At 41.8% G+C, this 144,179-nt stretch overlaps 3 protein-coding genes across 5 annotated transcripts; 2 read left to right on the top strand and 1 right to left on the bottom strand.

The window, feature by feature from the left end:
- Positions 1 to 22,751: 22,751 nt before the first annotated feature.
- Positions 22,752 to 29,800, bottom strand: lig4 (ligase IV, DNA, ATP-dependent). The gene is made up of 2 exons (XM_063053738.1): positions 29,528 to 29,800; positions 22,752 to 27,319 (listed from the first exon to the last, which is right to left on the bottom strand). Exon 2 carries the CDS (start codon positions 27,277 to 27,279, stop codon positions 24,541 to 24,543), a length of 2,739 nt encoding a protein of 912 aa, XP_062909808.1. The 5' UTR covers positions 27,280 to 27,319; positions 29,528 to 29,800; the 3' UTR covers positions 22,752 to 24,540.
- A 4-nt stretch (positions 29,801 to 29,804) lies between these two features.
- abhd13 (abhydrolase domain containing 13) lies at positions 29,805 to 46,589 on the top strand. Of its 3 annotated transcripts, XR_010018669.1 has the most exons (3): positions 29,805 to 29,909; positions 43,713 to 46,004; positions 46,330 to 46,589. XR_010018669.1 is itself a non-coding variant. In XM_063053739.1 (2 exons), exon 2 carries the CDS (start codon positions 43,753 to 43,755, stop codon positions 44,764 to 44,766), a length of 1,014 nt encoding a protein of 337 aa, XP_062909809.1. In that variant the 5' UTR covers positions 29,805 to 29,909; positions 43,713 to 43,752; the 3' UTR covers positions 44,767 to 46,589. The 3 variants fall into 3 exon arrangements, 2 of the variants coding, with proteins under 2 accessions (XP_062909809.1, XP_062909810.1); XM_063053739.1 differs by having other exon boundaries at positions 43,713 to 46,589; XM_063053740.1 differs by having other exon boundaries at positions 29,808 to 29,909; positions 43,718 to 46,589.
- Positions 46,590 to 52,528: 5,939 nt separating this feature from the next.
- On the top strand, positions 52,529 to 140,829 carry LOC134349930 (tumor necrosis factor ligand superfamily member 13B-like). The gene is made up of 8 exons (XM_063054887.1): positions 52,529 to 52,547; positions 56,436 to 56,746; positions 56,851 to 56,944; positions 136,586 to 136,642; positions 136,726 to 136,812; positions 140,055 to 140,164; positions 140,280 to 140,430; positions 140,519 to 140,829. The coding sequence occupies exons 1-8, from the start codon at positions 52,529 to 52,531 to the stop codon at positions 140,629 to 140,631; spliced, it is 942 nt and encodes a 313-aa protein (XP_062910957.1). The 3' UTR covers positions 140,632 to 140,829.
- The last annotated feature ends 3,350 nt before the right edge of the window (positions 140,830 to 144,179 follow it).

The following is a 144,179-nucleotide window of genomic DNA, read 5'->3' as shown; positions in this document are numbered from 1 at the left end:
AGTAGTCTCTTAAACTTCACTAGTCTATCTGCCTCCACCACTGACTCAGGCAGTGCATTCCACGCACCAACCACTCTCTGAGTAAAAAACCTTCCTCTAATATCCCCCTTGAACTTCTCACCCCTTACCTTAAGGCCATGTCCTCTTGTATTGAGCAGTGGCACCCTGGGGAAGAGGTGCTGGATATCCACTCTATCTATTCCTCTTATTATCTTGTACACCTCTATCATGTCTCCTCTCATCCTCCTTCTCTCCAACGAGTAAAGCCCTAGCTCCCTTAATCTCTGATCATAATGCATACTCTCTAAACCAGGCAGCATCCTGGTAAATCTCCTCTGTACCTTTTCCAATGCTTCCACATCCTTCCTATAGTGAGGTGACCAGAACTGGACACAGTAGTCCAAGTGCGGCCTAACCAGAGTTTTACAGAGCTGCATCATTACATCGCAACTCTTAAACTCGATCCCTCGACTTATGAAAGCTAACAACCCATAAGCTTTCTTAACTACCCTGTCCACCTGTGAGGCAACTTTCAGGGATCTGTGGACATGTACCCGGAGATCCCTCTGCTCCTCCACACTACCAAGTATCCTGCCATTTACTTTGTACACTGCCTTGGAGTTTGTCCTTCCAAAGTGTACCACCTCACACTTCTCCGGGTTGAACTCCATCTGCCACTTCTCAGCCCACTCCTGCACCCTATCAATGTCTCTCTGCAATCTTTGACAGTCCTTTACACTATCTACAACACCACCAACCTTTGTGTCGTCTGCAAACTTGCCAGCCCACCCTTCTACCCCCACATCCAGGTCGTTAATAAAAATCACGAAAAGTAGAGGTCCCAGAACAGATCCTTGTGGGACACCACTAGTCACAATCCTCCAAACTGAATGTACTCCCTCCACCATCACCCTCTGCCTTCTGCAGGCAAGCCAATTCTGAATCCACCTGGCCAAACTTCCCTGGATCCCATGCCTTCTAACCTTCTGAATAAGCCTACCATGTGGAACCTTGTCAAATGCCTTACTAAAATCCATATAGATCACATCCACTGCACTACCCTCATCTATATGCCTGGTCACCTCCTCAAAGAACTCTATCAGGCTTGTTAGACACGATCTGCCCTTCACAAAGCCATGCTGACTGTCCCTGATCAGACCATGATTCTCTAAATGCCCAGAGATCCTATCTCTAAGAATCTTTTCCATCAGCTTTCCCACCACAGATGTAAGGCTCACTGGTCTATAATTACCCGGATTATCCCTACTACCTGTTTTGAACAAGGGGACAACATTCACCTCCCTCCAATCCTCCAGTACCATTCCCGCGGACAACAAGGACATAAAGATCCTAGCCAGAGGCTCTGCAATCTCTTCTCTCGCCTCGTGGAGCAGCCTGGGGAATATTCCGTCAGGCCCTGGGGACTTATCTGTCCGAATGTATTTTAACAACTCCAACACCTCCTCTCCCTTAATATCAACATGCTCCAGAACAACAACCTCACTCATATTGTCCTCACCATCTTCAAGTTCCCTCTTTACCCTACTCACCAAGGCCTTCTCATGCCCCCTTCTTGCTCTTCTCAGCCCCTTCTTAAGCTTCTTTCTTGCTTCCCTATATTCCTCAATAGACCCATCTGATCCTTGCTTCCTAATCCTCATGTATGCTGCCTTCTTCCACCTGACTACATTTTCCACCTCACTTGTCACCCATGGTTCCTTCAGCCTAACATTCTTTATCTTCCTCACCAGGACAAATTTATCCCTAACATCCCACAAGAGATCTCTAAACATCGACCACATGTCCATAGTACATTTCCCTGCAAAAACATCATCCCAATCCACACCAGCAAGTTCTAGCCTTATAGCCTCATAGTCTGCCTTTCCCCAATTAAAAATGTTCCTGTGCTCTCTGATTCTATCCTTTTCCATGATAATGCTAAAGGCCAGGGAGCGGTGGTCATCGTCCCCCAGATGCTCACCCACTGAGAGATCTGTGACCTGACCCAGTTCATTACCTCGTACTCGATCTAGTATGGCATTCCCCCTTGTCGGCCTGTCCACATACTGTGACAGGAATCCATCCTGGACACACTTAACAAACTCTGCCCCATCTAAACCCTTGGAACTAATCATGTGCCAATCAATATTAGGGAAGTTAAAATCACCCATGATAACAACCCTGTTATTTTTGCACCTTTCCAAAATCTGCCTCCCAATCTGCTCCACTGTATCTCTGCTGCTACTAGGGGGCCTATGGAATACCCCCAACAGAGTAACTGCTCCCTTCCTGTTCCTAACTTCCACCCTTACCCACCCTTTCTGTAGCTGTAATAGTATCCCTGACCAGTAATGCCACCCTTCCTCCCCTTTTTCCGCCCTCTCTATCCCTTTTAAAGCATTGAAATCAAGGAATTTTGAGAATCCATTCCTGCCCTGGTGCCAGCCAAGTCTCTGTAATGGCCACTACATCATAATTCCATGTATGTATCCAAGCTCTCAGTTCATCACCTTTGTTCCTGATGCTTCTTGCATTGAGGTACACACAGTTCAGCCCTTCTACCTTACTGTCTTTACACCGTTTATTCTGCTTCTTTTTCCTCAAAGCCTCTCTGTATGTTAGATCTGGCTTTACTACATGCACTTCTTTCACTGCTCTATCGCTCTGGGTCCCATCCCCCTCGCAAATTAGTTTAAAGCCTCCCGAACCATGCTAGCAAACCTACCTGCAAAGATATTGCTCCCCCTTGAGTTCAGGTGCAACCCATCCAATCTCTACAGGTCCCACCTTCCCCAGAAGAGATCCCAATGATCTAAAAATCTAAAATCCTGCTCCCTGCACCAACTTCTCAGCCACACATTCAACTGCCATCTCCTCCAGTTCTTACCATCACTGTCACGTAGCGCTGGCAGCAATCCTGAGAACGCCACCCTTGAGGTCCTGTTCTTCAGCCCTCTGCCTAGTTCCCGAAACTCACACTTCAGGACCTCATCCCTCTTCCTGCCTATGTCATTGGTCCCAACATGTATCACGAGTTCTGGTTGCTTTCCTTCTCGTACCAGGATGTCGTGCACTCAGTCAGAGACGTCCCGGATCCTGGCACCCAGGAGGCAACAAACCATGCTGGTGTCCTTCTCACATCCACAAAATCTCCTGTCTGCTCCCCTGATTATAGAGTCTCCAATGATGACAGCTCTCCTCTTCTCCGTCCCACCCTTCTGCACCACAGGGTCAGACTCAGTGCCAGAGGCCCTGTCACAGTGGCTCACACCTGGTTGGTCGTCCCCGCCAACAGTATCCGGGACGGTAAACTTATTATTCCAGGGAATGGCTACAGGTGTGCTCTGCACTACCTGTCTGCTCACCTTCGCTTTCCCCTCTCTGACTGTCACCCAACGACCTGCTTCCGGCAGCCTAGGTGTGACTACCTCCCTGTAGCTCTCATCTATGACTGCCGCATTCTCCCTTATGAGTCGAAGGTCATCCAGGGGCCGCTCCAGATTCCTTACATGGTCTTCCAGATCGCCCAGCTGTATGTACTTCTGGCAGATGTGACTCTGCGGGAGAAGGGAGTTCCCCCAAGACTGCCACATCTCACATGAGAGGCACATCACCGTCTCAGGAGACATTGTAAAAACTAACTGCAAGCTAGCTTGTCCTCCGTCTCTTCGAGTCAAAGCCTCAAAGCTCCTCTCTTTCAGTGGCCCTCTCACTCACTGGCCACTTTCCACAGGCTGCTTCCCTTGAGCTATCCCTCTATTTATCTGTTTGAGCTTTTCAAAATGTTTGGTCACTTGACCTCGACTGCCCAATCAGCTGCTTTCTGCTGAGTCTGATCTATTCAAATCTTGATTGACTTGATTGCACAGACCAACTGCCAAAACTGCCAGAATCTCTCGAGTCAAAGCCTCAAAGCTCCACTCTTTCACTGGCCCACTCATGCACTGGCCGCTTTCCACTGTGAATGACAGTTCCACTGTGAATACAGTCACAGTACTGTACAGTAGAGTACAGAATACAGTCACAGTACAGCACAGTTCAGAACAGAGTCACAGTATAGCACAGTACAGAATAGAGACACAGTTCAGAACAGAGTAGTGTCACAGTACAGTATAGTACAGAATAGTGACACAGCACAGTAAAGTACAGAATTGAGTCACAGTATATCACAGCAGAGAATAGTCACAGTACAGTGCAGCATAGTGCAGAATAGACTCACAGTACAGCACAGTACAGAATACAGTCACAGTTCAGCCTACTACAGAATAGAGCCACAGTACAGTACAGAACAGCATAGAGTCACAGAACAGTAAAAGACAGAACAGAGTCACAGTACAGCACAGAGCAGTAAGAATAGAATCACAGTACAGCATAGCAAGGACAGAATAGAAGCACAGTACAGTACAGAATAGAGTCACAGTGTAGTGCAGTCCAGTTCAGAATAGAGCCACAGTACTGTACAGCACAGTACAAAATAGAGTCACATTGCAGCACAGTACAGTACAGAATAGAGTCACAGTACAGCACAGCAGAGAATAAAGTCACAGCACAGTACAGAACAGTGCAGAATTGAGAGAGAGTAGAGTACAGTACAGCACAGAATAGAGTCACAGTACAATACAGCATAGAATAGAACAGAGGCACATTACAGCACAGCACAGGACACAGTAGAGTCACAGTAGAGCACAGCACAGTAGAGTATAGAGTCACAGTGCAGTACAGTACAGCATAGAGTCACAGCACAGTTATGTACAGAACAGAGTCACAGTACAGCACAGCAGAGAATAGAGTCATTTTACAGTACAGCACAGTACAGAATTGAGTCACAGTACAACGCATCACTACACAGAAGAGTCACAGTACAGCACAGCACAGTACAGAATAGTGTTACAGTACAGCATTGCAAGGATAGAATACAGTTACTGTACACTACAGTACACAATAGAGTCACAGTACTTAATCGAGTCTGTCACGTACCCTGTGACAAGAATAAAGAACCAAGCAGAAATAGAAAACACTTTGGAGTCCAGTATTGCTATTAACTAATAATTTCTATTAGTAACTACGCAATACAGTAATATAAATGTAGATAAATCAAACAGGTTAGCAATGTTTATATATATAAGTAAGTACAAATGTGTATATCGGTAAGTGTGGAAATATATGTGTGGAAAACCAACCTTCTTTAAGTCTAGGGGTAAAAAGATACAGTCTTACGATGATGAGTAAAGTTCAATTCAGTTCAGTTCGTGGTATTGAGTTGAGTAGTGATGGAGAGAGAGAGAGAAAGGGAGAGATTTGAGTCTTCAGGTGAGCTGACACCGTCGATCTTCTCGTTGTCCTTTGAAATCCTGTATAAGTCACTGACTGTGACTTTAATAAAGGGGACCGGTTTTCTGTGGTGGAGCTATCCCCCAAGCGAGGGTGGACACATGGACAACTCCCCACAAGTCAACCCCTTTCCTCTTTTCACTGCAAGAGCAACTGATCGATCCGCCTGATCGATCCTCCAAAACCCACTTTTACTGCGGGCACAACAATGCTCATTCAGTGTCCAAAACATGTGTCTGAGGTCTATCATCTGACCTCCTATTTTATCTTTCGTGCTGAGCATCAACTGTCATTCAAATAGCTCCTCCTTCCTCTCTCTCTCTAAGAAAATCACAAGTAGGCAAACAGTCCTTGAGAAGTATCAACACGCTGCTGAAAATCATAACATAGAGTATCCATCAAATAACGCCCTTGGTCACCATAGCAACTTACGAGCTGCTCGGTGCTGTCTCCAACTCAGCAGAAATCTAAAAGTTACTTCCAGTGCCTTAAAGTGACAGTCCAACAGATAGTCTTCATCTCTCTCTCTTTCAAAACAAGATATCAATGTTACATAACTCTCTCTCTCTCTCTCTCTCTCTCTTCAAAAGCACAGGTTATATGGGTAAACAAGCACAGTTGATAGGGGTAATTCAGGATCCCGTCACAAGTCACAGTGCTCTACAGTACAGTACAGAATGCAGTCACAGTACAGTAGAGCACAGAATAGATTCATAGTACTGAACAACACAGTACAGAATAGAGTCACAATACAGTATAGTATAGTACAGAATAGATTCACAGTTCAGCACAGTAGGGAATAGAGTCACAGTACAGCACAGCAGAGAGTTGAGTCATATTACAGAACAGCACAGTGCAGAATGGACTCACAGTACAGCACCATTCAGTACAGAATAGAGTTGCAGTACAGTACAGTACAGAATAGTGACACAGCACTGTAAAGTACAGCATTGAGTCACAGTACAACATAGCAGAGAACAGAGTCACAGTACAGTGCAGAATGGAGTCACAGTGCAACACAGCACAAAATAGAGTCATCGTACAGTACCACACAGTACGGAGTATTGTCACAGTACACTACAGCACAGTACAGAATAGAGTCACAGTGCAGCACAGCACAGAATAGAGTCACAGTAAAGAACAGTACAGAATAGAGTCACAGTTCAGCACAGCACAGCACAGTACAGGATAGAGTCACAGTACAGTACAGTACAGAATAGAGTGAGTGTGGGCACGTGGCCAAGTGGTTAAGGCATTGGACTAGCGACCTGAAGGTCGTGAGTTCGAGCCCTAGCCGAGCAAGGCAATTAATCACACATTGCTCTGCAACGATACTGGTGCCAAGCTGTATGGGTCTTAATGCCCTTCCCTTGGACAACATTGGTTTCATGGAGAGGGGAGACTTGCAGCCTGGTCAACTGCTGGTCTTCCATACAACTTTGCCCAGGCCTGCTTCCTGGAGAGTGAAGACTTTTCAGGCGCAGATCCATGACAGTAAATCACAGTGCAGAATAGTCACAATACAGCACAGCACAGCACAGTACAGAACAGAGTCACAGTATAGTACAGTACAGTAAAGAAGAGAGTAACAGTACTGTACAGTACTGATTAGAGTCACAGTACAGTACGGCATAGAGTCACAGCACAGCACAGCAGACAAGAGTCACAGTACAGCACAGTGTAGTATAGAATAGAGTCACAGTGCAGCTCAGTTCAGTACAGAAGAGAGTCACAGTTCCACACAGTCCAGGATAGAGTCACAGTACTGTACAGTACAGCATAGTATCACAGCACTATAAAGTACAGAATTAAGTCACAGTACAGCACAGCAGAGAATAGAGTCATATTACAGCACAGCATAGTGCAGAATAGGGTTAAAGTGCAGCATAGCTAGGACAGATTAGTCACTGTATACTACAGTACAGAATATAGTCACAGTACAGCACAGAATAGAGACACAGTACACTACAGTACAGAATAGAGTCACAGTACAGCACAGAATAGAGACACAGTACACTACAGTACAGAATAGAGTCACAGTACAGCACAGCACAGTGCAGAATAGAGTCACAGTACAGTGGAGCAGAGAACAGAATAGTTTCCCAGTATGGGACAGTACAGAATAGAGTCACAGCACAGTAAAATACAGAACAGATTCACCGTACTGAACAGCACAGTACAGAATAGAGTCACAGTGCAGCACAGTACAGAATAGAGTAACAGTACAGTACAGAATAGAGTAACGGTACAGTATAGTACAGAATAGATTCATAGTTCAGCACAGTAGAGAATAGAGTCACAGTACAGCACAGCAGAGAGTTGAGTCATATTACAGAACAGCACAGTGCAGAATAGAGTCACAGTACAGTTACTGAATTTACTGAGGAGGGTGGAACACTACTGAGAGGCCAACTAGACAGTTGCATGCCACATACAAGCCTGTCCCTTAAGCATCAGAAAGTCCATCTCTAAAGTAACAGTACTGGGAAAGTTTGCACATTTCTGCAATGTATTCAGAAATGCTTTCATCCTTTGACTGGTTCCTTTTGTAAAATCTAAATCTCTCAGCTATTACCAGCAGTTTTGGGCTCAAGTGATTTTGTAAAATTGTAACGATTTCATCAAACGTCTTCCTTGCTGGTTTTTCAAGGGTTATTAAGTTGCATAAGAGACTATGTCCTTCCACCCACAAAGCTAAGAAGCATAGGCCTTTCTTTTGCTCAACTACAACATTTGCCTTACAATACAGTTCAACCCTCTCGCTACACAATTCCCAGCCTTCATTAGTGCTATTAAATTCATCAACTTTCCCATCTGAAGCCATCGCCGTGTTATTTTCATTTTAAATTTGCTAGTTCTATCTTTCACTGTGTACTATATAGTGTAATCATGCATCCCTTTGTTAGAGTTCGTGACAGCTTTCTCTATACTGCTTAACTCTTTCATCTCAGTGCTTCATCCATAACTATCGTTGCAGTTGGTGATATTCTCTGATATTCAGGTTCATACTCACTGCCAATTTGTTGTGTTTGTGCACAACTACATAATAATTAAATCAAATCACATACTTGGGAAGTGGCTTTAACTTGTGTATTCACATTGCAGTGAGGGAGAGAGAGAACAATCAGCATGCATAGCCAATAGATCAATATGCATGTGCACAAGCATAGACAACAGTCCATCCATAGTGCTAAGGGGAGTCATTGCTCTAAAAGTAATGGATCCATACATTACACTTACTGTTAAGACATCCATTATCCAGTTGCAGAGGGAGGAGCTGAGACCTAGCAAAGACAGCTTCCCCACCAGTTTCTGGGTATGATGGTGTTGAATGGTGAACTGAAATCCGTAAATAGCAGTCTGGCATATGAAACCACATTTTCCAGGTGGGACAGGACAGAGTGGAGGGCAGAGACAACTACATTATTAGTGGATCAACCTAAGTGAAAAGTGAACTGGAATGGGTCCAATGTAACTGAGAGAAAGGCTTTAATGTGCTCCATGACCAGCTGCTCAAAGCATTTCATAATAGTTGATGTTATTGCCACTGGAGATAGTCATTTAGGCAGGTTACTGTCACCTTCTTTTGCACTGGAATGATGGTTGCTTCCTTGAAAACAGAGGGGACAATGGACCGTTCCAGAGAGATGTTGAATATATCCGTCAGCACCTCCGTCAGCTGGGTTCCACAGTCTTTCAGAACCCATCCTGGTAGATTATCAGGCCCCGCAGCTTTGCATAGGTTGACTCTGGCCAGGGTCTTCCTCACCTCAGCTTCAGCTAAACAGATTATCTGCTCCCCTGGGTGGAGCGGTACGTTTCCTCACCAGGACTTTGTTCTGCGCATCAAAACTGAAGTAGAAGACATTCGGACTCTCAGGGTGTGAAGCATCAGGTCACTGATACACAGGGTAGACTTAGAAACCATAGAAAAACTACAGCACAGAAACAGGCCTTTTGGCCCTTCTTGGCTGTGCCGAACCATTTTCTGTCTAGCCCCACTGACCTGCACACGGATCATATCCCTCCATACACCTCCCATCCATGTATCTGTCCAATTTATTCTTAAATGTTAAAAAAGAACCCAAATTTACCACCTCGTCTGGCAGCTCATTCCATACTCCCACCACTCTCTGTGTGAAGAAGCCCCACTTAATGTTCCCTTTAAACTTTTCCCCCCTCACCCTTACCCCATGTCCTCTGGTTTTCTTCTCCCCTTGCCTCAGTGGAAAAAACCTGCTTGCATTCACCCTATCCACACCCATCATAATCTTATATACCTCCATCAAATCTCCCCTCATTCTTCTACGCTCCAGGGTAGGGGTCGCCAACCCATCGATCGCGATCGACCAGTCGATCTTTGAGACTTTCCCAGTAGATCCCGAAGAAAAATCAAAAATAAATACACAAATACTGTTGTAATGTGAGCATTATAAAAGTAAGTAGTACTAATTAGGATAATGGTAAAATAGCAATATTTTCGCTAAAAAGCTGTTTGTAAAGAGAGATTGTTTCTGGGTGGCGGGGTTTTAGTTCCGTTCTTTCTGCCCAGTGCACATGTGCGTAGTTCCCCCACCATGCACCGCGTTTTCAACGTAGCCTGTGCTGCATCAAAGTGACCAATCAGACTCGATAAGAGTACAGACTGTCACGAACATCAATATACGGCAGTGTCCCCAACCTCTGGGCCGCGAAGCATGCAGGGGTGCAGTGGTAGGCGGGATGCACACAGCACATCTTTAAGAAAAAAAGCCGAAATAAGCAAGCTAATTAATTAAGAGCCGTCCAGCACATGAGTGTGGGCCCAGATCAGAGGCGACGCAATCGGCAATCGCTGGTTATATCCTGATAGCACGGCGGAGGCTCCACGAAAGAAGGCGAAAACATACAAATTCCATCCAGAATGGGAAGAGGAATTTCTGTTTATTTTGGTGAAAGACAAGTGTGTATGTATGTTGTGCCACCAAACACAAACACTGACTAAAAGAGGGAATCTGGCGCGGCACAACACCAACCACCAGGAATTTAAAGACACCTACCCCCCAAAGAGTGCAATTCATGCCTGGAAAGTTGAGCTGAAATCGGGGTTGAAGGCCCAGCAATCGTTTTCCACAAAACATGCTGCTCAAAATAAGGCTGCTATTGAAGCATCATTTCGTGTAAGTCACCTTTTGGCTAAACACAAGAAGCCTTTTACAGATGGCGATTTATTCAAGGAAGCAATGGTCATTACTGCAGAGACTGTTTTTAATGACTTTTGTTACGTACCCCGTAACTGGGTTGCCAAACCAGCAGAAATGGATCACTCAGTTGGAGTCTGGAGTACTAGAACTAAGAAAGTTTTATTAAAGAAACAAGCAACACAGTAATCGAAAGGATAATAAATGCAACAGTTCAGTGATGATAAACACACATGTGCACAGAATTAAGATAACAGCATCAATCAAGCTCTATCGTTGTCTAGGGGTAAATGACCAATTTCAAAATGACTCAAAGTTCAGTCCAGTTAGTAGTTCGCAGTAATCGTTGCCATGGCGATGGACAACGTGGGGGAAGAGAGAGATAGAATAGGAACAACTGATCATTCAGAACACTGCTTCACTCACAGACCAGCGAGATGGCTCACAGACCAGCGAGATGGCTCACAAACAGCTTTTGGGCGGGTCCTTGGTGATGTCACCTGAGGTCACCGACTGTGACCCCTCCTCCAGATGCGGTCGATCCTCTGCAGTGAACCCGGCACCCAGGCAAGGGCGGACACACACCGGGTTCCCGCTGATCGTACCTTTCCACCCTTGTCGTTGTCTGGTACTTCTCACCCACTCGTGAGAGGCGCACCGCTTCCAGGGTCTCGTTACCTCGGGTGGCGTGTGTGTCCCTGTCTTAGCGAACCTGTCCCTTTTTATCCCCCTGCTGGGGTATCGCCTGTCCATCACTTCAAACAGTTCAGGGTTCAAAGGGGGGAGCCGCTCCAGACAGCTCTCTCTCCCACATCCCTTCATTACACATCTCCAGACGCTGCTCCATTGTTCCTTATCTCTCCTTCCCCTGAGGGAAGGTGGCAGACCAACTGCTGATGCCACTGATGCTAGCCCAGGCCAGCAAACATCTTAATTTTATGTGTATTCTCGTAACACTTTAAAAACAAAAACAGCATCACAACCGCAGAACATAACATACTGCTTGGCCCAGCAACAGTGACAAGGCGGGTAGAGTCACCATCAGAGGACGTGAATATTTTCAACTACAGTTTGACGAATCCCTGGATGTAATGCAAACAGCTCAGCTTGTATTTGTCAGAATGGCTTTCCAGGATTTTACAGTAAAGGAGGACTTCCTCATTCTTATGCACTTAAAGGAAAGAACCAGAGGTGAGGATATTTACATTGAGTTTAAAAAAAATGTCCATGAAGATGACATCCCCATTCATAAACTGGTGGCAATTACAACTGATGGGGCCGAGCAATGCGCTTTGTGCGTGTTGGTTTTATACCACTGAAAGTCAGTGCCTACTTCGGGTCAACTTATCTATGTGAAATTGCATTTTCACAGATGAAAATTATTATATCTAAGTACAGGAGCTGACTTACTGACTGACACCTCGCTAGGCTTGCCAACCTTCTCACTCCCAAATAAGGGACAAAAGTAGCAATCAAATCCCGGGACATTTGTGTTTACCCCGAGAAAGACTACCATGACCATGAAGCCTTGCGTGGGCACCTGTGTGCGCATGCAAGTACGTGCCGTTTTTTTTACCCCACGAATCGGTTTTCGCTTAATCTTCATTATTTCTACTTCATACAGGCTGTGTATTTATCATATTATTCCTGCTTTTACTATATGTTAGTGTTATTTTAGGTTTTATGTGTTATTTGGTATGATTTGGTAGGTTTTTTTTGGGTCTGGGAACGCTCAAAATTTTTTTCCATATAAATTAATGGTAATTGCTTCTTCGGCATAAAGCATTTCAGCACAGAAGGTTTCATAGGAACGCTCTACCTTAGGGGAGGTATACGGGAGAGTTGGCAACCCTACACCTCACAGACTGTCTCAGCCTGGCTGTCTGCAGTTATGAGCCAAATTTCAGGGAACTATCAGAAAGTATTCAGCCCCAGTCATCACACTGAGTGCAACAGTCAATTTTTATTCATTTATTTTTCGTGTTGAAATAAAATTAAATAATGAAACTTAGAATTAAAGGTGTGAAGTATTGTAATATTCTTAAAGAAAGACAGCTATGGCCTGTTTGATATGCTGGTTACAGTGTTTTCTTGTTTGAATTAATTTGAAAGTTTGACAAAAGTATTTTGTGTAATTCAAATACAATTCGCCCAAATAAAAGGCCTCACATTGGAAGTACAATCTGACCTGTTTTTTCTCTAAACGATTTAGTAGGTAGATCTTGCCTTTCACTGAAGTCGAGGTAGGGGATCTTGGGCTTAAAAAGGTTGGGGACCATTAGTTTAGGTGCTGTGCATGAGCAGTTGGTCGTACACAGGAGGCAGCCACTCGCCTTCTGCACCTGCCAGCTCCATCCTCCCAAATGGAAGTGCAGCATGTTTGACCGTGAGCTTCTTGATCTCTATTTGGCTTTCCGCCATTTTTGTTTTCTTCTAGAGCGTTGCTATTTTACAGTATTCATTGATCACAGACCCCTTGTGCATGCGATGGCCAAAATATCAGTCCTTTGGTCTACATGGCAGCAGCACCACCTGGCCTAAGTATCAAAATTCACAACATATCAAAGGGAAAAATCATGCCGAGGGCAAATGCCCTTCACAGCCAGCCATTGAGGCCATACACATAGGCGGTGACTATGCTGGCATGACAGCTACCAAGTTGTTGACCTAGAGTTTCAGGCTTACTGAACAGCAGTTACGGGCCTGCAACTGGCTACAATGAAGTTTGGAGAAGCTGGGGTTTCTCTCCTGTGCAATGACTCAGCAGGTCACTCTCACCCCATTGAGCCCACAAACCAGAGATGGACTGTTTTGGACTCTATACGTAGCCTCACAGAAACTGGTCACTCTAAAGTTTGTGTGGCAGGGCCTTCAAAGGGACGTGCGTTATTGGACTGTAGCCTGTGTGGAGTGACTTCAGGCAAAAATTATTTGTCATATTCAGGCCCTTTGGCACCTCTTGAGGTCTCTGAGCGATGGTTCGACCATGTCAATATGGACCTTGTTTGTCCTTTCCTCCCTCCCATAGTTTCCTGCACCTCCTTACCATGGTGAACTGCACCACCAGGTGGCCAGATATTATTCCCCCTTGCATCGATGATGGCCGCAGATGTGGCTCAGATATTCATCAGCACCTGGGTTACTCAATTTGGCACTCCATCTGATATTTCCTCTGACCACAGTCCCCAATGATGCTCCAGAGACTTGGCGTTGGGCTGCATCACACCATGTTGTGTCACCAGTAGTCCAACAGCTTATGTGAGCAGTTTCACCATTCCTTAAAGGCTGCCCTGATTTCAAACAAAGACCAGCAGTTATATGTGGCTGAGTTGGAACACAAACAGTCATTACGAGTGCCAGGTGATTTCATTCCTGATGTCACAGCCGCCTGATCAGCATCTCAATAGTGTACCAGCCTCCTCAGCAAATTCAATTCCTTTTCACCTATTCCTACCTCCCATTATGTCATACAGCACTCTTGTGTTCCTGTTGACCTACATTCCAATTTGCTGGTTTTCATCCACCACGTTGCACACCAACATCCCTTAAGGCCCCCTTACAATGGCCCATTCCGCATTTAACAGAGAGAAAAGACAAGAGTGGTAAACCTGACCGTATTTTGATAGATCGCCTTGATCTGGTCCACCGAGATTCGGGGGATTCCCTGGTGAAACGATGTGAGTGTGAGTGTATCTACGCACCTCTGGATGGGCCAGAGTCACTTGCTGTTCCTCCACCCATGGAACTTAGGACCGGCTCATCTGAGCTCCAGATAACCGGCTCACAATGCCGGTTTTAGTGAATTCGGGCGGGGGAGGGGGGGAGGTCTGCGTAGTATAATGCGTTTGGTGGAAATGTACATCACTCACAACCACCGACATTGAGTTGGTGTTTCACCGTATGGGGCTGGTCTGATGTGATGATATAATCACATTTAAGGTTTTTAGTGTGCTTTGTGTTGGTTTTCAATAGATCAGTTGCTACTGCTTTCCTGAAAGATAAAACGTCTCCACCATTATATATGTGAAAATATGCAGTATTGTACATAGCCCGCAGAGTGTGGTCGTGGTTCACTGACCCCATCTTGCTCAGTTCCAAGCAAGAGAAATGACTTTATCTCTTATCATAATCTATTTCAATTTATTTATTCATTTATTTAGAGATGCAACATAGAATAGGCCCTTTGAGCCGCACCACACAACAGCCCACCTAACTGTGGGACAGCTAACAATGACGAATTAACCTGCTGACCGATAGATCCTTGGACTGTGGGAGCAAACTGGGATGGCCAGAAAACCCACGTACACACTGGGAGCAATGTAGAAACTTGCTTACAGAAGAATTGAACTCTGATCTCTGATGCCTATAACTGTACTGTTCTGTACTACCATGGCACCGTAATCACATAGATGAGTGCAAAAATGCACATTTGCTGATGATTCAAAACTAGATGAGAATGAAAACAATGAAAAGGGCTATGAATAGATCAACAAGTAGGAAAGATTTCAGGCCCAGTCCTGAGGAAGGGTCTCTGTCCAAAATGTCAACTATTCATTTCCCACCTGACCTGCTGACTTCATCTATCATTTGTGTCACAAAATTTGTGCCCTGGTAGCGTAGTGGTTAGCGCGACACTTTTGCAGCTCAAAGATCAGTTCAATCCTGGTGTCTTCTGTCTGTCTTCCCCGTGGAATGCATGTTCTTTCCCCTAGGGTGCCCTAGTTTCTTCCAACAACCTGAAGACATTCTTCTTGACTTCAGCACAGCATTCGATACTGTGGATCATGCCATTTTAATAGACCATCTCCAGTACAGGATTGGTGTTGATGGCACTGCGTTGAACTGGTTTACATCCTACCTCAAAAATAGAAGCTTCACCGTCAACATAAGCAAATTTTCCTCTTCACCAGCTAGCTTTTCCTCCAGGGTCCCACAAGGTTCTATCCTAGGTCCATTCTTTTCTCTATATGCATGCTTCCCCTCGGCCAAATCATTCAAAAATACATTTCCTTCCATTGTTATGCTGATGACACACAGCTTTATCTCCCCTTGAGACCAAATGACCAGTCAAATCTAGTCAGCCTCATGAACTGCCTTGAGGACATAAAGTGTTGGATGGCACAAAATTTCCTACAGCTGAATGAAGGCAAGTCTGAAGTTGTCCTATTTGGTCCCCTCCCGACTCCAACAAAGTGATTACCAACAGTCTTGGTAACCTGTCCACCCTTGTCAAAAACCTTGGTGTGATATTTGATTTCGCCTTTATGTTTGACAAGCAAGTTAATGCAGTAGTAAAAGCCAGTTTTTTCCAGCCTCGTACTATTGCCAAAATCAAGTCATTTCTCTCTTTCAAAGATCTCGAGAAAGTCATCCACACCCTTATATCCTCCCGCTTGGACTACTCCAACTCCCTGTATACTGGGATTAGTCAGTCGTCCCTGTCCCATCTGCAACTGGTCCAGAACACCGCAGCCAGGCTCCTGACAGGTGCCCGGAAGAGGGACCATATTACTCCTACCCTGGCCTCTCTCCACTGGCTACCAGTACAGTTTAGAATTGATTTTAAGATTCTCCTGTTTGCTTTTAAAGCCGTAAATGGGCTGGACCCCTCCTATATCACAGACCTTCTAACCCCTTATTCTACTTCCAGGTCCCTCAGGTCGGCTCACTTGGGGCTCCTCGTTATCCCGTGATCTAAATTTAAGTTCAGGGGTGACCGTGCCTTTGCTGTTGTAGCCCCTAGACTGTGGAACAGCATTCCCCTTCCTATTAGATCTGCCCCCTCCATTGACTCTTTTAAGGCCAGGTTCAAAACTTACCTTTATTCACTGGTGTTTGAATCTTCCTGATATGGCTGATGGCTTCTGCTTAGGCTCATGTGTTGTTTATTTTGTGCCTATAAGCCTTGTTGTTTATATCTGTGCTTCTTGTATTTGCGATCTTAGCTACCTGTTTTGGATTGTACAGCATTTTGGTCAACATGGGTTGTTTTTAAATGTTCTTTATAAATAAATTTGACTTGACTTGACTTGGGAGGGTTAATTGGTCATTGTAAATTGTCCCATGATTGGGTTAGGGTTAAATTGGGGTTGTTGGACAGTGTGGTTCGAAGGGCTAGAAGGGCCAATTTCACACAGTATCTCTAAGTAAATAAATAAATTGAATTTTGTGTAAGAAAATATGAGGTTATGCAACTTGGTAGAAAGTATAAAAGTAATTATTCTTAAATAGTGAGTGCAGTGCATATAAGTGTAAGTGTACCTTTAAGCTCAAGCATACTCTGCTGCTTGTATGACTTCTGATATCTCATGACTGTTGCTCTGCTGTTCTTATCACTGTTTCTAAACAGAACATGGATTGGCAATGATTTTGATACTTGAAGGAGTAGGACAGTGGCACAATGTAAAGAAAATAGATGAGGGGATTCTCAGTGATGATGACAGCCAGTGCATGTGATGGATACATTGGTGAGTTTAAGAGATGCTCACTACTCTTGAGTAGCTTGTGGCTACCCTGACTGGTCCTTCATCAAGACAGCAACAAAACTAGCAGGGCGATCAGCCCAACAAACAAACAGAGGTAAGGAGCAAAGCAGATGGAAAAACATAGTCATCCCATATGTAACTGGAGTTTCAGAGTAACTGAGAAGGATTTTCATCAAACACCAAATCTCTGTGTTTTTCAGACCTACAAACACATACAGGCAGAAACTCCGTCCTGACGAAGGGTCTCGGCCTGAAACGTCGACTGCACCTCTTCCTATAGATGCTGCTTGGCCTGCTGCGTTCACCAGCAACTTTGATATATGTTGCTTGAATTTCCAGCATCTGCAGAATTCCTGTTGTCAGGCGGAAACTTGCCCAGCGCAAAGAATCCTACACCCAAGGAAACAGAGCAATATGCTACCAAATGCAATGAGAACAGCTCAGATCTGTATATTAGCGATACAAAACAAACATTTCACATACGGATGGCCCAACATAGGAGGGCTAACTCCTCAGATCAAGACATGGCTGTATATCTATACCTAAAAGACAAGGGACACTCCTTTGATAGTAACAATGCACACATTTAGGACAGGTGGTTTGAAAGAGGGGTTAAAGAAGCTATCTTTGTCAAATTGGAGACCTCGTCCCTGAATAGAGGTGGTGGGGTACGACATCACCAATCAGCTACCTACAATGCAGTCCTAACGTCTCTATCCCAGTGCCTCCACAACAGTTCACACCTCCATTCATGCAGAAATAAGACTAATGACCTTCTCATTACCTCTACAACTCTTAACAACCCTCATGTGATTGCTATACCTTTAAACAACTCCAGAGTTAGTAAACTGGAAAATTACTCACCATGGATCAGAACTGAAGAAGCCACTCGGATGATGGTGAAAAGTCTTCTAACAACACAGCAAGTTTAGTTGCCTTGATTTACTACTGCTTGATAAACTTCCCTTGTCAGCCACAGTTGCCTACCCCTGCCATTTGAGAACAACTTCTGTGGGACATATCTATCCTGCGCCTTGTGAATTATCCCCAGAAACTTCAGCCACCTCTGCTCTGCCATCATCCCTGCCAGTATCCTCCTCCAATCCACCTGGGTAAGCTCCTCTCTCATGCCTCTGTAATTCCACTGCAATACTGATCCATGATACTTATGCTTCTTCCTCTCAAATTGTAGTATGAATTCAATCATATTCTGATCACTACCTCCTAAGGGTTCCTTTACATTAAGCTCTCTAATAAGATCTGGGTTATTACACATGACCCAATCGAAGATAGCCTTTCCCCAAGTAGGCTGAAGCACAAGCTGCTCTAAAAAGCTATCTCATAGGCATTCAACAAATTCCCTCTCTTGCAATCCACCGCCAACCTGATTTTCCCAATCCCCTTGCATTTTGGAGTCCCCCATAGCAACTGTGACGTTACCCTTCTTACATGCCTTCTCTAAGTCCCTTTGCAATCTCAGCCCCACATTCTAGCTACTATTTGAAGGCCTATCTATGATTCCCATAATGTTTTTTTTAACCTTGTGGTTTCCTAACTCCACCCACAAAGATTCAACATTCCCTGAGCCTAAGTCACTTCTTTCTAAAGATGTAACTCCAACTCTTACCAACAGAGCCACACCACTGTTTGTGCCTTCCTGTCTGTCCTTTTGATACAAAGTATATCCTTTGATGTTTAGCTCCCAACTATGGCCTTCTTTCAGCCATGACTCAGTGATGACCACAACATCATACCAACCGATCTCTAATTGTGCCATGAGTTCGTCCACCTTATTCCAAATGCTACACACATTTAAATACAACACAACACCTTCGGTCGTGCATTCTTTGCCCTTTTGAATTTTGCCTCGATGGTACAATTTAAATCATTGCTCTGTCTGCATTTGCACCCAATTGTCCTTCCGTACATTCATGTTACACCCATCATCTACTTCTAAACCTGCTGGCTTATCCTCAGCTCTATCATACTGGCTCCCATCCCCCTGCCATATTAGTTTAAACCACTCTCAACAGCTCTAGTAAACCTGCCTGCAAGAATTTTGGTCCCCCTCGGATTCAGATGCAGCCCATCCCTTCTCTACAGGTCCCACCTGCCACAGAAGTCCCAATTATCCAGAAATCTGAATCCCTGCCCCCTGCTCCAATTCATCAGCCACACTGTTATCTGCCACCTCATTCTATTCCTATCCTTACTGTTGCTTGGCACAGGCAGCAATGCCAAGATTACTATCCTTGAGGTCCTGCTTCTCAGCTTCCTAACTCCCTGTACTCTGGTTTCAGGGTCTCCTCTCTTTTTCTACTTATGTAATTGATACTAATATGTACCATGGCGTCTAGCTGCTCACCCTCCCTTTTCAGGATATTATGGACATGTTTGGAAACATCGCAGATCCTGGCATCTGGGTGGCAAACTACCATCTGTGTTTCTTTTTTGCATCCACAGAATTGCCTATCTGTCCCCTTAAAGGGTATTCAGGGATTGATTAGTCGGTGGAATTCAGGTGAAACTAACGATATCCTGGATTTACTATCTGACAGAACATCCAAATAGAGAGAGCATTTAGAAATGTGAAGCAATTTCACTTTGGATATGATCCTGATGTGTAAGTAGGGAACAAATGCATAAAAGTAGTAATGAACTCTTCACTGCTGTGTCAACTTGACTCCATGTCTAGAGTACTGGCAACAGTACAAGTCTGTCAATATTGAAAGAGAAGTTTTTGTGCCATCTCCTGTTCCTACATCTTATGATCTTATTACAAGCCATTTCAGTGGAAACCAGTAGGTCATTTCCTACCAAGGGTATGAAGGCTGCAAGTCTCCTACTTGTTTTCATTTTTTGTATTTCCTCATGAGGAGGAAATCCATGCAATCACAGAGAGACACAGCAGAGCAAGGGAACACAATCAAACCCAGATCACTGGATCTGTGGGACTGCTGTACCAGCACTTCTTTGTGGCATGGGAACCAGCTGTTCATCCAATCTCCAGACAAAGTTCCTGGATGATTGCAGGGATTATATTCTGCTGCTGCTGGCCAACCAATCACTTCTCAGTTCTTTCTCGTGAAGTTTATAGGCCCATTAAACTCTTCCTGTCTGTGTCAAAATAACTAGTTTTGATTTAAACATGCAATTGCAGAAGGAAAGAATTCATGTAATGAATGTCAGAGCAGACTCGGAACACCCATTCCAGATGTTTCATTGTCACAGAGCTGGGCATGCTCATAGAAACATCGAGGGACAGAGGGCAGAAATGGACCCTTTTGGCCTTCCTCATCTATGTTGACCATAATGTCTACCTACACCTATCCCAAATGCCCATGTTAGGCCCTACCTCTGTGTTCTTCCGGTCCATAGGCAATCGATGACATAAAAGGAAGCCATGCAGTCTATAGCATCCATGCTTGTTGAAAATTTGCTTTAGAGACTCTGCTGTGAAGAGAGATGAGAGTGATTGTCCCTCTGAAGAGGATAGCCAGAATTAAGTGAAGACCACAAAACTGAGGGTACCTGAGTGCTGGATGGGAAAGTGACAAAATACAACGTCAACTGCAATTTGTAAGAATGAGAGGAAACATATAAAATCCCCAGGGATCTTGACAGGTTGAATACAGACAGGAAAAAATCCCCATATTGTATAGGGTAATATTTCCCTGAAGCCTCTATTCGCCTCACATGCAAAGGACTATGAATATAAAAGAGTCCGGCTGGGGTACCTCACACATGGTGCACAACTGATAATGAAATGATCCATTCCACCACTTCCTTCCCACAGGGTAGGTGCTATGGGATGTATATTAAAGGCTGTGGTGTTACATGAGCAGGTAGTTCTAAGTATGCCCATCAATAATGATGTGTTGTTCTGTCATTGGTCAGTCTAGTTGTTTGAAATGCCTCAAGCACGTCTGGCTGAGATAAAACAAAACATTGGGCACAAACGTAGCACAATCCCTCTGAGTTAGGGAGGAATGAAATGCCAGTTTCAATGTGTCAGTTTGTCTATCAGTACAGTGAGGTGATCCAGACACCACTCATACTTCAGAGAGTATTTGCCCAATCAAGAGAACCGTATGTCTGGTGGGTTTGGGAACACTCTAGCCAAGAGACACAGGCAGACCAGGCTGAGGAGAGTGTAGCTCCAACTAACCTGTAACAGAAACCAAAGTTCTCCATCTACCATACTTGGCACCCAGGCTATGTTCCTGTAAGAGTGCAAAGAGAATGGGTACTAAAATAGATCATTAAAGACAGCCATGCAGTGCTGGAATCCCAGCCTTTGTACTGCTGTACATTGCTGTGCTAGGCAACAAGGCTGAATCTAACAACGGGTCAGTCCATAGCCACTGTGTTGTGCAGGTCACGGGAAGCCATGTAGCTGACATACTCAGACATTAGTGACTGATGACACTGCCAGCAACTGCGTCAGCTGTTCACACACTTGCTGTGTTTTGAGTCAAGACCCTTTGGCGAGACTGGATTAAAAAAGATGAGGAGTAGATTTAAAAGCTGGGGGAGGGGAGAAAGAAACACAAGGTGATGGGTGAAACCGGGAGGGGAAGAATGAAGTAAAGAGCTGGGAGGTTGATTGGTGAAAGAGATACAGGGCTGGAGAAGGGAGAGTCTGATAGGAATGGACAGAAGGCCATGGAAGAAAGAATAGGGGGAGTGGACAGTACAGAAGGTTAAGGTTATAGCAAGATACTGATGAAATTGGAAATTGCGCAATGGAATTCAGCACAAACAAATATGTATTGTAAGTATTTTGGAAAGCTAAACCAGCTCAGAGCATACACAGTGAATGGCAGGCCCCAGGGAATATTATTGCATAGAAAGACAAGAACATAGTTCCCTGAAAAAGTTAAGATACTGAAAGCAGGCATATAGCATGCCTTCCTTTATTAGCCAAGGAATTCAGCACAATGTCATGTTAGTTGTACAATATTTCAGTCAGGCCATTCTGAGAATACTGTGTGCAATTCTGATCCCCACACTACTGGAATGATATGAAAAGCTAGGGAGGGTGAAGAAAAGATTTACAAGGATGTTGTCTGGTTTAGAAGACTTGAGTTGAAAGGAAAGTCAGCATCTAACAAATCTGATCGAGTTTTTTGATGACAAAGGAGCTTGATGAGGGTAAGACAGTAGATGTTAGCTACATGGACTTTAGTAAGGCATTGATAATGTCCCTCATGGTAAGGTCATTCAGAAGGTAAAGATGAATGGGATTAAGGATCAATTGCAAGTTTGGATTCAGAAGACAGGGAGAAGAGTTGGAAGGCTGTTATTCTCACTGGAAGTCTGTGACCAGTGGTGCTCCACTAGGATTGATAATGGGACACCTGTTGTGTGATATATGTCAATCACATGGATGAAAATGCAGTTGAGTGGATGAGACCAAGACTGGAGGAGTTCTGGACTGTGTAAAGAATACGGTAGGATCCAGATCAGTTACAGACATGGCTAGAGTAGTGGAAGATGGGGTTTAATCTTGCCAAGTGTGTCGTATTGCACGTAGGGAGGTCAAATGGAAGTGGGAAGTATTTAGTTAAAGGTAGACCCTAAATAGCATTTTAGCACAGAACGATGTTTGTGTTCAAGTCCCCAGTTGACTGAAAGTGGCTATGAAAGGATTAGGTGGTAAAGAATGCATATCGCATGCTAGCGTTGAAAATAAGAGTAAGGAAATCGTGCTGCAGATACAATATACAAAACTTTAATCAGACTACACTTAAAAAATAGCTTTATTTGTCACATGCACATCCCATCATACAGCAAATTGTGTTGTTTGTGCCCAAGACCAACACAGTTGGAGGACGTGCTTGAACACTCGGAGTACTACATGCAGGAAGGATGTAGGGGCTGTGGAGAAGGTGCAGGTCACCAGTATTAGAAGGTAAACGCTATAAGGAAAGATTAGACAAACTTAGGCTGTTCTCCCTAGCACATTCGAGGCTAAGGTGAGACCTGATACAGGTTTTTAAGATTATAAGCATGGATTGGGTAGAGTAGGAATTGTTTCCACATGGTAATATCAAACACCGAAGTTTGTGTTTTAAGCTGGGGGGGGGGGAGGGGCAAGTTTAAAAAAATGGAGATTGGTATGAACCTGAAATGGGTTTCTGAGGTTCTAGTGAAATCAGAGAATCTTGTGGAGTTTAAGAGGCTTTTGATTAAAAACATGAATATTAAGGGAATAGAGGGATGTAGATGATTTAATATAACGTGGCATCAAAATAAGCACAATATAGTGGACAGAATAACCTGTCCAGGGCACTACTATTCTATGTTCTGTCTGTATCCCATGGTTGGAATGTCTAAAACAGAGGGCATAGAATTAAGATGAGAGGGGGTAAGTTTTAAGGCAACCCGAGGGCCAAATTTTTCAAAGGTGGTTTCTGCAATTAGTTGCCACAGTAGGTAGCAATGATGAGGTATCTGAGCAGGTAATTGGCTGAGGGATAAACAGAAGATGAGATTTGCCTGTTACATGGTAGATAATCTGATCCATGTTTCCTTTGGCCCAGTCCAGCATCCTGTTGGACATCGATTGTTTCAGAAAATGTTGAATCAAAACAGCACATTAGGAATAACTGTTGCTATTTCACTACTTGCATTACACTTAGATAATAAAAGCTAACATATTTGTGAATTTCCTTTCATGATTCTACACTAAAATGACTTCAACTAGAATGGAGTGTTTTATGTAAAGTTACACTATCTCCTCCAGTTTCTTACTATCCACTTTCTTTTGGAATTATATTCAAACCTACGATCTTAATACCTTACAACCTTTGCTTGGTTTATTTACCTTAAGTCTTGATAACATTTGTTTGTTACTTTTTGTCTACAATGTTGTTGATTTGCTTGGTTCATCATCAGCTTGGGATGTTATTATCAGTGTAAAATAACTTCTCAGTTAATTAAATATCAATTCCAATACCAAGGACAGTCATATTTTAGATGTTGACAATAATCCTCATTAAAGGTGTCTACATGGTAAAAAAGTACATACTTCCTTTTACAGCAGTCAAACTAAACAACAGGCTCATACACCAACAGCTTAACAGCCGGCATGTTAAGGTTTAAAAAATGTTGCATTACCTGTTCTCTAAGAGAACATCGCACGTACAACAAAAACACTCTTTGCTATTGCACTCCCAAGTTGATCTTCCTTGTGGCTAAGATTTATAATGCTTTAGTTTAAAAATAGAAAATTTAAAGAGTTGGTTTTAATTAAACACATTAAGATGAAACAACCAGCATACCAGTTGTTTAATTGCATAGTATCATATCGTGGTGTGCATTATAGTTTTATTTCTTCAGAAAAACCTCAGTTTTGTAAATAAGGACTGTTAGTAATCTTTACCTGGAATTAAAGACAACGAGCTAGGAGCAAAATATTCATTTATATAACAGATTCAGACACTATTTTGCAGTTGGTGAACGTAATGACTGCACAGCTCTACATTGCCCTCTAAGAATTGCCTGTTCTTACTCATTTTTCAATGATTTTTAGCTATGTTCTAAAGTAAGTAAACTTTTTCATCTTGCATACACCCAGCTTTCAGTGAATCAGATACCCATGATTCCATCACAATTTTGAATTTCCTTTCAAATGTTCTCCTGAGCAATTTCAGTTCTGAGAGACGTTGTTTATCAATACCAATAATGACATGGGAGATACCTTCATGCAGTCTCGTGACACACTTCGCGCCATGAAAACGCAGCTCCAAGACCCTCAGATCTAAGCTTGTGTTGCGTATCCATGTACTGGAGTCACCAATTCTGCTGTAGAAGTCAATATAAATTATGCAGCCTCTGAACATACTTAGAGGTGATTTGTCCCAGAAGTACTGATGCTCCAGGTCAGCAATAGATGAGAAGGGCAATTCCTTTACTGGTTTATTCATTCTTTTGAAAACTTCTTGCAGCTGGGTTTTATCAACATCAGCATAATAGCTGTCACCGTAGCTATCATATTCTTGAGCAAAATGTTCTTCTGTTGAAGGTGACATATGAATCATAAACTGAGGTTGCCAGGGTAGAAAGTGTTTCTTTTTCAAACAATCAACCAACCAGTCAGCTTTCACAATATCATGCTCATTAGCAGTGACTAGGTTTTTGACACGGATATTGACAGTGCCCACAATGACGCAGTAAGTATCAGGTCCAGGATTCTGTACAACTAATCCTCCACATTCAGCTATTCCCTTTTCCAGATCAGCTTTAGGATAATGGTCAAGACCATTTAAGACACAAAATTCAACATTTTCAAAAATATTAGAAACTTTGCTGATATTGGATAGATCTTGGGCCTTAAACTGTTCTGCGATACCAATCAATTTTTTGACTTTTGTCAAAACTTTACGCTTCTTCTTCTCTGGCTCATCATCATTTAGGTCTACATGTTTGGATGCAAGTTTCCCTGATGCTTTTTTGTGCAGTTGACTCAGATCATGCAAGGTCAGGCACTCATACCAGTGTTTATCATCTCTGATCTTCTCAATTCGTGGAAAACGCAACGTACAACCTGTTTTATACGCATCACTGTTTACAATTTCAGCTGCCTTAATTTGCAGAATGACCGAATTGCAGGGCTCGATATAGACCTCTGGTTTTTCAGTACCACACAGGATATTTGCAGGAGGATCTTTTTTCTGGTAAGGTTTCCAGTGATTAGCTAATTTCAGCCCCAGGTCGTACAGTTCTTTCATTGTGTATCCAGAGCCTACACGGCAAACTGAGTGAAAGACTGATGGCTTCTCACCAGCTGAAGGATCTTCTGCAACAGCACACAGAAAATGAGACACCATTCCACCCCGATGACCTTTACCAAAGTAACCTCCAACAATCAAGATGTCAAGCTCATCCATCAATCCATCAACATATTCTGGTTTAATTTTCAACCAGCCTTCACCACGTTTATCTGGTTTATAAACAGATAAAGGATCCTTTATCATGATTCCTTCTTCCCGTTTATCTATGGCATCATTCAAGGCATCAGCAACATCTTTTTTTGTTTTTATTTCTGTTTTTTCCACAACCTGAAAATGACCTGGCACTGATGTGAAGATAGTCTGAAGGATTTCATGTCTTTTCCTGAGAGTTTCATTTGCCATTTTCTGATTATTTACCATTAGCACATCAAATACACAGAAACAAGTTTGTAATTCTGAATCCTCCACCATTCTTTTGATATCAAATTTGTTTCCTTTCTGCATAAAGGTTTTGGTAACTGGGTTGTAGGCCATCATTTCTCCATCAAGGATGCAATTTTGCACTGTGCTCTTGAAGGTATTGTGAATAAATGGTGTGAGAGATCCTTGTAATGGTGAAGCACCAAACTGTTGGCTGTAATCATAGCTATTACGTGAAAAATATTTGTAAATATCTCCATCTTTGTGAAGCTGCATACGCTCCCCATCTAATTTAGTTTCTAGGTAAAAACTCTGATTGTGCATTAACTTTTCAATGTTTTTCATATTAGCAACACCAGCAAGCATTGGCTTAAAAGCAGAAAACAACATGATGGAGACATCACTGAGGGATACACTGGGATCATGGAGCTGTCTGCAAACTTTTTCCAAATCTGTTGTCACGCTATAAAGCTCTGCAGCATCTGGATGGAATAACTGAAGTATAGTTTGTTGACTGATGCCTAACTTCATGTCTTTCAGGATCATACGAATAAGCCACTTTTGTTCCAATGCAGAACTCTGACAGATTAAATGCAACAGGCTCTTTTTGACTAAATCTTTCCTCTTGACAGCATTATTAAGTGCAATGGAGTCCAGATGTTCATTTACCCCACAAATAGTCAACGAGCCTTTATTTGGACACCTCTGTTTCAGAACAAAATATGCAATCACAGCAAAATCACCTGCCTCTCCATATGAGGTTGTTGGAGCTCGATAATTCAAGAGTTTCAGAGCATCTTTTCCCTCTTTTGGCAAACCAAGAACTTCAATGTAAAGTTTTGCGAGCATTGTTTCTTTAATGCCATATGCCATCCTCTCCCTCTCAAGTTGAGGAAGTATCAGGCGGAGTGCTGGGTAGAAAGAATCAGTGGTGTCTAAATCATTCTTATGAAGAGCATTATGAAATTTTCTCCATGAATCCAGGAAGTCTTTGAAATACCTGTTTTTTTCCGGTCTGGATTTAGTTTTCTGTATGTTTTCCAAAGTTGAACAGAGGTCACTGAAGGGAACTTCAGAAGCCACAGTTTTTACTGGTGAACTGTGCGACACAGATGCTGCAGACATGATCAATTTGGACAAAATACTGCACTCGAAGATGTGTAATCTGAAAGTTCAAAACGTACTGGTTGATAATCATTTCACTTTTAAGACAAAGTGAAAAAGCACAGAAAAATCTGATTTAACACTCTGGTTTTAAATTCATTTATATTCGGTTTCCTGCTGTCATGGGCTCCCCATCTGAACATCATAAATTCATGACCCAGAGAACAAATGCTGGGAAAATACCCATGAGTTACATTGCAGATACATCTTTTTACCACTAGATGTGGTTTCCCAATCTATCAATGGCATAAACAAAGACTTCAGCAAAACTTTATACCGGTTTTCTATAAATAATGTGACTGGTAAAATAATCAATCTGATGTCATGCATGACATTTGGACATGCAGACAATGATGCTGGGTTATCAGTACCACGAGCTTTTCCTGCTTCCAGTCCTGATGGAATAGCTGCACAGATTGCACCTTCCAGTATTTCTGACGTTTCTTTCAGATGGTACAATTTAGAATATCCTCCCTCCTCCATACTTCTTTTTCCCCTTAATCACCTTTCAAGAGGGAAGAAGAAAGCTTCCAAGTATATAGATACATGAGAGAGGGCTGGACAGGGGCCCATAGATGATGAGTGGAACTATCTTGGGACGGGGTGGGGGTGGGGGAGGTGTTTAATGATGGACAGATTGCACCATGGGGGACATGAGGAGAGAGGAAAAGTGACCAAGGATAGAAAAAATCCAGGTTGATGAGTGTGTATGAGTGAGGAGTGAGTGTGAAAGAGTGACAGTGACAGAACATGAGGTGCAAATTACCTTAAATTAAATATATTTATATGTGCATACCATACAGCTGTAGTGGAAGGTGTTCTTCCAACTTTCCTATCACCTTTCCATAGCAATTGAGAAGACCAAGGTCAGAGAGGTCAGAGGGAGTGGAGAATTGAAATGACATGCAACCAGTAGCTCGGAGACAACATTTGCCTTGTCTATGCTTGGTTTCACCAATGTGGAGGAGGCCACATTGGGAGCAGCGAATGCAGTAAACTAGATTGGAAGAGGTGCGTGTTAATCTTTGCCTCATTTGGAAGGGCGATGTGGTGGAACCGAGGGACAGGTAGGTGTTCACTTTTAAAGGTGAAGAGGGAAAGTGCCTGAGGATGGGCTGGGCTGGGCTGAATTGGAGAAGCAATGAGTGAACTCAAGAGCCACAGGGGGAGAGTCCTTCTCAGCAAGTGGGTTGAGGGTAAGATGAGAGTGGCAGCAATATTGCCATAAGTAATGAAGAATTTTGCTTGTTGGATGTACTGACTAGTGGAGTGAAAAGGAATTCTTTCACTCGTCTGAACGGTGGAGGGTTAGGAAAGAGGACAGGATAGAGAGGATGGTCTAGTACGAAGGATTGTTCCATGCAGGAACTGTCATAAGGTGATTTCTGGACCACAGAAAATGGTGAAGGACAAAATGAATATACTTGAGGGTTCAGGACACAAAAGGCCTCAGGAAAGAGCAGGAATATAGTATTGGGATAGTGCAGGGGTTCCTAACCTGTATTATGCCAATGAGCTTTACCATTAACGGAGGGGTCAATGGACCCCAGACTGGGAACCTTTAGGATCGACAATCAGGCATGATTGTTTAATTCTGTCAACTCAGAGGCTAAAGTGTCTTCAGGTAGAAAATTGGTTATTGATTATTGATTTGGTTGTGCTACACTACACATCTTGAAAGAAATAAAAGCAAATATTAATTACTGACAAGATTTAAAAGATGCTCTTTATACAGTACTACTTATATATATCTTATGCATAAGTACTACTGAATGAAGAACACACATTTTAAACAAAGATCTCAAAACAATTTCACGCAACACCCAATATTACTGCATGCTATTGTCACTAACCAGTACATTGAATACATATGGCGAGAACAAATGGGTGTTTTGACGTTGAGTACCAGCGTAATGAACTAATGGAATTCTGCTGAGGTAAAATGGTTTAAAAGAATCTTTGAGTGTTTGTACATGTTTTAAAAATTTATTCAGTTACGAGATGTGGGCGTCGCCAGCTAAGCTAGCTTTTATTGCCCACGCTTAGTTGTACTTGAGAAGGGGTGATGAGCTGACTTCTTGAACCGCGGCAGTCCCTGAGGTGTAGATACACCCACAGAGCTGTTAGGGAGGAAATTCCATGATTTTGACCCAGCGACAATAAAGGAACGGCGAGACAATACGCTGAATGGATTTTGTACCAGACTTACCTAAAAAAGCTGCCCACCAAAAAATAGTTAATGTATGTTCCCTTCAAGTGTTAGCAATCTAACAGTGATTTCGTCTCGAAGTCCAATCTTCAAAACCGTAGTCAAGACGGTACAGCAGATTTTTTTCAAAAAAAAGGACTCTCATACTGCAAGCGGGAAGCAAAGAGCAGGCAAGTAGTTCAAACGTTTTACGAAAAGCAAAGTAAGGATTGGGAAGCATAGAACTCGACCTGACAGGAGCAGGAAGTACGAATCGGAGATCAGGCTGGTCTCGCTCTGACTTCCGTGAACGTCGCGTTGCATTGTGGAAGACCGGATGCTGTGGCAGAGACGTTGGTGTTGTCACGTCCGGTATTTTATTTCGCCCACAAAGATGGAGACGGTGAGTGTTTGAGGCCTCTGGGCACTGACGTCTGTTGGTCGCTTTGTGTGTGAGGACAACCTACATGTTGGCGATTTACTGCTGCTTCTTCCCCCCTCCCCCTTCATCCAGGGGGCCCGGGACTGCGGCAGGATGAGGTTGGAGACGGCCGAGGCCGTGCGGTCGGTACGGCTCCTCTCCGCTTCGCTTCCTACCGCGGTCGCAGACGTTCAGGTCCCCGGTAGGAAATAGGTATCTGCGGATGCTTGTACAAACGTTTGTATGTGCCCATTATAAACGCTTCCATGCGTTTTAAAATAAAGGGAAAAGGCTGCAAAATTGTGGATGGTTGTGTTAGATTTTAGATTTAAGGCTGCATATTTACTATCTTTTGCTGTGATTGAAAAATGGCATGTTCTGTGAAGTTATTTGTCAGATTTTAGTATTTAATATAAACTATTTAAGAAGATACCTATCTGACAACAGTTGTGAGGTAAGAGTGTAAATAAGTAGACTACTTTGTCTGGTAAATCAGAGTTTGGAGTTAAAAATAACAGTTGAAAGAACTCAGTATGTTAAGCAGCATTTGTGGAAAGGAAAATTCGATGTCTATAGTGAAATCCTGCATAAGGGCTGCGAGTACAGAGTGGAGTTAAATGGTGTGAAGAGGTAAAGTAGGTACTGGCAGGCGTTAGGTGAGCTGGGGAGGACGGGTAAATGGTGAGGGACAGCTGCTGGTGGGTGACAGATAGTGACAAAAGAAGAGAAGGGGTAAAATGGTCAGATGGAGTTGGGTGGGGAATCAGAAATGCAGCACAGAGGCAGGTTAAAAGGTGATAAGTTTGGAATACTGGGCTGATGGAACAAGTTGTGAGAGAGGATATGTGACTCAGCATTCGTGTGTGAGTAATAGGCAGATGGTAGGAAGGAGAGCCTGTGTGCATCATGAGAGAGAATGGAATATAAGGGGTGTGAGCTACCTGAGACTGCAAATTCAATGTTTATACCATTTGGCTGTTATTCTGGTTTCTGTCTGGCCTCACCTTACAGTGGAGAATGCTGAGCTCAGGCGGGTTGGTGTGGAGTTGCAATGGCATGAGCCAGGAGGTCAGCATGGGCAATGAGAACAGAGTAATGGTGTAACCCATTCACTTACTCCACAATGGTCTCCCTCATATTCTGAATAAATAAATGAATGTGGCCTCTTCTCTATACAGAGCACTGAATGCAGTAGGTGAGGTTGGGTGAGGTGCATTTAAACCTTTGCCTGACCTAGAAGGGCGTTTTAGGTCTCTGGGTAGTTTGGGGTATTGTTTATAAAGACAGGAAATCAATTTGTCTTCTCATTGAGTCTTGTATATTCTTCAAGATCTAAGATGCCGATTGTGCGATAATTATGCTATAAAAACAAATCCAAGTTTGTTTGTAGTGGTAATTGTACAACGTTACAATAAAATGAATAGTTATACGCGATGAAAATGAAACTACTGAATGTACAGGAAACCTTAAGCAAAAAAAAATCAAAAATACTGGAATCACTTAAATGATCTTTAATATGTAAAAAGATAAACAAGGTTAACACCCTGTTTTGAAGGCCCTTCAACAGAACAGTTCCAGTTAGTTGCCTTTCATCGCACAATCTGACTTGCTTATTGATACAAGCAGGATAGGACAAGAGAAACCTTGTCCAATCCAACCTTCATCAGCGTGTCTGAATTTAAATCTGATCACTTGTTTTCTCACTTTACCAGTTCAGTTCCTTTCCACTGATACTAATTAATGTGCTGACTGTCTCCAATGCATTTCATGCTTAAAAACGAATAAGTTCAAGAAATGAGTTACAAGGATCCTGTGGGAGGCACGTGCAGAAATCCTCAGTGACAGGTGAGGTACCAGAGGTTTGGAATAGCAAATGTTGTTCCACTGTTTAAGAAAGGCTGTAAACATAAACCAGGAAACTATAGTCTGCTGTGGCTGCCATCAACGGAAAGGTTATTGGAAGGTATTCTAAGAGACCAGGTATGAGTATTGGGACAGAGAGGGACTGAGTAGAAATAGGCGGCATGGCTTTGTGTGTGGTAGGTTGTGTCCAACCAATCTTAGAGTTTTTTGAGGAAATTACCAGGAAAGTTGATGAAGGCAAGGCAGTGGATAGTGTTGACCTGAACTTCAGCACGGCACTTAACAAGGTCCCACAAGCGAGTTTGGTCAAGAAGGCTCAGTTGCTCAGCATTCAAGATGAGGAAGTAGATTGGAAAAGACATTGGCTTTGTGGGAGAACATGGTAGCAGATGGTTGCCTCTCTGACTGGAGGCCTGTGATTAGTAGAGTGCTGCGGGGGTCAGTCCTGGGTCCGTTGTTATTTATCATCCAGATCATTGATATAGATGACAATGTGGATCAGCAAATTTGCAGATTACACCAAAATTGGGGATGCAGTGGACAGCGAGGAAGACAATCAGAGTTTGCAACGGAATCTGGACCAGCCTAAAAAATGACAGATGGAATTTAATGCAGACAAGTGTGACACGTTGCACTTTGAGAGGAGCAACCAAGCTAGATCTTGTGCAGTGAACGGTAGGGCACTGAGTGGGGTAGAACAAAAGGATCTGGGAGTAGGTGTCCATAACTCATTGGAAGTAGTGTCATGGGTAAGACCATAAGACATAGGAGCAGAATTAGGCTATTCAGCTCGTAAAGTCTGCTCCGCCATCCCTTCATGGCTGATCCCAGATCCCTCTTAACCCCATCACAACTGCCTTTTTGCCACATCCTTTGATGTCCTGACCAATCAACTTCCGCCTTAAATATACCCGCAGACTTGGCCTCCAACAGAGTCTGTGACAGAGCGTTCCACAGATTCACTACTCTCTGGCTACAAAAATTCCTTCTTACCTCTGTCTAAAAGGTCACCCCTCAATTTTGAGGCTGTGCCTTCTAGTTCTGGGTACCCCGACAAGAGGAAACATCCTCTCCACATCCACCCTATCTAGTCCTTTCAACATTCAGTAGGTTTCAATGAGATACCCCCCCATTCTTCTAAATTCCAATGAGTACACTGACAAACACTCCTCATATATTAACCCCATCATTCCCGGAATCATCCTTGTGAATCTCCTCTGGACTTCCTCCAACACCAACACATCCTTTCTGAGATACCAGGCCCATAACTGTTGACGTTACTTCAAGTGCGGCCTGACTAGTGTCTTTAAAGGTTCAACATTATCTCCTAGCATTTATATTCTATTCCCCTTGAAATAAATGCCAACATTGAATTTTCCTTCTTTACCACAGGCTTAACCTTCTGGGAGTCTTGCACAAGGTCTCCTAAATTCCTTTGCACCCCTGATATTTGAACCTTCTCCCTATTTAGATAATAGCACTATTGTTCCTTTTACCAAAATGTATCATATTATTTCCCAACACTGTATTCCATCTGCCACTTTAAGTCCTGCTGCAATTGCATTGCTTCCTCAGCACTACCTACCCCTCCACCTATCTTTGTATCATCTGCAAGCTTTGCCACAATACTATCAGTTCCATTATCCAAATCATTGACAAACATACTGTCCTGTGAAGCACCACTAGTCACTGGCAGCCAACCACTCGCTGCCTCCTGCCTGTTAGCCATTCCTCTATCCATGCCACGACCTTTCCTGTAATGCTGCAGGATTTTATGTTGTGAAACAGCCTCGTGTGGCACCTTATCAATTGCCATCTGAAAATCCAAGTAAATCCAAGGGATGTGGACTACAAATTACAACTGGAAATAGAAAAGGCTTGTCAGAAGGGCAGTGTTAAGATAATTGTGGGGGATTTTAACATGCGAGTAGATTGGAAAAATCAGGTCAGCACTGGATCCCGAGAGAGAGAATTTGTAGTATGTCTGCGAGATAGCTTTTTAGAACAGCTTGTTGTTGAGCCCACTAGGGGATCGGCTGTACTGGATTGGGTATTGTGTAATGAACCGGAGGTGATTGGAGAGATTGAGGTGAAGGAACCCTTAGGAGGCAGTGATCATAACATGATTGAGTTCACTGTGAGATTAGAAAAAGAGAAGCCGAAATCTGATGTGTCAGTGTTTCAGTGGAGTAAAGGAAACTACAGTGGCATGAGAGAGGAACTGGCCAAAGTTGACTGGAAAGAGACACTGGCGGGAAAGACGGCAGAGCAGCAGTGGCTGGAGTTTATGCGAGAAATGAGGAATGTGCAAGACAGGTATATTCCAAAAAAGAAGAAATTTTCGAGTGGAAAAAGGATGCAACCGTGGTTGACAAGAGAAGTCAAAGCCAAAGTTAAAGCTAAGGAGAGGGCATACAAGGAAGCAAAAATTAGTGGGAAGACAGAGGATTGGGAAGTCTTTAAAATCTTACAAAAGGAAACCAAGAAGGTCATTAAGAGAGAAAAGATTAACTATGAAAGGAAACTAGCAAATAATATCGAAGAAGATACTAAAAGCTTTTTCGAGTATATAAAGAGTAAAAGACAGGTGAGAGTAGATATAGGACCGATAGAAAATGATACTGGAGAAATTGTAATGGGAGATGTGGAGATGGCAGAGGAACTGAACAAGTATTTTGCATCAGTCTTCACTGAGGAAGACAGCAGGATACCGGACACTCAAGGGTGGCAGGGAAGAGAAGTGTGCGCAGTCACAATTACGACAGAGAAAGTACTCAGGAAGCTGAATAGGCTAAAGGTCGATAAATCTCCTGGACCAGATGGAATGCACCCTCGTGTTCTGAAGGAAGTAGCTGTGGAGATTGCGGAGTCATTAGCGATGATCTTTCAAAAGTCGATAGATTCTGGCATGGTTCCGGAGGACTGGAAGATTGCAAATGTCACTCCACTATTTAAGAAGGGGGCAAGGAAGCAAAAAGGAAATTATAGACCTGTTAGCTTGACGTCGGTGGTTGGGAAGTTGTTGGAGTCGATTGTCAAGGATGAGGTCACAGAGTACCTGGAGGCATATGACAAGATAGGCAGAACTCAGCATGGATTCCTTAAAGGAAAATCCTGCCTGACAATCCTATTACAATTTTTTGAGGAAATTACCAGTAGGCTAGACAAGGGAGATGCAGTGGATGTTGTATATTTGGATTTTCAGAAGGCCTTTGACAAGGTGCCACACATGAGGCTGCTTAACAAGATAAGAGCCCATGGAATTACTGGAAAGTTACATACGTGGATAGAGCGTTGGCTGATTGGCAGGAAACAGAGAGTGGGAATAAAGGGATCCTATTCTGGTTGGCTGCCGGTTACCAGTGGTGTTCCACAGGGATTAGTGTTGGGGCGGCTTCTTTTTACATTGTACATCAACGATTTGGATTATGGAATAGATGGCTTTGTGGCTACGTTTGCTGACAATATGAAGGTAGGTGGAGGGGCCGGTAGTGCTGAGGAAACGGAGAGTCTGCAGAGAGACTTGGATAGATTGGAAGAATGGGCAGAGAAGTGGCAAATGAAGTACAATGTTGGAAAGTGTATGGTTATGCACTTTGGCAGAAAAAATAAACGGGCAGACTATTATTTAAATGGGGAAAGAATTCAAAGTTCTGAAATGCAACGGGACTTGGGAGTCCTCGTACAGGATTCCCTTAAAGTTAACCTCCAGGTTGAGTCGGTAGTGAAGAAGGCGAATGCAATGTTGGCATTCATTTCTCGAGGAATAGAGTATAGGAGCAGGGATGTGATGTTGAGACTCTATAAGGTGCTGGTGAGACCTCACTTGGAGTACTGTGAGCAGTTTTGGTCTCCTTATTTAAGAAAGGATGTGCTGACGTTGAAGAGGGTACAGAGAAGATTTACTAGAATGATTCCGGGAATGAGAGGGTTAACATATGAGGAACGTTTGTCCACTCTTGGACTGTATTCCTTGGAGTTTAGAAGAATGAGGGGAGACCTCATAGAAACATTTCGAATGTTAAAAGGCATGGACAGAGTGGATGTGGCAAAGTTGTTTCCCATGATGGGGGAGTCTAGTACGAGAGGGCATGACTTCAGGATTGAAGGGCGCCCTTTCAGAACAGAAATGCGAAAAAAATTTTTTAGTCAGAGAGTGGTGAATCTATGGAATTTGTTGCCACGGGCAGCAGTGGAGGCCAAATCATTGGGTATCTTTAAGGCAGAGATTGATAGGTATCTGAGTAGCCAGGGCATCAAAGGTTATGGTGAGAAGGCAGGGCAGTGGGACTAAATAGGATAAAATGGATCAGCTCATGATAAAATGGCGGAGCGGACTCGATGGGCCAAATGGCCTACTTCTGCTCTTTTGTCTTATGGTCTTATGGTCTAAGTGGCATCCACTGCCTCTCCTTTGTCCACCCTGCCTGTTACTTCCTCAAAGAACTCCCAACAGATTTGTCAGGCAAGATTTCCCTTCACAGAAACCATGCTGACTGACTTATTTTATCATTAGTCTCTAAGTACCCAAAACCTCATCCTTAGTAATAGACTTCAACACTTTTCCAAGCACTGAGGTTAGGCATAATTTTGATAGTGGTATACAAAATTATGAGGGGTATAGATAGGGTAAAGATAAGCAGGCTTTTTCCACAGAGGTTGGGGGAAGACTCATGGGTTAAGGGGACTCGGGGGGTGGAGAGAGTGGAATGAACTGCCAGTGCACAAGTAGTGGATGCGGTTTTGAGTTCAACGTTTAAGAGAAATTTGGATAGGTACATGGATGGGCAGGGTATGGAGGGCTATGGTTTGAGTGCAAGTCGATGGGATTGGGCGGTTCAGCACAGTCTAGAAGCACCGTAGGGTCTGTTTCTGTGCTGTAGTTTTCTAACTGTTGCAGTTCAGCCCATTTAATCATGTTTGAATTTCCTTCAAAGATACTTCTGTTAATTCTCTATCCCTTGGTGTGATAATTTGTACATTTGACCACTGTAAATCACTATGGTGTATTAATACTGAAATGTTACATAATTTCAGTATTAACGTTGTTACATTAATTATACATAAATTGCGGTTAGTCGTCTGAGCTGAGCTTCAGTGTTCAGTCTAAGCTGTGTAATTTGTTTATCAAAATTATGGAGACCTCACTGGTGAGTCAGTAGATCACCTGTAGAACCCTTGTCTGTCTTTTGATTAATGATAACTGATCCTCTTCCGCTTGTTTCTTTCCTTCTCCTTTCTTGACATTTCTCTGATAAGTGCCTGTTTTCAATAAGTAGGTCCATTCCAATATTTTTCCTGAATATCCATGAGCTTTTTGAGCTGGCACATTGTACAGAGTTATTAGATGTCTGTTTGAAGCCTGGGTGTATTGTATGTTACCTTGAGATTGGAAAATATCTTTCATAACTGGAGGTTATGTAATAATAGTCAAATGATAATGCTTTGTATTGGTTTGCAATGTGAATCTTAAGTTATGGAGATAGGGTGGCAGGGATTGCTTCAAATATGACCTTTTGGTTTTTAGAGTGATACTTCAAAAATTAATCAAATTTATTGCCTTTCTTTAGAGAAATGCTCCAATTCCACAGTAACATAGCACTCATAGCAAACAGTACAGTCATATGCCATTAACAGCAGTTGTGCTAGCATATCATAAACACAAAAAATTCTGCAGATGCTGGAAATCCAAAGCAATACACACAAATGCTGGAGGAACTCAGCAGGTTAGGTCAAGTTATGGAAATAAATAAACAGTTGACATTTCGTGCCAAGATTCTTCTTCAAGACTGGAAAGGGCGGGGGACAGGTGAAAGAGGACTAACTCAAAGGTAATGGGTGGAGCCAGGTGGGTTGGAAAGATAAAGGGCTGGATATGAGAGGAGAATGGACCATGGGAGAAAGGGAAGGAGGAAGGGCACCAGGGAGAGGTGATAAGAGGTGAGAGGCCAGAGTGGTGGAATGGAAGGGGGAAGAAAGACCTTTTTTACTGTAAGAAGTCGATGTTCATGCCATCGTTGGAGGCAACCCAGATGATCCTCATTGTGGCACAAGAGGAGGCCATGGACCAAAACATCGGATTAGAATGGGAATCAGAATTAAGTTGGTTGGCCAGCATGATATTCCGCTTTTTGTGGATGAATTGCAGGTGCTCGACAAAGCAGTCTCCCAATTTACAATGGGGAGCTTGCAACTCCTTTAGAGTTGTCATAGATCTCTTGGTGGCCTCCCTCACTGGTCCCCTTCTTGCATGGTCACTCAGTTTTTGAGGACAGCCTGCTCTAGGCAGATTTACAGCTGTGTCATATTCTTTACATTCTTGATGATTGGCTTAACTGTATGCCAAGGGATATTCTGTGATTTGGAAATTTTCTTGTATCCATCTCCTGACTTGAGCTTTTCAATAACCTTTTCGGGGAATTGCTTGGAGTGTTCTTTTGTTTTCATGGTATAGTTTTTGCCAGGATACTGACTCACCAAACACAGATGTGTTTTTGCTACAATCGAATTATTTTGTGTTTTATATTTGTAAATAATTTAGTTCACTTTGTGAAGATCTCTTTCCAATTTGACATGAAAGTCTTTTTCTGTTGATCAATGAGTTGAATTGAATTGACTTTATTACTTACATCCTTCATATACATGAGTAAAAATCTCTATGTTACGTCTCCGTCCAAATATGGAATGTGCAATTTATGGTAATTTATAATAGTATGTACAAAAGGACAGTCAATATAACATAGAAATACAGTTGTATCAGCATGAATTAATCAGTCTGATGGCCTGGTGGAAGAAGCTGTCCCAGAGTCTGTTGGTTCTGGCTTTTATGCTGCGGTACCTTTTCCCCAATGGCAGCAGCTGGAACAGTTTGTGGTTGGGGTGACTCAGGTCCCCAATGATCCTTCAGGCCCTTTTTACACACTTGTCTTTGTAAATTTCCTGAATAATGGGAAGTCCGCACCACTCTCTGCAGAGTCCTGCGATTGAGGGAAGTCCAGTTCCCATACCAGGCAGTGATGCAGTCAGTTAGGATGCTCTCAATTGTGCCCCTATAGAAAGTTCTTAGGATTTGGGGGCCCATACCAAACTTCTTCAACAGTCTGAGGTGAAAGTGGTGCTGTTGTGCTTTTTTTCACCACAGAGTCGGTATGTACAAACCATGTGAGATCCTCGGTGATGTTTATGCCGAGGAACATAAAACTGTTCACCTTCTCAATCCCAGATCCATTGATGTCAATAGGGGTTAGCCTGTCTCCATTCCTCCTGTAGCCCATCCACAACCAGCTTCTTTGTTTTTGTGACATTGAGGGAGAGGTTGTTTTCTTGACACCACCATGTGAGGGTGATAATGTCTTCTCTGTAGGCTGCCTCGTTATTATTAGAGAGTAGACCTATCAATGTAGTATCATCAGCAAATTTGATTAGCAGATTGGAGCTGTGGGTGACGACGCGGCCATGGGTATACAGAGAGTAAAGAATGGGGCTTAGGACACAGCCCTGAGGGGGACCTGTGTTGAGGGGCAGAGGTGAGGGACCCTCTCTTACCACCTGGCACCGATCTGACAGGAAGTACAGGATCCAGCTTCACAAGGCAGGGTGAAGGCTGAGGTCTCTGAGCTTTTTGTCAAGCCTGGAGGGAATTATGGTGTTCAATGCTGAACTGTAGTCCAAGAACAGCATTCTCACATAAGCATCCTTCTTCTCCAGATGTATAAAGACGGCGTGTAGAGCTGTGGCTATTGCGTCTTCTGTTGATCGGTTGTGTCAGTAGGCAAATTGTAGGGGTCCAGTGTGGGTGGTAGCAAGCTGCAGATGTAATCCTTGACCAGCCTGTCAAAGCATTTGCTTATTATTGAGGTAAGTGCGACAGGTTCAGACATGTTACCTTGGTCTTTTTAGGTACAGGTACAGTGGTGGACGTTTTGAAGTAGGAGGGCATACTGGGAAAGGGAGAGATTTTAAAATGACTGAAACACCTGCAAGTTGTGTTGCGCACATCCTGACTACCTGCCCTGGGATGCCGTCTCATGCCAAAAAAAGGCCAAATTAAATCTACTGTGATTCACTGTTGTAAAACAATAAAACACGAAAACTTCCAAGGGGAGTGAGTAACATATGAGATGCAATGTTGGAAAGTGTATGGTTATGCACTTTGGTGGAAGAAATAAATGGGCAGACTATTATTTAGATTGGGAGAGAATTTAAAATGCCAAAATGCAAAGGGGCTTGGGAGTCCTTGTGCAGGGTAGCCTAAAGGTTAACCTCCAGGTTGAGTCGGTGGTGAAGAAAGCAATTGCAATGTTGACATTCATCTCTAGAGGTATAGAATGTAAGAGCAGGGATGTGATTTTGAGGCTATATAAGGCACTCATGAGACCGCACAGTATTGTGTGCAGTTTTAAGCTCCTTATTTTAGAAAGGATATACTGACATTGGTGAGGGTTCAGAGAAGATTCAAGTGAATGATTCCAGGAATGAAAGGGTTATCATATGAGGAACGTCTGGCAGCTCTTGGGCTGTATTCCCTGGAGTTCGGGAGAATGGGGGGGATCTCAGAAACATTCCGAATGTTAAAAGGCCTGAACAAATTAGATATGGGAGATGTATTCCATGGTAGGGGAGTCTAGGACAAGAGAGCATGACTTCAGGATTGAAGGATGTCCATTTAGAATAAAAATGTGGAGAAATTACTTTAGTCAGAGGGTGATAAATCTGTGGAATTCGTTGCCATGAGTGGCTGTGGAGGCCTATCCATTGGGTGTGTTTAAGGCAGGGAGAGATAGGTTCTTGATTAGCCAGGGCATCAAAGGGTATGGGGAGAAGGCAGGCGAATGGGGTTGATTGGAAGAAATGCATCAGCCCATGATTGAATGGCGGAGCAGACTCGATGGTCCGAATGGCCTACTTCTGCTCCTATATCTTTTGGTCTTATGTTAGATCCTCAGATATTGAAACCCAGGGACTTGAAATTGTTCATACTCTTCACTTATGATCCTTCTCATTGGATTTGTTTGTGTTCCCTCATCTTACCCTTTCTGAAGTCCACAATCAGTTCTTTGGTTGTACTGACATTGAGTGCAAGGTAGTTGCTAAACTGTAGCGATTGAGGTTTAGCTGATTGTTTCAAGAACCAAATGGTTGATTGTTTCAAGAACCAAATGGCTGTTCTAGTGGTGTGGGACTTGAGGCTCTGTACCTTCTGTCGGATGGTAGCTGTAGATAGTAACAGTGAGTTGGAACACGCCCATGATATATTGGGCAGAGTCCACACCTTTATATTGCTGTACCAGATCATGCTGCAATCAGTCCAGATCTATTGAACTTAACATCTTCAAACATTTATGAGAGAGTTTACTGACAAGCTGAACCTCCTTAACCTGCAAAGAAAGTTAGGACAGTGGCATGCTTTCCTTATGATTGTATCTGTGAGTTTGGCTCATGATATATTTAATGCCCAGGAATTTAAATTTGCTGACTCCCTCACTGCTGATTCCCCCAATGTAGGCTGGTGCATGTTCAATCTCCTTCCATTTCCTGAAGTTAATATTCAGTTCTTCTGTTTTACCGACATTAAACGAGCAGTTGTTATTGTGGCATCACTCAGTCAGGTGTCCTATGTCACTGGTAAGCTGATTCATCGCTGCTGTAATTTGTCCAACCCCAGAAGTGTTGTTGCAGATTTGAAGATGACATTGTAGCTGTGCTTAGTACACAGTCATATGCGTAAAGAGTAAAAGAGTAAAGCAGGGGGCTAAGCATGCAACCGTGAGGTGTGTTTGTGTTACTGATCAGCGAGGAGGAGATAGTAACCACTCTTCATTGATTGTGGTCTGTCAACGAGGAAGTCAAGTATCCAGTTGTAAAGGAAAGTACGAGGCCCAATACCTTCAATAAGTTTAATTGGTTTTAAGCGTGTTAATCTTTTTTTTTAAGTTAATGTCTTGGCTTTCTTAACACCTGCTTAAGGAAGAGGTTTATCAATGCCCAGTTTGACCTCCAGAACAATATTATTAAGTGGTACATACTCTCCAGTAATCTGCTTGCTGATACCTACAGGGTTTCACAAGACCACTTGACTCATCAGTCCTTTGGCCAAATATGAACCAAAAAGGTTAATTCCAGAGAGGATGAGAATGACTGCCTAACGTCAAACAACATTGGATGCCAGAACCCCTGGTAAACTGATGCAAATAACTTATAACTCATAAAGTTATTATTGTTGAAGATCATTCATCCATCCCAGGAGTTCGTTGAGACAGTGCAAGTGCCATGTCCTTAGCCATGACTGAATATTCAACAGGACCAGCCGTCAGAATATGCCTCTACAAGAAAGTCAGACATTGGGTGTTGAAAAGCAGAAGTAGCTGTAGATGCTGGAAATTAAAGTTAATGTTGGAATTATCAGGAACATCAAGCAAAATGTCAGAAGAACATAATCCATGATTCAGGGTGATGACCTTTCATCAGAACTGAGAAAAGTCTTTAAAAACGAATTATATTTCAAGTTGCAGAGAAGGAGCAATGGGGTTTCTGCATGAGAATGAATGACTCAAGTAGTGTTCCTGTCATTAGGAGAAGGTGATATATATAGGCTTTTAATCACAGTTGATCTCTCTAAGGGAAACATTTCCCTGGGCTGTTTGTGATGGCAATATTTGCTGGTCTTGTGATTCAAAAAAAGCTCGATAATTTTATCCATTCTTGTAGAACATAGAACAATTCAAGGAATACAGTAAGCTCTGAGGATACCTTTGGCTAAGCATTCTCATGTTGGTAACTATTTTGGAATTGCATGTATGGAAAAAAAAACAACTTCAGGAGAAGTGTGTTCCTTGTGCATCCATCTGACTAATGGTTTGTGAATACAATGTCATTAATGAATTTCAAGCTATGTTCTAGTTTATCAGAGTCAGAGCCCTCAGTTGAAATTATTGTAAACCATGGGGCAGCAAGCATTTTCGAATATAATTATTGCATCATTGTCAGATGTTGGTGCTGTAGCTTGCTACCTGTGCTATATTCATGATTTTTTTTTAAATGCACGAAATGTAGAAATGGTGAAGAATATTTTGACACCACTATATTCTTCTTCTAAGCCATTAGTAATTTTTTAAAAAACTTTGACCTTTTTCCAAGCAAATGCAGCATAACATTATTTTGTTGTAGGATACAAACAAATTTATAGTGAAAAATATCAAATGGAGCAAAAGCTTACAAGTACTGTAAAACTCTAATTTGACTGCAGTGGATTCTGGTTAATTGGGACCAGTACATTTTGCATTTTGTCCCAATTAAACAGCTGGCTCAATTAGTCGAATTTTCATGGAAATAGTTAAGGTATTTAAAAAAAAAAGACAAAGTGAGTAACAAACTATGTATTTAAATGAAATACAGAACAAGTTAGCACCTGCTCCACCCCCTGCCCCTGGCACTCCTTCTCTGCCAGTTTTCCCACACCCTTCCTGAGATGCTCCCCCCCCCCCGCCATTCCAAACATCCTTTGCTGCTGCCAGATTTACAAACTCGCCATGTTGACAAATACACTGGTGTAAAAAGACTCTTAGGCTCCCTAGCATACATACATATATATGTACCTAGGAGATTTGCACAGTACAAACCTGATGGTGTGGGACTTGGAGGCTTGTGTTCCTCCTGCCAGATGGGAGCTAAGAAAAGATGACGTGGCCCAGGTGGTATGGATCTTGAATAATTTTGCCACCTTGATGCAGCACCACCTATAGATATTACCAATTGTGCAGAAGGATGTGCGGCTTCTTAAATTCCTCTGCTGTACCATTGCTGTATTGACATAGCAGACCACGATACACCTAGTCATTTATAGCTGATAGATATCATTTTAATCTTTTACAAAATAATTATGCTGCAAATACTGAAGGATTAATCTGTGTATTTTTTTTATAGAACAGATGTCGCTGAGAAACTGGTGCCTTTAAAAGAGACTATGATGGAGAAAACATGGAAGTCATGGAACTATGTCAGGAAATGGCTGATTGTCTTGATATCATGGTCCTGGAGTCTGTGCCGGATTTCTCTACTAGCTCTGATTTTAACCTTCCACTTGTATGGAGGCATCTTCTTGCTTTTTTTGATCCTTGCATCAGTAGCAGGTATATTGTACAAATTCCAAGATGTACTCCTCTACTTCCCAGAGCAACCACCTTCGTCACGTTTGTATGTTCCTGTACCTACTGGAATCCCACATGAAAATCTTTTTGTTAAAACCAAAGATGGAATCCGACTTAATTTGATTCTGTTGAGATACACTGGAGATAATGCTTCATATTCACCAACCATAATCTATTTTCATGGCAATGCTGGTAATATTGGTCACAGGATACAAAATGCGCTGTTGATGATGGTCAATCTAAAAGTTAATGTACTACTTGTAGATTATAGAGGTTACGGAAGGAGTGAGGGGGAACCGAGTGAAAAAGGCCTTTACTTGGATTCAGAAGCTGTGTTGGATTATGTTATGACCAGACCTGATCTTGATAAAACCAAAATAATCTTATTTGGTCGCTCTTTGGGTGGTGCAGTTGCTATTCACTTGGCCTCAGAGAATCCACATAGGATTTTTGCAATAATTATTGAGAACACCTTCCTCAGTATCCCACATATGGCCAGCACTTTGTTCTCCTTCTTTCCCATGAGGTATCTTCCACTTTGGTGCTACAGGAACAAATTTTTGTCCTACAACAAGATTGCCCAGTGCAGGATGCCATCCCTTTTGATTTCTGGATTGTCAGACCAGCTAATTCCACCAGTCATGATGAAACAACTCTGTGAGCTGTCTGCATCACGGACTAAGAGACTAGTCATTTTTCCGGATGGAACTCATAATGATACCTGGCAGTGCCAGGGCTATTTTGCTGCTCTTGAACAATTCATCAAAGAGTTATTAAAAAATAATTCACATGAAGAAGTAAAAACCACATCTAATGTAACAATAATATAATTTTTTCTGTATATAGTGTAAATTTTACATGTGTATGTACAGAAAAGGTGAAGGTTAACTTGGAAGTCATTATTGGATATTTTATCACTAGTGGTAGAATATTTTTACCTGTTTCAGTGCATGAGAGAAGTATACAGAGTTTGTTGATCTGATCAGCTACGTTGTTCAATACTGTAATATAAGGTTTCCTTTAGTGAGCACCATATGAACTAAGCATCATCTTATTTATTCCCCTTTTGCGTTAAAATGATTTAATTTTGTCAGCAATTTTGTACCTTTTGCAATTGACAGAATTGTCTATGCACCAAATGCATAGTTATCTTTTTTCAGAAGTGACAAGTGCTCCATGTGCAATTAAGTTGAGACTAGTTTATCCTAATCTTAATTGTTCATAAATAAAAATGTGTGATTGGATTATTATGAATTTGAGATTTTATTTCCTTAACTCTTTTGTTGCCCCTTGAGCATGAATGTTTCAGCTCCATCACCTGTGTTGTAACTAAATGTATTCAATAGATGACAGTAGAAAAAGTAAACTTCTTTTGAAATTTTGATGTGGATTCTTGTGGAACCAATCCACCCATTCAATTTAAAAAGCATGAGAAGTGAAATGTAGTTTGTTGCAATTCTATAATTTTAGCATTGATCCAGTTTCTTGTACAACTGTTGAGTCCTATTGACTCTAGTAGCTCTTAATTGTATTTTATTTGTATTGTTTTTAAGCAATGTTTTTGTTCCAACACTTTTCTGTATTTCTCTACCTCCAGAAATTTGTTGTTTCGAGTTTACTTTGTAAGTCCTAATGTGGCAAAAATGCGTTTCATTACATACAATCAAAGTATGAAACATTAAACACAAAATGTTTTTATACTTAAACAGAGCTGGAATAAAACATTCAACCCAGCTTAATGTATTAAATTCAGAAACACAGAAGCTGAAATCTGCTATTCCATGTAAGATTCCTTAGTGACATAGTGAAGTGTTCTAATTACATCACATTTAGGAATCCCAAAAAAAAACACTGCCTTCTAATGTGAAGAGCCAGTTGCTATAAAAATATTAAGAATTTGTCTTAGTTGATGTTCTTCATATTATCAAGGAAGTAATTTGAATCTTTGGTGTTCTAACCTTGAAAATTACTTCAGTTCAAAGGATTAAGCCAAAGAGTTACACAGCAGTAACAAAAGTCAGTGAGTTTATGTGCTTTTGGAGCTGCCTTGAAATTACTGCTCATCTTGGTATGTATGAATTAAAAAAAAATCTTTCTTTGGTCTGACAATATTCACCTTTAACCTTTAATTGGTCTAAAGATTGATATTGTAGTTATTGTATAGAAGTGATGAAAGACAACTTTGCTTATATGCAAAGAATAGTTTAATTGAAAATGAGTTTGCACCATGTATGCTAATACATGTAGTTTTTCACTATGCATTCTACCAGGAGTATTGCTAAATTTAAATGTAATTTCTTTTATGAAATACAAAATGCAAATTGTTTTTGAAAAGTTTGGAATTTTCTGTAATTCTGCACAATAATATTTTGTCTAATTTTTTTTTGCCTCAGCTGACTCTTGTATCTGTTCCAGAAGGTCTTTACATTCTTGTTTACAACCTTATCCAGAAGATTTGATTGAAGCTCCAATTCCCAAATTTGCAACGTGCTTAGCGTGCTGTTGGCCATGCCAATCACAGGAATGGTACATGAAATGAAAACTGATTCTTTCTGAAGTTTAGCAAACCATGGTTTACATATCTAACTCTTGGAGCAGCGAGACTGCAAGTGTTCAGCTTTTCTGATTTCCTGTATAATAAAATAAAGTTTATTTAAATTTTCATCCTAATTATGTTTGTTTTTTTTCTGCAGTGGATTTATGGTAGCTTAGCAATAATAGCTGCGGTTCTCTAAGATGAAAATATTCTGTAAGGCATAGGAGCAACATTCTGCCATTGAATCTACACCACCATTTGATCCTGGCTAATTTATTATTCTCTCTTAACCCTTTTCTCTCTTACTAATCAAGAACCTATCAACCTTTGCTTTAATTTTACCCAATGAGTGGTCTCCACAGCAATAGCTGGCAATGAATTCCACAGAGTTATTTTCTGTTTGTTTCCAAAAGTTTCCTCGTCCTCTCACTTCCTGCTCATTTTTGCAGTATTGTATATCATTGCTTTTGCTTTTATGCTTTCTTTGACTTCCTTTGTCAGCCACTGTTGCCTCATCCTCCCTTTAGAATGCTGGAGTGAAATAATATTCTGTCTTCTGAATTACTCCCAGAAACCCCTGCCATTGCTGCTCTACCAACATCCTTGCTAAGATCCCTATCTGTCTATCTTTGGCCAGCTGCTCTCTTATGCTTCTGTAGTCACCTTTACTCAAACTAATGCCAGTGCATCTAATTTCATCATCTCCATCTCAAATTACAGGTTGAATTCTATCATGAGCACAGCCTTCCAATCAAATCTGGTTCATTGCAGATCAATAAATCTCTAGTGGGGTCAACCAGAGCTGTTCTAAAAATCCATCTCATAGGCATTCTACAAATAATTTCTCTTGGGATCCAGTGCCAATCTGATTTTCCCAGTCTACCTGCCCATTGAAGACCCCCATGTCACCATAACATTGTCTTTCTTACATGCCTTTTCTATCTCCTATTGTAATTTGCACCTCATATCCTGGCTACTATTGGAAGCCTGTATATTTAGACTCCCATCAGGATCTTTTTACCCTTGCAATTTCTTAAATTTACCCACAAAAATTCTACATGTTCTGATCTTTTGTCACTTCTTACTCTGGATTTTTTTTTAACCAGCAGGGTTATCTTTTGCCCACCTTTTCGTTAGGATCTATACCTTTGGTGTGATCTTTCTACCGCAGCTCTGTGATGCGCATAACATCCTACTTTCCAGTTTCACACTGTCCTATAAGATCATGCACCTTATTTCATATTAACTGCAGAAAGCAATGCGTAGAATGGCCACACTGTTGTATGATCAAATTAGGTGAAATTCAAAGTGTAGAAAAGGAAAACTGGAGACGTTTTAATAAAATGTATTTTGGCTGGCTGACCAATAGATTTTAAACCAGAGAAAGGGAAGCTTAATACAGCTAAAAAGCTTAATTTCAACATGATTGCATGGCAGCAACTGCCACATAAGCTTTAAAATTAAAAATCAACTGGATGCTGCAGGTGCAAGGAGGGATTTTTACTTAGCTAAAAATGAATTTCCATCAACTTATGAAGCAACCTGACTATTTTTAAATGCAGTACAGTGCAAGTTCTATTGCATATTCATCAGATGAAACTTTTTTTTAACAGGATAGTTTAGAGATATGTAGTGGAGATATTAAAAAGAGGGTTCCATTGACATTAATTAGTCTTGTCCTTGTTATCCGCAAGGGGTGTGGACATGGATTCCTTGCAGATAAGAAAGAATGCAATTTTTTTTTATTGACAGTGGAGTATAGGAACAGACCCATCAATCCACAGTGACATTGCACATGTCAAATTAAATTAATCCCTTCTGCCTAAACATAATCCATATCCCTCCATTCTTTGGCTATTCCTGTGCCTATTTGAAGGCTTCTGAATATCACCATAATATCTGCTTCCATTACCACCACTCGCAGTATATTACACATGCTTACCTGCTGCTCTGTGTAAAATGAAAAATAAACTTGCCCTGCATGTCCCCTTTACACTTTACCCAACTTAATTTAAAGCAATGCTACTCTGGGAAAAGATTCTGGCTCTCTACCCTGTCTAAACCTTTCATAATGATATCAACTTCTAGCAGGTGTCCCCTCAGCATCTGATACTCCAGAAGAAACAATCCAAGTTTACCCAACATTCTCTTGTAGTTAATATCCTCTAAACCAAACAGCATACTGGTAAACCTTTTCTGAACTTCCGTCAAAGCTGCCAGAAACTTCCTGTAATTGGGCGACCAGAACTGCAAACAATTGCAGCTGACGTCCTGATTCCTAAACGTCAAGCCCTCATAAGTGTGTTGTATGTCTTTGTTACCACTCTATCTTTTTACGTTGCTACCTTCAAGTCTGTATGGACTAGGGCCCAAAATTACACTGTGTATCAATGCAATGTTTTTAACAGTCCATTTTGGATACTGTTGTGGGGGATAACCTCCCAGGGGAATGCCATGGAGACCAGGTAACTGGCACTGAGCATGGATCTGTAGTGCAGAAGGGAAGGAGGGAGAAGAGGGACTGAATAGTCAGGGGAAACAGACAAGAGAATCCGTGGACGTGAACGAGATACCCAGATGGTATATTGCCTCCCAGCTGCCAGGGTCAGGGATGATGAGGAGGATAGCATCCACAGTATTTTGGAGGGAGAGCAGCCAGATGTCTTGGACCATATTTGTACGAATGACATAGAAGGAAAAGCAAAGTCCTGAAAAGAGTATTTGGGAAAACTAGGTATTTAAGAAGCTGAGAAGCTGGTCCTCCAGGGTAGTAATTTCTAGATTGCTGTCTGTGCCATGCGCCAGTCGGGTAGAAATAGGATGAAATGACAGATTAATTTGTGGCTGAGAAGCTGGTGCAGCGGGCAGGGCTTCAGGATCTTGGATCATTGGGATCTCTTCTGGGGGAGATATGATCTGTACAAAAGTGATGGTTGCACCTGAGTGAGGAGGACCCGTATTTTCACGGGCAGGTTTGTTAGAGCCGCCTGGGAGGGTTTAAACTAACTAACAGGGGGCTGTGAACCAGAGTGAAATGACTCAGGATATGATGGATAGTTTAAAAGCAGAGTATGCAGTCAGACTGTCAGGAAGGGCAGGCAGATGATAGGACAAAATTGCAGCCAGCAGGGATGCGAAATCAAAAAAGGTAGCAAATACAGTACTCAAAGTGTTATATCTCAATGCATGGAGTATAAGAAATAAGATGGGTGATCTTGTTGCACTATTTCAGATTGTCAGGTATGATATTGTGGCCATCAATGAATCGTGGCTGAAGAAAGGTTGTAGCTGGGAGCTGAATGTCCAAGGTTTTGTGTTGTATTGGAGAGATAGGAAAGTAGGCAGAGGGGGTGGTGTGGTTCTGCTGGTGAAGAATAGCACCAAGTCAGTAGAAAGATATGACATGGGATTGGAAGATGTTGGGTCATTGTGGGTTGAGTTAAGAAACTGCAAGCTTAAAAGGACCCTGACTGCAGTTATATACAGGCCCGCCAACAGTAGCTGGGATGTGGACCACAGATTACAAAGCGAAAAAGAAAAGACGTGTCAAAAGGGCAATATATGATAGTCATGGGAGATTTCAACATGCAGGTCAATTGGGAAAATCAGGTTAGCAACGGATCTCAAGAGTGTGAGTTTGTTGATTGCTTACAAGATGGCTTTTTAGAGCAATTTGTTGTTGAGCCTACTAAGGAATCAGCTCTACTGGATTGGATGTTATGTAATGAACATAGGGAACTTAAGGTAAAGTAACCCTTAGGAGTCAATGATCACAACATGATTGAGTTCAACTTGAAATTTGATAGGGAGAAAGTAAAGTCTGACGCAGCACTATTTCAGTGGAGTAAAGGAAATTACAGTGGTATGAGAGAGAAGTTGGCTGAAGTAAGCTGGAAGGAGATGCTGGCAGGGATGACAGCAGAGCAACGATGGTGTGAGTTTCTGGGAAAAATGAGGAAGGTGTAGGATAGGTGAGTTTCAATAACAAAGAAATACACAAATGGCAAAATAATACAACCATGGCTGACAAGGGAAGTCAAAGCTAATATAAAAGCAAAAGAGAGGGCATGCAACATAGCATAATTTAGTAGGAAGTCAGAGGATTGGGAAGTGTTTAAAAGCCTACAGAGAGCAACAGAAAGAATCATTAGGAGTGAAAGATGAGAGTGGATACAGGACCACTAGAAAATGAGGCCGATGGAATAATAAAAGGGGAAAAGGAGATGGCAGATGAACTAAATGAGTATTTTGTGTCAGTCTTCACTGGAAGACACTAGCACTGTGCCAGATGCTGAACGCTGTGAGGTAAGAGAGGTGAGTGTAGTGACTGTTACAAGGGAGAAGGTGCTCAAAAAGGAACATAAGTCACCGGAAGCAGAGGAGCTGCACGCTCAGGTTCTGTATGAGGTAGCATTAGAGATTGTGGAGGCATTAGTAATGATCTTTCAAAAATCATTGGACTCTGACATGGTGCCAGAGGACTGGAAAATTGCAAATGTCACTCCACTCTTTAAGAATGGAGGAAGACAGCAAAAAGGAAATTATAGACCAGTTAGCCAGACCTCAGTGGTTGTGATGATGTTGGAGTCAAATAGTAAGGATGAGGTTATGGAGTACTTGGTGACACAGGACAAGATAGGATAAACTCAGCATAGTTTCCTTATGGGAAAATCTACCTGATCAACCTGTTAGAATTCTTTGAGGAGATTACACGTAGGATAGATAAAGGGGATGCAGTGGATGTTGTATATGTGGACTTTCAAAACCCTTGACAAGGTGCCACACATGAGGCTGCTTACCAAGATAAGAGCATGGTATTACAGGGAAGTTACTGGCATGGTTAGAGCATTGGTTGATTGGTAGGAGATAGTGAGGGGGAAATGAAAGGATTCTTTTCTGGTTGGCTGCCAGTGACTAGTGGTGTTCCGTTGGGGTCGGTGTTGGGACCGCTTCTTTCTATGCTGTATATCAATGATTTAGATGTTGGAATAGATGGCTGTGTTGCCAAGTCTGCAGATGATACAAAGATTGGTGGAGGGGCAGGTAGCGTTGAGGTAACACTAGAAGAACTACAGAAATGCAATGGTGGAAAATGCATGGTCGTGCACTTTGGTAGTAGAAGTAAATGTTCAGACTTTTCTAAATGGGGAGTAAATCCAAAAATCCGAGATGCAAAGGAACTTGGGAGTCCTTGTGCTGAACACCCTGAAGGTTACTTTGAAGGTACAGTTGGTGGTGAGGAAGGCAAATGCAATGTTACTATTCATTACAAGCAGTCTAGAATACAAGAGAAGGGATGTGATGCTGAGGCTTTATAAGGCACTGGTGAGGCCTCACCTTGAGTACTGTGAAGAATTTTGGGCTCTTCATCAAAGAAAAGATGTGCTGGCATTGGAGAGGGTTCAGAAGAGGTTCACAAGGATGATTCTGAGAATGAAAGGGTTATCATACAAGATATGTTTGGATGACTCTGGGCCTGTACTCGCTGGAATTTCATAGGATGCGGGTGGCTCTCATTGAAACCTTTCAAATATTGAAAGGCCTGGACAGAGTAGGTGTGGAAAGGATGTTTCCCATATTGGGGAGTCTAGGACAAGGGCACACAGTCTCAGGATAGAGAGATGTCTATTTAAGACAGAGATGCTGAGAAATTTTTTTAGCCGGAGGGTGGTAAATTTGTGGAATTTGTTACCTGTGTAGGCCAGGGAGTGGGACTGAGGAGGGAGAAAAGGATCAGCCATGCTTGAATAGCAGAGCTGACTCGATGGGCCAAATAGCCCAATTCTGCTCCCTTGTCTTGTGGTCTGATGGCCTTATCTGTATCTGTATATTTACAGATACTCCAAAGGCTTTTTTAATCCAATATGACTGCAAATAATTTAATATTAGCTAATATTATTAGAAAGCTCAGCAGAGAAGTGGGCACTACAGCTCCAAACATCTATGCTGATCACAATGCGTAACTTTGCTAATGCCCTTCATCTGCATTAGGCTCAGATCCTACTGCACCTTTCCTCACCAATCTCCCTTTAAAGCAGGGTCCCCAGCCTGGGGCCATGGACCCCTCGCTCAATGGTATTAGTCCATGGCAGCAAACAGGTTGGAACCTCCATTGTATTAGCCTTTTCCACCTTCTCTGGCAATTCATTTCATATTACTTCTGTCCTCTCAATCTAAAAATGTTATCCTCAGATTTCCTTTAAATTTCTTACCTCTAACAGTACTTTAAGCATGTGGTCTCCAGTTTTAGACTTCCCCATCCTGGAAGAAAAAAGACTGTTTGCTTTATCCATTGTGTGCCTCTCATAATGTAATTAATGCACTCAATTATATAAATATCTATCAGGTCGCTCCTCTGCATCCTCCACTGCAATGAGACTAAACCTAGTCTATCTGCCCTATCTATAGCCCTGCATTCCAGGCAACATTCTCAACAATATTTTGTTGCTACCACATCCTTAAGTGTGGCAGCCAGAACTGTACACGATACAGGTGCAATCTAACCAGTATTTTGTGTGGCTGTAACATAACTTCCTAAATCTTGTACTCAATGCCCAGCCAATGAAGGCAAGCATGCTGAATGCTTCATTCATGACTCTCTGCAACTGTGTTTCCATTTTCAGGGAACTATGAACTTACACCTCAAAGCATCTCTGTACATCAAAATTCCTGATCTCCCTGCCATTAACTCTATATATTCTGCCTATATTTGATATCCCAAAATACATTTCTTCAAACCTGTCTCCACCTATCATTTCACCCAATTTTCCAGCTAATTTCTTTCTGGCTATCCTTAGACAAACTTCTTTACTATCTACAGCTCCTCCCATATTTGTAACTTTGGCATAATCAGATCACATCTGCTTTCATTCAAGTAATTTATGTATATCACAAACAACTAAGGTCTCAGCAGCAATCCCCACAGTACACACTTCCAAGTGCTCTTGACAATTTCCCTCTGCCTCCTGTCATCAAGTCAATTTTGAATCCAGTTTGGCAGCACAACTTGGATCCCACATGATTTCAACTGGGAAATTTACCTGGACCTTGTTAAAGCCTTACCAAAGTCTATATTTACTATGAATACTACTCTGTCTTCAGTTTTCTTAGTAAAAAAATTGAAAGACGGGATTCCCCCCCACACAAAACCATGCAGACTGTCCCAAATGTGTCTCTGCCTTTCCAAGTATATGTAATTACTCTTCATTAGAATTGTTTTCTGGTAATTTCCTTACCACGATGTAAGGATTACTGGCCTGGTGGTTTCCTGGTTTGTTTACACTAACCTTTTTCAATAAGGGAACAACATTTGCTATATTATGTCATCTGAAGCTATCAATGAAATAATCCACTCCCTTCCTTCCCATAGCATCCTGGAATAGATCCCATCAGGCGTTGGGGATTTAGCCACCTTAATGTATGCCAGTACCTAACACCCTTCCTGATGTAAGCATATTCTAGGATATCAACTCACCTCCCCCCATAACTCTCCAGCCTTCACATCTTTCTCCCTGGTGATAAAATGACAAGTATGCACTCATATCCCTGGTCTGACACACAGATTCCTCCCTTGATCCTTGAATGCTCCTACCTTTTCCCTTGCTGAACTCTTATTTGTAATATGTATATAAAAGTTATGATTATTCTCCTTAATCTGCTTGCCAAGGCCATTTCATCTCCCCTTTAGGGCCTCCTTGCTTTCACTTCACTTCTCTATCCCCCATAAACTTTAATAAATATGTTGAAATCATTAAAAAACCTAAAGTTAGCAATATTAGCCAGTGAACTATGTCAAAGTCTGGAAGTGCCATGATTCAGCATGTGACTCTGAATGCTGGTTCCCATGGTCCCATCCACTGATGGGGCCCAGCTTCCTGTGCTCTTTCATTTACTGGGTGCTGAGTTCTCTCGCTCTCTTCCAAATTGGAAGGGCTCTGATTCCCTCGCGCCGTTCATTCACTGGGACTTGGCTCTCTTAATTCGTTTAAACTCACCTGATAATATTTTCCCCACTTCCTTGAGATTTGAGTGGAAAATGTATGATTCTACTTTGTAACATTTTGAAAAATATTTATTAAAAGTGGGTATTTACACAATAGGCTTTAATTAAATTAAATACTCTCCCCCAAGCGCAAAACAAAATTGCACAAACAGCAACCAAAAAAACAAGTGAAAACACAAGAATGTAAAACAAAATGAAAAGGCGTATTTCAGTAAGGAACAGTTCAGCTCAGTGTTTATTATTTACAGGTGGCCCTGATTCAAAAACTTCCCAAAAGTAGTAAAAAAAAAGAGCGACCGGAACAAGAACTAGAAGCTAGAACACATCATAAACCTGAATTAGAGTCCAAATCTACAGCCCGCGTTGATTAAACCTTGCTCCAGTACCATCTGCCAACAGCATTGTGGGAGAGAGAGAGAGATCACTCAAACGCAAGAACCTTCCCTCAGGAGCAGCGAGAGAGACCACGACTACACACACAAGGTTCTGCAGATGCTGGAAATCTAGAGCGGTACACGCAATGTGCTGAAGGAGTTCAGCAGGTCAGGCAGCATCTAAGGATGGGAATAAACAGCTGATGCTTTGGGTTGAGACCCTTCATCATGAAGGATCTTGGCCTGAAACGTCAACTGTTTATTCCCATCCATAGATGCTGCCTGACCGGCTGAGCTCCTTCAGCACATTGTGTGCATTAACCCATAATTTTACATACTTCAAATATGTCCTCTCTCCTCTCAAACTCCTGCTATCCAGGGAAAACAGTCTTAGTGTTTCCATTCTCTTCTCATACCTGAAATGATCCATCCCAAGCAAAATCCCTGGAAAACCCCACTGATTTCAGGGAAGACTTAGGATTGTTATGAGGAAAAAGAGGAAGGTAAATTACTATTTTATTCTATTTCACTTTATTATTGTTAATTGTTAGAATCCAATTACTTTTTGTATCAATTTTTATACCTTTGGCACCATTATCAAAGGTACACCTGTTGTCTAATCCATAATGTATTTGTCATATTGCCTTTGAAAGTACAATGATGAGTCTTGGGATATTGATTCAGTAAATATCTGTGTTGGGCTGGCTTCAGACAGTAAGGAGAGCATGCCATTCATGAATGCCTTTATCTATAAATGTCTGTTATGGGCTGGCTTCAGACAGTAAGGAGAGCTTGCCATTCATGGATGCCTTTATCTATGCTACCCTTTTCTTTCTGGATGTTACAGTCACAGATCTTTGAGGTCCTGATTGTGAATTGGAGCAATCCCAGTGGTTGCTGTAAATATTGAGTAGGGCAGACAACATATCTTCTAAAGCTTTTGGGAATACTAGATTCCCAGATGCTTTAACAAGATTAGCCCTTGGATTCAGAGCAGTAAGGATAAACAAGGAAAGGCAGAGGGTTGCGTCCTGGTGAATGTGTAGCTCAGCAGGATCTCATACATTGTCACTACTTCAGAGACCCACTGACATCCCAAAAGGGGCTGACCCTCCCCAAATATTACAACATTTATAAGAGAAAAGCCACTATACAGAGAATGGCAAATTGAAATATAGCATAGCATTAAATATCATAGTTACTATTATTAACTGGCTTCTTAGTCTCAAGGTCATCAAAACAAAAGGCAACTCCCTTTTTCCATGGCAAGTTATAGTGAGAATGAAGATAACTGTCACATCCAATCAATTAAGATCATTCCAAAATGATGAAGAAAGAAAGGTGTTGTAGGCAATAAATAACACAGAACAAGATTGACTGGGCAAGTTGGGGAAGTTATATTTGAAGGGAGGAGTCTTCAAAGGAGGTGGAGTTTGTATTAGGAAGAAAGTATCTTGCCGATCAATCATTGTTTAATTACAGTTCAAACTGTGCAGCGGTATAATTGTGTGCAAATGCAGAACTTGAAAACTTTACAGAGAAAGTCAACTTTCAGCAAGCGTGAATAATATGTGAATAAATGTGAAGTTTGCCAAGCTGAACGGATTATTGTGCTGCAGTGGTTGAAAAGTGGGTTGAAGATGAAGATGTTACAACAAAGGAAAGAATACCACACAGAACACAGAAAACTGATTTGCTCTGCCTTCATCCTTACTTCTGCAGTTTTCTTGTTGGCCTACATAACCGCAGTAACTCTATGCCAAGTTTGTGCACTACAAGCAGAAATCTCAGCTCTAAAAGAGGATTTGGGAATGTACAGGTCCCAAAGGGATTACTTACAAGCATTGATGAGGATGAGCAAGGGTGTTTCAACCAACTGGAATACTTCAGTAAATCAGGTACAGCTAATTAAATCCAAAAGAATTGCAATCGCTCAAACCAGATCCCTTACCATCTGTTGTCATATGATGAATATTTTAAAATTGTATGTTTTGCTTTATAGGTCAGTGAATCTCTTGAGAAAAACATGCACAACAGGGAGAAATCAACAGAAAGAAAAAGAATATTTCGAGGAAGAAGATCCCTTCTTGAACAAGGTTTGTGTGTGCGCATGTGAGATAAGCTTTGGATTTATTCTGTAGTCAAAAATTTGCATTTGTGTGGATTGGCAATTTATGTAACAGCATTGTCTCAATGTTGTGTTTTAGCAGAAGACTTTTTGTTAGACTTTATTTAGAATAAACCACATTATATTGGAATCAGAACCTCACCCATTTCCAAATATGGTCTCTTCCCCATTTTACCCTATCAGGTTTTTTTTTAAGTGTTTAAGGAACCTTCAAGTATATGTTTAAAATAAACTAGATATTATTACAAGCTTGTGGAATATGAATGATTCAGCTAGTGCAAATAAAGTGCATAACATTCCTATTGTCTCCAGAGAGCATTGTCCTGATCAAGATATTGCTTATCTGAAACAAATAGTCATACCACTTGCGTTATGATGCATTGCATTGTGCCATGGAAAGTTAACTGGTAGTCTGAAATATGATTCAGAGCTTTAAAGTGACTATGTCCATAAAACTGATTGATTAGTACCTCTCAAGATGGTTCTTAATGTACATTAAGAAACGTTATTCAGTCGATGTTTGCTGACTTTAATTGTGAAAAATGTTTTTGAACTCAGATTATACTTGACAAAATAGAAAATTCTACCAGAGAGTAATAGTCTTAGTTCTGTTTATTTTTAAATATAGTAGTTCCCCATTGTGAAGTTCAAAATACTTTTCCCTTATTGTGACTCAACAAAACCCTGTAATTCCCCCTGTAGTCCATGGTACTTTTCTAACATTCCAATAAAAATATGCAGTGCCTTGTAAAAGTATTCAATCCCCAGCCTTTTGTTCATGTAAATGAGTGTTACAACCAGAGGTTCAATTTAACAGAGAATTTTTATTTGTGAATCACATATGCCTTTTTCACGTTTTTTTCACTTTTTTTCGCAGTAGAGCACAAAAATCATGAAAAACTGAACTGTCAGTTCAAAAGTATTCATCCCCATTTGCTCAGTGCTTAGTTGAACCACCTCTCGCAGCCAATGCAGCCAGTAGTCTTTTTGAATAAGTCCTTATTAGCTTTGCACAACGTGATAAAGCAAGAATTGCCCATTCCTTCTTGCAAAATTGCGCAAGCTGTGCCAGCTTAGTTTGGGGTAATGTTGGACAGCAATCTTGAGCTCTTTCGAGAGATGTTTGATCAGGTTAAGGTCAGAACCCTGACTGGGCCACTCAAAGATACCAATTTCTTCATTTGAAGCTCTAGCAGTGTGCTTTGGGCCACTTTCCTCTTGAAAGATGAACTTCCTTCCCAGTTTAAGCTTTTTGGCAGAGGTTGTCAGGTTTTTAATCCATGCACTCTCTATATTTTAAAAACGCAAACACGAGGAAATCTGCAGATGTTGGAAGTTCAAGCAACACACACAAAGTTGCTGGTGAACGCAGCAGGCCAGGCAGCATCTACAGGAAGAGGTACAGTCGATGTTTCGGGCTGAGACCTTTCGTCAGGACTACGAAGGGTCTTGGCCTGAAATGTCGACTATACCTCTTCCTATGGATGCTGCCTGCCCTGCTGCGTTCACCAGCACTTTTTGTGTGTGTCACTCTCTATACTGAGTAGCATTCATCTTCCCATCTATCCTGAACAGATTTCCAGTTAAATCCTGCTGCTGAAAAGCATATCCATAGTATGATACCTCCATCGTACTTTACAGTAAGGCTGGTGTTACCTGGCTGATATGCAGTATTAGATTTCCGCTGCATGTGTTGAGGCCAAAATCTAATCTAGTTTCACCTGACTACAAGACCTTCTTCCACATCTTTACTATATCTTCTAAGTTACACTTTGCCATGAATTTTATCTCCAGTTGCAGCCAGTGATTTCTGCAGCTCACTCAGAGTGACTGTTGGTGTCACAGTGGCCTCGTTTACAAGAGACATTCTGCTCTGGCAACTAGGTGTAGAGGGGTGGACTGACATAGGCTGTGGTTTCATATTTTTTTTCCACTTTTCACGACTGCACTGAGCTCTGAGGTATGGTCAGTGCCTTTTCGATGGTCTTGTACCCTTAGCCAGATTATGTTTCTCTGTTAGAATTCCCCTGATTTGTCTTGAATGCTCTTTAGTCTTCATTTTAGTATGGTCTGTTGAAAATCCACCATACTGTTCGACCTTACCTAGAGAGAGGATATTTATTCTTATAAATACATTGAAAACAGATAATCTAATTTTCTACATCAACAAACACGAGGAAATCTGCAGATGCTAGAAATTCAAGCAACACACACAAAATGCTGGTGGAACGCAGCAGGCCAGGCAGCATCTATAGGAAGAAGTACAGTCGATGTTTCGGGCCGAGACCCTTCGTCAGGACTAACTGAGAAAAGGGATAGTAAGAGATTTGAAAGTGGGAGGAGGAGGGGGAAATCCAAAATGATAGGAGAAGACAGGAGGGGGAGGAATGAAGCTAAGAGCTGGAAAGATTGGCAAAAGGGATACAGAGCTGGAGAAGGGGGAGGATCATGGGACAGGAGGCCTAGGGAGAAAGAAAGGGATAAATAAATAGATAGTTAGATAGATAGATAGAGGCTGGGGTAAAAACGGGAGGAGGAGTATTAACGGAAGTTAGAGAAATCAATGCTCATGCCATCAGGTTGGAGGCTACCCAGATGGAATGTGAGGTGTTGTTCCTCCAACCTGAGCGTGGCCTCATCTTGACAGTAGAGAAGGCCGTGGATAGACATATCAGAATGGGAATGGGACGTGGAATTAAAATGTGTGGCCACTGGCAGATCCTGCTTTCTCTGGCAGATAGAGCGTAGGTGTTCAGCGAAACGGTCTCCCAGTCTGTGTTGAGTTTCACCAATATATAAAAGGCCACACCGGGAGCACCAGATGCAGTATATCACACCAGCCGACTCACAGGTGAAGTGTCGCCTCACCTGGATAGACTGCCTGGGGCCCTGAATGGTGGTGAGGGAGGAAGTGTAAGGGCAGGTGTAGCACTTGTTCCGCTTACAAGGATAAGTGCTGGGAGGGAGATCAGTGGGAAGGAATGGGGGGGGGCATCAAATGGAAAAGGGAGTCATGTAGGGAGCGATCCCTGTGGAAAGTGGAAAGGTGGGGAGGGAAAGGTGCTTGGTGGTGAGATCCCATTGGAGGTGGCGCAAGTTACGGAGAATTATACATTGGACCCAAAGGCTGGTGGGGTGGAAAGTGAGGACCAGGGCAACCCTATCCCTAGTGGGGTGGCGGGAGGATGGGGTGACAGCAGATGTGCGTGAAATGGGAGAGATGCATTTGAAAGCAGAGTTGATGGTGAAGGAAGGGAAGCCCCTTTCTTTAAAAAAACAGTTCCCCTCTACCACCACTCGCCTCCATCTAGCGGAATTAGTCCTTACACTTAATAATGTTCCCTTTGGCTCCTCCCACTTCCTCCAAACTAAAGGTGTAGTCATGGGCACCAGTATGGGTCCCAGTTATGCGTGCCTTTTTGTTGGCTTTGTGGAACAGTCCATGTTTGAGGCCTATACTGGTGTCCGTCCCCGACTTTTCCTTCACTACATCAACGACTGCATTGGCACTGCTCCCTGCATGCATGCTGAGCTCGTTGACTTCATTAACTTTGCTTCCAACTTTCAACCTGCCCTCAAATTTACCTGGTCAATTTCCGACATCTCCCTCCCCTTTCTTGATCTTTCTGTCTCTATCTCTGGAGACAGCTTATCTACTGATGTCTACTATAAGCCTACGGACTCTCACAGCTACCTAGACTATTCCTCTTCTCACCCTGTCTCTTGCAAGAATGCCATCCCCTTCTCGCAATTCCTCCGTCTCCACCGCAACTGCTCTCAGGATGAGGCTTTTCTTTCCAGGACGAAGGAGATGTCTTCCTTTTTTAAAGAAAGGGGCTTCCCTTCCTCCACCATCAATTCTGCTCTCAAACGCATCCATCCCATTTCACGCACATCTGCTCTCACCCCATCCTCCCGCCACCCCACTAGTGACAGGGTTCCCTTTGCCCTCACCTATCACCCCACCAGCCTCCGGGTCCAACATATTATTATCCGTAACTTCCGCCGCCTCCAACAGGATCCCACCACCAAGCTCATCTTCCCTCCCCCCCACTTCTGTTTTCCGCAGGGATCGCTCCCTACACAACTCCCTTATCCATTCGTCTCCCCCATCACTCCCCACTGATCTCCCTCCCGACACTTATCCTTGTAAGCGGAACAAGTGCTACACATGCCTTTACCCTTCCTCCCTTACCACCATTCAGGTCACCAGACAGTCCTTCCAAGTGAGAGACGACACTTCACCTGTGAGTAGGCTGGGGTGATATACTGCATCCGGTGCTCCCATTGTGGCCTTCTATATATTAGTGAGACCCAACGCAGACTGGGAGACTGTTTCGCTGAACACCTACGCTCTGTCCGCCAGAGAAAGCAGGATCTTCCAGTGGCTACACATTTTAATTCCACGTCCCATTCCCATTCTGATATGTCTATCCACGGCCTCCTCTACTGTCCAGATGAAGCCACACTCAGGTTGGAGGAACAACACCTTATATTCCTTCTGGGTAGCCTCCAACCTGATGGCATGAACATTGATTTCTTTAACTTCCATTAAGGCCCCTCCTCCCCTTCTTACCCCATCACTTACTTACTTACTTATCTATCTATCTATCTATCTATCTATCTATCTATCTATCTATCTATCTATCTATCTATCTATCTATCTATCTATATCTATCTATCTATCTATTTATTTATTTATTATTTCCTCCTTTTTTCTCTCTCTGTCCCTCTCACAATCACTCCTTTCCTGCTCTCCATCTTCCTCTGGGCTCCCCTCCCCCCTTCTCCCTAGGCCTCCTGTCCCATGATCCTCCCCCTTCTCCAACTCTGTATCCCTTTTGCCAAAAAACTTTCCAGCTCTTAGCCTCATCCCTCCCCCTCCTGTCTTCTCCTATCATTTTGAATCTCCCCCTCCCCCTCCCGCTTTCAAATCTCTTACTATCTCTTCTTTCAGTTAGTCCTGAGAAGTGTCTTGGCCCGAAAAGTCGACTGTACTTCTTCTTAGAGATGCTGCCTGGCCTGCTGTGTTTCACCAGCATTTTGTGTGTGTTGCTTCTATATCAACAAATTGGGTGAGTTAGCAAAGTAATATTGCACCTGAGGAAAGTTACCATTGTAACTACATAGGGCATAAATACTTTTTCAGCCTCACAATTCTGGTTTTTAATTTTTAGTAAATTGTTGACAGGTTTTGGAATTTTTCTTTTGATTTGACATGCACAATGTTTTGTAGATTATCTCAAAAAATCCTACTTCAATATATTCTAAACTTATAAAATGTGAAAATAGTTGTGGGGTCTGAATACTTTTTTAAGGCACTGTCCATCAAGCCTTGAAAGGTTTCCAAACACCTGGAAAGAATGAATGGTTTAATTCCCTTTGTGTTACTAAACTGGTTTAACAGATTCAAAGACTTGGATAAAACTTGAATGATGGCCTCATTTTATTCTATTTCATTTTCAGGATTTGGGTATCACTAGTAAGTCCAGTGTTTATTGCTAGTCCCTAAGTGCCTTTGAGAAAGTGATGGTGCTTCTTGAGTCACTGCAGACTATTTGGTGAAATTGCTCCCAAGGTGGTGAAGCTGATATTTTCATGACAGGCTATTGTGCAGTTTGAGCAGAAATCTGAACGTGAGCTGTATTCCTGTCCAGTGCTGCCAATCTCTTTCTTGGCAGTGGATGTAGCAGATTCCGGGAGTGTTGTTGGACTAGTGTGGGCAATTAACTGGTGACGGGCTGCAGTTATTGTATGCTACTGATGAAGGGAATGAATGTTGATTGATGAGGAGCTTTGTCCTGGATGATGTAGAGCTTCTCAAGAGCCTTGGTGCTGTATTCATTCAAGCAAGTGGAGAGAACAAGCCTCATTGTTTGTGCCTTGTAGATGGTGGAGAGGAGATGGATCAATAGACAATAGACAATAGGTGCAATAGTAGGCCATTCAGCCCTTCGAGCCAGCACCGCCATTCACTGTGATCCTGGCTGATCATCCGCTATCAGTATCCAGTTCCTGCCTTATCCCCATAAACTTTGATTCCACTATCTTTAAGAGCTCTATCCATCTCTTTTTTGAAAGCATCCAGAGACTTGGCATCCACAGCCTTCTGGGGCAGAGCATTCCATATATCCACCACTCTCTGGGTGAAAAAGTTTTTCCTCAACTCTGTTCTGAATGGCCTACCCCTAATTCTTAAACTGTGGCCTCTGGTTCTGGACTCACCTATCAGGGGGAACATGCTTCCTGCCTGCAGCGTGTCCAATCCCTTAATAATCTTATATGTTTCAATAAGATCCCCTCTCAGCCTTCTAAATTCCAGTGTATACAAGCCCAGTCACTCCAATCTTTCGACATATGACAGTCCCTCCATCCCAGGAATTAACCTTGTGAACCTACGCTGCACTCCCTCAATAGCAAGAATGTCCTTCCTCAAATTTGGAGACCAAAACTGCACACAGTACTCCAGGTGTAGTCTCACCAGGGCCCTGTACAGCTTGTGACAAAAGAACCAGTTATCAGAAGATTGATGCCGATAGGAGGACAATGGGGGAACCTTCAAGAGATGTTAATGAGAGACGAGAGGGATTAACGGAAAGGAGACACAGTTCCGAGTATTGTCAGAGACCGGGGCTTTGAACCCTGAACTGTTTGAAGTTTGATGGACAGGAGATACCCCAGCAGGAGGATAAAAAGGGATAGGGTCGCTAAGGCAACAGACACACGACTCCATGAGATAACGAGACGCTGAAAGTGGTGTGCCCCCCCCCCCACCAGTTGGTGGGAGTTTTGGAGGGCTGGTCGCGGGACCAGCCATAGACGCACAGGGTAGAAAGGTACGGATCGGCGGGAACCTGGTGTGTGTGTCCACCCTTGCCTGGCTACCGGGTTCACCGCAGAAGAACGATCGTATCTGGAACGGAGGGGTCACATTCGGTGACCTCAGAAGACATTACAAAGGGCTCGCCCGAAAGCTGACTGCGAGGAATATCGAAGGTCTGTTTGGAATCCGATTTGAATATTCATTCGTTCTCTCTCTCCCCCCAACCGCCCCCAACGGCACAACAGTGATTACTGTGAACTGAACTGAACTCAATTGAACTGAACTTTGCGTCACTTGAAACTGGTCATTTACCCCTAGACGGTGATAGAGCTTGATTGATCCTATTATCCTAGTTCTGTGTACATGTGTGTTTATCATTGCTGAACTGTTGCATTTATTATCCTTTTGTTTAGAGTACTGTGTTGCTTATTTCTTTAATAAAACTTTCTTAGTTCCAGTAATCCAGACTCCAACTAAGTGGTCCATTTCTGCTAGTTTGGCAACCCAGTTACGGGGTACGTAACAGGCTGCAGAAGGACCTCTTTGCTCTTATACTCAATTCCCCTTGTTATGAAGGCCAGCATGCCATTAGCTTTCTTCACAGCCTGCTGTATTTACATACTTGCTTCAGTGACTGATGTACAAGAATACCTAGATCTCATTGTGCTTCCCCTTTTCCTAACTTGACTCCATTTAGATAATAATCTGCCTTCCCATTCTTACCACCAAAGTGGATAACCTCACACTTATCTACATTAAACTGCATATGCCATGCATCTGCCCACTCACCCAGCCTGTCTAAGTCACACTGCATTCTCATAACATCCTCCTCACATTTCACACTGCCTCCCAGCTTCGTGTCATCAGCAAATTTGCTAATGTTGCTTTCAATTCCCTCATCTAAATCATTAATATATATTGTAAACAGCTGCAGTCCCAGCACTGAACCCCCCGGTATCCCACTGGTCACCGCCTGCCATTCCAAAAGGGACCCGTTAATCGCTACTCTTTGTTTTCTGTCAGCCAGCCAATTTTCAATCCATGTCAGTACTCTGCCCCCAATACCATGTGCCCTAATTTTGCCCACTAATCTCCTATATGGGACTTTATCAAAGGCCTTCTGAAAGTCCAGGTACACTACATCCACTGGCTCTCCCTTGTCCATTTTCATAGTTACAACCTCAAAAAATTCCAGAAGATTAGTCAAGCACGATTTCCCCTTCGTAAATCCATGCTGACTCAGACCAATCCTGTTACTGCTATCCAGATGTGTCGTAATTTCATCTTTTATAATTGACTCCAGCATCTTTCCCACCACCGACGTCAGGCTAACTGGTCTATAATTCCCTGTTTTCTCTCTTCCTCCCTTCTTGAAGAGAGGGACAACATTAGCCACCCTCCAATCCACAGGAACTGATCCTGAATCTATAGAACATTGGAAAATGATTACCAATGTGTCCACGATTTCTAAAGCCACCTCCTTCAGTACCCTGGGATGCAGACCATCAGGGCCCGGGGACTTATCAGCCTTCAGACCCAACAGCCTATCCAACACCATTTCCTGCCTAATATAAATTTCCTTCAATTCATCCATTACCCTAGGTCTTTTGGTTACTATTACATCTGGGAGATTGTTTGTGTCTTCCCTAGTGAAGACAGATCCAAAGTACCTGTTCAACTCGTCTGTCATTTCCTTGTTTCCCATAATAAATTCACCCGCTTCTGTCTTCAAGGGCCCAATGTCAGGAGATAAATAACTTGCCACAGGATACCCAGCCTCAGTCCTACTCTTACATTTTGTGGATGGTCCATTTTGAGTTTCTGGTCAATATCCAGTCAAAAGATACTAATGGCGTGGAATTGAATGTCATGGATGGATATTTAGTCTCTTTACCGATGGAGATAGCAATTGCAGATTGGCAGACTAGTTTATTATTGTCACATGTACCAAAGTATAGTGAAAGAATTTGTGTTGCTACCATATATAGAGATCATTTCATCATATTAATACATTGAAGTAAAAGGATAGAACTCTTTAACCCTTTTGCCTTAGCAGTGAAAGTGTGACTTATTGCTTAACAGCTGAGACCTGAATGTAATGGTCATACAGAATCGAAACACACCGTATGGCCATGAATTAGAGGGTAGCTTTTCTCAAGCACTTGCTCAATGGCCTTCAATGCCATGACAATTCATAAGCTTTTCTAGATACTTCCTAAAGGCTGTAAGTGAGCCTGCTTCTGCTATTTTCTCTGGCAGTGCATTCCAGGTACACACTCTGGGTGAAAAAGGACCCCTCAACTCCCCTCGAAATTTCTTTACCCTTCCCCTAAACTTCTAGCTTTATTCACCTCTGATCAGTGGAAAGACTTCCTCCAGGCTACTCTATGTATTCTCCTTACAGTTTTATATCGTCCAATCATGTTTCCCCTTAAATTCCTTTGCTCCAGGGAGGAGAGACCTAGTTTCTCCAGTCTCTCCTTATAATGTAACTAAGACAACATCCTAGACAACATCCGAGTGGATTTCCTCTGGACTTTCTCCAGTGCTATCATAACTTCCGATCATGTGATGACCAAAACAGCATTCATTACTCCAGCCGAGTGCTGACCAAAGTTATGTAAAGTTAGAACATAACCTTCTGCACTCAGAGATGTAATGAAGGCCTCCTTCTGAATCACATTATGTACTTGCATTACCACTTTTCGGGATCTATGATCTTGCACCACAAAGTCTCACTTTCCTTCAATATTCCCAATAATCATTAGTATTCCCAAAATGTATCTTCTCACACTTATCCGGATTTAAATTTTCTCAGCCCATTTCACCAAAACATTGATAACACTCTGTAGCCCCACTACCTTCCACGTTGTCAACAGCTACATCAATCTCAGTGTCAACTATGAACTTATTGATCAGGTCACTCATATCCACCTCCAAATTACTGATGCATATTTCATCAATAAGTGCCCCTGCATCAATCCCGTGGAATGTCAGTAGGCGCAGGTATCCAATCACAACTCCCTGCCATTGTTTTCTGTCTGTTTTGGATCCAATTTGCCAAATTGCTCTGGATCTTGTGAATTCTAATGTTTGGACCAGTTTCTCTGTGGATCTTGTCAAAAGCCTTACTGCAGTCCACTTAACCACATCCACAGCACCACTCTCGTTAGCACATTCTATTACCTCCTCAACAAATTAAATCAAATTGTTCAAATGCTCTTGACAAAACCATGTTGGCTATGTCTGATTAACCCTGCCTTTCTAATTGGTCATTAATCCTGTCCCTTAGAATTTACCCTCCAGTTATCTGCAACCTCACTTGTGGTCAGTGAGGGTGTAACAATCTCCGCAAGAACCCCAGCAATCTCTTCCATTTTCTCCCACAGAGGCCGAGAATAAGTGAAATCTACCTTTAAACTTGCAAAAGCATCAAGTACCTCTTCTTTATTGATGGAGATTTAAGTGGTTTTCCCTTCATGAGTTACCCAATTACAAAGTCATTTTCATTTATGAGTGCCAATGAAATGCATTCATTTAGGACCTCACCAATGCCTTCTGGCTACACACACTAATTTTCATTGTCCTTTTTTATGGGTCTTATTCTTCCTTGATCATTCCTTTGCTCTCACTGTGCTTCCAAAATGCCTTTGGGTTTGTGGTAATTCTGCCTGCCAGTCACATTTCATGACACCTCTTGGTCTTCCTAATTTCCTTTTTTATGTGTATCCCTACATTTTTATACTCCTGATAGGCATCCCTGGTCCTTAGTTCTCTGTACATGATATTTGCTTTGTTTTTCCTCTTTATCCAACATTTAGCATACCTTGACAATCCAGTGTTCCTTGTATTTGGCATCCTGGGCAACAACATCTTCGAGGGTCATTATGGGCCCAACATATTGATGCAATCACAAAGAAGGCACAACAATGTCTGTAATTCATTAGAAGTCTGAGTAGATTTAGTATATCACTAAAGACTAACATATTTCTTCCGAAGTACCATGGAGAGCATTCTGACTGGCTGCATCACTGCCTGGTTTGGAGGCTCCAATGCACAGGATCAAAACCGACTGTAGAGGTTGTCAATTCAGACAGCTGCATTACAGCCACAAGCCTCTCATAATCAAAGACATCTTCAAAAGCTGATGCCTCAAGAATGCGACATTCATCATAATGACCCCTCACCACCCAGGACAGTAGAGTGGGAAAATTATCGGAAGGTATCCTAAGAGACCAGATATGAGCATTTGGAAAGACAGGCACTGATGAGGGATAGTCAGCATGGCTTTGGTTGTAGTAGATCATGTCTGACTAATCTTATACATTTTTTAAGGATGTCACTAGGCAAATTGATTGAAGGCAAGGCAGTGGATAATATCTGCATGGCCGCATGGGAGGTTGATCAAGAAGGGTCAATTGCTCGGCATTCAAGATGAGGTGATAAATTGATTTAGACCTTGCCTTTTCAGGAGAAGCCAGAGAGTGGTAGCAGATGGTTGCCTCTCTTACTGGAGGCCTGTGACTAGTGGAGAGCCGCAGGGATCGGTGCTGGGTCCATTGTTGTTTATCATCTGTATCAATGATCTGGATGAAAATGTGATTAATTGGATCAGCAACTTTGCAAATGATACCAAGATTGGGGGTGTAGTGGACAGCAGGATCTGAACCAGCTGGAAAATTGGGCTGAAAAATAGCAGATGGAATTTATTGCAGACAAGTGTGAGATGTTGCAGTTAGGGAGGACCAGCCAGGGTAGGTTTTCTGCAATAAGTGGTAGGGCACTGAGGAGTACGATAGAACAAAGGGATCTGTGAATACAGGTCCATAATTTATTGAAAACTGTGTCACAGGTGGATAAGGTAATTAAAAAAGCTTTTGGCACATTGGTCTTCATAGATCAAGGTACTGAGTAAAAGAGTTGGGATGTTATGTTAAAGGCCTAATTTGGAGTACTGTGTACAGTTTTGGTCATCTATCAACATAAAAGATGAAAATAAGGTGAAAGAAAACAGTGAATATTTACAAGGACATTGCCAGGACTGGAGGGCCTGAGTTATAAGGAAAGACTGAATAAATTAAAACTTTATTCCCTAGAACATAAATGATTGAGGGATGATTTGATAGAGATATATAAAATTATGAGGGGTATAGATAGAGTAAATGTAAACAAGCTTTTTCCACTGAGGTTGGGTAGGGCTACAACTAGAGGTCATGGGTTAAGATGAAATGGGAACATGAAGAGAAACTTGTTCACCAAGATGGTGGTGAGAGTGTGGAATGTGCTGCCAGTGCAAGTGGTTGATGTGATTCAGATTTCAACATTTGAGAGAAGTTTGGATAGGAACATGGATGGGAGGGCTGTGGTCTAGGTGCGGGTTTCTGGATTTAGGCAGTTTAAATGGTTTAGCAGGGACTGGATGGGTCAAGGGACATGCTCGTATGCAGTAGTTTTCTATGGCTCTGCAACACACCATCTTAGCATTACTGTAATCAGCGAGCAGTTACTATCAATATCATCAGGGAGAGTTACCATTACTCTCATCAGGGAGAGTTACCATTACTATCATCAGGGAGAGTTACCATTACTATCATCAGGGAGAGTTATCATTACTATCATCAGGGAGATTTACCATTACTATCATCAGGCAGAGTTGCCATTACTCTCATCAGGGAATGGTTACCATTACTAGCATCAGACAGAGTTACCATTACTCTCATCAGGGAGAGTTACCATTACTCTCATCAGGGAGAGTTACCATTGCTCTCATCAGGGAGAGTTACCATTGCTCTCATCAGGGAGAGTTATCAATGCTATCATCAGGGAGAGTTACCATTACTCTAATCAGGGAGAGTTACCATTGCTATCATCAGGGAGAGTTATCAATGCTATCATCAGGGAGAGTTACCATTACTCTAATCAGGGAGAGTTACCATTGCTATCATCAGGGAGAGTTACCATTAATATCATCAGGGACAGCTAACATTGCTATCATCAGGGCGAGTTACCCTTACTATCATCAGGTAGTGTTACCATTACTCTCATCAGGGAGAGTTATCATTGCTATCATCAGGGAGAGTTACCATTGCTATCATCAGGGAGAGTTAGCATTACTATCATGAGGGAGAGTTATCATTACAGTCATCAAGGAGATTTACCATTACTATCATCAGGGAGCATTACCATTACTCTCATCAGGGACAGTTACCGTTACTCTCATCAGAGAGAGTTACCATTGCTCTCATCAGGGAGAGTTACCATTGCTATCATCAGTGAGAATTACCATTACTATCATCAGGGAGAGTTATCATGACTGTCATCAGGGACAGTTACCCTTACTATCATCAGGGAATGGTTACCATTGCTATCATCAGAAAGAGTTATCATTACTGTCATCAGGGAGAGTTACCATTACTATCATCAGGGCGAGTTACCATTACTCTCATCAAGGAGAGTTATCATTACTGTCATCAGGGAGATTTACCATTACTATCATCAGGGGGAGTTGCCATTACTCTCATCAGGGAGATTTACCATTACTATCATCAGTGAGAGTTACCATTACTCTCATCAGGAAATGGTCACCATTACTAGCTACAGAGAGAGTTGCCATTTCTCTCATCAGGGAGAGTTACCATTACTATCATCAGGGAGAGTTACCATTGCTATCATCAGGGGGAGTTACCATTACTGTCATCAAGGAGATTTACCATTACTATCATCAGGGAGAGTTACGATTACTCTCATCAAGGAGAGTTACCATTGCTATCATCAAGGAGAGTTATCATTACTATCATCAGGGAGAGTTACCATTACTATCATCAGAGAGAGTTACTGTTACTCTCATCAGGGAGTGTTACCATTGCTATCATCAGAAAGAGTTACCATTACTATCATCAGGGACAGGTTATCATTACTGTCATCAGGCAGATTTACCATTATAATTATCAGGGAACAGTTATCATTACTATCATCAGGGAATGGTTACCATTACTATCACTAGGGAGAGTTATCATTGTTGTCATCAGGGAGAGTTACCATTACTCTCATCAAAGAGAGTTACCATTATTCTCATCAGGGAGAGTTACCATTAATCTCATCAGAGAGAATTACCGTTCCTGTCATCAGGGAGATTTACCATTACTAACATCAGGGAGAGTTACCATTACTGTCATCAGGGAGATTTACCATTACTATCATCAGGGGGAGTTGCCATTACTCTCATCAGGGAGATTTACCATTACTATCATCAGTGAGAGTTACCATTACTCTCATCAGGAAATGGTCACCATTACTAGCTACAGAGAGAGTTGCCATTTCTCTCATCAGGGAGAGTTACCATTACTATCATCAGGGAGAGTTACCATTGCTATCATCAGGGGGAGTTACCATTACTGTCATCAAGGAGATTTACCATTACTATCATCAGGGAGAGTTACGATTACTCTCATCAAGGAGAGTTACCATTGCTATCATCAAGGAGAGTTATCATTACTATCATCAGGGAGAGTTACCATTACTATCATCAGAGAGAGTTACTGTTACTCTCATCAGGGAGTGTTACCATTGCTATCATCAGAAAGAGTTACCATTACTATCATCAGGGAGAGGTTATCATTACTGTCATCAGGCAGATTTACCATTATAATTATCAGGGAACAGTTATCATTACTATCATCAGGGAATGGTTACCATTACTATCACTAGGGAGAGTTATCATTGTTGTCATCAGGGAGAGTTACCATTACTCTCATCAAAGAGAGTTACCATTATTCTCATCAGGGAGAGTTACCATTAATCTCATCAGAGAGAATTACCGTTCCTGTCATCAGGGAGATTTACCATTACTATCATCAGGGAGAGTTACCATTACTGTCAGCAGGGAAAGTTATCATTACTCTCATCAGGGAGAGTTACCATTACTCTCAGCAGGGAGATTTATCATTGCTATCATCAGGGAGAGTTACCTTTACTCTCATCAGGGAGAGTTACCATTACTCTCATCAGGGAGATTCACCATTACTATCGTGAAGGAACAGTTACCATTACTCTCATCAGGGAGAGTTATCATTACTGTCATTAGGGAGAGTTAGCATTACTCTCATCAAGGAGAGTTATCATTACTGTCATCAGGGAGAATTACCATTGCTATCATCAGTGAGAGTTACCATTACTCTCATCAGGGAATGGTTACCATTACTAGCATCAGAGAGAGTTGCCATTTCTCTCATCAGGGAGAGTTACCATTGCTATCATCAGAAAGAGTTACCATTACTATCATCAGGGAGATTTACAATTACTATCATCAGAGAAAGGTTATCATTACTGTCATCAGGCTGATTTACCATTACTATTATCAGGAAACAGTTATCATTACTATCATCAGGGATTGGTTACCATTACTATCACCAGGGAGAGTTACCATTACTCTCATCAGGGAGAGTTACATTACTCTCATCAGGGATATTTACCATTACTATCATCAGGGAACAGTTACCATTACTCTCATCAGAGAGAATTATCATTACTGTCATTAGGGAGAGTTACCATTACTCTCATCAAGGAGAGTTGTCATTACTAGCATCAGGGAGAGTTACCATTGCTATCATCAGGGAGAGTTACACTTACTATCATTAGGGAGAGTTACCATTACTCTCATCAGGGAGAGTTATCATTGCTATCATCAGGGAGAGTTACCATTACTATCATCAGGGAGAGTTACCATTGCTATCATCAGGGAGAGTTACCATTGCTATCATCAGTGAGAATTACCATTACTATCATCAGGGAGAGTTATCATGACTGTCATCAGGGACAGTTACCCTTACTATCATCAGGGAATGGTTACCATTGCTATCATCAGAAAGAGTTATCATTACTGTCATCAGGGAGAGTTACCATTACTATCATCAGGGCGAGTTACCATTACTCTCATCAAGGAGAGTTATCATTACTGTCATCAGGGAGATTTACCATTACTATCATCAGGGGGAGTTGCCATTACTCTCATCAGGGAGATTTACCATTACTATCATCAGTGAGAGTTACCATTACTCTCATCAGGAAATGGTCACCATTACTAGCTACAGAGAGAGTTGCCATTTCTCTCATCAGGGAGAGTTACCATTACTATCATCAGGGAGAGTTACCATTGCTATCATCAGGGAGAGTTACCATTACTGTCATCAAGGAGATTTACCATTACTATCATCAGGGAGAGTTACGATTACTCTCATCAAGGAGAGTTACCATTGCTATCATCAAGGAGAGTTATCATTACTATCATCAGGGAGAGTTACCATTACTATCATCAGAGAGAGTTACTGTTACTCTCATCAGGGAGTGTTACCATTGCTATCATCAGAAAGAGTTACCATTACTATCATCAGGGACAGGTTATCATTACTGTCATCAGGCAGATTTACCATTACAATTATCAGGGAACAGTTATCATTACTATCATCAGGGAATGGTTACCATTACTATCACTAGGGAGAGTTATCATTGTTGTCATCAGGGAGAGTTACCATTACTCTCATCAAAGAGAGTTACCATTATTCTCATCAGGGAGAGTTACCATTAATCTCATCAGAGAGAATTACCGTTCCTGTCATCAGGGAGATTTACCATTACTATCATCAGGGAGAGTTACCATTACTGTCAGCAGGGAGAGTTATCATTACTCTCATCAGGGAGAGTTACCATTACTCTCAGCAGGGAGATTTATCATTGCTATCATCAGGGAGAGTTACCTTTACTCTCATCAGGGAGAGTTACCATTACTCTCATCAGGGAGATTCACCATTACTATCGTGAAGGAACAGTTACCATTACTCTCATCAGGGAGAGTTATCATTACTGTCATTAGGGAGAGTTAGCATTACTCTCATCAAGGAGAGTTATCATTACTGTCATCAGGGAGAATTACCATTGCTATCATCAGTGAGAGTTACCATTACTCTCATCAGGGAATGGTTACCATTACTAGCATCGGAGAGAGTTGCCATTTCTCTCATCAGGGAGAGTTACCATTGCTATCATCAGAAAGAGTTACCATTACTATCATCAGGGAGATTTACAATTACTATCATCAGAGAAAGGTTATCATTACTGTCATCAGGCTGATTTACCATTACTATTATCAGGAAACAGTTATCATTACTATCATCAGGGATTGGTTACCATTACTATCACCAGGGAGAGTTACCATTACTCTCATCAGGGAGAGTTACATTACTCTCATCAGGGATATTTACCATTACTATCATCAAGGAACAGTTACCATTACTCTCATCAGAGAGAATTATCATTACTGTCATTAGGGAGAGTTACCATTACTCTCATCAAGGAGAGTTGTCATTACTAGCATCAGGGAGAGTTACCATTGCTATCATCAGGGAGAGTTACACTTACTATCATTAGTGAGAGTTACCATTACTCTCATCAGGGAGAGTTATCATTGCTATCATCAGGGAGAGTTACCATTACTATCATCAGGGAGAGTTACCATTGCTATCATCAGGGAGAGTTAGCCTTACGATCATCAGGGAGAGATACCATTACTCTCATCAAGGAGAGTTACCATTGCTATCATCAGGGAGAGTTACCATTACTCTAATCAGGGAATGGTTTCCATTACTCTCACCAGAGAGAGTTACCATTGCTCTCATCCGGGAGAGGTACCATTGCTATCATCAGAGTGAGTTACATTACAATCATCAGGGAGAGTTATCATTACTGTCATCAGGGACAGTTATCCTCATACTATTATCAGGGAATGGTTACCATTGCTATCATCAGAGAGATTTACTGTTACTCTCATCAGGAAGAGTTACCATTGCTATCATCAGCAAGAATTACCATTACGATCATCAGGGAGAGGTTATCATACCTGTCATCAGGCAGATTTACCTTCACTATTATCAGGGAACAGTTATCATTACTATCATCAGGGAATGGTTACCATTACTATCACCAGGGAGAGTTACCATTACTATCATCAGGGAGAGTTACCATTACTATCATCAGGGAGAGTTACCATTACTCTAATCAGGGAATGGTTTCCATTACTAGCATCAGAGAGAGTTACCATTACTCTCATCAGGGAGAGTTACCATTACTATCATCAGGGAAAGGTTATCATACCTGTCATCAGGCAGATTTACCTTCACTATTATCAGGGAACAGTTATCATTACTATCATCAGGGAATGGTTACCATTACTATCACCAGGGAGAGTTACCATTACTATCATCAGGGAGAGTTACCATTGCTATCATCAGGGAGAGTTACCGTTACAGTCATCAAGGAGATTTACCATTACTATCATCAGGGAGAGATACCATTACTCTCATCAAGGAGAGTTACCATTGCTATCATCAGGGAGAGTTACCATTACTCTAATCAGGGAATGGTTTCCATTACTAGTATCAGAGAGAGTTACCATTACTCTCATCAGGGAGAATTACCATTACTCTCATCAGAGAGAGTTACCATTGCTCTCATCAGGGAGAGGTACCATTACTATCATCAGAGAGAGTTACTATTACTATCATGAGGGAGAGTTATCATTACTGTCATCAGGGACACTTACCCTTACTATTATCAGGGAATGGTTACCATTGCTATCATCAGGGAGAGTTACCATTACTATCATCAGGATGAGTTACAATTACTCTCATCAGGGAGAGTTACCATTACTCTAATCAGGGAATGGTTTCCATTCCTCTCATCAGAGAGAGTTACCATTGCTCTCATCCGGGAGAGGTACCATTGCTATCATCACAGTGAGTTACCATTGCTATCATCAGGGAGAGATACCATTACTCTAATCAGGGAATGGTTTCCATTACTAGCATCAGAGAGAGTTACCATTACTCTCATCAGGGAGAGTTAACATTACTCTCATCAGAAAGAGTTACCATTGCTCTCATCAGGGAGAGGTACCATTACTATCATCAGAGAGAGTTACCGTTTCTGTCATCAGGGAGATTTACCATTACTATCATCAGGGAGAGTTATCGTTACTGTCAAAAGGGAGAGTTACCATTTCTCTCATCAGGGATAGTTACCATTGCTATCATCTGGGAGAGTTACCATTACTATCATCAGGGAAAAGTTACCATCACTATTATCAGGGAGAGTTATCATTACTGTCATCAGGGAGAGTTACCATTATTAGCATCAGGGAGAGTTATCATTGTTGTCATCAGGGAGAGTTACCATTACTCTCATCAAAGAGAGTTACCATTATTCTCATCAGGGAGAGTTACCATTAATCTCATCAGAGAGAATTACCGTTCCTGTCATCAGGGAGATTTACCATTACTATCATCAGGGAGAGTTACCATTACTGTCAGCAGGGAGAGTTATCATTACTCTCATCAGGGAGAGTTACCATTACTCTCATCAGGGAGATTTATCATTGCTATCATCAGGGAGAGTTACCTTTACTCTCATCAGGGAGAGTTACCATTACTCTCATCAGGAAGATTTACCATTACTATCATGAGGGAACAGTTACCATTACTCTCATCAGGGAGAGTTATCATTACTGTCATTAGGGAGAGTTAGCATTACTCTCATCAAGGAGAGTTAACATTACTGTCATCAGGGAGAGTTACCATTGCTATCATCAGTGAGAGTTACCATTACTCTCATCAGGGAATGTTTACCATTACTAGCGTCAGGGAGAGTTATGATTACTCTCAGCAGGGAGATTTATCATTGCTATCATCAGGGAGAGTTACCTTTACTCTCATCAGGGAGAGTTACCATTACTCTCATCAGGGAGATTCACCATTACTATCGTGAAGGAACAGTTACCATTACTCTCATCAGGGAGAGTTATCATTACTGTCATTAGGGAGAGTTAGCATTACTCTCATCAAGGAGAGTTATCATTACTGTCATCAGGGAGAATTACCATTGCTATCATCAGTGAGAGTTACCATTACTCTCATCAGGGAATGGTTACCATTACTAGCATCAGAGAGAGTTGCCATTTCTCTCATCAGGGAGAGTTACCATTGCTATCATCAGAAAGAGTTACCATTACTATCATCAGGGAGATTTACAATTACTATCATCAGAGAAAGGTTATCATTACTGTCATCAGGCTGATTTACCATTACTATTATCAGGAAACAGTTATCATTACTATCATCAGGGATTGGTTACCATTACTATCACCAGGGAGAGTTACCATTACTCTCATCAGGGAGAGTTACATTACTCTCATCAGGGATATTTACCATTACTATCATCAGGGAACAGTTACCATTACTCTCATCAGAGAGAATTATCATTACTGTCATTAGGGAGAGTTACCATTACTCTCATCAAGGAGAGTTGTCATTACTAGCATCAGGGAGAGTTACCATTGCTATCATCAGGGAGAGTTACACTTACTATCATTAGGGAGAGTTACCATTACTCTCATCAGGGAGAGTTATCATTGCTATCATCAGGGAGAGTTACCATTACTATCATCAGGGAGAGTTACCATTGCTATCATCAGGTAGAGTTAGCCTTACGATCATCAGGGAGAGATACCATTACTCTCATCAAGGAGAGTTACCATTGCTATCATCAGGGAGAGTTACCATTACTCTAATCAGGGAATGGTTTCCATTACTCTCACCAGAGAGAGTTACCATTGCTCTCATCCGGGAGAGGTACCATTGCTATCATCAGAGTGAGTTACCATTACTATCATCAGGGAGAGTTATCATTACTGTCATCAGGGACAGTTATCCTCATAATATTATCAGGGAATGGTTACCATTGCAATCATCAGAGAGATTTACTGTTACTCTCATCAGGAAGAGTTACCATTGCTATCATCAGCAAGAATTACCATTACGATCATCAGGGAGAGGTTATCATGCCTGTCATCAGGCAGATTTACCTTCACTATTATCAGGGAACAGTTATCATTACTATCATCAGGGAATGGTTACCATTACTATCACCAGGGAGAGTTACCATTACTATCATCAGGGAGAGTTACCATTGCTATCATCAGGGAGAGTTACCATTACTCTAATCAGGGAATGGTTTCCATTACTAGTATCAGAGAGAGTTACCATTACTCTCATCAGGGAGAATTACCATTACTCTCATCAGAGAGAGTTACCATTGCTCTCATCAGGGAGAGGTACCATTACTATCATCAGAGAGAGTTACTATTACTATCATGAGGGAGAGTTATCATTACTGTCATCAGGGACACTTACCCTTACTATTATCAGGGAATGGTTACCATTGCTATCATCAGGGAGAGTTACCATTACTCTCATCAGGGAGAGTTACATTACTCTCATCAGGGATATTTACCATTACTATCATCAGGGAACAGTTACCATTACTCTCATCAGAGAGAATTATCATTACTGTCATTAGGGAGAGTTACCATTACTCTCATCAAGGAGAGTTGTCATTACTAGCATCAGGGAGAGTTACCATTGCTATCATCAGGGAGAGTTACACTTACTATCATTAGGGAGAGTTACCATTACTCTCATCAGGGAGAGTTATCATTGCTATCATCAGGGAGAGTTACCATTACTATCATCAGGGAGAGTTACCATTGCTATCATCAGGGAGAGTTAGCCTTACGATCATCAGGGAGAGATACCATTACTCTCATCAAGGAGAGTTACCATTGCTATCATCAGGGAGAGTTACCATTACTCTAATCAGGGAATGGTTTCCATTACTCTCACCAGAGAGAGTTACCATTGCTCTCATCCGGGAAGGTACCATTGCTATCATCAGAGTGAGTTACATTACTATCATCAGGGAGAGTTATCATTACTGTCATCAGGGACAGTTATCCTCATACTATTATCAGGGAATGGTTACCATTGCTATCATCAGAGAGATTTACTGTTACTCTCATCAGGAAGAGTTACCATTGCTATCATCAGCAAGAATTACCATTACGATCATCAGGGAGAGGTTATCATACCTGTCATCAGGCAGATTTACCTTCACTATTATCAGGGAACAGTTATCATTACTATCATCAGGGAATGGTTACCATTACTATCACCAGGGAGAGTTACCATTACTATCATCAGGGAGAGTTACCATTGCTATCATCAGGGAGAGTTACCATTACTCTAATCAGGGAATGGTTTCCATTACTAGCATCAGAGAGAGTTACCATTACTCTCATCAGGGAGAGTTACCATTACTCTCATCAGAGAGAGTTACCATTGCTATAATCAGGGAGAGGTACCATTACTACCATCAGAGAGAGTTACTATTACTATCATTAGGGAGAGTTATCATTACTGTCATAAGGGACAGTTACCCTTACTATTATCAGGGAATGGTTACCATTGCTATCATCAGGAAGAGTTACCATTACTCTCATCAGAGAGAGTTACCGTTTCTGTCATCAGGGAGATTTACCATTACTATCATCAGGGAACAGTTACCATTACTATTATCAGGGAGAGTTATCATTACTGTCATCAGGGAGAGTTACCATTACTAGCATCAGGGAGAGTTATCATAACTATCATCAGGGAGATTTAACATTACTATCATCAGGGAGAGTTGCCTTTACTCTCATCAGGGAGATTTACCATTACTATCATCAGTGAGAGTTATCATTATTGTTATCAGGGAACAGTTACCATTTCTCTCATCAGGGAATGGTTACCATAACTAGCATCAGAGAGAGTTCCCATTTCTCTCATTAGGGACAGTTACCCTTACTATCATCAGGGAATGGTTACTATTACTATCATCAGAGAGAGTTACTATTACTCTCATCAGGGAGAGTTACCATTACTATCATCAGAAAGAGTTACCATTACTATCATCAGAGAGATTTACCATTACTATCATCAGGGACAGGTTATCATTACTGTCATCAGGCAGATTTACCATTACAATTATCAGGGAACAGTTATCATTACTATCATCAGGGAATGGTTACCATTACTATCACTAGGGAGAGTTATCATTGTTGTCATCAGGGAGAGTTACCATTACTCTCATCAAAGAGAGTTACCATTATTCTCATCAGGGAGAGTTACCATTAATCTCATCAGAGAGAATTACCGTTCCTGTCATCAGGGAGATTTACCATTACTATCATCAGGGAGAGTTACCATTACTGTCAGCAGGGAGAGTTATCATTACTCTCATCAGGGAGAGTTACCATTACTCTCATCAGGGAGATTTATCATTGCTATCATCAGGGAGAGTTACCTTTACTCTCATCAGGGAGAGTTACCATTACTCTCATCAGGAAGATTTACCATTACTATCATGAGGGAACAGTTACCATTACTCTCATCAGGGAGAGTTATCATTACTGTCATTAGGGAGAGTTAGCATTACTCTCATCAAGGAGAGTTAACATTACTGTCATCAGGGAGAGTTACCATTGCTATCATCAGTGAGAGTTACCATTACTCTCATCAGGGAATGTTTACCATTACTAGCATCAGGGAGAGTTATGATTACTCTCAGCAGGGAGATTTATCATTGCTATCATCAGGGAGAGTTACCTTTACTCTCATCAGGGAGAGTTACCATTACTCTCATCAGGGAGATTCACCATTACTATCGTGAAGGAACAGTTACCATTACTCTCATCAGGGAGAGTTATCATTACTGTCATTAGGGAGAGTTAGCATTACTCTCATCAAGGAGAGTTATCATTACTGTCATCAGGGAGAATTACCATTGCTATCATCAGTGAGAGTTACCATTACTCTCATCAGGGAATGGTTACCATTACTAGCATCAGAGAGAGTTGCCATTTCTCTCATCAGGGAGAGTTACCATTGCTATCATCAGAAAGAGTTACCATTACTATCATCAGGGAGATTTACAATTACTATCATCAGAGAAAGGTTATCATTACTGTCATCAGGCTGATTTACCATTACTATTATCAGGAAACAGTTATCATTACTATCATCAGGGATTGGTTACCATTACTATCACCAGGGAGAGTTACCATTACTCTCATCAGGGAGAGTTACATTACTCTCATCAGGGATATTTACCATTACTATCATCAGGGAACAGTTACCATTACTCTCATCAGAGAGAATTATCATTACTGTCATTAGGGAGAGTTACCATTACTCTCATCAAGGAGAGTTGTCATTACTAGCATCAGGGAGAGTTACCATTGCTATCATCAGGGAGAGTTACACTTACTATCATTAGGGAGAGTTACCATTACTCTCATCAGGGAGAGTTATCATTGCTATCATCAGGGAGAGTTACCATTACTATCATCAGGGAGAGTTACCATTGCTATCATCAGGTAGAGTTAGCCTTACGATCATCAGGGAGAGATACCATTACTCTCATCAAGGAGAGTTACCATTGCTATCATCAGGGAGAGTTACCATTACTCTAATCAGGGAATGGTTTCCATTACTCTCACCAGAGAGAGTTACCATTGCTCTCATCCGGGAGAGGTACCATTGCTATCATCAGAGTGAGTTACCATTACTATCATCAGGGAGAGTTATCATTACTGTCATCAGGGACAGTTATCCTCATAATATTATCAGGGAATGGTTACCATTGCAATCATCAGAGAGATTTACTGTTACTCTCATCAGGAAGAGTTACCATTGCTATCATCAGCAAGAATTACCATTACGATCATCAGGGAGAGGTTATCATACCTGTCATCAGGCAGATTTACCTTCACTATTATCAGGGAACAGTTATCATTACTATCATCAGGGAATGGTTACCATTACTATCACCAGGGAGAGTTACCATTACTATCATCAGGGAGAGTTACCATTGCTATCATCAGGGAGAGTTACCATTACTCTAATCAGGGAATGGTTTCCATTACTAGTATCAGAGAGAGTTACCATTACTCTCATCAGGGAGAATTACCATTACTCTCATCAGAGAGAGTTACCATTGCTCTCATCAGGGAGAGGTACCATTACTATCATCAGAGAGAGTTACTATTACTATCATGAGGGAGAGTTATCATTACTGTCATCAGGGACACTTACCCTTACTATTATCAGGGAATGGTTACCATTGCTATCATCAGGGAGAGTTACCATTACTATCATCAGGATGAGTTACAATTACTCTCATCAGGGAGAGTTACCATTACTCTAATCAGGGAATGGTTTCCATTCCTCTCATCAGAGAGAGTTACCATTGCTCTCATCCGGGAGAGGTACCATTGCTATCATCACAGTGAGTTACCATTGCTATCATCAGGGAGAGATACCATTACTCTAATCAGGGAATGGTTTCCATTACTAGCATCAGAGAGAGTTACCATTACTCTCATCAGGGAGAGTTAACATTACTCTCATCAGAAAGAGTTACCATTGCTCTCATCAGGGAGAGGTACCATTACTATCATCAGAGAGAGTTACCGTTTCTGTCATCAGGGAGATTTACCATTACTATCATCAGGGAGAGTTATTGTTACTGTCAAAAGGGAGAGTTACCATTTCTCTCATCAGGGATAGTTACCATTGCTATCATCTGGGAGAGTTACCATTACTATCATCAGGGAAAAGTTACCATCACTATTATCAGGGAGAGTTATCATTACTGTCATCAGGGAGAGTTACCATTATTAGCATCAGGGAGAGTTATCATTACTGTCATCAGAGAGAGTTACCATTACTCTCATCAGGGAGAGTTATCATTACTGTCATTAGGGAGAGTTAGCATTACTCTCATCAAGGAGAGTTATCATTACTGTCATCAGGGAGAATTACCATTGCTATCATCAGTGAGAGTTACCATTACTCTCATCAGGGAATGGTTACCATTACTAGCATCAGAGAGAGTTGCCATTTCTCTCATCAGGGAGAGTTACCATTGCTATCATCAGAAAGAGTTACCATTACTATCATCAGGGAGATTTACAATTACTATCATCAGAGAAAGGTTATCATTACTGTCATCAGGCTGATTTACCATTACTATTATCAGGAAACAGTTATCATTACTATCATCAGGGATTGGTTACCATTACTATCACCAGGGAGAGTTACCATTACTCTCATCAGGGAGAGTTACATTACTCTCATCAGGGATATTTACCATTACTATCATCAGGGAACAGTTACCATTACTCTCATCAGAGAGAATTATCATTACTGTCATTAGGGAGAGTTACCATTACTCTCATCAAGGAGAGTTGTCATTACTAGCATCAGGGAGAGTTACCATTGCTATCATCAGGGAGAGTTACACTTACTATCATTAGGGAGAGTTACCATTACTCTCATCAGGGAGAGTTATCATTGCTATCATCAGGGAGAGTTACCATTACTATCATCAGGGAGAGTTACCATTACTATCATCAGGTAGAGTTAGCCTTACGATCATCAGGGAGAGATACCATTACTCTCATCAAGGAGAGTTACCATTGCTATCATCAGGGAGAGTTACCATTACTCTAATCAGGGAATGGTTTCCATTACTCTCACCAGAGAGAGTTACCATTGCTCTCATCCGGGAGAGGTACCATTGCTATCATCAGAGTGAGTTACCATTACTATCATCAGGGAGAGTTATCATTACTGTCATCAGGGACAGTTATCCTCATAATATTATCAGGGAATGGTTACCATTGCAATCATCAGAGAGATTTACTGTTACTCTCATCAGGAAGAGTTACCATTGCTATCATCAGCAAGAATTACCATTACGATCATCAGGGAGAGGTTATCATACCTGTCATCAGGCAGATTTACCTTCACTATTATCAGGGAACAGTTATCATTACTATCATCAGGGAATGGTTACCATTACTATCACCAGGGAGAGTTACCATTACTATCATCAGGGAGAGTTACCATTGCTATCATCAGGGAGAGTTACCATTACTCTAATCAGGGAATGGTTTCCATTACTAGCATCAGAGAGAGTTACCATTACTCTCATCAGGGAGAGTTACCATTACTATCATCAGGGAAAGGTTATCATACCTGTCATCAGGCAGATTTACCTTCACTATTATCAGGGAACAGTTATCATTACTATCATCAGGGAATGGTTACCATTACTATCACCAGGGAGAGTTACCATTACTATCATCAGGGAGAGTTACCATTGCTATCATCAGGGAGAGTTACCGTTACAGTCATCAAGGAGATTTACCATTACTATCATCAGGGAGAGATACCATTACTCTCATCAAGGAGAGTTACCATTGCTATCATCAGGGAGAGTTACCATTACTCTAATCAGGGAATGGTTTCCATTACTAGTATCAGAGAGAGTTACCATTACTCTCATCAGGGAGAATTACCATTACTCTCATCAGAGAGAGTTACCATTGCTCTCATCAGGGAGAGGTACCATTACTATCATCAGAGAGAGTTACTATTACTATCATGAGGGAGAGTTATCATTACTGTCATCAGGGACACTTACCCTTACTATTATCAGGGAATGGTTACCATTGCTATCATCAGAGAGAGTTACCATTACTATCATCAGGATGAGTTACAATTACTCTCATCAGGGAGAGTTACCATTACTCTAATCAGGGAATGGTTTCCATTCCTCTCATCAGAGAGAGTTACCATTGCTCTCATCCGGGAGAGGTACCATTGCTATCATCACAGTGAGTTACCATTGCTATCATCAGGGAGAGATACCATTACTCTAATCAGGGAATGGTTTCCATTACTAGCATCAGAGAGAGTTACCATTACTCTCATCAGGGAGAGTTAACATTACTCTCATCAGAAAGAGTTACCATTGCTCTCATCAGGGAGAGGTACCATTACTATCATCAGAGAGAGTTACCGTTTCTGTCATCAGGGAGATTTACCATTACTATCATCAGGGAGAGTTATCGTTACTGTCAAAAGGGAGAGTTACCATTTCTCTCATCAGGGATAGTTACCATTGCTATCATCTGGGAGAGTTACCATTACTATCATCAGGGAAAAGTTACCATCACTATTATCAGGGAGAGTTATCATTACTGTCATCAGGGAGAGTTACCATTATTAGCATCAGGGAGAGTTATCATTACTGTCATCAGAGAGAGTTACCATTACTCTCATCAGGGAGAGTTATCATTACTGTCATCAGAGAGAGTTACCATTACTCTCATCAAGGAGAGTTATCATTACTGTCATCAGGGAGAATTACCATTACTATCATCAGTGAGAGTTACCATTTCTCTCATCAGGGAATGGTTACCCTTACTCTCATCAAGGAGAGTTACCATTGCTCTCATCCGGGAGAGACCCATTGCTATCATCAGAGTGAGTTACCATTACTATCATCAGGGAGAGTTATCATTACTGTCATCAGGGACAGTTACCCTTACTATTATCAGGGAATGGTTACCATTGCTATCATCAGAGAGAGTTACTATTACTCTCATCAGGAAGAGTTACCATTACTATCATCAGGGAGAGGTTATTATACCTGTCATCAGGCAGATTTACCTTCACTATTATTAGGGAACAGTTATCATTACTATCATCAGGGAATGGTTACCATTACTATCACCAGGGAGAGTTACCATTACTATCATCAGGGAGAGTTACCATTGCTATCATCAGGGAGAGTTAGCCTTAATATCATCAGGGAGAGTTATCATTACAGTCATCAAGGAGATTTACCATGACTATCATCAGGGAGAGATACCATTACTCTCATCAAGGAGAGTTACCATTGCTATCATCAGGGAGAGTTACCATTACTCTAATCAGGGAATGGTTTCCATTACTCTCATCAGAGAGAGTTACCATTGCTCTCATCCGGGAGAGGTACCATTGCTATCATCAGAGTGAGTTACCATTACTATCATCAGGGAGAGTTATCATTACTGTCATCAGGGACAGTTACCCTTACTATTATCAGGAAATGGTTACCATTGATATCATCAGAGAGAGTTACTATTACTCTCATCAGGAAGAGTTACCATTGCTATCATCAGAAAGAGTTACCATTACTATCATCAGGGAAAGGTTATCATACCTGTCATCAGGCAGATTTACCTTCACTATTATCAGGGAACAGTTATCATTACTATCATCAGGGAATCGTTACCATTATTATCACCAGGGAGAGTTACCATTACTATCATCAGGGAGAATTACCATTGCTATCATCAGGGAGAGTTATCATTACAGTCATCAAGGAGATTTACCATTACTATCATCAGGGAGAGATACCATTACTCTCATCAAGGAGAGTTACCATTGCTATCATCAGGGAGAGTTACCATTACTCTAATCAGGGTATGGTTTCCATTACTAGCATCAGAGAGAGTTACCATTACTCTCATCAGGGAGAGTTACCATTACTATCATCAGGGAAAGGTTATCATACCTGTCATCAGGCAGATTTACCTTCACTATTATCAGGGAACAGTTATCATTACTATCATCAGGGAATCGTTACCATTATTATCACCAGGGAGAGTTACCATTTCTATCATCAGTGAGAATTACCATTGCTATCATCAGGGAGAGTTATCATTACAGTCATCAAGGAGATTTACCATTACTATCATCAGGGAGAGATACCATTACTCTCATCAAGGAGAGTTACCATTGCTATCATCAGGGAGAGTTACCATTACTCTAATCAGGGAATGGTTTCCATTACTAGCATCAGAGAGAGTTACCATTACTCTCATCAGGGAGAGTTACCATTACTATCATCAGGGAAAGGTTATCATACCTGTCATCAGGCAGATTTACCTTCACTATTATCAGGGAACAGTTATCATTACTATCATCAGGGAATGGTTACCATTACTATCACCAGGGAGAGTTACCATTACTATCATCAGGGAGAGTTACCATTGCTATCATCAGGGAGAGTTACCGTTAGAGTCATCAAGGAGATTTACCATTACTATCATCAGGGAGAGATACCATTACTCTCATCAAGGAGAGTTACCATTGCTATCATCAGGGAGAGTTACCATTACTCTAATCAGGGAATGGTTTCCATTACTAGCATCAGAGAGAGTTACCATTACTCTCATCAGGGAGAATTACCATTACTCTCATCAGAGAGAGTTACCATTGCTCTCATCAGGGAGAGGTACCATTACTATCATCAGAGAGAGTTACTATTACTATCATGAGGGAGAGTTATCATTACTGTCATCAGGGACACTTACCCTTACTATTATCAGGGAATGGTTACCATTGCTATCATCAGGGAGAGTTACCATTACTATCATCAGGATGAGTTACAATTACTCTCATCAGGGAGAGTTACCATTACTCTAATCAGGGAATGGTTTCCATTCCTCTCATCAGAGAGAGTTACCATTGCTCTCATCCGGGAGAGGTACCATTGCTATCATCACAGTGAGTTACCATTGCTATCATCAGGGAGAGATACCATTACTCTAATCAGGGAATGGTTTCCATTACTTGCATCAGAGAGAGTTACCATTACTCTCATCAGGGAGAGTTACCATTACTCTCATCAGAAAGAGTTACCATTGCTCTCATCAGGGAGAGGTACCATTACTATCATCAGAGAGAGTTACCGTTTCTGTCATCAGGGAGATTTACCATTACTATCATCAGGGAGAGTTATCATTACTGTCAAAAGGGAGAGTTACCATTTCTCTCATCAGGGATAGTTACCATTGCTATCATCTGGGAGAGTTACCATTACTATCATCAGGGAACAGTTACCATCACTATTATCAGGGAGAGTTATCATTACTGTCATCAGGGAGAGTTACCATTATTAGCATCAGGGAGAGTTATCATTACTGTCATCAGAGAGAGTTACCATTACTCTCATCAGGGAGAGTTATCATTACTGTCATCAGAGAGAGTTACCATTACTCTCATCAGGGAGAGTTATCATTACTGTCATTAGGGAGAGTTAGCATTACTCTCATCAAGGAGAGTTATCATTAGTGTCATCAGGGAGAATTACCATTACTATCATCAGTGAGAGTTACCATTTCTCTCATCAGGGAATGGTTACCCTTACTCTCATCAAGGAGAGTTACCATTGCTCTCATCCGGGAGAGACCCATTGCTATCATCAGAGTGAGTTACCATTACTATCATCAGGGAGAGTTATCATTACTGTCATCAGGGACAGTTACCCTTACTATTATCAGGGAATGGTTACCATTGCTATCATCAGAGAGAGTTACTATTACTCTCATCAGGAAGAGTTACCATTACTATCATCAGGGAGAGGTTATTATACCTGTCATCAGGCAGATTTACCTTCACTATTATTAGGGAACAGTTATCATTAATATCATCAGGGAATGGTTACCATTACTATCACCAGGGAGAGTTACCATTACTATCATCAGGGAGAGTTACCATTGCTATCATCAGGGAGAGTTAGCCTTAATATCATCAGGGAGAGTTATCATTACAGTCATCAAGGAGATTTACCATGACTATCATCAGGGAGAGATACCATTACTCTCATCAAGGAGAGTTACCATTGCTATCATCAGGGAGAGTTACCATTACTCTAATCAGGGAATGGTTTCCATTACTCTCATCAGAGAGAGTTACCATTGCTCTCATCCGGGAGAGGTACCATTGCTATCATCAGAGTGAGTTACCATTACTATCATCAGGGAGAGTTATCATTACTGTCATCAGGGACAGTTACCCTTACTATTATCAGGAAATGGTTACCATTGATATCATCAGAGAGAGTTACTATTACTCTCATCAGGAAGAGTTACCATTGCTATCATCAGAAAGAGTTACCATTACTATCATCAGGGAAAGGTTATCATACCTGTCATCAGGCAGATTTACCTTCACTATTATCAGGGAACAGTTATCATTACTATCATCAGGGAATCGTTACCATTATTATCACCAGGGAGAGTTACCATTACTATCATCAGGGAGAATTACCATTGCTATCATCAGGGAGAGTTATCATTACAGTCATCAAGGAGATTTACCATTACTATCATCAGGGAGAGATACCATTACTCTCATCAAGGAGAGTTACCATTGCTATCATCAGGGAGAGTTACCATTACTCTAATCAGGGAATGGTTTCCATTACTAGCATCAGAGAGAGTTACCATTACTCTCATCAGGGAGAGTTACCATTACTATCATCAGGGAAAGGTTATCATACCTGTCATCAGGCAGATTTACCTTCACTATTATCAGGGAACAGTTATCATTACTATCATCAGGGAATGGTTACCATTACTATCACCAGGGAGAGTTACCATTACTATCATCAGGGAGAGTTACCATTGCTATCATCAGGGAGAGTTATCATTACAGTCATCAAGGAGATTTACCATTACTATCATCAGGGAGAGATACCATTACTCTCATCAAGGAGAGTTACCATTGCTATTATCAGGGAGAGTTACCATTACTCTAATCAGGGAATGGTTTCCATTACTAGCATCAGAGAGAGTTACCATTACTCTCATCAGGGAGAGTTACCATTACTATCATCAGGGAAAGGTTATCATACCTGTCATCAGGCAGATTTACCTTCACAATTATCAGGGAACAGTTATCATTACTATCATCAGGGAATGGTTACCATTACTATCACCAGGGAGAGTTACCATTACTATCATCAGGGAGAGTTACCATTGCTATCATCAGGGAGAGTTACCGTTACAGTCATCAAGGAGATTTACCATTACTATCATCAGGGAGAGATACCATTACTCTCATCAAGGAGAGTTACCATTGCTATCATCAGGGAGAGTTACCATTACTCTAATCAGGGAATGGTTTCCATTACTCTCATCAGAGAGAGTTACCATTGCTCTCATCAGGGAGAGGTACCATTACTATCATCAGAGAGAGTTACTATTACTATCATGAGGGAGAGTTATCATTACTGTCATCAGGGACACTTACCCTTACTATTATCAGGGAATGGTTACCATTGCTATCATCAGGGAGAGTTACCATTACTATCATCAGGATGAGTTACAATTACTCTCATCAGAGAGAGTTACCATTGCTCTCATCCGGGAGAGGTACCATTGCTATCATCACAGTGAGTTACCATTGCTATCATCAGGGAGAGATACCATTACTCTAATCAGGGAATGGTTTCCATTACTAGCATCAGAGAGAGTTACCATTACTTTCATCAGGGAGAGTTACCATTACTCTCATCAGAGAGAGTTACCATTGCTCTCATCAGGGAGAGGTACCATTACTATCATCAGATAGAGTTACCGTTTCTGTCATCAGGGAGATTTACCATTACTATCATCAGGGAGAGTTATCATTACTGTCAAAAGGGAGAGTTACCATTTCTCTCATCAGGGATAGTTACCATTGCTATCATCTGGGAGAGTTACCATTACTGTCAGCAGGGAGAGTTATCATTACTCTCATCAGGGAGAGTTACCATTACTCTCATCAGGGAGATTTACCATTGCTATCATCAGGGAGAGTTACCTTTACTCTCATCAGGGAGAGTTACTATTACTCTCATCAGGCAGATTTACCATTACTATCATCAGCGAACAGTTACCATTATTCTCATCAGGGAGGGTTTCCAGTACTCTCATCAGAGAGAGTTACCATTTCTGTCATCAGGGAGATTTACCATTCCTATCATCAGTGAACAGTTACCATTGCTATCATCAGGGAGAGTTATCATTTCGGTCATCAGGATGATGTACCATTTGTATCATCAGGGAACAGTTACCATTACTCTCATCAGGGAGATTTACCATTGCTATCATCAGGGAGAGTTACCTTTACTCTCATCAGGGAGAGTTACTATTACTCTCATCAGGGAGATTTACCATTACTATCATCAGCGAACAGTTACCATTACTCTCATCAGGAAGAGTTATTATTACTGTCATTAGGAAGAGTTAGCATTACTCTCCTCAAGGAGAGTTACCATTTCTGTCATCAGGGAAAGTTATCATATCTATCATCAGTGAGAGTTACCATTACTCTCATTAGGGAGAGTTACCATTACTCTCATCAGGGAGAGTTACCATTGCTATCATCACAGAGAGTTACCATTGCTATCATCAGGGAGAGTTACCATTGCTGTGATCAGGGAGAGTTTCCCTTACTATCATCAGCGAGAATTACCATTACTCTCATCAGAGAGAGTTACCATTGCTATCATCAGGGAGAGTTATCATTACAGCCATCAAGGAGATTTACCATTACTATCATCAGGGAGAGTAACTATTACTCTCATCAAGGAGAGTTATCATTACTATCATCAGGGAGATTTGCCATTACTCTCATCAGGGAGAGTTTGCATTACTCTCATCAGGGAGAGTTACCATTACTATCATCAAGGAGAGTTATCATTACTGTCATCAGGGAGAATTACCATTACTATCATCAGTGAGAGTTACCATTTCTCTCATCAGGGAATGGTTACCCTTACTCTCATCAAGGAGAGTTACCATTGCTCTCATCCGGGAGAGACCCATTGCTATCATCAGAGTGAGTTACCATTACTATCATCAGGGAGAGTTATCATTACTGTCATCAGGGACAGTTACCCTTACTATTATCAGGGAATGGTTACCATTGCTATCATCAGAGAGAGTTACTATTACTCTCATCAGGAAGAGTTACCATTACTATCATCAGGGAGAGGTTATTATACCTGTCATCAGGCAGATTTACCTTCACTATTATTAGGGAACAGTTATCATTACTATCATCAGGGAATGGTTACCATTACTATCACCAGGGAGAGTTACCATTACTATCATCAGGGAGAGTTACCATTGCTATCATCAGGGAGAGTTAGCCTTAATATCATCAGGGAGAGTTATCATTACAGTCATCAAGGAGATTTACCATGACTATCATCAGGGAGAGATACCATTACTCTCATCAAGGAGAGTTACCATTGCTATCATCAGGGAGAGTTACCATTACTCTAATCAGGGAATGGTTTCCATTACTCTCATCAGAGAGAGTTACCATTGCTCTCATCCGGGAGAGGTACCATTGCTATCATCAGAGTGAGTTACCATTACTATCATCAGGGAGAGTTATCATTACTGTCATCAGGGACAGTTACCCTTACTATTATCAGGAAATGGTTACCATTGATATCATCAGAGAGAGTTACTATTACTCTCATCAGGAAGAGTTACCATTGCTATCATCAGAAAGAGTTACCATTACTATCATCAGGGAAAGGTTATCATACCTGTCATCAGGCAGATTTACCTTCACTATTATCAGGGAACAGTTATCATTACTATCATCAGGGAATCGTTACCATTATTATCACCAGGGAGAGTTACCATTACTATCATCAGGGAGAATTACCATTGCTATCATCAGGGAGAGTTATCATTACAGTCATCAAGGAGATTTACCATTACTATCATCAGGGAGAGATACCATTACTCTCATCAAGGAGAGTTACCATTGCTATCACCAGGGAGAGTTACCATTACTCTAATCAGGGTATGGTTTCCATTACTAGCATCAGAGAGAGTTACCATTACTCTCATCAGGGAGAGTTACCATTACTATCATCAGGGAAAGGTTATCATACCTGTCATCAGGCAGATTTACCTTCACTATTATCAGGGAACAGTTATCATTACTATCATCAGGGAATCGTTACCATTATTATCACCAGGGAGAGTTACCATTTCTATCATCAGGGAGAATTACCATTGCTATCATCAGGGAGAGTTATCATTACAGTCATCAAGGAGATTTACCATTACTATCATCAGGGAGAGATACCATTATTCTCATCAAGGAGAGTTACCATTGCTATCATCAGGGAGAGTTACCATTACTCTAATCAGGGAATGGTTTCCATTACTAGCATCAGAGAGAGTTACCATTACTCTCATCAGGGAGAGTTACCATTACTATCATCAGGGAAAGGTTATCATACCTGTCATCAGGCAGATTTACCTTCACTATTATCAGGGAACAGTTATCATTACTATCATCAGGGAATGGTTACCATTACTATCACCAGGGAGAGTTACCATTACTATCATCAGGGAGAGTTACCATTGCTATCATCAGGGAGAGTTACCGTTAGAGTCATCAAGGAGATTTACCATTACTATCATCAGGGAGAGATACCATTACTCTCATCAAGGAGAGTTACCATTGCTATCATCAGGGAGAGTTACCATTACTCTAATCAGGGAATGGTTTCCATTACTAGCATCAGAGAGAGTTACCATTACTCTCATCAGGGAGAATTACCATTACTCTCATCAGAGAGAGTTACCATTGCTCTCATCAGGGAGAGGTACCATTACTATCATCAGAGAGAGTTACTATTACTATCATGAGGGAGAGTTATCATTACTGTCATCAGGGACACTTACCCTTACTATTATCAGGGAATGGTTACCATTGCTATCATCAGGGAGAGTTACCATTACTATCATCAGGATGAGTTACAATTACTCTCATCAGGGAGAGTTACCATTACTCTAATCAGGGAATGGTTTCCATTCCTCTCATCAGAGAGAGTTACCATTGCTCTCATCCGGGAGAGGTACCATTGCTATCATCACAGTGAGTTACCATTGCTATCATCAGGGAGAGATACCATTACTCTAATCAGGGAATGGTTTCCATTACTTGCATCAGAGAGAGTTACCATTACTCTCATCAGGGAGAGTTACCATTACTCTCATCAGAAAGAGTTACCATTGCTCTCATCAGGGAGAGGTACCATTACTATCATCAGAGAGAGTTACCGTTTCTGTCATCAGGGAGATTTACCATTACTATCATCAGGGAGAGTTATCATTACTGTCAAAAGGGAGAGTTACCATTTCTCTCATCAGGGATAGTTACCATTGCTATCATCTGGGAGAGTTACCATTACTATCATCAGGGAACAGTTACCATCACTATTATCAGGGAGAGTTATCATTACTGTCATCAGGGAGAGTTACCATTATTAGCATCAGGGAGAGTTATCATTACTGTCATCAGAGAGAGTTACCATTACTCTCATCAGGGAGAGTTATCATTACTGTCATCAGAGAGAGTTACCATTACTCTCATCAGGGAGAGTTATCATTACTGTCATTAGGGAGAGTTAGCATTACTCTCATCAAGGAGAGTTATCATTAGTGTCATCAGGGAGAATTACCATTACTATCATCAGTGAGAGTTACCATTTCTCTCATCAGGGAATGGTTACCCTTACTCTCATCAAGGAGAGTTACCATTGCTCTCATCCGGGAGAGACCCATTGCTATCATCAGAGTGAGTTACCATTACTATCATCAGGGAGAGTTATCATTACTGTCATCAGGGACAGTTACCCTTACTATTATCAGGGAATGGTTACCATTGCTATCATCAGAGAGAGTTACTATTACTCTCATCAGGAAGAGTTACCATTACTATCATCAGGGAGAGGTTATTATACCTGTCATCAGGCAGATTTACCTTCACTATTATTAGGGAACAGTTATCATTACTATCATCAGGGAATGGTTACCATTACTATCACCAGGGAGAGTTACCATTACTATCATCAGGGAGAGTTACCATTGCTATCATCAGGGAGAGTTAGCCTTAATATCATCAGGGAGAGTTATCATTACAGTCATCAAGGAGATTTACCATGACTATCATCAGGGAGAGATACCATTACTCTCATCAAGGAGAGTTACCATTGCTATCATCAGGGAGAGTTACCATTACTCTAATCAGGGAATGGTTTCCATTACTCTCATCAGAGAGAGTTACCATTGCTCTCATCCGGGAGAGGTACCATTGCTATCATCAGAGTGAGTTACCATTACTATCATCAGGGAGAGTTATCATTACTGTCATCAGGGACAGTTACCCTTACTATTATCAGGAAATGGTTACCATTGATATCATCAGAGAGAGTTACTATTACTCTCATCAGGAAGAGTTACCATTGCTATCATCAGAAAGAGTTACCATTACTATCATCAGGGAAAGGTTATCATACCTGTCATCAGGCAGATTTACCTTCACTATTATCAGGGAACAGTTATCATTACTATCATCAGGGAATCGTTACCATTATTATCACCAGGGAGAGTTACCATTACTATCATCAGGGAGAATTACCATTGCTATCATCAGGGAGAGTTATCATTACAGTCATCAAGGAGATTTACCATTACTATCATCAGGGAGAGGTACCATTACTCTCATCAAGGAGAGTTACCATTGCTATCATCAGGGAGAGTTACCATTACTCTAATCAGGGAATGGTTTCCATTACTAGCATCAGAGAGAGTTACCATTACTCTCATCAGGGAGAGTTACCATTACTATCATCAGGGAAAGGTTATCATACCTGTCATCAGGCAGATTTACCTTCACTATTATCAGGGAACAGTTATCATTACTATCATCAGGGAATGGTTACCATTACTATCACCAGGGAGAGTTACCATTACTATCATCAGGGAGAGTTACCATTGCTATCATCAGGGAGAGTTATCATTACAGTCATCAAGGAGATTTACCATTACTATCATCAGGGAGAGATACCATTACTCTCATCAAGGAGAGTTACCATTGCTATTATCAGGGAGAGTTACCATTACTCTAATCAGGGAATGGTTTCCATTACTAGCATCAGAGAGAGTTACCATTACTCTCATCAGGGAGAGTTACCATTACTATCATCAGGGAAAGGTTATCATACCTGTCATCAGGCAGATTTACCTTCACAATTATCAGGGAACAGTTATCATTACTATCATCAGGGAATGGTTACCATTACTATCACCAGGGAGAGTTACCATTACTATCATCAGGGAGAGTTACCATTGCTATCATCAGGGAGAGTTACCGTTACAGTCATCAAGGAGATTTACCATTACTATCATCAGGGAGAGATACCATTACTCTCATCAAGGAGAGTTACCATTGCTATCATCAGGGAGAGTTACCATTACTCTAATCAGGGAATGGTTTCCATTACTCTCATCGGAGAGAGTTACCATTGCTCTCATCAGGGAGAGGTACCATTACTATCATCAGAGAGAGTTACTATTACTATCATGAGGGAGAGTTATCATTACTGTCATCAGGGACACTTACCCTTACTATTATCAGGGAATGGTTACCATTGCTATCATCAGGGAGAGTTACCATTACTATCATCAGGATGAGTTACAATTACTCTCATCAGAGAGAGTTACCATTGCTCTCATCCGGGAGAGGTACCATTGCTATCATCACAGTGAGTTACCATTGCTATCATCAGGGAGAGATACCATTACTCTAATCAGGGAATGGTTTCCATTACTAGCATCAGAGAGAGTTACCATTACTTTCATCAGGGAGAGTTACCATTACTCTCATCAGAGAGAGTTACCATTGCTCTCATCAGGGAGAGGTACCATTACTATCATCAGAGAGAGTTACCGTTTCTGTCATCAGGGAGATTTACCATTACTATCATCAGGGAGAGTTATCATTACTGTCAAAAGGGAGAGTTACCATTTCTCTCATCAGGGATAGTTACCATTGCTATCATCTGGGAGAGTTACCATTACTGTCAGCAGGGAGAGTTATCATTACTCTCATCAGGGAGAGTTACCATTACTCTCATCAGGGAGATTTACCATTGCTATCATCAGGGAGAGTTACCTTTACTCTCATCAGGGAGAGTTACTATTACTCTCATCAGGCAGATTTACCATTACTATCATCAGCGAACAGTTACCATTATTCTCATCAGGGAGAGTTTCCAGTACTGTCATCAGAGAGAGTTACCATTTCTGTCATCAGGGAGATTTACCATTCCTATCATCAGTGAACAGTTACCATTGCTATCATCAGGGAGAGTTATCATTTCGGTCATCAGGATGATGTACCATTTGTATCATCAGGGAACAGTTACCATTACTCTCATCAGGGAGATTTACCATTGCTATCATCAGGGAGAGTTACCTTTACTCTCATCAGGGAGAGTTACTATTACTCTCATCAGGGAGATTTACCATTACTATCATCAGCGAACAGTTACCATTACTCTCATCAGGAAGAGTTATTATTACTGTCATTAGGAAGAGTTAGCATTACTCTCCTCAAGGAGAGTTACCATTTCTGTCATCAGGGAAAGTTATCATATCTATCATCAGGGAGATTTACCAATACTTTCATCAGGGAGAGTTGCCATTACTCTCATCAGGGAGATTTACCATTACTATCATCAGTGAGAGTTACCATTACTCTCATTAGGGAGAGTTACCATTACTCTCATCAGGGAGAGTTACCATTGCTATCATCACAGAGAGTTACCATTGCTATCATCAGGGAGAGTTACCATTGCTGTGATCAGGGAGAGTTTCCCTTACTATCATCAGCGAGAATTACCATTACTCTCATCAGAGAGAGTTACCATTGCTATCATCAGGGAGAGTTATCATTACAGCCATCAAGGAGATTTACCATTACTATCATCAGGGAGAGTAACTATTACTCTCATCAAGGAGAGTTATCATTACTATCATCAGGGAGATTTGCCATTACTCTCATCAGGGAGAGTTTGCATTACTCTCATCAGGGAGAGTTACCATTACTATCATCAGGGAAAGTTTATCATTACTGTCATCAGGCAGATTTACCATTACTATTATCAGGGAACAGTTATCATTACTGTCATCAGGGAATGGTTACCATTACTTTCACCAGGGAGAGTTATCGTTACTATCATCAGGGAGTGTTACCATTACTCTCTCAGAGAGATTTACCATTACTATCATCAGGGAACAGTTACCATTGCTATCATCAGGGAGCATTATCATTACTGTCATTAGGGAGAGTTAGCATTACTCTCATCAAGGAGAGTTATCATTACTGTCATCAGGGAGAATTACCATTGCTATCATCAGTGAGAGTTACAATTACTCTCATTAGGGAATGGTTACCATTACTCTTATCAAGGAGAGTTACCATTGCTATCATCAGGGAGAGTTACCATTACTCTAATCAGGGAATGGTTTCCATTACTCTCATCAGAGAGAGTTACCATTGCTCTCATCCGGGAGAGGTACCATTGCTTCATCAGAGTGAGTTACCGTTACTATCATCAGGGAGAGTTATCATTACTTTCATCAGGGAAAGTTACCCTTACTATTATCAGGGAATGGTTACCATTGCTGTCATCAGAGAGAGTTACTATTACTCTCATCAGGAAGAGTTACCATTGCTATCATCAGAAAGAATTACCATTACTATCATCAGGGAGAGGTTATCATACCTGTCATCAGGCAGATTTACCTTCACTATTATCAGCGAACAGTTATCATTACTATCATCAGGGAATGGTTACCATTACTATCACCAGGGAGAGTTACCATTACTATCATCAGGGAGAGTTACCATTGCTATCATCAGGGAGAGTTAGCCTTACTATCATCAGGGAGAGTTATCATTACAGTCATTAAGGAGATTTACTAATACTATCATAAGGGAGAGATACCATTATTTTCATCAAGGAGAGTTACCATTGCTATCATCATGGAGAGTTAGCCTTACCATCATCAGGGAGAGTTATCATTACAGTCATCAAGGAGATTTACCATGACTATCATCAGGGAGAGATACCATTACTCTCATCAGAGAGAGTTACCATTGCTCTCATCCGGGAGAGGTACCATTTCTATCATCAGAGTGAGTTACCATTACTATCATCAGGGAGAGTTATCATTACTGTCATCAGGGACAGTTACCCTTACTATTATCAGGGAATGGTTACCATTGCTATCATCAGAGAGAGTTACCATTACTATCATCAGGGAAAGGTTATCATACCTGTCATCAGGCAGATTTACCTTCAATATTATCAGGGAACAGTTATCATTACTATCATCAGGGAATGGTTACCATTACTATCACCAGGGAGAGTTACCATTACTATCATCAGGGAGAATTACCATTGCTATCATCAGGGAGAGTTATCATTACAGTCATCAAGGAGATTCACCATTACTATCATCAGGGAGAGATACCATTACCCTCATCAAGGAGAGTTACCATTACTCTCATCAGAGAGAGTTACCGTTTCTGTCATCAGGGAGATTTACCATTACTATCATCAGGGAACAGTTACCATTACTATCATCAGGGAGAGTTATCATTACTGTCAAAAGGGAGAGTTACCATTATTAGCATCAGGGAGAGTTATCATTACTGTCATCAGAGAGAGTTACCATTACTCTCATCAGGGAGAGTTTCTATTACTCTCATCAGAGAGAGTTACCGTTTCTGTCATCAGGGAGATTTACCATTACTATCATCAGGAACAGTTACCATTGCTATCATCTGGGAGAATTACCATTACTGTCAGCAGGGAGAGTTATCATTACTCTCATCAGGGAGAGTTACCATTACTCTCATCAGGGAGATTTACCATTGCTATCATCAGGGAGAGTTACCTTTACTCTCATCAGGGAGAATTACTATTACTCTCATCAGGCAGATTTACCATTACTATCATCAGCAAACAGTTACCATTATTCTCATCAGGGGGAGTTTCCATTACTCTCATCAGAGAGAGTTACCATTTCTGTCATCAGGGAGATTTACCATTCCTATCATCAGTGAACAGTTACCATTGCTATCATCAGGGAGAGTTATCATTTCGGTCATCAGTATGATGTACCATTTGTATCATCTGGGAACAGTTACCATTACTCTCATCAGGGAGATTTACCATTGCTATCATCAGGGAGAGTTACCTTTACTCTCATCAGGGAGAGTTACTATTACTCTCATCAGGGAGATTTACCATTACTATCATCAGCGAACAGTTACCATTACTCTCATCAGGAAGAGTTATTATTACTGTCATTAGGAAGAGTTAGCATTACTCTCCTCAAGGAGAGTTATCATTACTGTCATCAGGGAGAGTTACAATTGCTATCATCAGAGAGAGTTACTATTACTCTCACCAGGGAGAGTTACCATTTCTGTCATCAGAGAAAGTTATCATATCTATCATCAGGGAGATTTACCAATACTTTCATCAGGGAGAGTTGCCATTACTCTCATCAGGGAGATTTACCATTACTATCATCAGTGAGAGTTACCATTACTCTCATCAGGGAGAGTTACCATTGCTATCATCAGAGAGAGTTACCATTGCTATCATCAGGGAGAGTTACCTTTGCTGTGATCAGGGAGAGTTTCCCTTACTATCATCAGCGAGAGTTACCATTACTCTCATCAGAGAGAGTTACCATTGCTATCATCAGGGAGAGTTACCATTGCTATCATCAGGGAGAGTTATCATTACAGCCATCAAGGAGATTTACCATTACTATCATCAGGGAGAGTAACTATTACTCTCATCAAGGAGAGTTATCATTACTATCATCAGGGAGATTTGCCATTGCTCTCATCAGGGAGAGTTTGCATTACTCTCATCAGGGAGAGTTATCATTACTATCATCAGGGAGAGTTACCATTGCTAACATCAGGGACAGTTACCATTGCCATCATCAGAGAGAGTTACCATTGCTATCATCAGGGAGAGTTACCATTACTCTCATCAGGGAGAGTTACCATTACTATCATCAAGGAGAGTTATCATTACTATCATCAGGGAGAGTACCATTGCTATCATCAGGGAGAGTTACCATTACTCTCATCAGGGATTGGTTACCATTACTAGCATCAGAGAGAGTTACCATTACTCTCATCAGAGAGAGTTACCATTGCTCTCATCAGGGAGATTTAAAATTGCTATCATCAGGGAAATTTACCATTACTATCATCAGGGAAAGTTTATCATTACTGTCATCAGGCAGATTTACCATTACTATTATCAGGGAACAGTTATCATTACTGTCATCAGGGAATGGTTACCATTACTTTCACCAGGGAGAGTTATCGTTACTATCATCAGGGAGTGTTACCATTACTCTCTCAGAGAGATTTACCATTACTATCATCAGGGAACAGTTACCATTGCTATCATCAGGGAGCATTATCATTACTAACATCAGGGAGAGTTACCATTATTCTCATCAGAGAGAGTTAACATTACTCTCATCAGAGAGAGTTACTATTACTCTCATCAGGAAGAGTTACCATTTCTGTCATCAGGGAAAGTTATCATATCTATCATCAGGGAGATTTACCATTACTATCATCAGTGAGAGTTACCATTACTCTCATCAGGGAGAGTTACAATTGCTCTCATCAGGGAGAGTTTCCATTGCTATCATTAGTGAGAGTTACCATTACTCTCATCAGGGAATGGTTACCAGTACTAGCATCAGAGAGAGTTACCATTACTCTCATTAGGGAGAGTTACCATTACTCTCATCAGGGAGAGTTACCATTGCTATCATCAGAGAGAGTTACCATTGCTATCATCAGGGAGAGTTACCATTGCTGTGATCAGGGAGAGTTTCCCTTACTATCATCAGGGAGAGTTACCATTACTCTCATCAGAGAGAGTTACCATTGCTATCATCAGGGAGAGTTACCATTGCTATCATCAGGGAGAGTTTCCATAACTATCATCAGGGAGAGTTAGCCTTACTATCATCAGGGAGAGTTATCATTACAACCATCAAGGAGATTTACCATTACTATCATCAGGGAGAGTTACTATTACTCTCATCAAGGAGAGTTATCATTACTATCATCAGGGAGATTTGTGTCATTACTCTCATCACGGAGAGTTATCATTGCTATCATCAGGGAGATTTACCATTGCAATCATCAGGGAGAGTTACCATTGCTATCATCAGAGAGAGTTACCATTGCTATCATCAGGGAGAGTTACCATTACTCTCATCAAGGAGAGTTATCATTACGATCATCAGGGAGAGTTACCATTGCTATCATCAGGGAGAGTTACCATTACTCTCATCAGGGAATGGTTACCATTACTCTCATCAACGAGAGTTATCATTACGATCATCAGGGAGAGTTACCATTACTCTCATCAGAGAGAGTTACCATTGCTCTCAGCAGGGAGAGTTACCATTACTCTCATCAGAGAGAGTTACCATTGCTCTCAGCAGGGAGATTTAAAATTGCTATCATCAGAGAGAGTTACCATTACTATCATCAGGGAGAGTTATCATTACTGTCATCAGGGAGAGTTATCGTTACTATCATCAGGGAGTGTTACCATTACTCTCTCAGAGAGATTTACCATTACTATCATCAGGGAACAGTTACCATTGCTATCATCAGGGAGAGTTACCATTACTCTCATCAGAGAGAGTTACCATTACTGTCATCAGGGAGAGTTACCATTATTCTCATCAGAGAGAGTTAACATTACTCTCATCAGGGAGAGTTACCATTACTCTCATCAGAGAGAGTTACCATTTCTGTCATCAGGGAGATTTACCATTACTATCATCAGGGAACAGTTACTATTACTATCATCAGGGAGAGTTATCATTACTGTCATTAGGGAGAGTCACCATTACTCTCATCAGGGAGAGTTATCATTTTGGTCATCAGGAAGATTTACCATTAGTATTATCAGGGAACAGTTACTATTACTATCATCAGGAAGAGTTACCATTACTGTCAGCAGGGAGAGTTATCATTACTATCATCAGGGAGAGTTATAATTACTCTCATCAGGGAGAGTTACCATTACTCTCATCAGGGAGATTTACCATTGCTATCATCAGGGAGAGTTACCATTACTCTCATCAGGGGAGATTTTACCATTACTTTCATCAGGGAACAGTTACCGTTACTCTCATCAGGGAGAGTTATCATTACTGTCATTAGGGAAAGTTACCATTACTATCATCAGGGAGAGTTATCATTAATGTCATCAGAGAGAGTTACCATTACTATCAGCAGGGAAAAGTTACCATTCCTGTCATCAGGGAGAATTACCATTACTATCATCAGAGAACAGTTACCATTACTATTATCAGGCGAGTTATCATTAAAGTCATCATGTAGAGTTACCATTACTGTTATTAGGGAGATTTACGATTACTATCATCAGGGAGAGTTACCTTTACTATCATCAGGGAGATTTACCATTACTCTCATCAGGGAGAGTTACCTTTACTATCATCAGGGAGATTTACCATTACTCTCATCAGGGAGAGTTACCTTTACTATCATCAGGGAAGGGTTATAGGAGCTGGAAAATGCACACTCAAGATTTTATGAACAGCTTCTTTTCCACCACCGTCAGATTTCTGAACAGTCCATGATACCACGAGCATTACCTCTCTGTTCCTCTTTTGCACTATTTATTTATTTTTATTGTAAGTTATTTTGCAAATATCCTTTTCGGTACTGCTGCCACAAAAAAAACAAATTTCATGGTTTTTCAGTGGTAATAAACCTCATTTTGCTCCTCCCTAATAAGAATATGCTGGATCTGAACTGTTGTCAAATTTCCTTTGAATGCTTCCCACAGGGTAAAGACTTAACAGAATGTAAATGTTCCCTGTATAAATTTGCCAGGTTCTGTATTGCTTTAATGAAATGTTCCTACCCTCAGAGTATAGTGAGGTTAGTTTGAGGTGTTCTGATATGCTGGTTAGTTTAAGATCAAGGAGGAGATGGGATGTGTCTCTTGAAGAACATTAAGAAGGAAAACTTTGCAGGGCTTGATAGAATCTATTTATGGTTGTTGAGAGAGGCAAGGAAAGAAGATTGCTGGAGCTTTAGCGCATATCTTTGTATCTTCTATAGCCCCTGGTAAGGTTCCAGAGGACTGGAGAGAAGCCAATGTTGTCCCTTTGATTAAGATGGGAAATAGAGATAATCCAGGGAATTATAGGCCAGTAAACCTCACATCAATGGTAGGGAAGGTATTGGGGAGGATTCTTAGGGATAGGATTAATTCACATTTGGGGGACTCTCCAGGAGGCGCTCATGGTGTGAGGTGCATTTTGGCTTTGCACCATTCCCTTTACTTCTTTTACCCACAATCACCCTTATTTATTCTGTTTATACCTACACTAAAGGGTTTGGACCACAGATATATCTTTGAACTTTGATCTTAATTCGCTGGAAATGCAGACCAGAGCACAAGAAGTCAAAAACGGGAAAGACTCCAACGGCAATGGAAAAAAAAGGGATGGCGATCCTAAAGCACCAAAGCAAATTCCATTAACTTTCGAAACAATGTCGATTCTTCTAGAGAAAAAACTTAACCAAAGATTTGCCGTGTTTGAAGGAGTTTTAAAGATGGCTCAATACAGTATTAAACCTTTTAGACATGAAAATGAGCAAGAACAAGCAAGAATTTCAGAACTAGATGAAGTTGATCGGCAGAGAGACCGAAGGATTGAAATCCTGGAACAAAATCTATCTTCGACATCTGATCTGTTGGAACGTTACAAAGACGTCCAGAAGGGCGATCCTACCAAATACTTTTCTCAATTTCTAATGGATGTGTTTGGTTCAGAAGTTCTTGAGGCCCCTCCATTGCTCGATCGCACGCACCGTACTCTCTGGGCTAAATGTCCCAGAGAATCCAAACTAAGCCCCATAATTATTCGGTTCCATTATGCCTACATCAAGGATCGTTTGATATGAGCTGCCCGACAGAAAGGTATGATCAAATTTCAAAAGTTCAAATTTCGTCTCGTCGAAGATTTCAGTCCTGAAGTTCTGAGGGAATGGATGTCTTTTAAACCACAGATGTCCAAATTTTATCGAAAGGGCCTTAAACCAGCTTTGCTGTTTCTAACGCGTTTGCGAATCATTCTTGCCGATAACTCTCGTCGTCTGTTTAATTCTCCAAGCGAAGCTCAAAGCTTTCTTGACAATCAGCGTTCCTCTGCTACAGACTAATTAATGTACTGTGTTTTTTTTAATCTTTGTTCGTATTTGCTTTTTGTTTTTTTTTAAAAAAGTTAATAATTAGCTTACAGTTCTGGACTTTTATAATCTGAGGGCTTTCGCCTTTGGTTTGTATTGTAGGTATTTTTCATATTTCGAGATAAAAGTTTTCTTTTTCATTTAGTGATTCTTTTTTTTCTTTTTTTTACTTTTTTTACTTTTAATCTTTTTTTTCTGGAAGTAATTAAGTTGTAGATTCGGTGTTTAATTTTTCTTTCTTTGAAACTTTATTGGGGAAGTATTCGGCTTTTTACATCTTAAGCCACGTCTCACTTTCTTCCTCCCTTAGGACCTTATTTTTTACGGTGCATTATTTTCAATCATTTGAGTTTGAAAAGAACTAACAATACTCTATTCTATGTTTGTAATCATTGTAGTCTTTTTTTTACACTTATGGCAATCTCTTTTTTACTTTTTTGACTATGGGTGTTTTTAAAAAATTATATATATCTTTATCTTTTGGGTTGCCTTCTGGAGAATTGGAGTTAGATTTAGGACTAGATTTAGCATTGGCCGTCTTTTGGCTTTTTTTCGGGTTTTTGTGGGTGGTGGGAGGGGGTATTTCTATTTTTATTTTTAGTTTAGATTTTTTCAAATGGGCTGACTTGAAACTACTAAAATGTCCGAAATGTCATAAATTCTGGTTCCTCTTTAAACCTTTCTTCCTCTTCCGGGTTCATGAGTTTGCATTCTGGTTAACCCTTTACGTACCATAAGCTCGATTCTAGTACTATGGATAAGATTATTAATTTTGTTTCTTGGAATACACACGGCTTAAACCATCCAATTAAACAGAATTTTTTTATGTATTCCATAGAATGAATGCTCATATCATCTTTGCACAAGAAACTCCTTTGAGGAAAGAGGATAATCAGTGTTTTTTTTTTGGGTTTTGGAAGGACCAGCAATAGCATACAAATTCTCAGGCCAAAGTGCAGGGTGTTTCTATTTTTATAGATTCTTCAATTTCATTTGTGCATTATGAGACTATTTCAGATCTGAATGGTAGATTTTTGTTAATTACTGGTTTGCTCTTTAACAAAAAAGTTGTTATAGTTAATGTTTATGCTCAAAATGCTGATTATCCTGAATTTTTTAAAGCATCTCTTTACATCCCTTCCTGATTTACATGATTATATGTTGATAATGGGTGGAGATTTTAACTGTTGTTTACATTCTCGATGGATAGATCTAATCAGGCACTCCTGAACAAATTGGCTACTCTCATCAACTTGTTTATGGTTGACTCTGGAGTTTCAGAAATTTGGAGATCTATCCCAAGGATAAAAAGTTTTTATTCTTTTCTCATGTATATCATCATTATTCTAGAATTGATTACTTCCTTATTGATTCTTGTTTAATTCCATTTGTTAATGACTGCAACTATGATTCCATTGCTATTTCCGATCATGCGCCATTGAAATTATCTATTAAGTTAATGGGTACATCTTCCAGTACTGGACAACGGTGGTTCAGGACTCAGACTTTTCTAATTTTATTGAGGAAAAGATTGACTTTTTCTTTTCAATGAGTTTTACGGAAGAAATTTCCAGCGGGATACTTTTAAAGCATATATCCGTGGACAAATTATTTCATATTCTGCTGGACTGAAAAAATGAATTAATAATGAAATACTTATGCTGGTTGATAAGATTAAGGAAATTGATAGGAAATATTCTATTGCTCCCAGTAAGAGAGAGTCGAACTTCAAATGGAGCATAGTCTATCACGAATATCCTCGATTGAAAATCAATTAATTAAAACTAGGAGTCCGTTTTATATACATAGTGATAAATCTGGTAAATTACTGGCTTACCAACTGAACACTGCTTCAGTTAAATGCAGATCATTAAGATTCGTAAAAGAGATGGTACTCTGACGGTTGATCATGATGAGATAAACAAATCCTTTCAAGAATTTTATACTTCTTTATATCAATCAGAATTTCCTGATGACCTCACTATAATGCATGAATTTTTAAGGAAGTTGAATGTTCTGAAATTACCACCCAATGAACGTTTAAAATTAGATGCACCTATTATGGAAGAAGAAATAAAGGATGCTATTTCTTCGATGAATTCAGGTAAAGCACCTGGTCCGGATGGCTATACAGTAGAATTTTTAAAGATCCTTTTCCACCATACTTTCTCCTTGGTTATGTAGAATCTTTAAGGATTCAGTATTTATAGGTAAATTACCACAATCTTTTTATCGAGCTTCTATTTCCCTAATTCTTAAAAAAGATAAAGATCCTACTGAATGTGCATCATATAGGCCTATATCCTTGCTGAATGTGGATTCCAAGATCTTTTCTAAAATACTGGCAACTAGACTAGAGAAAGTATTGCTTCAAATTACAAACGCTTGTATTTCTGTTGACCAGACTGGATTTATTAAAAATCATTATTCTTTCTTTAATATTAGGAGATTAATGAATATTGTTTATACTTCTTCATCTAGTACTCCAGAATGTGTTATTTCACTGGACGCTGAGAAAGCGTTTGACAGAGTCGAATAGACATATTTATTTAATACGCTTGAGAATTTCAATTTTAGTCTGATATCTTTATCTCGGATTAAATTGATATACCTTACCTCTTCAGCTTCAGTATTTACCAATAATCAAAGATCTCCCTTTTTTCAGTTATTTCATGGTACTAGACCCTCTTAGTCCATTATTATTCAATATTGTTTTGGAACTTTTAGCTATTGCTATTCGTGACTCACCTAATGTATTTGGCATTACCCGCGGAAATGAGATACACAAGTTATCACTGTATACAGATGATTTATTACTATATATCTCTAACCCTGAGAAATCCATTCCGGCAGTAATATCTCTGCTTGATCAGTTTATAACTTTTCTGGCAACAAATTGAATCTTAGTAAGAGTGAACGCTTCCATTAAATATGCAGGTTCCAATTTATAGACCATAAGACCATAAGACAAAAGAGCAGAAGTCGGCCATTCGGCGCATCGGGTCGGTTCTGACAGTTTATCGTGAGCTGATCCATTCTCCCATTTAATCCCACTCCCCTGCCTTCTCACCATAACCTTTCATGCCCTGCCGACTCAGATACCTATCAATCTCTGCCTTAAATACACCCAATGACTTGGCCTCCACTGCCGCCCGTGGCAACAAATTCTGTAGATTCACCACCCTCTGGCTAAAAATATTTCTTCGCATCTCTGGTCTGGTTGGGCACCCTTCAATCCTTAAGTCATGCCCTCTCGTACTAGACTCCCCCATCATGGAAAACAACTTTGCCACATCCACCCTGTCCTTGTCTTTCAACATGCGAAATGTTTCTATGAGGTCTCCCCTCATTCTTCAAAATTCCAAGGAATACAGTCCAAGAGCAGATAAACGTTGCTCATATGCTAACGCTCACATTCCCGGAATCATTCTAGTGAATCTTCTCTATACCCTCTCCAATGTCAGCACATCCTTTCTTAAATAAGGAGACCAAAACTGCCCACAGTACTCCAGGTGAGGTCTTACCAGCACCTTATAGAGCCTCAACATCACATCCCTGCTCCTATACTCTATTCCTCTAGAAATGAATGCCAACATTGCATTCACCTTCTTCACCACTGACTCAACCTAGAGGTTAACCTTAAGGGTATCCTGCACGAGGACTCCCAAGTCCCGTTGCATCTCAGAACTTTGAATTCTCTCCCCATTTAAATAATAGTCTGCCTGTTTATTTCTTCTACCAAAGTGCATAACCATACACTTTCCAACATTGTATTTCATTTGCCACTTCTCTGCCCATTTTCCCAATCTATCCAAGTCTCTCTGCAGACTCTCCGTTTCCTCAGCACTACCAGCCCCTCCACCTATCTTCGTATCGTCAGCAAACTTAGCCACAAAGCCATCTATTCCATAATCCAAATCGTTGATGTACAATGTAAAAAGAAGCGGCCCCAACACGGACCCCTGTGGAACACCACTGGTAACCAGCAGCCAACCAGAATAGGATCCCTTTATTCCCACTCTCTGTTTCCTGCCAATCAGCCAATGCTCTATCCACGTATGTAACTTACCCGTAATTGCATGGGCTCTTATCTTGTTAAGTAGCCTCATGTGTGGCACCTTGTCAAAGGCCTTCTGAAAATCAAAATATACAACATCCACTGCATCTCCCTTGTCTAGCCTATTTGTAATTTCTTCAAGAAATTGTAATAGGTTTTTCAGGCAGGATTTTCCTTCAAGGAATCCATGCTGAGTTCTGCCTATCTTGTCATATGCCTCCAGGTAATCTGTAACCTCATCCCTGACAAGCAACTCCAACAACTTCCCAACCATCGATGTCAAGCTAACAGGTCTATAATTACTTTTTTGCTTCCTTGCCCCCTTCTTAAATAGCAGAGTGACATTTGCAATCTTCCAATCCTCTGGAACCATGCCAGAATCTATCGAGTTTTGAAAGATCATCACTAATGCTTCCACAATCTCCAGAGCTAGTTCCTTCAGAACACGAGGGTGCATTCCATCAGGTCCGGGAGATTTATCTACCTTTAAACTATTCAGCTTCCTGAATACATTCTCTGTCGTAATTGTGACTGCACACACTTCTCATCCCTGCCACCCTTGAGTATACTGCTGATGTCTTCCTCAGTGAAGACTGATGCAAAATATTCGTTCAGTTCCTCCGCCATCTCCTTATCTCCCATTACAATTTCTCCAGCATCATTTTCTATCGGTCCTATATCTACTCTCACCTGTCTTTTACTCTTTATATACTTGAAAAAGCTTTTAGTATCCTCTTTGATATTATTTGCTAGTTTCCTTTCATAATTCATCTTTTCCCTCTTAATGACCTTCTTAGTTTCCTTTTGTAAGCTTTTAAAAACTTCCCAATCCTCTGTCTTCACACTAATTTGCTTCCTTGTATGCCCTCTCCTTTGCTTTAACTTTGGCTTTGACTTCTCTTGTCAGCCACGGTTGCATCCTTTTTCCATTCGAAAATTGCTTCTTTTTTGGAATATACCTGTCTTGCACCTTCCTCACTTCTCGCATAAACTCCAGTCACTGCTGCTCTGCCGTCTTTCCCGCCAGTGTCCCTTTCCAGTCAACTTTGGCCAGTTCATCTCTCATGCCACTGTAATTTCCTTTACTCCACTGAAATACCGGCACATCAGATTTCGGCTTCTCTTTTTCAAATTTCACAGTGAACTCAATCATGTTATGATCACTGCCTCCTTAGGGTTCCTTCACCTCAATCTCTAATCACCTCCGGTTCATTACACAATACCCAATTCAGTACGTCCGATCCCCCAGTGGGCTCAACAACAAGCTGTTCTAAAAAGCCATCCCGCAGACATTCTACAAATTCTCTCTCTTGAGATCCAGTGCCAACCTGATTTTTCCAATCCACTCGCATGTTAAAATCTCCCACAATTATCATAAGACTGTCCTTCTGACAAGCCTTTTCTATTTCCTGTTGTAATTTGTAGTCCACATCACTGCAGCTGTTTGGATGCCTATAAATAACTGCCATCAGGGTCCTTTTACCCCTGCGATTTCTTAGCTCAACCCATAAAGATTCTGCACCTTTCGATCCTATATCACCTCTTTCTAATGATTTAATATCATTTCTTACCAATAATGCCACACCTCCCCCTCTGCCTACCTTCCTATCCTTCCGATACACCGTGTATCCTTGGACGTTCAGCTCCCAGAGACACACATCCTTTAGCCAGGTCTCAGTGATGGCCACAATATCATACCTGCCAATCTGTAGCTGTACGACAAGATCATCCACCTTATTCCTTATGCTGCGTGCATTTAAGCATAACACCTTAAGACCAGTATTAGGTACTTTTCGCTTTGATTTCACTGCAACTTTATTGTATTGCAACTCATCCCAATGGCTCCAAGTTTGCCCCATCACCTGCCTGTCTTTCCCGACATCTTTACTGCTCATTATCTTAGATTTATTTCTGTTTTCCCCCTCCTCCGCTCTATCATTCCGGCTCCCATCCCCCTGCCAAATTAGTTTAAACCATCTCTAACAGCTCTATTAAACTTTCCCACCTTCGGGTTCAGGTGTAACCTGTCCTTTTTGAACAGGTCATACTTCCCCCAGAAGAGATCCCAATTATCCAAGAATCTGAAGCCCTGCCCCCTGCACGAGTCTCTCAGCCACACATTCATCTGCCTGATCCTACTATTCTTGCCCTCACTAGCATGTGGCACAGGTAGCAATCCTGAGATTACTACACTGGAGGTTCTGCTTCTCAGCTTCCTTCCTAACTCCCAGAAATCTCTCGTCAGGACCTCCTCTCTTGTCCTATCTATGTCATTGGTACCAACATGTACCAAGACAAATGGCTGCTCGCCCTCACCCTTTAGAATATTCTGGACCCAATCCGAGACATCCCGTACCCTGGCACCTGGGAGGCAACACACCATGTGGGTATCTCTATCAGGCTCACAGAATCTCCTGTCTGTTCCCCTGACTATGGAATCCCCTATGACTACTGCATTCCTCTTCTCCTTTCTTCCCTCCTGCACAACAGTGCCAGGCTCAGTGCCAGAGACCTGGTCACCGTGGGCATCCCCTGTCAGGTCATCCCCCTCAACAGCATCAGAACAAGATATTTGTTGCTGAGGAGGACAGCCACAGGTGTGCTCTCCACAATCCAGGCATTTTCCTCTCCTGACAGTCACCCAATTTTCTGACCCCTGTAGCCTAGGGATAACTACCTCCCTGTAGCTCCTGTCTATCACCTCTTCACTTTTCCTGATAAGCTCTGAGGAGCTGCATCTCGGTGCACCTGGTGCAGATGTGGCCATCAGGGAGGCTGGGAGTCTCCCAGGATTCCCACATCTGACACCCTGAACAAAGCACTAACCCTGCAGACATGCTATCTAATTCTACAGGAATGAAACAGGAAAATTAAGTCTACTCACCCACTTACCTCACCAAACAGACGAACTTTTTAAACCGTTAGCTCGTTCCGTTAGCTGTGAGAGCCCTGCTGCTCCTGTCTGTCCAGGCCGATTCATGAAGGTGGGGGGGAGAAAAAAAGAGTTGGTGTTTCGCTCTCGCCTCTTCCCATTTACCGCCGAAGCCCATTGAAGCCAAAGCCCTACACTCTGCTCCCACTCACTCCACTGCTCGCTATATAGGGTGGTCTCCTTTTTAAACTCTCCGCGCTGTCCTGTTACGTCACGCACCTGCGCAGTCTTGTCCTTCTTGCACTCGAAGAAGTTTTTTTTAAAAACTGCCTTCCTTCAGAATTCAGCTCCCAGGCTGCTCTGTTGTCCCAATCCAAAAGAAAGCCGTTGGAAGTAACCTTCCTTTTTAAACTCGTTCACCATAGACGTTCACCATTCAGATTGATTACTGACTATTTTACTTATCTGGGCATTAAAATTACTAAGAAGCATAAGGACTTACTTAAGCTCAATTTTTTACCGTTAATTAATCAGGTTAAACAATTGTTTACTAAATGGTCCCCATTGTCTTTATCACTGATCGACCGAATCAATGCTATTAAAATGATTATTCTACCTAATTTTTATATCTATTTCAAGTGGTACCAATTTTTATTCCTAAATCCTTTTTTGATACTGTTGATTCTAAAATTTCCTCGTATACATGGCCGAATAAAAATTCTAGACTAAGTAAAAACTACTTACAGATGTCCAAAAAAGACAGTGGTTTGGCATTGCCGAATTTAAGATTTTATTACTGGGCAATTAATATTCGATATTTAATATTTTGGACACAAGATTGGGATATAATTCCAAGTCCACAATGAATAAACCTTGAATGTAATTCTGTACAAGGGTTTTCATTGGGTTCTATTTTAGGAACTTCGCTTCTCTTTGTTCTCTCTAAATTGAATAAACAAATGGTTAATCCAATAATTAAATACACATTACGAATAAGGTTTCAATTTCGTAAATTTTTTGGTTTGAACAAATTTATTTTATCAAGTCCTATTATCTCTAATTTCTTTTTCCAACCCTCCGTTATGGATCAAGCCTTTTTGATATGGAAAATGAAGGGTATAATATGTTTTCGTGATTTATTCTTGGATAACTGTTTCATGTCTTTTGAACAGTTGTCTTGTGGCGACCCATTTTCTAGCACCCACGAACCGGCTCACGAAACAGCGCGCGCAGGCAGAGGGCCGGCCCCAAAAAGGGCACCAGGCCATCTTCACCAGCAGGGGGAAAATCCCGCGCGCAGAAAGGGTCTGGGAATATGCATTCCCCACAGTAGTCCCACCCAGGGAGGGCGGGAAGGGGAAGGCTTTAAAGCAGGCTTTATCGCAACTCCAACTCAGCAACTCCGTGTGGTTATTCTAGCACTGTGTGTAGCACACCGCTACAATTGGTGACCCCGACGGCCCAAACGATATTTGGGCCAGAGATGACCAATGCCACATCTGTTCACGCAGTTTCGTTACAACTGCCAGGCTTTTGGCCGCTGAGACCCCGTCTGTGGTTGGAACAGGCAGAAGCTCAATTCCACATTCGACAGATAACCTCGGAGTCCACTGGCTACTACTACATGCTGAGCTCCCTCGACCAGGAGACTGCTGCACAAGTTGAGGAGTTTATACAGTCGCCCCCGGAGAACCGCAAATACACAGCATTCAAAGCCCTGCTCATAAGGACTTTCGGATTCTCATGGCGTGAACGAGCACGCCGCTTAATGCACCTGGATGGTTTGGGAGACAGGCCACCGTCGGCACTAATGAACGAGATGCTGGCCCTGGCTGAAGGACACAAACCCTGCCTCATGTTTGAGCAGGCGTTCCCAGAGCAACTGTCCGAGGACATATGCCTGCTGCTGTCCGACGCAGATTTCCGCAACCCCCGGGAGGTGGCGGCCCAAGCAGATGTACTGTGGAATGCCAGGAAAGAGAGGGGCATCCGTCGCACAGATCACCAAGCCGCGTGCCCAATGACAGACCAGACCGGGCCCGGCAGCAGAACCTACAAAACCCGGCGACGGGAGTGAGGAGCCCAACGAACAATGGTGTTTCTACCACCAGCGGTGGGGCACAGAGGCCCGCCGCTGCAGACCGCCCTGCAAATTCCTGGGAAACGCCAGGGCCAGCCGCCGCTGATGGCTACGGCGGCTGGCCATCAGGACAGCCTCCTGTACGTCTGGGACAAGCAGTCGGGACGCCGCTTTTTGGTCGACACCGGAGCGGAGATCAGCGTTTTACCTCCAACGAGTTACGACACCCGCAACAGAGAACCGGGACCCACCCTGAGGGCTGCAAATGGCAGCACAATACGAACCTATGGCACCCGCATGGTGCGGCTACAGTTCAGCTCCAGCCGGTTCACGTGGGACTTCACACTGGCCGCCGTGGCCCAACCACTCCTGGGGGCGGATTTTCTGCGAGCCCACAGCCTGCTGGTCGACCTGCAAGGGAAGCAATTAGTCCACGCCAAGACTTTTCAAACGTTCTCCCTGGGTGAAGCTAAGTTGCCAGCCCCACACCTGGACTCCAGCACACTGTCCAACGATGAATTCACCAGGGTCCTGGCGGATTTCCCATCAGTACTGACACCGCAGTTCACGGCAGCCATGCCCAGACACGGAGTACAGCACCACATCCCGACCCAGGGACGACCCCTCCACGCCCGTGCTCGAAGGCTTCCCCCAGACAAGCTCCGACTGGCAAAGGAGGAGTTCAAGAAGATGGAGGAACTGGGGATCATACGACGGTCCGACAGCCCATGGGCCTCCCCACTTCACATGGTGCCCAAGGCAACAGGGGGCTGGAGACCATGCGGTGACTACGGCAGACTGAACGAGGCTACAATGCCAGATCGCTACCCTGTGCCACACATTCAAGACTTTGCAGCAAACCTACACGGCGCAAGGATCTTTTCCAAGGTAGACCTCGTCCAGGGATACCATCAAATCCCGGTACATCCGGACGACATCCCCAAAACAGCACTCATCACCCCGTCTGGACTGTTCGAATTCAACCAAATGCCGTTTGGTCTAAAGAATGCTGCACAGACTTTCCAGCGGCTAATGGACGCGGTGGGACGCGACCTGGACTTTGCATTCATCTATTTCGACAAGATCCTCATAGCCAGCAGTAGTCGGCAGGAGCATCTGTCCCACCTCCGCCAGCTCTACTCCCGCTTGAGCGAATTCAGCCTTACAATCAACCCAGCTAAATGCCAGTTTGGACTCGACACCATCGACTTCCTGGGCCACAGGATTACTAAAAACGGGGCAACCCCACTGCCCGCCAAGGTAGACGCGGTCCGCAATTTCCCCCGACCCAACACAATCAAAGGCCTGCAGGAATTCGTGGGTATGGTGAATTTCTACCACTGTTTCCTCCCCTCAGCAGCCCGAACCATGCGCCCCTTGTTCACTCTAATGTCGGGTAAGGGCAAGGACATTACCTGGGATGAAGAGACCGCTTACCTTTGCATTCACGAAGGTGTCCGACCCCTGGCCGTCCCGCCAGCAGCGACATCTGTCCTACATCTCCAAGTACACGACGGACATCCGGCATGTCTCTGGAAAGGATAACGTCGTGGCGGATGCACTATCCAGACCTACCATACAGGCCTTGTCCCAGGGGGTGGACTATGCAGTGCTGGCAGAGGCACGGCCGGCAGATGCTGAGATCCCCAGTTACAGGACTGCAGTCTCCGGTTTGCAGCTCCAAGACCTCCCCGTAGGCCCAGGTAAGGGGACCCTACTATGTGACGTAACTACCGGCCAACCCCGCCCCGTTGTCCCAGCAGCCTGGCGCCAGCGGGTTTTCGAATCCATTCACAACTTAGCGCACCCCTCCATCAGGACAACCGTCCGGCTGGTCGCCAACAGGTTCGTGTGGCATGGGCTTCGTAAACAGGTCAGTGAATGGGCCAAAACGTGCATGCAGTGCCAAACGGCCAAGGTGCAGTGGCACACCAAGGCTCCGCCGCAGCGGTTCGAACCCACCCGCCGGAGGTTCGACCACATCCATGTGGATTTTGTGGGGCTCCTGCCAGTGTCGCGAGGAGCGCGGTACCTCCTAACTATTGATAGACCGGTTCACCAGATGGCCAGAGGCAGTCCCGCTCACCGACACCACCTCCGAATCCTGCGCCCGAGCACTGATCGCAACCTGCATAGCCCGCTTCGGGGTACCGGCCCACATTACCTCCGACAGGGTCGCCCAGTTCACCTCCAGCCTGTGGTCAGCTATGGCCAGCCTTTTAGGATCGCAGCTACACCACACAACTGCCTACCACCCACAGTCGAACGGACTAGTGGAGCGTTTCCACCGTCACCTGAAGTCGGCTCTCATGGCCCGCCTGGAGGGGCCTAACTGGGTGGACGAGCTTCCCTGGGTCCTGCTCGGAATCCGCACGGTTCCCATTGAAGATCTGCACACCTCGTCGGCCGAGTTGGTGTACGGCACACTCTGGTCGTCCCAGGAGAGTTCATACCAGCCCCAAGGGGGCAAGAGGAAGAACCCACAGCAGTCCTGGACAGACTACGGGAGAGGTTCGGTAACCTGGCCCTCATTCCCACTTCACAGCACGGACAGAGCCCGACCTGCGTACCCAAAGACCTGCAGAGCTGTAGGTTTCTTTTTGTACAACGGGGCGGACACCGGGCACCGCTACAGCGGCCCTACGAGGGGCCGTTTAAGGTGATCAGGAACAATGGGTCCACGTTCGTGCTGGACATTGGGGGGAGAGAGGAGGTTTTCACGGTGGACCGACTCAAACCGGCCCATGTGGACTTGGTGCAGCTGGTCCAGGCTCAGGCACCGCGGCGCAGGGGCAGACCTCCCAAACAGAGGCCGATCCAGACTGTGGACATTGGGGGAGGTATCGCCGGTTCTTGGGGGGGTTATGTGGCGACCCATTTTCTAGCACCCATGAACCGGCTCACGAAACAGCGCGCGCAGGCAGATGGCCGGCCCCAAAAAGGGCACCAGGCCATCTTCACCAGCGGGGGAAAATCCCGCGCGCAGAAAGGGTCTGGTAATATGCATTCCCCACAGCAATCCTGCCCCAGGGAGGGCGGGAACGGGAAGGCTTTAAAGCGGGCCGCGAAGTTTGAATAAATCTCTTTCATCGCAACTCCATCTCACCGACTCCGTGTGGTTATTCTAGCGCTGTGTGTAGCACACTGCTACAGTCTCATAAATATAATTTGCCCAGATCCCATTTTTTTAGATATTTACAAATAAGACATTTTTTAAATACTACGCTGCCTACTTTTCTGACTTCATATCCAACTGATATCACAGAAAAAATTTTAGGTTTAAATCTTTATCAGAAGGGTTTAATAGCAACTTTATGATATAATTATAAAAATACAACCAGGTATATCTGATAAAATTAAGAGTGAATAGGAAAGGGAACTTCAACTTCACTTATCTATAGAGAAATGGGAGAAAATTTTTCAATTAGTTAACTTTTCCTCTATTATGTGCTAAACATACGTGGATAAAATTTAAGGTGGTGCATAGGACCCACGTGTCTAAAGATAAACTAGCTTGTTTTTAATCTCATATAAATCCTGTTTGTTACAGATGTCATTCTGAGGTGGCTTCTTTGACGCATACGTTCTGGTCTTGCCCTCTTTTGAAAAAATTTTGGAAAGATATTTTTGATATTATTTCAACAGTTTTGTGTATTGATTTACAACCTCATCCTATTACTGCAATTTTTGGTTTACCAATGATGGATCGTAGCTCTTTATCCTCTTCAGCTCGTCGGATGATTGCATTTGTTACTCTAATGGCTGGAAGATCCATTTTATTGAATTAAAAAGAGACCAATCCCCCTACTACATTTCAATGGTTTTCCCAAACTATATCATGTTTAAATTTAGAAAAAAATCAGACAGAAGTGTCACTTTTGATCCTTCGGTTAAATTCGAAGAGACTTGGAGGCCATTTATTCAACACTTTCATATGATGTGGCTTGACCTTTTCCGAATCCTTTTTATTAACCTAGAGTATATGGATAGAGGAGCGGAGTTAATGAGGCTAATGATTGTATTTGATGTAACATATTAGCCCAGCCTTGTTCTGCTTTGTTTAGATCAGTTTTTGGTTCAGTTTAGTTTGGTTTTTTTTTAACTTCGGTGGTTTTTTTTCTTGATATTTTTTCATTTTTCTTTTTATCATGGTTAATTATATTAAGAGTTTGGGAGGTCTAATATACTTGTATTATCTGTTGTTTTTACTTGCATATTTCAATTACCAATAATGTAATCCCAATCTCCTTGTATTAGTACTGTTACTATGTTTATGAATTTGAAAATTGATAAAAAGATTAAAAAAGGATTAATTCACATTTGGAGGAACAAGAGACACTCATTGTGGTTTTTTGTGGGGTAGATCATGCTTTACAAATTTTTCTTTGTTGAAAATAATTTCTTTTTGAGGAGGTGACCAAGATGTCTGATGAGGGTAGGGCAGTGAATGTCATCTATAAGGACTTCAGTAAGACGTTTAACAAGGTCCCTTGTGGTAACTTTATCAGGAAGATTAAGAAACATGGGATCCACAGTGACTTGATAGCTAAGATTCAGAACTAGGTTGCTAGAGGAGACAGAGAGTTGTGGTAGAAGGCTGTCTGTGAGCAGTATTGTTCTGCAGGGATCAGTGCTGGGCCTATTGCTTTTGATGTATATAAATGATTTTGACAAACATGTAGAGTACTGTGCAAAAGTTTGCAGCTCATATATACAGCTAGGGTGCCTAAAACATTTGCACAGTATTTTAGGTGGGTTAATTAGTACATTTGCAGATGACACAAAAAAGGAGAAAGACAGCAAAGAATTTTGCAGGATACGGATCTGTTACAATTATGGGCAGAGAAACGGAGTTTAGTCTGGACAAATGTGAGGTTTTGCATTTTGGGATCTCAAAACTAAGGGAAAAGTGTCCAGTTAATGGCTGGACCCTTAACAACATTGATGTACACAGTATTCTTGGAGTCCAAGTCCAAATCGAGTAGAGTATGCATCACAAGGGCATCAAGTAGGTCCTAAGAAGTCAGGATGTCTCAGGATGAGAAGGTATGAGCTATAAGGAGAAGTTCCATGAACTTGGGTTGTTTTCTCTCGTGCATTGGATTCTAAAGGGAGGCCTGATCAAAGCTGATAAAATTACGAGAGGCATAGATAGGGTAGACGGCCGGAATCTGTCTCACAGGGTTGTACTGTCCAATACTAGAAGGTATAGCTTTAAGGTGAGAAGGGGAATGTGATGAACAGGTTCAAAGTGCCTGGAACACACTGTGAGATGTGATAGCGGAAGAAGATACACGAGTCTGTTAGATACATAAGTATGTGAATATATAGAGAATGGATAGATATGAATCATGTGCAAGCAGAAGGGATTAATTTAATTTGGCATCATGCTTGGCATACACGTCATAGACCGAAAGGTCTATCTGTACTATCTTGTATGTTCTGTGATTATAACCTCCAAAATGCTGCCCCCACTTGATCAGATACATTCTCCAAGACAGAGTGTGTTAGTCTCTGTCAGAAGGTCTTCCTGGAAAATTCTGTCCCCTTCGAGCCTTCTACAGTTAGGCAAGCCCAGTGATTACCCTATTGTTTCATTCCATCTGCCTGCTATTTGCCGACATATTTGTTCATCTGTCTCATGTTGACTATTAAGTAGGATGTAATATGTCCCCAGTAATAGGAAACATCCTTCTTGTTCCTATTCTCCACCCATATTAACCTAGTTGAGAAGCAATCTTGGATATCCTTTCTCAGTACTGCAATAATTCATTCCTGGTTTAACAATGAGATGCCATTTCTTCTTTTACGTTCCCCTCTATGTGCAATATAGATTTCTGATCTGCCTTCTGAACTCACTGACTTTTACTCAGAAAGGAAGGTGGGGGGTTGGGGGAGAATAGGTGAGCTGTGGTGATTAGATTATTTTAGATTACATTCAACTTTATTGTCTTTGTGCCTAGTACAGATACAAAGCCAATGAAATGCAGTAGGCACCTAACCAGAAATGCAAAGAATAATGTTATTTACAAAATAACTGCAAATAAAAAGTGCTACAGCACACAAATATAAAAGTACTGAGACAGTACAATATGGGTGCAATACTGCTTAGCCCTGTGATGTGAGGTTCAGCAGGGTCACAGCCTCAGGGAAGAAGCTCTTCCTGTACCTACTACTGCGGGAGCGGAGGCTCCTGTAGCACCTACCGGATGGGAGGAGAGTAAAAGTCCATGGTTAGGGTGAGATGCATCCTTGATAATGCTTTTCGCCCTGCCCAGGCAGTGTTTATGGTAGATGTTCTCAATGGTGGGCAATTGGGTGCTGATAATCTGCTGGGCAGTTTTCACCACACACTGGAGTGCTTTGCGGTCCGATATGGGACAATTGCCATACCACACTGAGATGCAGTTGGTGAGTATGCTCTCAATGGTACAGGGTAAAAGTCTGTCAGTAGTCTGGACAGAGGTGAGTTTTCTTGATACTCCACAGGAAATAAAGGCGCTGTTGCACCTTTTTGATCAGGATGGAGTTCAGAGACCAGGTGAGATCCTCGGTAATGTGGACACCAATGAATTTGAAGCTTGATACACGCTCCACTACAGCTCCGTTGATGTAGATGGGGACGTGAGTGTGGCTCCTAGCATGCCTGAAGTCCACAATGATCTCCTTGGTCTTCTGGGTGTTGAGGGCCAGGTTGTTGTCGGCACACCACGCGGCCAGGTGCTGGACCTCATCCCTGTAGGCTGTCTCGTCATTCCCTCTGATCAGGCCAACCACCATGGTGTCGTCTGTGAACTTGATTATGGAGTTAGAACCATGTACAGGAACACAGTCATAGGTGAAAAGGGAGTACAGAAGAGGGCTCAGCACACAGCCTTGAGGCACGCTGGTATTCAAGGTGAGAGTGGAGGTGGAGAGGTTGTCTAACTTAACTGATTGGGGTCTGTTAGTCAGAAAGTCCAAGGTCCAATTGCAGAGGGATGAGCTGATACCAAGCTGGCAAAGTTTGGCGATCAGCTTGGAGGGGATCACAGTATTGAATGCCGAACTAAAGGGGATTCATTAATAAGCGGAACAGAAAGGAATTTCTGTGGGCGAGAATGAGATTCCCATATGGTATGTTGCCTCCTGTGTGCCAGAATCCGGGACATCTTGGATCAAGTCCTCAGCATTCTCAAGTGAGAGGGCGAACAGTCAGAGGTTGTGGGCCACGTGGGAATCAATGACACGGGTAGGACAAGTGACGAGGTTCTGCAAAGGGAGTTCGGGGAGCAAGGTGCTAAGTTAAAAGGCAGGACCTCTAGGGTTGTGATCTCAGGATTGCTACCCGTGCCATGTGCTGGTGATGCCAGAAATAGGCAGGTTATACAGTTTAACACATGGCTAAGGAGTTGGTGTAGGAGGAAGGGCATAAGAATTTTGGATTATTGGGCTCTCTTCCAGGGAAGGTGGGACCTGTACAGAAGAGACATTTTGTGCCTGATGGAAGAGGAGTAATATCCTAGCCGCGGGAAGTTTTGCAGTGCAGTAGGATTTAAACTAGAGTTGCAGGAGAATTAGAACCAGAATGCCAGAACAATTAGTGGAGAGGATGTGCAGGCAGATGTTGGTGAGACTTTAGACAAAGTCAGGAATCAAAAGGTTGAGCATATTGCAACAAGTGTCCTGAGTTGTGTGTATTTCAATGCAAGAAGTAACGTAGGAAAGTTGGAGGAGCTCAGGGCATGGATCAACACCTGGAATTATGACATTGTAGCCATGAGTGAGAGTTGGTTGCAGGACGGACAGAAATTTCCGAAGTTCCATTGCTTTAGACGTGACAGAGTGGGAAGGATTAATGGAGGAGGGAACTATTTCGGGAAAATATCTCGGCAGTGCCCCGTCAAGACAGACTGGACAGCTTGTCCAGTGAGGTTCAGTGGGAACCTCACTAGGTTATGGGTGGAACTGAAAAATACAAAAGGTATGATCACATTAATGGGGCTAAATTGCAGACCACCCAACAGTCCTAGAGATTTAGAGGAACAAATTTATAGAGAGATAGCAGACTATTGCAAGAAAATTAAGGTTGTTATCGTAGGAGATTTCAACTTCTGGCATATTCATTGGGACTTCCATACTTGTCAAAGGACTAGATGGGATAGAGTTTATCAAATGTGTTCAGGAAAGTTTCTTTCATCAGTACGCAGAAGTCCCAACAAAAGTGTGCGATACTTATCTGCTATTAGGAAATGAGACAGGGCAGCTGAAAAAAGTTTGTGTAGGGGACACTTTGCATCTAGTGACCATGATGCCATTAGTTTTAAAGTAATTATGCTAAAGGATAGGTCTGGTCCATGGACTGAGATTCTAAATTGGAGAAAGGCCAATTCTGATGGTATCAGAAATGATCTGGCAAGTGTGGATTGGGACGGTCTGTTTTCTGGTCAAGGTGTACTTGGTAAGTGGGAGGCCTTTAAAAGCGAAACTTTGAGAGTATAAAGCTTGTATGTGTCTGTCAGAATAAAAGGTAAAGTTAACAAGTGTAGGGATGCTTGGTTTTCAAGAGATATTGAGGCCCTGGTTAAGACAAATAAAGAGATGCACAGAAAGTATGCGCAGGTAGGAACAAATGAGGTGCCTATGGAGTATAAGAAATGCAAGAGAACACTGAAGAAAGTAATCAGGAGAGCTAAAAGAAGGCATGAAGTTGCTCCAGTGGACAAGGTGAAGAAGAATCTTGGGGGATTCTAGAGATGTGTTAACAGCAAAAGGATTGCAGGGACAAAATTGGTCCTCTGGAAGGTCAGAATGTTAATCCATGTGTGGAGCCAAAGCAGATGACAGAGACCTTAAATAATATCTTTCCATCTGTATTTAATCAGGAGATGAACACAGAGTCTAAAGAAGTGAGGTAAAGCAGCGTCAACTTCATGGAACCTGTACAGATTACAGAGGAGGAGGTGTTCGCTACCCTGAGGCAGATCAGGGATGGATACATCTCTGGGGACTGACAAGGTCTTCCCTCAGACTCAACGGAAGACGTGCAGAAAGTGCTGGGGCCCTGGCAGAGATATTGAAAACATTCCTAGCGGCAGGAAAGGTAACAAAGGATTGAAGGATAGCCAATGTTGTTCTGCTGTTTAAAAAATGTTCTAAACATAAATCAGGAAATTATAGACCAGTGAGTTGTGGGAAATTTGTTGGAAAATGTTCTAAGGAACCAGATATATAAGTATTTGGAGACATGGAGGATGGATAGTCAGCATGGCTTTGTGCATCACACACAAATGTTGCTGGTGAATGCAGCAGGCCAGGCAGCATCTATAGGAAGAGGTACAGTCGACATTTCAGGCAGAGATCCTTCGTCAGGACTAACTGAAAGAGGAGATAATAAGAATCCCTCCCCCTCCTGTCTTCTCCTATCATCTCGGATCTCGCCCTTCTCCTCCCGCTTTCAAATCTCTTACTATCTCTTCTTTCAGTTAGTCCTGACGAAGGGTCTCGGCCCGAATTGTCGACTGTACCTCTTTCAATAGATGCTGCCTGGCCTGCTGCATTCACCAGCATTTTTTATGTGCGTTGCTTGAATTTCCAGCATCTGCAGATTTCCTCGTGTTATGGCTTTGTGCACAGTAGGCCATGCATAACCAATCTTCCAGCATTTTTCAAGGAAGCTTCCAGGAAAGTGGATGAAGGCGAGGCAGTGGATGTTATCTACATGGTCTTTAGCAAGGCATTTGACAAGGTCCCGCATGGGAAGTTGTCCAGTAGGTCAGTTGCTTGGCATTCAAGATGAGGTAATAAATTTTATTAGACGTTGGTTTTATGGGAAAAAACAGAGTGTGGTAGTAGATGGTAGCCTGTGACTAGTGATGTGCCACAGAGAACAGTGCTGGGTCCATTGTAGTTTGTCTTCTATATCAATGATCTAGATGATAATGTGGTTCACTAGATCAGCAACTCTGTGAATGACATCAAGAATGGGGGTGTAGAGACAGCAAGGAAGGCTATCATAGTTTGCAGAGTGATCTACTTTGGCTGGAAAATTGGGCTGAAAATGGCAGATGGAATTTAGAGCAGACAAGTGCGAAGTTTTGCACTTTGGTAGGACCAACCAGCGTTGGTCTTACACAGTGAATGGTGGGGCACTGAGGAGTGTGATAGAAAAAAGGGATCTGGGAATACAGGTCCATAATTCATTGAAAGTGGCATCACAAGTGGATAAGGTTATAAAGGTGGGCTGCAGAAGGACTTGGACAGTTCAGGAAAACGGGCAAGAAAGTGGCAAATGAAGCACAATGTTGGAAAATGCATGGTCATGCACTTTGGTAGTAGAAATAAATGTGTAGACTATTTTCTGAACAGGGAGAAAATTCAAAATTCTGAGATGCAAAGGACTTGGGAGTCCTTATGCAGAACATCCTAAAGTTTAACTTGCAGGTTGAATCAGTGGTGTGGAAGGCAAATGCAATATTAGCATTCATTTCAAGAGGACTAGAATACAAGAGCAGGGATGTGATGCTGAGGCTGTATCAGGCACCGGTGAGGCCTCATCTTGAGTATTGTTAGTAGTTTTTGGCTCCTCATCTGAAAAAGATGTGCTGGCATTGGGGAGGGTCCAGATGAGGTTCACAAGGATGATTCCAGGAATGAAAGGGTTATCATACGCGGAACGTTTGATGGCCCTGGGTCTGTACTTGCTGGAATTCAGAAGGATGAGGGGGAGTCTCAATGAAACCTTTTTAATTTTGAAGGGACTAGACAGAGTAGATGTGGAAAGGATGTTTCCCATGGTGGGGGAGTCTAGGACAAGAAGGCACAGCCTCAGGATAGAGGGGCGCCTTTTCAAAACAGAGAGGCAGAGAAACTTATTTAGCCAGCAGGTGATGAATTTGTGGAATTTGTTACCCAGGCAGCTGTGGAGGCCAGGTCGTTGGGTGTATTTAAGGCAGAGATTGATAGGTTCTTGATTGGACTCGGCATCAAAACTTTTGAGGAGAAGGCGGGTGAATGGGGTTGAGGAGGGGAGAAAAGGATCAGCCATGATGGAATGGCAGAGCATGACCTAATTCTGCTCTTCTGTCTTACGGTCTTATTTAATCAGCTAGATAGCTTTAATTAATTAGTTAATCAGCTAACTAGCTTTAATTAATTATTTAATCAGCCACCTAGCTTTCTAAGCCATGCCTGTCCCTTTGCCTATGTCATCGAGTTCTTGCTGCAGGAATGTGTGGATTCCTTCATTTAATAAGGAGTTGCCAGAGGAATTGAACATTGTGAACATTAGTGAATATCCCCTTTTGTGAACTGAATTGGTTGAAACTGGCTTTTATGCTGTTGTCAGGAGGAAGCCAAGAGGAATCGTAGTTTCAATTGATACTATATTTTCTTTTACACTGCCATAGACCTTCCATGGTTTAGAATGCATACAATGGTGTGTTGCAGCTGTTTGAAGGTCAGCTTGATGCCTGACTATGCTAACCATTGAGACACAAGAAGGACTACAAAAGCTGGAAATCTGTAGCAACATGCAAAATGCTGGAAGAGCTCACTGGATTAAGACCCTTTATCAGCCTGGGAAAGAAAGACAGCAGATAGCCAGTATAAAAAGGATGGGCAGGATAGTGGGTGGTGGCTGGTTCTGGGTGAGGGGAGGGGAGTGTGGCAATGTTATAAGAAACTGGAGCTGATAGTTGGAAGAGACATAGGGCAGGAGAAGATGGAATCTGATAGGTGAGGACAGTTTACCAATGAATAAAGGGAAAAAAGGTGGAGGACAACCAGAGAGAGGAAGAGGGAAAAAGAAAGAGAAGGGGTGATGGGGTTGGTGGGATAAGGCAGAGGGGAGTGGTTATCACTGTCATTGTTGTCAGATTGAAGAATACCAAGATGGAATAAGAGGTACTGTTCTCCATATTGGTGTGGCGGTTTGATAGTCATGGCACAAGAAAGGATGTCAGTTCTTGAGGATAAGGGTGTCTTTGAAGCAGCAGATACGAGAATCTATAACAAAAAGAAGACACTTGAAGAATTCACATGTTTTTTCTACTCTGATCCCTACTTTCCCTTTGCAGAATAGCATGAAAATTCCCTTGGCCCTCACCTTTCACTGCACCAGCTTTTAATTCACCATGTGAAGTGTGAAGTGGTTCATTTTTGTAGGTCAAATATGATGGCAGAATATAGTATTAATGGTAAGACTCTTGGCAGTGTGGAGGATCAGAGGGATCTTGGGGTCTGAGTCCATAGGACGCTCAAAGCAGCTGCTCAGGTTGACTCTATGGTTAAGAAGGCATATGGTGTATTGGCCTTCATTAATCGTGGAATTGAATTTAGGAGCCAAGAGGTAATATTGTAGCTATATAGGACCCTGGTCAGACCCCACTTGGAGTACTGTGCTCAGTTCTGGTCGCCTCACTACAGGAAGGATGTGGAAGCCATAGAAAGGGTGCAGAGGAGATTTACAAGGATGTTGCCTGGATTGGGCAGCATGTCTTATGAAAACAGGTTGAGTGAACTCGGCCTTTTCTCCTTGGAGCGACGGAGGATGAGAGTTTCTATGTTTTCTATGTGATTCTCTACCATTTCCACCCACTCCAATACATTCCCACGACCAGCCCTATCTCCCCATCCCACAAGGAGTATTTTCTTCAGGATCCTCTGGTCTTCTCTACCCTTCTCTACCCTTTCTGCCCATCTGCAACTGAAGCCAATATAATATGTATCTTTTCCCACTTTCCTCACCACCATCACAGGTGAGGGAGACATTCAACTACACCGGGCTTACAATCTGGACTCCTGCATTCAGTGGTCACTATATCACTGAAATAAAGCATTGACTATGGTTGTTTCATGGAGTACCTGAACCCACCTGCAGCGGCTATCTCCAGCTTTCGGTTATACATCAGTTCAACTCTTCTTCCCATTTGCCGGTCCCGGGTCTTCTTCTTTGCTATGGAGAGACCAAGCAAAAATTGGAAGAACAGTGTCTTATAGTCATTCCAATTCGGTAGCTTATAACCCAACGAATCTAACACTGAAACAACAGGAATTCTGCAGATGCTGGAAATTCAAGCAACACACATCAAAGTTGCTGGTGAACGCAGCAGGCCAAGCAGCATCTGTAGGAACAGGTGCAGTCGACGCTTCAGGCCGAGTCCCTTTGTCAGGACTGACTGAAGGAAGAGTGAGTAAGGGATTTGAAAGTTGGAGGGGGAGGGGGAGATCCAAAATGATAGGAGAAGACAAGAGGGGGAGGGATGGAGCCAAGAGCTGGACAGGTGATAGGCAAAAGGGGATATGAGAGGATCATGGGACAGGAGGTCCGGGAAGAAAGACAAGGGGGGGGGGGACCCAGAGGATGGGCAAGAGGTATATTCAGAAGGACAGAGGGAGAAAAAGGAGAGTGAGAGAAAGAATGTGTGCATAAAAATAAGTAACAGATGGGGTACGAGGGGGAGGTGGGGCCTAGCAGAAATTAGAGAAGTCGATGTTCATGCCATCAGGTTGGAGGCTACTCAGACGGAATATAAGGTGTTGTTCCTCCAACCTGAGTGTGGTTTCACCTTTACAGTAGAGGAGGCCGTGGATAGACATGTTAGGATGGGAATGGGATGTGGAATTAAAATGTGTGGCCACTGGGAGATCCTGCTTTCTCTGGTGGACAGAGCGTAGATGCTCAGCAAAGCGGTCTCCCAGTCTGCGTCGGGTCTCACCAATATATAAAAGGCCACATCGGGAGCACCGGACGCAGTATATCACCCCAGTCGACTCACAGGTGAAGTGTTGCCTCACCTGGAAGGACTGTTTGGGGCCCTGAATGGTGGTAAGGGAGGAAGTGTAAGGGCATGTGTAGCACTTGTTCCGCCTACACGGATAAGTGCCAGGAGGGAGATCAGTGGGGAGGGATGGGGGGGACGAATGGACACGGGAGTTGTGTAGGGAGCGATCCCTGCAGAATGCAGAAAGAGGGGGGGGAGGGAAAGATGTGCTTAGTGGTGGGATCCCGTTGGAGGTGGCGGAAGTTACGGAGAATAATATGTTGGACCCAGAGGCTGGTGGGGTGGTAGGTGAGGACCAGGGGAACCCTATTCCTAGTGGGGTGGCGGGAGGATGGAGTGAGAGCAGATGTACGTGAAATGGGGGAGATGCATTTAAGAGCAGAGTTGATAGTGGAGGAAGGGAATCCCCTTTCTTTAAAAAAGGAAGACATCTCCCTCGTCCTAGAATGAAAAGCCTCATCCTGAGAGCAGATGTGGCGGAGACGGAGGAATTGCGAGAAGGGGATGGCGTTTTTGCAAGAGACAGGGTGAGAAGAGGAATAGTCCAGATAGCTGTGAGAGTCAGTAGGCTTATAGTAGATATCAGTGGATAAGCTGTCTCCAGAGACAGAGACAGAAAGATCTAGAAAGGGGAGGGAGGTGTCGGAAATGGACCAGGTAAACTTGAGGGCAGGGTGAAAGTTGAAGGCAAAGTTAATAAAGTCAACGATTTCTGCATGCGTGCAGGAAGCAGCGCCAATGCAGTCGTCGATGTAGCGAAGGAAAAGTGGGGGACAGATACCAGAATAGGCACGGAACATAGATTGTTCCACAAACCCAACAAAAAGTCAGGCATAGCTAGGACCCATACGGGTACCCATAACACTGACTATCTAACACTGACTATTCCAGTTTCAGGTAACCCACACCCCAGAGTTTTTGTTCCCCACTTGTGAAAGTCGAGGATAAGAGGATAAAATGAATGCAGCAAAATACAGGGAAATCCTGGAGGAAAACCAGATGCAGTCTGCAAGAGAACAGCGACTTGGGAGAAGATTTGTTTTCCAGCAAGACAATGACCCAAGCAAAAAGCCAAAGCTAAACAGGAACGGCTTAAAAACAACAAAGTTAATGTCCTGGAATGGCCAAGTCAGAGCCCAGACCTCAATCCAAATGAGGATTTGTGGCTGGACTTGAAAAGAGCTGTTCACTCATGATCCCCATGCAATCTGACAGAGCTTGAGCAGTTTTGTAAAGAAGAATGAGTGAAATTGCAGTGTCCTGATGTGCAAAGCTGATAGAGACCTATCCACACAGACTCAAGGCTGTAATGGCTGCCAAGGGTGCATCTACTAAATAATGGCTTGAAGGGGGTGAATACTTATGCAATCAATTATTTTGTGTTTTATATTTGAGAGTTAGAGGGCAAAAATGTAGGGGTAACATGAGGGGGAACTTCTTTACTCAGAGAGTGGTAGCTGTGTGGAACGAGCTTCCAGCAGAAATGGTTGAGGCAGGTTCAATGTTGTCATTTAAAGTTAAATTGGATAGATATATGGACAGGAAAGGAATAGAGGGTTATGGACTGAGTGCAGGTCGGTGGGACTAGGTGAGAGTAAGAGTTCGGCACGGACTAGAAAGGCTGAGATGGCCTGTTTCCGTGCTGTAATTGTTATATGGTTATATGAATTCGCAAGGCTGCTGTTGGTGGTTATCAGGAAGCTCAAAATCATTTAATTTGACCCTTGTAATTTTAAAGCCTGTTTTCTTTTCAAGACAACGTCTGGACTCCCATCTGAAACAATTTGTTATACCGTTGATCATAAGCAAATCAGCCAGCAACTCAGGAGCGTCTGAGAGATAACTTTTATCCCACCTGGAGACAAATATTTCTTAGGATGTTTGCTTCTTCTAATTTTATATTTACAATTAATTTCTCAAGAATCAAGAGCTATTATGCAATTTCCTCTGCTATTGACGTACAAAGGTTCCTCTTTTTTGCCTTGTTTTTCAAAAAATACAAAAGGATTAGGAGCCATGCTACGTCACTGTGGTTCCGTAGCACTCACATTTACCACTGTGAAGTGATTTAAGAGGTTAGAAATGGCTCCTGAATTAGCTCCTGAATGAGCAAGAAGGTGGACCTACTGCAATTCATCTACAGTGGTGCTAGAAAGTTTGTGAACCTTGTAAAATTATCTCTATTTCTGCATAAATATGACCTACAATGTGATTAGAGCTTCACATAAGTCCTAAAACTAGATAAACAGAACCCAATTAAATAAATAACACAAAACATTTTACTTGTTCATCTATTTATTGAGAAAAATAATCTAATATTATATGTATCTGTTCAAAAAAAAGTATTTTTTAAAAGTATTTTAAAAGTATTTTAAAAAAGAAGGGTAATGCCTTCTACAAAAGTTTGGAGTCAGGTTACTGACAGAGCCTGCTTTTCTCAAGAAATATCTGTTTATGTGTACCATTCCTCAATCAAAACAACTTTCAGGCAACCTTAGAAGAAGAATTGTAGAGATCCATGAAGCTGGAAAATGCTACAAAAGCATTTCTAAAGACCTGAGTGTCCATCAGTCCACAGTAAGAGAAATTGTCTGCAAATGAAACTCAGTACTGTTGCTACTCTGCCTAGAAGTGGGCATCCTGCCAAGATCGCAACAACAGCACAATGTGCAATGCTGAAGGAGGTGAAAAAGAACCCAAGGGTAACAGCAAAAGACCTACAGAAATCTCTAGAACTTGCTAAAGTTTCTGTTCATGTAGCCACTATCAGAAAAACACTGAGCAAGAATGTGTTCATGGAAGGACACCATGGAGGAAACCACTGATCTCCAAAGTGAAACTTTGTTGCACATCTCAAGATTGCAAACTACCACTGGATGTTCTACAATGCTTCTAGAACAATGTTCTGTGGACAGGTGAGACAAAAGTTGAATTTTTAGGCAGAAGTGCACATTGCTATGTTTCGAGCACACCAACACCAAAACCTCATCCCAACTGTGAAGCATGGTGGAAGGAGCATCATGGTTTGGGGCTGCTTTGTTGCCTCAGGGCCTGGGCAGCTTGCAATCATTAAGGGAACAATGAATTCAATAAAGACATTTTTCAGGAGGATGTTAGGGTAGCAGTCTGTCACCCAAAGCATAATAGAAGTAGAATAATGCAACAAGACAATGATCCGAAAGACAAGAGTAAATCAACAACAGAATGGTTTACAAAGAAGAAAATTTGTGTTTTGGAATGGCCAAGTCAAAGTCCTGCTCTTAATCCTGTAGAATTGTTGTGGAAAGACCTGAAACAAGCGGTTTATGCAAGGAAGCCCACCAACATCCCAGAGTTGAAGCCGTTTTGTAAGGAGGAATGGCCTAAAGTTCCTCAAAGCCAATGTGCAGGACTGATCAACAGCAACCAGAAATGTATGGTTGAAGTTATTGTTCTCTAGGGGGTCATACAAGTTACTGAAAGCAAAGGTTCACATTATTTTTCCAACAAATACGTGTTATATTGGATCATTTTTCTCAATAGATAAATGAACAAGTATAATGTTTTTGTGTTATTTAATTAATTGGGTTCTCTTCATCTAGTTTTAGGACCTGTGAAAATCTGATCACATTTTAGGTCATATTTATGCAGAAATAGGGAAATTTCTATAGCATTCACAAACTTTCTAACACCACTATATGCCACAACAGATCCACAGTGGTTGCAATCTCACTGGCTCTGCAGTGAACTTTGGAGCACCTAAACAACATTAAACCAATGCAGGCTGCGATTATATCTCAGTATTCAATACCATCAACTCCTTAATATCAATCACCTAGCTTCTAAACCTGGGCATCTCTACCACCCTTTGTAACTAGTTGCTCAACTTCCTCATTGGGAATTAGTACAGATCGGAGCTTGCAGACAGTCAGTTCAGGTGTAGCTGAAGAATGTGTACTTAGCCCACCGCACTGCTCTTTCTACACCTATGACTGTATGGCTAAGCACAACTCAAACACCATTTATCAATTCACAGATGACACCACTGTTGTTGGTAAAATCTCAGATGGTAGCAAGGAGACATCAGCTGGTTGAATGGTGGCACAACAGTAACCTTACACTCATTTTCAGCAAGACTAAGGAATAGATTGTAGACGTCAGGAAAGGGAAATTGACAGGACACGCACTAGTCCTCAGTGAGTGGTCAGTAGTGGAAAAGTCCCTGGGTGTCAACATCTTGATGGATCTATCCTGAGCCCAATACATTGATGTAGTCATGAAGAAGGCACATCAGCGGCTCTTTTCATGTGGCACACACCAGCCTGACTTGGAAATACAATCGCAAACCCGAAGAAATCTGCAGATGCTGGAAATTCAAGCAACACACATCGAAGTTGCTGGTGAACGCAGCAAGCCAGGCAGCATCTCTAGGAAGAGGTGCAGTCGACGTTTTGGGCCGAGACCCTTCGTCAGGACTGACTAGAGATGCTGCCTGGCCTGCTGCGTTCACCAGCAACTTTTATATGTGTTGCTTGGAAATATAATGTTGTTCTTTCACCACAACATCCTGGAAATCTCTTCCTAACAGCTTTTTGTCATTCAAGATTGCAACAGTTCTGTGTGGATTGGAAAGTAGCATTTCCACCTTGCTGACAGTCAACACTGGTGCACCTCAGGGATGTGTAATTAGCTGACTGCCCTTCTCTATCTGCATCCATGACTGTATGGCTAGACACAGTTCAAATGCCATTTATAAATTTGCTGATGATACAACCATTGTTGGCAGAATTTTGGATGGTGACAAAAGGACGTGTAGGAGTGAGATATAATAGATAGCCGAGTTAGTCGCAGTAACAACCTGCACTCAGTGTCAGTAAGACCAAAGAGCTGATTATGGAATTCAGAAAGGGAAAGACGAGGGAACATAAACTAATCCTCATAGAGGGATCAGAATTGGAGAGAGTGAACAATTTCAAGTTCCCTGGTGTCAATATCTCTGAGGACCTAAGCTGGATGGAACTTATCAATGCAGCTATAAAGGAGATAAACCAGCAGCTATATTTCTTTGGGAGTATGAGGAGATTTGGTTTGTCAACGAAAACACTTAAAAACTTACACAAAAGTACTGTGGAGAGCATTCTGATCAGCTGCATCAATGTCTGCTATGGGGGTGGGGGGGATTGCACAAGATCAAAATAAGTTGCGGAAACTTGTAAAATTAGTCAGCTCAATCATAGCTACTAGCCTCCATAGTATCCAAAACATCTTCAAGGAGCGGTGCCTTAGGAAGGCATTGTCCATCATTAAGGATCCCCACAACCCAGGACATTCCCTCTTCACACTGGTACAATTGGGAAGGAGGTACAGAAGCCTGAAGGCACACACTCAGTGATTCAGGAACAGCTTCCTCCGTCTGCCATCTGATTTCTAAATGGACATTAAACTGTTGAATGCTCTTTCACTACTTTTTTTAATTTCTGTTTTCTTTCACACTACTTATTTTAACTATATAGTATACAGAATATATACTTAGTAACTCAGTTTATTTTCTCTATATTTATTTATCATGCTAGTGATATTAAATCTGATTCTGATTCAAGATGACATTTCACCACCACCTTCTCAAGGGCAATTTTGGATAGGCATTGGATTGGCTCATTTCACATAGCCTAAATTCCTTGAATGAAAAGGAAACTTATGTACCAGACACTGAATGTACTGTCGTGGTTGTGATAAGGGCAGTAAGGAGATTGTATTTCTTAATTGTACTCAGGAAAGTTATCTTGATTGCCTTGTTTTCTGTCCAAAAAAAGGAGATATTCCTAGATCTGCGATCTTGGTTTGAGGCAAGACATTGGCAAGGTAGAATTGCACCTGTTCAGCACTGCTGTGTTTAATTAATGTAATAAACTGAACATGATGGTACAGAGAATAATTTTCAAGTTTGCAGATGAGACAAAACTTAGACATGCAGTATTAGTAGTGAGTAACAAAGGTTTAAAAGACACACTGTTAGAAAGGAAAAACATACAAAGTGATATATTGTGGTATGAAAAGTAAACAGACCATGAATGGTAGATGGCACAATTTTAAACAAATTGAAAGAGCTGGTTAGAGAGCATGATGAGGGATGTAGAGAGAGAGGGACCAATAATCTTTTTGCACAAATTACTGAAAATTATAAAATTGGATACTAATTGGTAAATTAGCATATTATATTCAATGATTTATAAACAGAAGCAAAATATTAAAGTCTAGAGAATTCTAGAAGACATTTTAGTAAGCAAATGGGAGCTCATGGGAAAAGAACCTGACTAGGTGACTGATCTTTTCTTGGTGCATAACGATTAGTGTATTACTTTACAGTGCCGGCCATCACCAATTCCTGCTGCTGCAAGTATGTTCTCGCCGTTACTCTGTGGGTTTCCTCTGGGTGCTCCAGTCTGCTCTCACTTTCCAAAGACATACGGTTAGGGTTAGTGAGTTGTGGCCATGCTCTGTTGTTTGCAGAAGCATAGCCACCCTTGCAGGCTGTCAAGCTCAATCCTCATTGATCTGATTTGACACATCAATGCAAATTGTTTGATGTACGTGTCAAAAATAAAATAAATAAAGCCATTCTTTTTAGTGGGAGAACATCTAGCAAACCGATAGCTCCTTAAGTTTTAAAATGGGTATGATAAGGACAAGAATGGACCTTTGGGGATAGTATTAAATTGGGGTAGGGCAAAATACTAGTATTAGGCAGGAACTTGGAAGAGTAAATTGAGATTAGCTGTTTGTAGGCAAGTCCACATCTGACACGTGGCAGGTGTTCAAAAGCCAAGTATACAGAGTTCAGGACAGGTATGTTTCAGTCAGAAGGAAGGGCTAGGATGGCAAGGTCAGAGAACCTTGGATGTCATGAAGGTAGTGAATTTAATCAAGAAAAAATAGGAAGTGTATGAAAGGATTAAGAAAGGTAATTAGAAACTAAACAGATGCTTTGAAGATTATAGAAAAAGCTAGGGAAGCAGACAAGCAGGGAATTGGGAGAGCTATAAGGGACCATAAAAAGACTTTGCAAGTAGGATATTGATGAGAAACTCAAAGCATGCCATATCTGCACCAAGAGCAAGAGGAAAACTAGGGAACAGATTAAATCAATCCTGCTTCGACACGGATCAAGTGGGTGAGATCGTAAATCAGTACATCAGTACTTTACATCAGTATTTACCAAATAGAGGAATGGGGAAGATAGGGAGATCAGTGTGGAGTGTGCTAACATGCTACACAAGCATCAGCTAGTGAACAGAGGACATGGTCCACTCTCACTAGTGTCAGCTCAAGAAGGCGAGGAAGGACACCATTTCAACTGGACAACAGGCAGAGTCTTGATTCAAGCAAGAACAATAAAAGAACAAGAATTTCTTGAAGCATGGTTCTCTGCAGAAGAATCCATCAACGAACTCATCAACATAGATCTGGTATATGAACCCTTACGGGGAAAAGAAAAACAATAACACCACAATAAATGAGTTGCCAGTAATCTTGGCATCTGGACAGCGAAGAAAACATTTCTAACAGACCTCCCTCAAAGCTTGCCAATCAGACCTTCTACTGCTAAACGGTTCACAATGTTTTGAACCAGCCAACCAGATTACGACATCTAATCAATATACATTCGGACCCTGGAGGAGTATATAAGCCAGCATTCTGAGAAAAGAACATCCTCAACTGTGCATTTGATTGAAACTGAAACATCTGCAAGCATTTTGCCAAGCTTGGTGATCAACCAAACTTCCAAATAACCAACTGGAGCTACTACTATTCCACAATATTTCAAGCAGAATCCATTATTATACTTTTCATTGGACTTGTTATAGAGCCATATAGCACAGAAACAGGCTCTTCCGCCCTTCTACCGTCAAGTACTTATCTATACAAGTGTTTTTTTACCCAATGGCCTATACCCAATACCTGTGGCCTATAATGTCTTGACAAATCAAAAGATTCTTCTTTGACTTTGTGAGAGTGTCTTCCTCCAGGATCTTCCACAGATCCCCACTTAACTGCTATTCCTAACTTTAATCCTATACTCACTGTTTCAGACACTACTTTCATGGAGAAAGTTTCTTACTATCTATCTATGCCTCTCAATATCCCTTCTTCAATGTAAATGTTAGATTGGCTATTCACTAGTTCTTAGATCCTGCACCAAATTTGCGTAATTGAATCTTTTTTTCATGGCATCATTTCAGGTGTATTGTAACCTTTCAAGACCAAGGATTTTACTTGTTCATCTTATACATATATCTAATATTTAAATGCAGTTTCATTGCTTCTCTTGCGATCTCCCGATGCAATGCATATTTCATCTTTCTGTGGTTTAATCTCATTTATGGGCTATTTAATGATACCATTTCATTTAATGTGTTCAGTTCTTCCCAATTTCCTTTGAAATTATGCAACCTTTTTAATTTCCCAAATGTCCATGTACTTCATGTACCCCTCCTTACCTACCCTCAATATTTGTACCCTTTTAAAATGTTGTTGGATGCAGGAGTTGTCAGTGGGTAGACCAACATTTATTGTTGATCCAGAATGGCTGAGAACATAATGGTGGTGAATTTGCTTCTTGAATGTGGTGTATGGATGCTCTGGTCATTGAGTATGGAGGTCCAAGTATTAATCCCAAAAGCAATGAAGTAATGGAGATAGAGTTCCAAGTTAGAAAGTTTATGTGGGTGTGGCCCTCCACTGGTCGAGGTCAACTATGGTTGTTACATTCTAGCTACCTACATTGTTGGTGCATCTCTGTCTGTTGGAAGAAGGGCATATTGGGGAGCTTTTGCTGGTATAGACAAAGCTATTGTACACAAAATAGATTTTGCAGATGTTATAGACTACCACAACCATGCATTGCCACCGGAGAAAATGAAGGTGAATTCCCTCTTCATGGCATTCTGTTTCTGGAAGGTGTTGAGTTCCTTGCATGTGTTTTATCACAAAATACCTGATGGGCTGATTATTCCCAAAAATTTTTATTTTGCGCCTTAGATTTCCAGGTTTTGGACTTCTATTTTTCTTTTGACTTGGCATTTTCCATCAGTTTTTGCCCTTTTATATATAAATTGAATTGTACTTAATCAGGACAGGTAATTTTTAAACAGAATATAAATTGAGAGTAACTTACCCTGAGTTATCAAATACATTCTGCTTGTTGGTATTTGTGTTAAAATCAATGAATGTCACTCACTATATATATTGGACTTTTATTTCTTTTATTTTAGTGCAGCATTCCTGCGTGCAATTGATTGCTACAAATTATCAAATGGCGTTTGTGAAAGGTAATTTTAATTAATAAGTTCTAATGCTGCAATTGCTCCCTGCATTTAAACTGAATTCTAATAGTGTCTTTATGAATTCTTAGCAAGTGATTGCTCAAGACATTTGTATGGAAAGTCACAACCAATCTGTAAAACTGAACGGAGATATGTTTCAAGCAAAGATGGCAAACGTAAGTATCTAAATTATAGTCAATTATATGAATAATATTGACAGAAAGTTAGTGATAAAATGTAGACTTACACCAATGCAATGAAGCATTTTGAACTTGTATGGAAAATAGATAATCTGCTACCTTTTTGAGGTTAGATTTACAGAAGTGCATGAGATTAAACTCTTTTACAATAACGTTTAGGCTATTCGTGTTGCTGTGAAACAATCATATAGACACAAATATAAAACGTATATCACATTAAAATGCATCTTGCAGACTTGTCAGTATCATGCTCATCTATGATCAGAACAAAACGAAGTTTTAAACGTTTTGACTGGAGCTTTGCACTACTGAAAATGTTTTATTTCATTTGTCACTGAAGCATTCAGTTATTTGGTAATGATCTGGTTTACTGGTATTTGAAGGTAAATGAACATCTTGCTATATGTGAAAAAGTACCATACATTTAAATCTCTTTCTTCCTTTTCAGAAAGGTTAACGTTGGTGCTAGTTTTGAATTTAATCAAAATTATTGATAATGGCATATGATCTGAAATATAGTTTAGGACAAACATAAAGAAAAAAAACATGAATTGAATTTCTCACAGTTACACTAAAGAAGAACATAAGAACTCAGGAAAAATAAATAAGAATAAATCACTTATCCCTCAAGCCTGCCCTGTCATTCAATAGAATCATAGCAGCTCTAAACCTGGCCTCAGTTTTGCTAACCATAGCCCTCAGTTCTTCAGTGCTTCAAAAAGTTATCTGGATCATTTTCAATAATCTTCAGCCTCCAATTACTCCCTGTAGGAAGAAATCTTAATGCATTTTGTTTTTAAATTAACTTAAAGCAATACCTTCTTGATCGACAATTTTCCACCTGTGAAAGAATCTCAACATCTACAACTTATAACCACTTCAAAGACTAGAATATAGAGCATTGAATATTGTAGCACCAAAACAGGGCCTTGGCCCACAATGTTATGCCAAACGAATAGACCTAGTGATATCTCATCCCTTCTGCCTGCACATAGTCCATATTCCTCTATTTTCTGTATATTCATGTGCCTATCTAGGAACTTCTTATTGCCTCTGTCATTTCTACCTCACAAAGAACTCGGCCCCAGCAATCTCATCTCTTGCCTCTCTCAATAACCCAGTGTTTATCACATTAGGTTCTGGGGTCTTATCCACCTTCATCTTTTTAAAGAAACTCAACACCAGCCCGTTCTTTATCTATAAATGCCCTAGTATATTATAACTTCAAAACTGATCTCATTCTCCTCTGCATCATTCTCCTTAGTAAATATTTATTTACCAAAGTGCTTATTTAGGATCTCACCAACATTCTCTGATTCTTAGAATGTTCCCACTTTTACCACTGAGAGGCCCTACCCTCTCCTTAGTTATTCTCTTGCTCTTGGTTATATAGAGATTTCTAACAATCATTGCTGCTCATAGTAGGCAACTTTGCTGTCTCAGGAATTAGCCTGGTTGATCTCTTCTGGACTGCCACCAATACTTGTAAATCCTTCCTTAAGTAAGGAGGTTGTCATAGAGTTTAAAAAGAAACTTCTTTCTGGATTAACAATTTTGCCAATTTGCCTCTCTAATGTCTGGTTAACAAGTGACCGTGCATGAAAATGGTGGCACTGTACCACAGCAGATAATGCTACTTCACGCTTCGAATATTTGAGGTTTGATTCTGGCCTCCAGTGCCTCTGTTGGTATTTGCAGCTTCTCTCTCTGACTACATAGGTTTCCTCTGAGTGCTGTAGTTTTCTGCCACATTGTAATTGCAAGCTGATGGGTAGCTCAATTCACAGCTGTTATTACCTCCTGCATGTGGGTAGGAGAGGCTCTGTCAATATGGAGATCTGTAAGTAACAGAATGGATGGGATTGTTGTGAGAGCAGCATAGATTTAACCTTGTCATGATGTTATAAACCTCTCTGAGGTCACTCCTCATTCTCCTGCACTCCAGGGTATAAAGATGCAGTGTGGCATATTGCTTCCTCACCTACCTTAATATTTATCTTTAAATAGTCACCAGGTTGATTCCTGGAAGAGGGATACTGTAGATAGAGGGAGCGGGGCTAGTTTATCTAACTTGTCAAGCAGATTGGGTTTACAGAATTAGAAATTATTTCACTGAAACAAGCAACATTCTTACAGGGCTTCACGGGGAAGGTACCAAAATGATATTTCATGTGGCTGGAGTACTTATAGACAACAGCTCCAGAATCAAAATAAAGGGTTTGTCATTCAGGTAAGAGATCAGGAGAAACTTCTTCGACCAGTGGACAGTATTTCTGGAGGTCTCCATCCAAATGGGCAGTTAAGGTTCAGTCACTGAATTTGTTCTAAATAGATAGACATCATTTTTTTATACATTAAGGAAATCAGAGGGATATGAGTGAGTGAGGTTAGTGGTGCTGGGTGTCTACAGTACTGTGGGTTTCACAGATGATGCAGCAAACATGATGAGCCGAGGGGCCTACGCTCTTCTCTTATGTTCATTTCTTATTAGAACCAGACTTAATTTTGGGAAACTCTGTGTAATCTACAAGTGATTGAGAACCTATGGCATGAGATCACAAAGTACTTGTCCACAGTTACACCAACATGTTAGCAACATTTTTCAAGGTGTCACGTTGTAGGAATTTGAATTATTTGTTTTTATAATTGAAAATTGAGATGGCTACAGAGTGCTGCCTCTTTTAGATTATATATGCTGCACTTATTGAGTACCTTTTAATAAATACGTAACTTAAACCACAACCATTTAGCTACTGGTAATTTACAGTTGACTCAACAAAATGAGCAATCCCTTTGTTCCTCCTACTCTTCTTCCTCTCTTTATACGTTTGTACTTTCCTGACTGTCCTTGCTTCAATCATTTGGGTAAAAGGAGATCAGTTTGGATTTTTGGCCAGTGCAGACGAGGCTGAACATTTTGTTTTTGTCTTTGAAAGAAAAAGAGGAATGTGATGTATAACGCTTGTGTTTTGTATCAGAGTAAAATGGAAGACGTCATCCAACATCTACAGGTGGACGTTCCATCTGGGATTACAAAGCTGAATAACAGAAGGGGAACCTTAAAATGCACTGTTTTTGATTTAAGGAGGAGTACTGGGATCTATTGCAATTCCTCTACAAAGTGTGGCATCTTCTTCAGATTCTTTACTTTCTCTCAAACAAACAAGCAAACCTCACACAAAATTCACTCATGTGTTTTATTTGAAATTGTTTAGCAGAAGTGACAGCAGTCCCTTGGATTCTTAGCTTGAAAAGAGGAAATGCTCTTGACAAAGAAGGTAACAAGATCTCAGTCAAAGAAGCAGGCTACTTTCTGGTGTACAGTCAGGTAGGTTAAACAGAATCATATTTTTATCACTAACATATGATGTGATTTTTCTTTATCCTAAGAGTCACAATGAGATCTAGCAGGTACACTGATTTATTATGTTTCCAAATGATAGGTTTGGTATAAAGACAATACTTTTACAATGGGACATTTTATCCAGAGAAGAAGGGCAAGCAGTGTGGGTGATGAGCCACGTACTGTAATTCTATTTCGATGCATTCAAAACATGTCTGCCTGCTGTCCAAATAGTTCTTGCTTCACAGCTGGTAAGGATTTGTTTTGCTCTTCACCTTTTTGGTTATCACATTCTTTGTTTCTGTCACAATTGTTGATCAACCATTTCTTTTCAATCAGGTATTGCAAAACTTGAAGCGGGAGATGAACTTGAACTTGTGATACCTCGAATTCAAGCACAAATTGCCTTAACTGGTGATGGGACATTTTTTGGGGCAATAGAACTGCTCTAACTGTTGGCCAATGCAGTAAAGGCAAAGTGGTTATTGTCGTTGGAATAAAACAATGAGGAATATAAGAATATAAGAATGTTAGCATCTGGTTCCTTCATATTTTATGATGTATATTTTAGGACATTGATGTAAGCATAATTCTCTTTAATGAAATTTAGAAACTGGAAATGAAGAATTGTGCTGGAATTGTTTTCTTTATGTTTTTAATGTGTAATATGTCAAATGGTTTTAACTGTGCAGTGCATCACAATTGGTTTCTTTTTTAAATTAAGTTATTCATTTATAAACAAAATGGATTATCACAATCCGGAGAAAATAATTTTATGTAATGGTGCAATGTGGTATCACTCTCATTGTGGCAAGTGCTTTTTAAAAATATTGTTCATTTGATTGTTTGTAGCTGTATAACTAGATTTAGACAAATAAATACCATTGTGCTGTGCAACATTTTGTCTACTATATGGTACTAACTTATTAAAAGCCTATTACTAGACATAATGTAGTACATTTCCAGATTTACCAAATTTTAGGTCCTTCTCTGTATGGCCTGCATTTGTGTAGATATCACTGGTAGTATGCAATAATATTAAATGACTTGAAGTTAATTTTTGATATCATTCGCCTAAAATCATTCTGCACAAACAAAGCAATAAAGAGTCTTCTAATACACTGAAACTGACCTTTCTCAGTATTGCTAAAGTGATCGGACCTTAAATAGGTTGCTGCTAGAGGACCCAGGATAAGACTGTCTCATTGTGCTGATTTTAGTTGATTAAATAACACCAGCCATGTGTGTTCACAAAGTCAACATCATCACTCAAATTCTTATTAGCTGGCTTGAAGTTACAGGTGATACGTTGAGTGGTGCTGCTGTCTCAGAGTTCAACATTGTTTGAGGCAAACATTAAATTCAGAGCCTAACTTCAGTGCTTAACCTGAATATACAGAGTTAGACAGTGCAATGTCTGATTAAGTAGGTAGAATACAAACCAGGGAGAAGAACCAGGATATCACTCTACACCACTCAATCTCTGGCTGTGGGAGGCTCTGTCCATGAGAAATGCAGTTGAAGATTGAGTGTTTGCCCTCACAGCAGTAAAGAGATGAAGAAAACTGAACAGTAAATATAATAACATAATAAGTCTAGATTTAGAAATTACCATATTTTGACAATATTATTGGTAATAATTGATACATAGTTCAGTCAATGTATAAAGTTTGTGACATCTTAACTGTGATAATATACTCTCTTAATACAAGTTATTTTTTTTTGTAACTTAATCCTGCAGGTATTGAAGATCTGAAACAATAACTCTGTCTTACCTGCTGAGAACTTCCAGCATTTTCTATTTTTATTTAATTCTTCCATTTTGTTGGGAAGGTGCCAAGTTGGTATTGTACTGAACCAGCTAGGACAGAGGCACTGCAAGTTCTGGAGTGCAGATCCTCAGTACCACAGCAGGGATAATGTGTGGATTCATAGCTTTCACAGTGTCTTTGTTTGTTGAAATCATATGTCTGGCTTCTATGATAGACACTGGAGCTAGTGTCTGAATTTAATGTTTGCTCAAACCATGCTGAGCTTTGGGAAAGCTGAGACATATCACTTGTTTTTCATTTCTGCCCCAAAAATAGTTGCAACTGCTTCAATATAGCCTACAGGTTCAGATTGCGGAGGACTACAACTCACTAATCTTGACAATGTTCAATATGAAGCTGTGTGCCTTTATAGGATCTAAAGTCACTATTGAGAATTCCAAGACCACTCCTTCCCACGTTCTCGCATGTACTGTATGTGTGAGGGCTGCACGAATCACTTTGACGTATGACAGTGCAGGTAGGATGATAATTAAGACAGTGTGGGATATGGGACTTCAGGGTGCCTAACAGTCCAGATGGCTACATGTGCAGGAGGTGCAGCTAATTTCAGCTCATGGCTGGCGAGGTCAAGGAACTGGAGCTGGAGCTGGAGCTGGATGTAGTCAGGATCATCCAGGAGGTTGAAAACTTCACAGATGAGTCTCTTATTGAGGTGGTCATATCCAGGCTGCAGGCTTCAGATAGTAGACGGGTGACCACCAGGAGAAGTAAGGGCAGTAAGCAGCTAGTGCAGAGTTCCCCTGTGGCCATTCCCCTCAGCAACACTTTGGATATTGCTGGGGGGGTGGGGGGAATATGATCAGCAGCAGCTGGCTCTGAGGCTCAGCAGGGAAGGGTAAGGTCAACTAGAGTGATAATGGTAAGAGACTTGATAGTTAGGAGGTTATACAGGAGATTCTGTGACCAGGGCAGAAGGTGTGTTGCCTCCCAGGATGCCTCAGAGTGGCTGCAGAAGTGGGGCTGAACAGCCTGAGGTTGTGGTGTACATTGGCACCAAAGACATACGTGGGAAGTGGTCTTGTGCAGTGAGTATAGGGAGTTAGGGGAGAGGTTGAAGAGCAGGATTTCCAAGGACTTTCAAGATTCTGAATTGCTCCCAGTTCCACATGCTGATCAGGGCAGGAATAGGATAATAGTACAGATGAATGAGTGGCTGAAGGGGGTATTGCAGGGGGTTGGTTTCAGATTTCTGGATTACTGGAAACTCCTGGGGAAGATGCAACCTTTACAAAAGCTCAGATTACACCTGAACCCAAGGGGGCCAATATCCTAGCAAGCAGGTTTACTAGAACTTTTGGGAAAGGTTTATGCTAATTTGGCAGGGAGATGGGAACTGGCATGATAGAGCTGAGGATAGGGCAGTTGATATATACCTGGATCCAAGGAGGTCCTATATCCCTGTGGGCAGGTTGGTTAGAGTTATTCGGGAGGCTTTAAACTAATTGGCAAGGAGATGGGACCAGGGTGATAGGAGGTAGTTGGTTTACAAACAGAGGCAATGTGGAGTGAGACTCCCAGCAAGGGGAGGCTGATGATAGGGCAAAGTTTCAGTCAACAGGATGAGTTGCAATGTAAAAGACAGACAAAATCGAAAAGGGTGAATACAGGACTGAAGGTATTCTATTTGTTAGCACACAGAATACGGAATAAGGTAGATGAACTTGCAGCACAGTTGCAGATTGGCATGTATGATGTTGCAGGATTGCTGAATCATGGCAGAAGGAAGATTACAGCTGGGAGCTTAATGTCTAAGGTTAGACATTTAACAAAAGAACAGGCAGGTAGGTAAAGGGGAGGCATGGCTCTGTTGGTTAAAAAAAATGAAATCAAATCATTAGAAAATGTTGGCATCGGGTCAGAAGGTGGTGACTCATTGTGGGTAGAGCGAAGGAAATGCAAGGGTAAAAAGACCCTGATTGGGGTTTTATACAGTCTCCCAAACAGTAATAAGGATGTGGTCTACAAATTACAGTGGGAGTTAGAAAATGCATGCCAAAAGGGTAATGTTACAACGGTCATGGGAGATTTCAATATACAGGTAGATTAGGAAAATCAGGTTGGTGTTGGATCCCAAGAGGGGGAATTTCCAGTGTGCCTACGAGATGGCATTTTAGAGCAGCTCGTGGTTGAGCCCACCCGGGGCTCAGCTATTCTAGATTGGGCATTGT

The sequence above is a fragment of the Mobula hypostoma genome, chromosome 7, assembly GCF_963921235.1.
Source record: "Mobula hypostoma chromosome 7, sMobHyp1.1, whole genome shotgun sequence".
Classification (NCBI taxonomy): Eukaryota; Metazoa; Chordata; class Chondrichthyes; order Myliobatiformes; family Myliobatidae; genus Mobula; species Mobula hypostoma.
The sequence above is the reverse complement of the archived record's forward strand: the minus strand, read 5'-3'. Positions and strand labels throughout refer to the sequence as shown.

Bases quoted from the DNA above. Each gene is read 5' to 3' on its own strand.
- LOC134349930 (XM_063054887.1), top strand. The intron at 56,747-56,850 runs GTACAGCTAATT...TTTGCTTTATAG, and splicing joins GGAATACTTCAGTAAATCAG to GTCAGTGAATCTCTTGAGAA. The intron at 140,165-140,279 runs GTAGGTTAAACA...TCCAAATGATAG, and splicing joins ACTTTCTGGTGTACAGTCAG to GTTTGGTATAAAGACAATAC.
- abhd13 (XM_063053739.1), top strand. From the start codon at position 43,753: ATGATGGAGAAAACATGGAAGTCATGGAACTATGTCAGGAAATGGCTG.
- lig4 (XM_063053738.1), bottom strand. From the start codon at position 27,279: ATGTCTGCAGCATCTGTGTCGCACAGTTCACCAGTAAAAACTGTGGCT.